The sequence below is a fragment of the Trichomycterus rosablanca genome, chromosome 15 (genome assembly GCF_030014385.1).
Source record: "Trichomycterus rosablanca isolate fTriRos1 chromosome 15, fTriRos1.hap1, whole genome shotgun sequence".
In the NCBI taxonomy this organism is placed as follows: Eukaryota; Metazoa; Chordata; class Actinopteri; order Siluriformes; family Trichomycteridae; genus Trichomycterus; species Trichomycterus rosablanca.
In genome coordinates, this window is record NC_086002.1 from 10280906 (window position 1) to 10402801 (window position 121896).

Sequence of the window (121896 nt, forward strand, 5' to 3'; positions counted from 1 at the left end):
GGAGCACACACAGGATGACGTAAAATGCTGCCTATGTAGACAGCACACTAGCTTTTCGAACACACCCAATGTGTATCCTAAAAAACGACCACTTCCATCAAGATATATACACCGATCAGCCATAACATTAAAACCACCTTCTTGTTTCTACACTCACAGTCCACTTCATCAGCTCCACTTACCATATAGAAGCACTTTGTAGTTCTACAATTACTGACTGTAGTCCATATGTTTCTCTGCATGCTTTGTTAGCCCCCTTTCATGCTGGACCACTACAGAGCAGGTATTATTTGGGTGTTGGATCATTCCGAACAGTGCAGTGACACTGACATGGTGGTGGTGTGTTAGTGTGTGTTCTACTGGTATAAGTGGATAAGACACCACAATGCTGATGGAGTTTTTAAACACCTCACTGTCACTGCTGGACTGAGAATAGTCCACCAACCAAAAACATCCAGCCAACAGCGCCCCATGGGCAGCGTCCTGTGACCACTGATGAAGGTCTGAAAGGTGACCAACTCAAACAGCAGCAATAGATGAGCGATCGTCTCTGACTTTACATCTACAAGGTGGACAAACTAGGTAGGAGTGTCTAATAGAGTGGACAGTGAGTGACTGGGTCTGATCCACTCATGCCAGCACAACACACACTAACACACCACCACCTTGTTATTGTCACTGCAGTGCCATGCATTGAAGAACAGCATGAAAGGGGGACTACAGATGGACTACAGTCAGTAATTGTAGAACTACAATGTGCTTCTATATGGTAAGTGGAGCTGATAAAATGGAAAGTGAGTGCAGAAAAGAGGAGGTGGTTTTAATGTTATGGCTGATCAGTGTATGTATGTCATATTGATTAATTAATAAAAGAACATGTGGACACAGAAATGACAGACTGTTTTGTTGTGTGGGTTCTTTCCGGTATGTTATGTATTAAAAACAGCCTAATGTGCGCATTAGAGTGATTCCACTTCCCTGTGCCAGTAATTTTCCATACATTTGGCACATCAGCCACCACTCATATCAGCCCACATCGCTGCCGCAATTAGCTTTCTCTACTTCTTTCTCTTCATCACGCTCTCTCCATTCTCCCATCGCCCTCTTTCCAATGGTGCTATAATTTTAGATAGTCAGCCTGACTCCCACACTAGTGTTGAAGTGGAGGTTGCAAACCCCTGAGAGGCTGTGATCGCTGCTGTTTTGTGTTTGTGTTTGTGTCGTATTTCATGAGGATATCAAGTGCAGCTTCTGAGGACACTCTAAAGAGAAGAGGAACAGCCGGGAGGGACCGCTGTCTCTACTTTCACAGAACAAGCCAGGAGATCAAAGAGAGAGAGAAATATGTTGAGAGAGCGATGGAGTCAAAAATGAAAGAGAGAGCGAGTGTGTCCCTTTTTTGAAAGCCTTTGATCTTTCATTCCTCTGACCTCTAAATGAACCAGAGCTGTACCCATACTCAGACTCTGCCAGCCTGGTGCCCTGATTCTGATTAATAAACAACTTTATTTAAAACCTGTAATAAAGTTATACAAACACAGTTTCTGAAAACATTCAACAGTGCTTCCTGGCCTTGAATAAGATTTCCTTGATAATTTTTTTCCCTGCCATTTTCCTCCCAATCTAGTCGTATCCAATGACCCGATTGCATTACTCTTTCTCTCTACTGACGCTGATCTCCACTCCTGATTGAGAAGAGCCGAGACTGACACATGCCCCCTCCGACACGTGTGCAGTACCCGACTGCATCTTTTCACCTGCACGAGGTGAGTTCATATGCGGACCAGCTTTGTGTACAAAGAGCCACATCCTGATCAACACATTATTCCTCGACTCCGTGCAGGTGCCATCAATCAGCCAGCAGAGGTCGTAATTGCATCAGTTATGAGGTCCCAATCCGGCTTCCCACCCTGTATGAACAACAAGCCAGTCGTTGTTTATGTAGCCACCCAGCCCAGCTAGATGGCAGAGCTGAGTTGCGTGTTTTACCGCTGCACCACCTAAGCGGCTAGATTCCCTGAATGTTTTGCAAAATATTATGTAGATGGCTTAAATTTTTTGCAGTTTAAGCAAGATTTATTTTAACTGATTGACAATTCTTGTACATACATTAAAAAGTGTAAATTTAAATGTTCAAAAACCTTTTCACTTCTACTTTGCCCCCTGTCCAAACTTTTTAAGTATGTTGGTGGCCTCAAATTCAAAATCTGTTCATATTTACAAAATTCAGTCGTTAGCTAAGTTGTTTTTTTGTACTTTGTCGTTTCTTTGTTCTTTGAATCTTTGATGTTTCATTAAAAGTTCAACAGAATTAACAAATCAGATTCCTGTTTTTTGTCCCAACTTTTTGGGAAATGAGGTTTGCACCTTTATAACACACACTGAAGACAACTCAAACCTGTGTTTAGATGCATTTGCTCTAAACACTTAAATCGCACTTTTTGTAGATGATTTTTTTTATCTGTTGAATATTTTTATGAAAGATTTAAAAATGACATAAGTTGCACTAAATATAAAATCTAACATCGTTACAACAGATATTTAAAACATTATGACCACCTTCCTAATATTGTGTTGGTCCCCCTTTTGCTGCCAAAACAGCCCTGACCTGTCGAGGCATGGAGTCTGACACCTTTCCATCAGAACCAGCATTAACTTCTTCAGCAATTTGAGCTACAGTAACTCGTCTGATGGATCGGACCACACGGGCCAGCCTTCGCTCAGCACATGCATCAAAGAGCCTTGGCTGCCCATGACCCTGTCACTGGTTTACCCCTGTTCCTTTGTTGGACCACTTTTGATAGATACTGACCACTGCAGACCGGGAACACACCACAAGAGCTGCAGTTTTGGAGATGCTCTGACCCAGTCGTCTAGCCATCACAATTTGGTCCTTGTCAAAGTCACTCAAATCCTCACGCTTGCCCATTTTTCCTGCTTCTAACACATCAACTTTGAGGATAAAATGTTCTCTTGCTGCCTAATATATCCCAACCACTAACAGGTGCCGTGATGAAGAGATAATCAGTGTTATTCACTTCACCTGTCAGTGGCCATAATGTTATGCCTGGTTGGTGTATTTTATATATCATAGACAAACATATAGATTCTGTAGGATACTATTGTATAATATTGTATTGGATTGTATTTTAATAAATACAACTGATATTTTACTATAAAATACTATTGTAACTTATACCTCTTTGGTACAAACAAACAAAAAAGTACTATAAAGTTCCCCTTAACAAAGTGCATACAGTAGCTTTATATAGATAGACTTGTTAATGTATTTCTTCACATGTAACTTAATCAGTGTACAAACATGCTGACATAGTAAATGTAAAACAAAACAGAATACTGCTGATTTTTGGTGCCTATTTGCTATAGCAGTTGATTTCAGATTCTGGGACCGGACCTGTCCACCCCGAATATAAACAAAGGCACAGAGCTTGGGGGTTCTTGGTCATAGAAACTTGTGGTGATCAGGGATGTTGGGTTGCTGTCGTTCTGCCTCTCTTGTCCGATGATGATGACGGTGGGGAGGTGGGCGCTGATGTCCTGCGAAAGCCTTCATGACCTTGTTACCTGCTCGCTCTCCCTTTAAGTTATGCTGTAATAGTAGTAGCAAAGCTACTCTCTGTAAAACTGATATTTTACTTAATTGACATTTTACATTTTTATACATTTTCTGTTGTTTTACCCTGAGGTGGTTCTGAGGGAAACCTGTTTACCCACCCAAGGTTAAGGAATGAAGTCGAGACTGCCGTGCCAACAATGCTGCTCCTGCCAGATGTGACGGACACCTGGCGTGTCAAAAACTCACTACAGACTTTATCACAGACTGGACTGAATAATAACTACAATTATTTTTGCTAGTTATAACATTTAGTTCATTTTAATTTTGTGTATGATTTATATAAATCCTATTTATTCAAATTATTCTCCAGGCCATGCACCCAAGATGGATGGGTACCTGCTGAGTCTGGTTCCTCTCAAGGTTTCTTACTGTAATTTTAAGGGAGTTTTTCCTTGCCACTGTCGCCCTCGGCTTGCTCAACAGGGGTTTTTTGTTTTTGTATCTGTTGTATCTGGATTCTGTAAAGTTGCTTTGAGACAATGTCTATTGTAAAAAGCGCTATATAAATAAACTTGACTTGAGATCAATTTACAAAATATGATTTTCCACAAATTAAACTTACTTGATACACAACCCATTTTGTGAAACTTAATTCAATGTATTTAGTTATCCAACACGCATATAGAATATTTTAAATGAGTAACTGCCACCTTCATTTCTTAAATACCCCGTTTACTAAAGTTAATTGGTAAGCCAAAGTAGCTAATTAAACACAGCCATACACACACATATGCTGACTGACTTTCACCTAAGGGCAATTCAGAGCCGCAATCTGATCTAAATCTAATTGAATCTGAATTTTGGAAAGTGTGGGGGAAATTAGATTAATGAGATAAAGCCCATATGGACATTAGGAGAACATGCAAACCTCTTTATAGACTGTGCCTGGAGACAAAGCTCAAACTTGGGTCCTGAGTTCCCGGTGTTTATGTTGCTGTGTAGCACCTATGCTTAAGTAATTTGCCAAGCCAGGTTAATATTTTATGAGTTTTTGAGAAACATTGTCAAGCAGTTGGTCACATCCACTTTCTGGCTTTAGCTTCTTTCTGCTGCCTCTGAAACTAGTATAAATTATGTCTTCAATAATTCTTAAGCATTTCTGTTTGCTGACCAGAGGATATGCACCAGGCAGAGGTTTATATTGTACCAGCGTGTGTAAATTAAGCAAGGTATGCATTGTTTATTTGCATGCATATTTTTAGATCTTTGGCTAAATAGGTCAGGTCAATAAGCACACATGTATGCTGAAAATGAGGGTTTTTCTAAAGTTTTTTCAAGCGACCCACATTTTGTCGATGATTTTATGCAACTCAGGCAACACAAGCATTGCATCTTGCTCTTTCTGTACAATCTGTTCCCACTGTGGTTTACAAGATGTAACATAAAGCCTCCACAAGGGGGCATTTGCGTACATTTATTTAATAATTATTATTATTCTCGGCGACCCACCTAAGGGTTGGTAGGAGTGGATCAGACACAGCAGTACTGCTGGAGTTTTTAAATACCATGTCCACTCACTGTCCACTCCTATAATGTCTAAACACTCCTACCTAGTTGGTCCACTTGTATATGTAAAGTCAGGGAGGATCGCTCATCTATTGCTGCTGTTTGAGTTGGTCATCTTCTAGACCTTCATCAGTGGTCACAGGACGCTGCCCATGGGGCGCTGTTGGCTGGATAGTTTTGGTTGGTGGACTATTTTCAGTCCAGCAGTGACAGTGAGTTTAAAACTCCATCAGCATTGCTGTGTCTTATCCACTCATACCAGCACAACACACACTAACACACCACCACCATGTCAGTGTCACTGCAGTGCTGAGAATGACCCACCACCCAAATAATACCTACTCTGTGGTGGTCCAATGGGGGTCCTGACCATTGAAAATCAGGGTGAAAGCAGGCTAAAAAAGCATGCAAAGAAACAGATGGACTATAGTCAGTAACTGTAGAACTACAAAGTGCTTCTATATTTCTATATGGTAAGTGGAGCTAATAAAATGGACAGTGTGTAGAAACAAGGAGGTGGATTTAATGTTATGGTTGATCAGTGTAAAATAAGGTGTTGAATTTTAAAACCAGTATTTAAATTGTAAAAATGCAGGGTTTTTTTTTTTTGCAAGCAGTAGAATGTGTCTTGCACCATCACAAAACTTGTGCCATGTGAAAAACACAATCTCATCTAAAACTTTCTTTGATGCTTGAAGGTAAAAGATGTTACAGAAAAACAAGCCAAAAAAGTTTGAATATGGACAAAAACCTGCCAGTTTCACACAATCACAGAACTTTTTTCCTTTAAAAAAAAACGTATCACTCCAGAGTCTTTCACATTTTTTCTTTTCTCATTTTTCCCTTCCCTGTGGGTATTCCATCAAATATTGATGTCCTCTAGTTGTTCCAGGAGTATCATTTTAACTTTAACAAGCTTTGAAGCCTAGGAGTTTGACACCATCGAATGTGTAAAACTAAAATAAAAAGCATCAACTTGTCTCCTGCAGCATACAACAGCCTTCACAGGGTGAGTAAAATTGTACCCGGAAGACAAATCAATGAAGACACTAAAAACACACGTCACATATAATAATTGGTTAGGACTCACTTTGGAATTCAGTTTCTCAGATGTTTAAAGCTTTTTTGACATTTGTTTGTACTGCAACCATACAGTTTCACTATTATTGTGAAATAATAGATACAGTCTCCGCTCTAATTCATCCCAAAAGGTGTTCTATCAGGTTGAGGTCAGGACTCGGGTTAGGGTTAGGAAATTTCATGACTGGACTTGTTGCACAGGTAGCATCCCATCACGGTACCATGCTGGAATTCACTGAGCTCCTGAGAGCGACCCATTGTTTCACAAATGTTTGTAGTAGCAGTCTGCATGCCTAGGTGCTTGGTTTTATACACCTGTGGCCATGGAAGTGATCGGAACACCTGAATTTAATGATTTGGATGGGTGAGTGAATACTTTCAGCAAGATAGATAGATAGATAGATAGATAGATAGATAGATAGATAGATAGATAGATAGATAGATAGATAGATAGATAGACAGACAGACAGACAGACAGACAGACAGACAGACAGACAGACAGACAGACAGACAGACAGATAGATACTTCATTAATCCAATAGGGAAAGTCAGTTATTACAGCAGCTCCAGATACATTAAAGCAAAAAGTATTAAAGTACAAAATTATTAAAGTACAAAAGTATTAAGTACAGGAGTATTCAAGTACAAAGTATTAAAGTGCACAAGTAATGTTGTTCAACACTATGTAGTTAAATAAATAGAATAAAAAATTTAGTATGTAATATAAAAAACTTTAAAAAGTGTCATTGCTATAAATATTATCAGATTAGATACAATAGGTGATATACTAAACTGTTGTAAAGTGTTCTCTGTAGTAAACATTAGCAGATGTATAATGTAGGCTCCATAAACAGAGTGCTAGATCATGCTCCATGGGTCTATCCTGATAGTAGCTCAGTGTCCGATGATGTCCTGAACCAGTGAAGTGTTATACAGTGTGATCGCTGTTGGTACAATAATGTTAAATGATTAATTACAATGTAACTACTATGTTATTAATATGAAATTTGAAAATGTAATGTGCAATCCCAAAAAGCAGTCCATCAAATTGCATAATATGTTATTAGCAGCAATATTCATTTATTTATTTATTCACTAATTGTCTGTTGTACCACTGCTTTATCCTGTTCAAGGTCATGGTGGGTCCAATTCACTGGGCAAAGGGTAGAAATTCCCCTGACGGATTGCCAGTCCATCACAGGTCAACAGCAATATTATTAAAATGCAATTGAATGTTGTAAAAGTTAAATAGTACTGGCAACATTTTCACAAGAGGCTTCACTTTGTGGGGTATAGACACAAGCTAAAACCAGTGGCACCTACCAAACCAGGTTTTAATCACTTCTCTCACTATATTCAGAAATAGTAAGTATATGCATATACATGGTAAAATTTGTGTGGATTCTGACTGATGTTTTATACAAACAAGATGCTCAGAAAGCTGAAACATGGTAGTTAGAAATAATCTGAGCCAAATGTATACACATGCGTGGGCATTAACATCCTTACTATAACAACCAGATGTGCAAGACCACTGCCAATTAATATAAATGTAAAAGATTAATAATAATAATCAACAGGATGGGTTTAAATGCATATTATTATTATTACTACTACTATCATTACATAAAGGCAAAAACAAATAAAGTATCCTTTTTTATTTAATGTGTGTGTGTGTTAAATTGTTAAATAATACAATTTAAACATTATATAAAAAGTATAAAGTACTGCCGCTCAGGTGGCACAGTGGAAAAAACACAAGATTGGCCTGTTGTTCAGATAGGGGTGGGATTAAGCCGGATGGGGACTCGTGCGATTACGACCTCTGCTAGCTGGTTGGTGGCGCCTGCATAGAGATGGGAAAGGAGTGCGGTAGAGGGTGTGGCTCTCCGTACACAGCGCTGTACTGCACTGCACTCGTCAAGTGTAGGTGATAAGATGTTAGATTGCTGTGCACGTGTCGGAGGGGGCATGGAGCAGCCTCGTCCTCCCCAATCAGGAGCAGGGACCAGCATTAGTGAGAGGATGATTGACGGGCAGAAATTGGATGCGCTAAAGTGGGAGAAAAAGGGGGGGGGGGGGGGGGGGAGTATAAAGTATTATAAGTAAGGCTCTACTAAATTCACAAGAAAATGTGCTTCATTACAGGATCTTGGACATTTTGACTAACTGCTTGCTAACTGAATTGCCGTAGGATCGCTAGGACCACTTCATAGTGCAAATTAACCAGTGAATGAGGTGAATCGCAACACACAACACTTAAATTTTGAATTTCACAGCAACTTGTATATTACATGGCAAACGGTTCATTTTATTGTGAATTAGGTATGGCCTTACTTATGCATGCAGTCCAAGTGGGTTCAGGTTTATTAAATAGGCTGATAAACGTATTTCCGACAGCTTTGGAATAGATCACAGCCTCTTCATTACTTAGCCTCTCATTCACAACCCCTTCAGTACCACTCTGTATGAAATGTGGGGTGTCTTGGAATGTCAGGTACATGTTGTTTAATCATTTTATTTACATGGCCTAAATTTGATTATTCTTTTCTAACTGAGGTTTATACAGGGGTTATGAATTAAATTTTGAAAGTGATAAGATTTGCTACACAGCAGCACAGCAGCACAGCAGGTAATATTGGTGCTCAGAAGTCCTAGGGATTGCATGCTATCAACATGTCTGTATGAGTGTCACTGGGTATGACAGCTGTTCTAATGTTTAAATGAGTAAATATGCAGGGCTTTGCAATGAACAGCCAACCATCAAACAGAAAGGCAAAAGGTCTAGGTAGCATTTTAAATATAATGCTGGTTACAGTAACATTAATCCAATAAAACTAGCAATTGTACTGCACGTCTGGTAGTACAGAACCAACTTACTCTCTACATGTTAGGGTGCCCACGACGACTAGTGATACTACCACCAGGTCACAGCGTCGCAGGCGTTACAGATCACCCAAGAGCTCAGCCTTAAATACTAGGCCAGCTCATTAGGTGCGAACGCACGGCACCTGTGATCGCCCTATATAAGGGGGCGTCACCAGGTTGCCGGCGTCGCACCTTTTTTCCTCTGTTGTTTGGTAACGGCTGCGCCTATCGCATCTTGTGCTGCACTTAGCCAGCATTTTTCTTTTCTTAGGGCTTAGACGGTACCTCCAGGCGCTGTACAGCGGTTGGAGGCGTAAGGTCGGAAGGCCGAGGTATATAGGGTTAGTATTTTGCTTAGATACGGTGCGATTACGTGCAGTCACCGCGCTGCTATTTATTTGTAGCGTTTGCCAGTTTGCGTAATGCTGAACAGTTAGCATAGTGGCTAAGCTAGCCCTGCTACCTTCAGCGCATGCGCGAGTTGCTGTTCGGCGAAGCGGATCCGCTATGTCAGCCTGGCTGAGTGGGTAAAAGTTACGGCTTGTTTCTCCTACTCACCCCGGATTCGAATCCGCGCTTTCGCCGTCACTCCCGTAATCCTTTCTTATTATACCGGTTACTTCCCAGCGGCTCAGTACGTTCCGCTGGTGACCGTACCGGTGAGTTCTCGTCCCGCCCACTTGGTAGGACTTCCCTTTAACGAGCTCGACTAAGTTCGAGATCTCGCTGTCATCCGCTCTTCCTTAGGAGCGGATCCTCAGCTCTTACTAGCGCTATCAAATAGCGCTGCGAGCTGCGCGAACGCCCTGCGTCTGTGGGACCCGGGTTCGCGCCTCGCTATCTTTGTTTTTTTTGTTAACGTGAATTTTTTCCCTTTCAGTTGCCCGCGGCGCCAGTGGCTCACTCGGCACTTCGCCTGAGTTGTCTTTTGTTTCTTTTTGCTTTATTTTGTGCTTATTTATTAAAAATAATAAAAATCTATTATTTGAACTCTGCATCTTTGGGTCCTGCATCATTCATTATAACAGAAAGGTGCGACCTACAATGGACCCAGCAGAGAGCTCCCACATGACTGACGTCTTGCGTCACCAGGGGGTGGCTTTGGGCAGGCACGAGCTGGCGCTCAATGAGCTCGCTCAGCGAGTGACAGAAATTGCCCAGCTGCTGCCCACACTGGGCGCCAGTCCTGATCGCCACACCCCAGCCCCCCCCTCTCATCCTGCCACTACCACCGGGGTGGAGACCCCCATTCCACCCCCCGAACGTTTTTCGGGGGAGGCCAAAAGGTGTAGGGGGTTTCTCCTCCAGTGCTCCCTCACCTTTGAGCTGCAACCCTCCCGCTTCCCCTCAGAGCGCTCAAGGGTCGCTTACATCATTTCCCTCTTAAGCGGCAAAGCTCTGGAATGGGCTACGGCCCTCTGGGAGCAGGAGGCCCCCGAGTGTGCCTCAGAGTCAGCCTTTAAGGAGGCCCTGAAGGACACATTCTTCCACCCAGTGGGTGGTAGGGAGGCCGGTCCACGCTTGCTTGAGCTATCTCAAGGAGGGCGTTCGGTCGCAGAGTATGTGATCGAGTTCCGCACTCTTGCGGCTGAGTGCGGCTGGGATGAGGGGGCGCTGCACGCCATTTTCCACCACGGGCTGGGGGAAAAGATTAAAGACGAGTTGGCCACTCGTGAGCTCCCCACCACACTCAAGGCCTTTTACACCTTGGCCACCGACATCGACACCAGACTCCGACAGCGGGCCCGGGAACGGGGGTCCCATCCATTCGGCGCTCGGCTTCCGAGCACACCCCGTCCGGTGTTTCGCGATCCTGATCCTGAGCCCATGCAACTAGGTTTAGCCCGTGGGTCCACCTCACCATCCTCCAACCCCTCCTCCAGAGGCCGAGCTCGGTTAAACGAGTAGGCCACCCTCGAGGCGGGGAGTCGAGGGTGGGCCGAACTACCATCCCTGAGCACGGGCTGTTCCTGGAAGCAGGGTTGCTCTGGGGCTCGGGTACGACGGACCTTCGGGTCTGCGTCGATTCGGGTGCGGTGGAGAGCTTTATTGATCACTGCCTGGTACACAGGTTGGGGATTGCGCTCCAACCGCTTCGGGTGCCCATAGTAGTCCATGCTGTGGACGACCGAGCGGTAGCCGGGAGTCCCATAACCCACCAGACGCGTCCTCTCATGATGCGTCTGGGGAACCACGAGGAGCGGATCACCTTTTTGGTTACCCAAGTCCCCCAGCTCCAAGTGGTTTTGGGTCACTCTTGGCTTAGGAAGCACAACCCTCAAATTGATTGGATATCTGGGTCAATCTTTGCCTGGGGAACTAGGTGCCAGGACGCATGCTTGCTGCCAGCGAGCATGTCGTCGGCATCGCCGTCGCCTGAGGCGACGGTCCCTGATCTGGCCCAGGTACCGCCTGTGTACCATGACCTACATGAGGTCTTTAGCAAGTCCCGGGCGCGGGACTTGCCCCCCCACAGGCCCTTCGATTGTGCCATCAATATGCTACCTGGCACTACTCCTCCTAGGGGGCGGCTTTTTTCCCTGTCGGCTCCCGAAAGGCGAGCCATGTAGGAGTATGTCAGGGAGGCACTCGATCAGGGGTTCATACGTCCGTCGTCCTCCCCAGCTGGGGCAGGCTTCTTCTTCGTCGGGAAGAAGGACGGATCGTTGCGCCCCTGCATCGATTATCGGGGTCTGAACGCCATCACGATCAAGGATCGGTACCCGCTGCCGCTGATGGCCATGGCTTTCGAAGCCCTTCAGCGAGCTACGATTTTTACTAAACTCGATTTGCGCAGCGCGTATAACCTGATCCGGATCAGGCGGGGGGACGAATGGAAGACCGCGTTCATTACGCCCACAGGACACTACGAATACCGGGTGATGCCTTTTGGGTTAATGAATGCCCCCGCGGTCTTCCAACGCTTTTTCAATGAGGCTTTGCGGGAGGCCCTTGACAGATACGTCTATGTATACTTAGACGATATCTTAATCTTTAGCCGGTCCATTGAGGAACACGTCAGGCACGTTCGCCGGATTCTCCAGCTTCTGCTCGAGCATCGCTTGTTCGTTAAGCTGGAGAAGTCCGTGTTTCATGCCCCATCTATTGCGTTTTTGGGGTTTATCATTTCCCAAGGTGCCATACGTATGGATCCGGCTAAAGTGAAATCTGTGGAGGACTGGCCAACTCCTAGTTCCGTACGCCAAGTGCAAAGATTTTTAGGCTTTGCAAACTTTTTTAGGCGGTTCATTCGGAACTTTAGCACGGTCGCCGCTCCTTTGACGGCCCTAACAGGCAAAGGACCGTTTAAATGGTCGATGCAGGCTCAGCAAGCCTTTAATAGGCTTAAAACTCTCCTAACCACTGCTCCAGTTTTGCAGTTGCCCGACCCAGAGGAACCCTTCATTGTAGAAGTGGATGCCTCTGATGTCGGAGTTGGGGCAGCGTTGTCCCAGAGAGTGGGCCCCGAAAAGAAGCTCCACCCATGCGCTTTCTTTTCGCATCGTCTCACTCCTGCCGAGCGTAACTACCCGGTAGGAGATAAGGAGCTTTTGGCCATCAAGCTAGCGCTTGATGAGTGGCAACATTGGCTCGAGGGGGCGAAGCATCCCTTCCTGATCTGGACAGACCACAAAAATTTGTCGTTTATCCAGCAGGCTAAGAGGATGAATTCTCGGCAGGCGCGATGGTCTTTGTTTTTTAGTCGCTTCCACTTCACCCTGTCTTATAGACCAGGGTCTAAGAACGGCAAGCCTGATGCGTTATCCAGGCAGTGGGAGTCGACCGGACCAAAGACCGAGCCTGAGCCGATTATTCCCCCAAGCCAGATAGCGGCCCCAATCACTTGGGGTATTTCCAAAGTGATCAGGGACGCCCAAGCCGTGGAACCCGACCCCGGTGGAGGTCCACCTGACCGGCTGTTTGTACCGACTCCAGTCCGACGTCAGGTGTTGGAATGGGTCCACGCGTCCCCGTTTGCGGCTTACCCAGGAGTTTCGAAAACCCTGGAATTACTGCGCCGAAGGTTTTGGTGGCCGGGGATGGAGAATCAGGTCAAGGACTTTGTCCGAGCCTGTGCTGTCTGTGCTACAAACAAGAGCACTAGAGAGCGTCCTAGGGGACTTCTCCATCCATTACCAGTACCGTCAAGACCGTGGTCCCATCTGGCACTGGATTTCGTCACGGGCTTGCCCAAATCCAGGGGATTCACGGTGGTACTGGTGATTGTAGACCGGTTCACTAAATCTTGCCTGTTCGTTCCACTGCCTAAGCTACCGTCTGCCATGGAGACCGCCCAGGCTATACTGCAACATGTGGTGAGAGCACATGGGGTCCCATCCGATATTGTATCGGATCGGGGCCCGCAGTTTATCAGTCAGACCTGGCGGTCTTTTTGCCAACTTCTAGGGGCAACGGCAAGCTTATCCTCGGGGTATCACCCCGAGTCCAACGGGCAGTCGGAGCGCGTCATCCAAGATCTGGGCAAGATGCTTCGGTGCCTCACTGCAGGTAATCCAGCCACTTGGGCGGATAAACTGTTGTGGGCTGAATTTGCCCACAATACCCTGCACCACGCCGCACTCGGAATGTCACCGTTTGAGGCACAGTTTGGCTACCCCCCTTCGCTGTTCCCTGATCAGGAACATGAAGTGGCGGTTCCCACTGTGCAGCACCACATCCGCCGCTGCCGTGCCACTTGGCGAAGAGCAAGGCAGGCCCTTCTAGCCTCTCAACGCTCCATGAAGCGTACTGCTGATCGCAAGCGGCAGCCAGCTCTCACATTCAGGCCGGGTCAACGAGTTCTCCTGTCGACGAGGGACCTCCCCGTCAAAGGTGCCCCTCACAAGCTGGCACCCAGGTACATTGGCCCGTTCAAGGTAGTCAAGCGGATAAATCCGGTGACATACAGGTTGGAGTTGCCCCCCAGGATGCGGGCACACCCAACCTTTCACGTCTCCCAGCTTCGCCCATTTGCGTGCGAGGGGGCTAGAACTTCCCCCCAACCTCCCGCCCCTCGTATCATCCAGGGTGCCCCTGCATTCACGGTCCGCCGCCTCCTGGATAGCAGGAAGGTGCAGGGTAGCACCCAATACCTGGTGGACTGGGAAGGTTACGGCCCCGAGGAGCGTTCATGGGTACCGGCTCGCCAGATCCTGGACCCTGAACTGATCCGTGAGTTCAGGAGGAACCGAACCGCGGGTCTTGGGACTTCGGGAGCTGTCCCTAGAAGGGGGGGTACTGTTAGGGTGCCCGCGACGACTAGTGATACTACCACCAGGTCACAGCGTCGCAGGCGTTACAGATCACCCAAGAGCTCAGCCTTAAATACTAGGCCAGCTCATTAGGTGCGAACGCACGGCACCTGTGATCGCCCTATATAAGGGGGCGTCACCAGGTTGCCGGCGTCGCACCTTTTTTCCTCTGTTGTTTGGTAACGGCTGCGCCTATCGCATCTTGTGCTGCACTTAGCCAGCATTTTTCTTTTCTTAGGGCTTAGACGGTACCTCCAGGCGCTGTACAGCGGTTGGAGGCTTAAGGTCGGAAGGCCGAGGTATATAGGGTTAGTATTTTGCTTAGATACGGTGCGATTACGTGCATTCACCGCGCTGCTATTTATTTGTAGCGTTTGCCAGTTTGCGTAATGCTGAACAGTTAGCATAGTGGCTAAGCTAGCCCTGCTACCTTCAGCGCATGCGCGAGTTGCTGTTCGGCGAAGCGGATCCGCTATGTCAGCCTGGCTGAGTGGGTAAAAGTTACGGCTTGTTTCTCCTACTCACCCCGGGTTCGAATCCGCGCTTTCGCCGTCACTCCCGTAATCCTTTCTTATTATACCGGTTACTTCCCAGCGGCTCAGTACGTTCCGCTGGTGACCGTACCGGTGAGTTCTCGTCCCGCCCACTTGGTAGGACTTCCCTTTAACGAGCTCGACTAAGTTCGAGATCTCGCTGTCATCCGCTCTTCCTTAGGAGCGGATCCCCAGCTCTTACTAGCGCTACCAAATAGCGCTGCGAGCTGCGCGAACGCCCTGCGTCTGTGGGACCCGGGTTCGCGCCTCGCTATCTTTGTTTTTTTTGTTAACGTGAATTTTTTCCCTTTCAGTTGCCCGCGGCGCCAGTGGCTCACTCGGCACTTCGCCTGAGTTGTCTTTTGTTTCTTTTTGCTTTATTTTGTGCTTATTTATTAAAAATAATAAAAATCTATTATTTGAACTCTGCATCTTTGGGTCCTGCATCATTCATTATAACACTACATTTATATAAATAATTTGTCTGTGTGCACTTCCAACACTAATATAGCTAATATAGCAACACTAATTTAGCAAGAGAAAAGCATGTTGATAAGATAAGATAATCCTTTATTAGTTCCACAATGGGGAAATTCACATCGTTAAACAAGAAATGGTAACACATTGGGAGAGTAGGAGATTAAAAAACCAGCAACCACATTGTGCTCCCTAAGGAGCACACTATGGTAACACGAAAAAAAGCTCCTTACAGCACACAAGCACATGTAAACATAAGAACATAACATAGTCACACAACGAGCCATGGGTTAGGGATGTGGGGATAGGAAAAGTAACCAACTACGACAAGCAGCCCCAGCGATTCGCAGCCAGTATGCCGGCACGCACTGCAGACCCGTCCTGCCGTATTGGTGGGATTAAGCTAAGAGAGTGGAGACGTTGGGTTGGGGTTCGGGAAAAGTTCTGTCAATCCTCCATTGCTGCAGCAAGAAAAGTCTGTACAAAGTTCGCGATAACATGGCTGTCTTACTGCCCAGAATGAAAAACAGTCAGTGAAGGGGGGTAGGTACGTCGCAGCAGGTCCTCTGGAGGAATTTACTTATCAGCGAGGCCGTTGCTGATAACAGGGGAGCCAAGAGCAGAAATGACTGTTGTTTTGTCTGAGCACTAATAAAAATTTAACACAAACTCTCAGAATGAATGCGTCTCTGGTTCATCTCATTTCGCAAAACCGTTAGTTTCTCCAAGATTGAATCCATATTGCGACTAATATTCACAGTCTGAGTTCCAACGGCTCTGCCCACCATCTCAATCAAATTGGGCAGTTTCTGGGGACCTTTGACAACTGACCCAACTCTTTTAATTTCCCGATACAGCAGGGCAAAGCCTAATCCAATCAGCAAAAACCCCACAATCAAAATTCCGAATAGGTAAACATCCTCTACGTCCTCCAACGAAAGAGGTGCCAGGCACACGACCCTCCACTTCCCCCACGAGTCCATCGCGTATCCTGCCATCTGCGTTCCGTCGGGGCATGTGGGTTCCCCCGAACCCGAACTTCTCAATGAGAAGATGGTGTCAATAGCATTCAGAGACCATTTAACCAATTCCATAATTTGTTCTTTAAGGAGCTGTGCTAAGAAAAACTCTGTAGAGTAGAGTAGACGAGACAATACAATACAGGAGAAGCCAAGCAGGGAAGATAGGGGAGGAGGAGGGAAAAGTGCGTCCGTCTTCCACGAGAAGTAAAATGCACCTTAATATAAACCCATGAATTAAATAAGTAATGTGTATTGGTTGTATTAGCACTGGCTAAACATTAGCAATTAGCAAATAACAGTTAGCACTGGCTAAAATAACCAGCCTTAAAACTGACTACTGACTGATTATGCATGTCATGCTGACCTTAATACAGACACCAGGTGTAACACTGCACCTGAGATATTAAACCATGAACCCAAGTGCAGGAGATCCTGTGGCTTAAAAGCTAGTCAAACAATGCAACTTGATCACCCTGAAAGTCAGAAATAAAAACGGTCAGACTTAAGATTTGAGAGGGCTTGGGTGCAGCTTTGTCAGCTACTCAATCCACCAGTGAGTTTCAACAAAATGATCACTGGAAGAACAAGGCAGAGGAAGTACCACCATAATTCAAGATGCTATCATGTCGCTTATGGGCGAACAGAAGGGTGCCTGTGGCAGCTGCAAAACCAGAATGGTGTTATCATTTACTGACCAGAAAATAAAGTAAACAGGGCATTTGTTACCCTCATTACTTTCCATAAACAATAATACTAATACATTTTGATTTATTTTCTTCTGTTGGTAATAAGTGCCTGGTACAGACAGTTCCTATATGATTTAAAAAATGTTTTGAATTTTCAACCTTAAAACCTTGTAAAGAAAACTGGACACTACAACAAACCAATCAATAATAAATCGGCACATAAATAGAAATGCACACAAGTACTGTCAGCTCCTGCATTATTAGAACTGGTGGTAAGGCCAATGGAAAAACTCTGTGGTTAATTAGATCACACACTAAAAATACCATACTATATAAAGCTAGTTATTACATTTAGATGCATTTTAAGACAAGAAAAGTTTTTAAATATATATTTGAAACAACATTTGTCACTATATTGGCACCCCTAGAAATGATTTTTACATTTGAATTCTTAGCAGATTGCTTGAACCTTTAACTTTAAATTGTATTTAATTATTTATTTATTAGGATTAACACATCATGTTTTACTCTTTGGTTACAATTATGACAGGGCAGGTAGTTACTGGTTACACAAGATTCATCAGTTCAAGTTTTTAATGTCAATCTCAATTAAATGTATCTCCAATTCACCTTGCTTGCATGTCTTTGGACTGTGAGAGGAAACCGGAGCTCCTGGAGAAAACCCACGCAGACACAGGTCGAACATGCAAACTCCACACAAAAAGAAGCTAGCCCGCTTCACTTGGGAATAAAAACCAGGACCTTTTTGCACCTTGAGCTACCCATCGAGCCAACATGGGAAATAAAAGGTCAGGATGTTACAATGCAGTTATCAGGGCTTTTGTTAATACTCTTAGTATTTTCTATAAACAATATTACTAATAAACTGTGAATTTTAAACCTTGGAACCTTGTAAAGAAAACTGGACACTACAACAAACCAATCAATAATAAATCAGCACATAGATAGAAATGCACACTGTCACCATCATTACAACTGGTGGTAAGGCCAATGAAAATCCCTGTGGTTAATTAGATATTATACTAAATAAAGCTAATTATTACATTTAAATGCTTTTACGACAAGGAAAGTGTTTTAATATAATATATTTTAAACAATATGTGTCACTATATTGGCAACCCTAGGAATTATTTAACATTTGAATATTTAGCAGATTTCTTATGGACTCAACAGTGACAGCTTGAACATTTAACCTAACAATTAACAGTCTGCTAAGCGACCACACTGTGTGTTCCTCTCCTGGTGCCCCAGACAGACAGTGGGAGACATTGTTGCAACAGCCATATTATTAGATTCCTTAAGTGCACATATACCTAGTGATTAGATTTTTACCAAAACCAGCTGTGTTATAGCTAATTATTCAGTAAATGTAAACTGTTGCTTTATTTATTTAGCTTAGTACATTGAAAATACTTGGGAAAAATACACCTGTACTCTGTGTTGCCTCTGTGTATAATAAATGATTAAGTGTTGTCAGAACCAAATAAGTTTTGCCTTTCTGGGAGTTTGGTTGTTTGGAGGTGACAGATTGGTACAATGATTGTCCCTGCCATTGTGTAACGCTTAATACTGGCAGCAGAACATTTACATACTGCCAGCGGGCTGACATTAATAATACGGTGATAGTTTGATTTAGCATAGTTAATTGAATTTAGACTCAACCTGATGTAAAATGAATCTAACATTTTTAACTCACAAATGATTCGAGTGTTATTACATTTTGACACCTGGTGAAAGATGGAGAGTTGTATTTAAGACTGAAGCTACACCAGTGGGGATTTTTTTTTCTAGAATTTAATGACAACTTCCTACAGCAGAAAATGACACATGAGACACCATGGCTACCTTAAAATAAAAGGGAAAATGCCTTCCTTATTTATTTATGCTTAGCTACATTGATACATCGATGCTTAGCTACAAAAAAAAAAAAAAAAAGACAGTACACACCCAGGGTACCGAATGTTCGAACTGCTGCCCTCAAGTAGACGGTACAGGCAAATCAAAACAAGGACTAATAGACTAAGAGACAGTTTTTACAACAGGGCCATAGCTCTGTTAAACACAAACATGTGACACAACATGCATCATTCAATGGGTATTGTGCAATTTCACTTATTTCACTTTAAATGGGACATGTGCAACTTCTAATTTAATTTGAATAGGACATGTGCAATAGCTTCGGTTCTGCTTCTGTTTTGTCTAAGTACTGTTTTATATTTGTATATTTATATTTGTATATAGTACTTTTATTGTTTGCTGTTTTTTCTTGCATCGGGGGGGGGGGGGGGGTTGTATTCCAATTTCGTTGTGCAAGTGTACAAGTACAATGTGCAATGACAATAAAGGATTCATATTCGTATTCCCTAGGAAATAACTACCGTTTTTTTTTTTTTTTTTTTTTTTTTTTTATACAGATCACAGATTTGTCATATTTGCTGATTGGAGTAGATGTGGTGAGATAGGTGTGGGCAGAGGGATGGCTATGTCCAATGTTCTGCTTTAGAATTAGATTTAGTTGTTAGGTTGTTTAAATAAGCATTTTAAAGTAATATGCATCTAAAATAGAAAAGAATCATACCCTGATGACATGACAGTATAGATGCTAACAGACACTTAAACAGATGTCATATAGAATAATTTTTTCCGGTCTAGTTTAGAATAAATTTTGGACATTTTAAATACTTATTATTACAAAATCAAATAACAATAATGGGAGGAGTTTGCATGGCTAAGTGGGTAGCACTGTCGCCTCACAGCAAGAAGGTCCTGGGTTTGATCCCCAGGTGGGGCAGTCCAGGTCCTTTCTGTGTGGAGTTTGTATGTTCTCCTGTGTCTGCGTGGGTTTACTCCAGGTTTCTTCCCACAGTCCAAAGACATGCAAGTGAGGTAAATTGGAGATACTAGATTGTCCATGACTGTGTTCGATATAACCATGTGAACTGATGAACCGTTCCGGTCATGAATATAACCAAAGTGTAAAACATGATGTTAAAATCCTAATAAATAAACAAAGCAGGTTGTTCATATAAGCAACATAAAACATGCATCCAAAGTAGAAAAGAATCATCCCCTGATGACATAGCAATATACAGGTAGATGCTAAAAGAAAAATGTCATATAGGATAACAAATTACGGTCTAGTTTAGAATTAATTTTATTATTACAAAATAAAATAACAGTAATGGGAGGAGTTTGCAGTACAACATTTCGCATTTGCAAAAGAACATTCCATTCACACAGTATTCAAACAAGTCAAACAGTCAAACAAGGGCAGTCAAAATAAATTGCAATAAATATTTTAAAACCCATATTATTATTTGTTACCTAGCACAGGTGTATTAAATATTTTTGGCCAAATTACCTGCCCAAGATAGGAGGTCTAGAAATATATAATTGAATCCATCTCTCATCTCCGACCAGGCATAACATTATGACCACTGACAGGTTAAGTGAATAACACTGATTATCTCTTCATCACGGCACCTGTTAGTGGGTGGGATATATTAGGCAGCAAGTGAACATTTTATCCTCAAAGTTGATGTGTTAGAAGCAGAAACAATGGGCAAGCATAAGGATTTGAGCGAGTTTGACAATGGCAGGGACAACTGGGTCAGAGCATCTCCAAAACTGCAGCTCTTGTGGGGTGTTCCCAGTCTGCAGTGGTCAGTATCTAGCAAAAGTGGTCCAAGGAAGGAACAGTGGTAAATTGCAGACAGTGTCATGGGTGGCCAAGGCTCATTGATGCACGTGGGCTGGCCCGTGTGGTCCGATCCAACAGACGAGTTACTGTAGCTCAAACCGCTGAAGAAGTTAATGCTGGTTCTGATAGAAAGGTGTCAGAATACACAGTGTATCACAGTTTGTTGCATATGGGGCTGCAGACCAGTCAGTTAGGAAGGTGTTCATAATGTTATGCTTGATCGGTGTATCTGTATATATTGTTTATAAGAGTAGATACACTACTGATTCTATTAATATTAATGTACCTGATGCACACTTTTTTTGCACACCATATATTGTATATATGCACGCTGTACATTTTCTACACCCTACTGTATCTGTATTAGTTTCTCTTCTTTTGCATAGGGTGGAATTAGTAGGTACATACAGTATCTGCAGGACAGTACTGTGAATTTTAAATAATATAAAGTAAATGATAAAATTATGAATTTGTCTACTTGTGATTTCCACCTTATAACTTGTAACCTTATAACAGGATTTTCTGTACTAGAATAAAAGTACAAAATCTTATTATGAATATTATAATGCATTCAAATGAACTTAAAGGGAAGTATTCATTCTAACAGTGTTTCTTATAGACATGGTGAAAATGACATTTTATAGTAAACATTTCAACCTGTTACAAAATCTAACAAAAATACTGTCTGTTATGATTCCAGGTAAGATTTTATGAGTAGAAGATATTGCTTTGTCACAGTGATGACCATTTTCAATATTTACCAAGATAAAGTACAGATTAACCTGTCTGATAAGGATCGTCGTTGACAGTGATGTTCAGTATACTGACCAAAAAAAACTGACCAGACCAGGAGGATTTCTCATCACAGCACCTCATCTTTCATCTTATGATGTGACTCGGCTCACATGCCAGACGCAACCGTCTATTCTCTTACAGTTGAAATTGACTCACCACATATGTAATAAAGTAGTACAGAATAACATTTCATGTCTGGCAGACCAATCCTTCTCAGACTGAGTGCTAAAATAGATAGCGCAGAAACGTTCACTTTCTTGTTGAAAGTCATTATTAAAAAGTTTTAGTTTTAGTGAGAGTAGGACTGCTTTCTTATCACTTTTTATCAAGATCACTTCTGCAAGAAGAGCAAACAACAGGACTAAACATACCCAATGTATATTGTTTTTTATCATGCAAGAAGTAAGATGTAAGCCACATAGCACCTACTAGTGGTCCTACACTTAAAAAAGCCAAAGGAACAATTAAAAAACTATTTGTTGATATATTTGCTGATATTCTTTATACAAAAGATGTTTCTTGATCTGTTAGCTTAGAGTAAGAAGGGCCCATTATTTTGGCTAATTAAAAAAAAATCTAAAATCTTTTTCTGTCGGCCGCTCAGGTGGTGCAGCGGTAAAAACACATGCTGGAACCAGAGCTGGGATCTCGTAAACATCGTATCAAATCTCAGCTCTGCCTGCCGGCTAGGCTGGGCAGCCACATAAACAAAGTTTGGCCAGTTGTTCAGATATGGGCGGGACTAAGCCGGATGGGGTCTCTATCTCATTAATGGTGCAATTACGACCTCTGCTGGCTGATTGATGGCGCCTGCACAGAGATGAGAAAAGAGTGCTCTCAGGGTGTGTCTCTCCGTACACAGTGCTGAGCTGCACTGCACTCAACAAAGTGTAGGTGATAAGATGCATATGGCATGCTGCCCACGTGTTGGAGGAGGCATAGGTTAGCTTCGTTTTCCTCAATCAGAGCGGGGATTGACATTGGTGGAGAGGAAGCGTGATGCAATCGGGCAATTGGACGCGTTAAAAGGGAGAAAAAGGGGAGGTTTGGCTGATGCTTTTATCCAAAGAGACTTACAGTTATGAAAGGATACAATCCATGACAGGATACAATCCAAGCAACTAAGGGTTAAGCTTATTGTACATAGACCCAAAAATGGCATTTTAACTTTGGCAAGATTAACATTTTAATTCACTGATAAGTTCAGTTTCTTTATCACAGAGCAACCAGCATACTTCATTATAAGATGTTAACCACATTAAAGCAACAACCCAACATGCCGACAGCTTCTCAAAGTCGAGGAGGTGAAAATCGGCTGAGGATGCAGATGTTGTGCTACAGTTTGTGATCCGGTGTGACGTTAGGGAAAATCAGCAGCAGCTGAACTCCCTCTTTGTTGACGTTCTCTGAAGGTGACTTTCAGATAGATAATATCAAACTGGTGCATAAAATAAAAACACTAACAAATATAGAAGAGAAGGAGGGTGGAAAGGTGAGATATAATGAGCGTATCCTTAGACAGTGACGGGTACCTGCTGTGTGCAAATTATGAGAGAGAAAGAGAGAGAGAGCTTGTATGTCAACTTTGTTTGTCTCCACCATGCTTTTCACATCATTATTTCCAAGCTGTCATTCAGGATATGGCTGAAGGGAAGGGAGACTAGGCTATGCCTCAAGGGGATATACCAAGGTAAGTGTCTACGTCTGCCTATGCGTGTGTGATTATATAGCTTCGTAACATCAGAAAGGTCACCCAAGGGTCACCAAAGATCAAAAGGTGAGAGGTACAAGAGTAAGACAAAAAGTTTTCCCTTTTTTGTCCTTCTTATCACATTACTAAGCTTATTTTTCATCCACTGAAGTTCACTCTCGGCAATAACGGCATTAAAAGCAAATTGCATACGTGATTAAATTGGCTGAGAATCCCGGCTTCAGGTGCTTTAATTTGCATATTTTCTAGCACTCTTGTCAACCTGTCAAAAATTCCTTCCCCTCAACATAAATAGCTCCTTGTGTTATGTCAATGATTAGCTAAACTCCAGGAGTTGCCAAAAGTCACAAAACCACAGCCAAGACTCATCTCCAGAAACCTCTTGAATTTCAAATGACAGCAGTAAGGAGGTGATGTACAGTGACAGGAAAAAAATTTAAGCAAATTACACCAAAATCCTACAAACCCAGGGGCACTTCACACAAAATCCAGCATTCATCTACTCTGCACTGGGTAAGAGAAAGGCAAAAGGAGCCATACAACTTCCAATCATAAACCCAACCCATCCACCCCAAAAAGTAAGCACGCCCTATATACCTGTGCTGCAACAGTGCAGATAAATGCCACTGAACAATACTATGCCACTTACACTAGATATTATGTAAACACAAGGACAAATAGTCAGTGATTATGGAGTGATTACTCAATGTTAGTGTCCAAGAACTTCACCATCCAAGCTGGAGCTTTAGGAACAACAAAAGTGGCCGCTCAGGTAGCACAGCGGTAAAGTACGCTAGCTCTGCCTCTCCGACTTGGCTGGGCGGCAGTATGAACAACGATTGACTGTTGTTCAGGGTTAGGGGTAAGAAAGTCGGATCATAGGTCCTCATAACTGATGCGACTGCGGCCCCTACTGGCTGACTGATGGCGCCTGCATAGGGCTGAGGAATAATGCTGATGGGGGTGTGGCCCTCCATACACAGTGCCTGTCAAGTATATGAACTCGACTCGTGCAGGTGAAAAATGCACTATCTGTACTGACTGTGCGTACCGGAGGGGGCGCATGTCAGTTGAGAGGCGTCCTCAGTCAGCGGTGAAGGGTCGAATCAGTATAGAGGACGCAATCAGGGTAATTGGACACCACTAGACTGGGGGATAAAAATTGGGGAAAAAAGAGGGGAAAAAATGGCAAATGATGGTTTTATTGTTAATCTCACACAATTGTGATAGAAAATTATGAGTAAGACACTTCTTATAAAATCATATAAAAGTATTTCACATATTTAAAGTGTAAGATGGTTTTTACATATCCAGTAAGGTTTATAAGAGCACTGCGACCGAGGTCACGAAAGAGAACAGAACATGCAAACATAAACATAACAAGGATGTAAAAACAAAAGATAACTAAGAACGTTATCACATATCAAGACCAGAATTATTTAGAACATAAGAAGATACATCTTGGTGCCATAGCGCCATAGAATCTGCTATTGATCTGCCTGATGATTCTCTTATGTCTGACTCCGAGGAGGAGGGGTTGGCGATGGAGAGGGTGATAGAGGTTTAAAAAGGCCTATAGTTCAATCGTAACTGATGTTAAACAAACAGTAATGCTAAAAACTAACAACAATGCTGCACTGCACTTCTAAACTTCCAGAACTGGTATATAAAAAGACACCACAGGTGCTCCACAAACACCCTATACCAAAACAGTTCACTTGTAAGCAATTATACCCAGAATTCCTGAGACACAGTCTACATTTAGTAGATAGTTCTTAGCTTGTTCTCACTTGTACAACAAAAATGTCAACCTTAAAAATCTGGACTTTAAGAATGACCAAAAACCAGATCTGCCATCAATTAGAAGTTGCTGGTTCAAGGCTGAGAAGCTCTAAAGTTAGCAAATTGGAGAAATACTGTTACATAACTTTTAGATTCATATCTTAGGCACTTTTTAAAAAAAGCTCCAGATCTGAGAGACTCTCTAAGTAGGTCAGAAATGCATTTTGTTCTGATTCCATTAAGTGATTTAAAAACAAGTAGAGCACTTTATTATCTGTTCTGTGCTGAACACACTAGACTGTGTTTTCATACTTAAATATTCTATTGGGAAGGGGCACTTATATAGAGCAGTACAGTAATCCACCCACCTATTTCGAAATATTATCACTAAATATATTTATTATTTTGAGACCATGGAAAGGCACCATACATGTACATTTTCTGCATTTAGCAGACGCTTTTATCCAAAACGACTTTGTTATACTGTGACAGTATATTTTCTAAGCAATTGAGGGTTAAAGGCCTTGCTGAAGGACCCAACAGTGGCAACATGGCAGTGGTGGGGCTTGAACCAGCAACCTTTCAATTACTAGTCCAATACCTTAACCTCTAGGCTTCAACTGCCCAATGTAGTTACAACTTAGTTACTGGCTGCTAAAATTTGGGTCCAGTAATTTAATATCTTCTTTTCCGTGACAAATAAGGTCCATGTCTGGTTGTGTCTTAATTGATGCACATACATGGAATTTGACTTGGTGTGGTGGTGCATGATAGAAAAGATTTTTAAAAACTAGTAATATTGAATGAGTTCACTAAGTCATTAAAAGTTCATCAGATGGCGCCCAGGTGGCGCAGCGGGATATTGCCACCAGTCAGCTGGGCGCCATCTAGCGGGCATAATTGGCAGTGCCTGCAGCAGATACTAAAAGGACACCGTATCTGCAGGGTGGGGGCCTTCATACACTGTGTAAGGACCCTGATTGGCAGAAGAGACGCCTGTGCAGAATGCATGGGCGAGAAGAGGAGGGCTGTGCACGTGTCGGAAGAGGCGTGTACAGTGACGCGCTCTGCAATCTGGCATCTATCAGCAGCGGAAGACAAAATTTGAGTGCACTAAATCGAGAGGAAAATGGGGAGAAAATGCATTAAAAAAAGTTCATAATCAGTAATTAATGAATAAGTATAATTATTAGTAATATTAATAAGTCTATGACTGTTGATCTAAATATTTTATCAATATATATATGATAGACAATACTTACAGATAAAGGTTAAACAATACAGATGACAAAATCCAGCCTTGGTGAACCTCACGAGTCATTAAAGTTCGCTCGAATTTGAAAAAATAAAACGGAAACAAAAATCATTTTACCTATTTTACCATGTAAATATGACTTAAATCAGCCTAGAACTGCACCACAAATACTCACATTGTTTTAGACAGTTTGGAGAACTATGTTCCGGTCAACAGTTTCACAGGCAGCACCAAGATCCAATAAAACTTACACTGATATTTAACAAGAGTCATTATTTAGATTCATTTCATTATGACCTTTATAAAGGCAGCTTCAGCGCTGGTATGTGTAAAGAAATCCGACTGGAATTCTTTACAGCAAGCAGTTAAGTTTAAAACGCTGTTGAGTAGTAAACTGCTTTCTATAGAAAGAACATTACATTTCAGATGAGTCTTTAATTGCTCAGCATACCAGCATTCAAGTGTTTTTTAATAGGGGGTTAACTAGAGTAGTTAAAGGAAATAAAGGAATAAAGGAAAATAGATTTTAGTATGTTACTTATTATTTGCTGAAATTCTGCTGCTATAGAGTTAAAAGGTTTTAACGTGAACTGGGACCAGTCACATTAACGATTTGCATCAATGGCAATTTTTTGTTAAAGTATATACAAAATATCAGTACAAACTGTATAACTGTGAACTTTCAAAGTTCAATTAAAGATGAACAGTGTGGATTCAATACTAAAATTCAACAAATCTTCATTTATAGTAGGATTTTCTGTTCCTGTGGATTTAGGTTAGTTTAATTTTTAAAGCACTTACTTCTTTTTTAATTGTGTGCAAAGTGTGCAAGTTTATATTAACCAGTATTAGAAATTGTATGCTTTATAAATTAAGCTTTTGGGTACCTTTACCTCTTAAGATAATTAATTTTTTAGTAAACTTTCCTTCTAAGGGCTTACTAAGGGCTTTCCTTCATGAGATCAAAAATTTTAGTGCCAAAAAAAAATATTAAAATAATCTACAATAAAAAAAAAAAACTAAAAGTTTTCATCTGGCCATTTGGTGTCAAAAAAAAGTATAATTATCATATTTAGTAACCAATGGCCATTACATTACTAGAAAGTTTAGAGTTTAAGTAAACATTAAGTGTTCATGTTGAAACATTCATTGTCGAATTTACAGTATACAGGGTGTCCCTACAGTCTGGACACAGGAAATATCACTAATTATATGTTTACTAAAATACACACACATACATATTGCATTACAAATCATGGAAAACACATTGAAGATGTTATTGATTAATACTGTAATAAATGTTGTTAAAAAATGTTTTGAAATTTATTAACAATATGCATTTTGTATCCAGACTTTAGGGACACTCTGTATAATTGACAATGTTCACAATGTACTATAAAAAAAGTGTCAACTACAGTAAAAAAAAAATCAGTAATTTAATGGACAGGGTTTTTTTTTCCAATTTTGTTTTTTTTAGTAATTATGTATTGTACTTGTAATTTTATTTTCATACATTTTATGTAACAAAAGCTGCTTGTAAAGTTATCTAAAATTTGTAAAATGACCATTTTATTTTTATTTATTAAAATCAAGTTTGTCCAATAATTGTTTTGTTTAATAAATTATTCTTAAAATTACTTTTGCTCAAATACATGTTTAATTAATTATTTTAAAAACCAACACTGAATTTTAAAATAATTTCAATGTAAACACTAAAAATTAAATTAGAACTGGAAAAGTTTTTTTTTTTATGCATGACACCATATCCTGTTTGTGACAGCTTTGGCCTAAAAAAAGAAAAATGTCACACACCCAAGAGCTTTAACTTAAACTACATAAAAAAAAATAAAAATAAAAATGTACAATACACAAATTTTTTGCTACACATCTATTGGCATACAGTGCATTTAGAATTTACTATTGGATTTGGCAACACTTACTAATCTTATCAACTTTAAAAATACTGGCCAATAATCACTGTGTTAAAACACAAAAAATGATAAGGAGCCTAAGAGGAACCAAACATTGTTGTGTAGTGCCCTTGCAGTCTCTAGAATTTTCTCTGGATGGTTTTATGCTTAATGTGTTCTTACATAATGAATACTGTTTTTTTATTAGTATGGCTGACCTCAAGGCAACTTCATGGATTACAGATTTGCTCCACAATGATGATAAGAAGTTAAAAATAGGAATTTGCAGGCCTCATATATTTATAATCCCGGCTCCAGCACAGTGCAAAGGTGTGTAGTTGTGCAAGTGTATCTATGAGCTCATTTCACCTCTAATGGCATGGAAAATGAAAGTTTCACACCAGAGACAGCACCGACACAGGGCGTCTCATGCCCTTATTTCTTCTCCAGTGTCAATCCATCAGGACTTTTGACAGGCTAGAGACGAGACTTTTCCATGATCATACATCAAACCACCTTCTTTCCCATAATACACTCGTCCATGTCACTGCAACAATGAGCAGCTGATAAAACCTCTGTGTGTGAGGTTTGATACATCATGTAGATATGTTCAGTGGAGGCAAAAACAGCAAAATCTTTTATTAAATGTGAAACCTACAACAGTCCAAATATATCACAGGTTACTACAGTGTAGTGAAAAAGTATTTGCCCCCACTCAGTCTCTTCTATGTTTGCTCATTTATCAGAAAAAAAAAATATATATATATAGTAAGTAACCACAAAACGCAGCTTTTAAATAAAAATAAAAAAGTAGCTGCCCCCCTAAACCTAATAACTGGTTGTAGATTATATACACCAACCAGGCATAACATTATGAGCACTTACATGTGAAGTGAATAACACTGATTATCTCTTTATCACGGCACCTGTTAGTGGGTGGGATATATTAGGCAGCAAGTAAACATTTTATGTTGAAGCAGGAAAAATGGGCAAGCGTAAGGATTTCAGCAAGTTTGACGAGGGCCAAATTGTGATGGCTAGACGACTGGGTCCGAGCATCTCCAAAACTGCAGCTCTTGTGAGTGTTCCTGGTCTGCAGTGGTCAGTATCTATCAAAAGTGGTCCAAGGAAGGAACAGTGGTAAACCGGCGACAGGGTCATGGGCGGCCAAGGCTCATCAATGCATGTGGGGAGCGAAGGCTGGCCCGTGTGGTCCGATCCAACAGACGAGCTACTGTAGCTCAAATTGCTGAAGAAATGCTGGTTCTGATAGGAAGGTGTCAGAATACACAGTGCATCACAGTTTGTTATATATATGCTGCGTTCTCTTCACTGGCTTCCTGTAGCTGCACGCATTCAGTTTAAAACACTGATGCTCGCCTACAAAGCCAAAAAATGGACAAGCCCCAAGCTACCTTCGCGGTCTAATCAAATCCCGCTCTGTACCACGCAACCTCTGAGCCACTAGTCTCGCTCGACTTGAGCCTCCACCCAGGACTAAAGGAAGACAAGCATCAAGGCTCTTCTCTGTTCTAGCACCCAAGTGGTGGAATGAACTTCCTCTGTCTGTCTGAACATCTGAATCTCTCGCTGTCTTTAAAAAACGATTAAAAACCCACCTTTTTACTAAACACTTAAGCTGACTTGTACTTATTAAAAAAAATTTCCATTTCAATAAAAAAAAACAAAAAAACTTTGGTTCTAAAAGGTTTCAGCAGATTTGTGTTCTTCGACTGTTGTTTACTAAAACTTGAGAAATGAAATGTTTACTATGGAAGCACTTCTGTAAGTCGCTCTGGATAAGAGCGTCTGCTAAATGCAGAAAATGTAAATGTTTTTAAAATTCAAGAATGCACGTTCGAACTATGTATTGTGAATTTTTGCATTTCGGTTCCACCTATCCCTGTGCATTACTATACTTACAAGCCAGGTTTGTCATTTCTGTTTATTGTGATTCAAAAATAATAAAGGCTTCAGCTGAACTACAAAATACGTGTTTGTTTGTGGCTGCCTATTTAAGAAAAAGGACCCATTTAAATCTCTCTTTTATGTAGGTAAACACTGAAAACAGACATTCAGAGCCTAATTAACATGCATTGTGACAGGTGAAAGTGGCCAATTTAATCTGACAAACAGAAAGAAAATTAGACACAGTTTCTCAGGCATAACAACCTATTCAGTTCAGTTTTAAGCAGGTGCTTTAAAATGCAGGCTCATTGTAGAGTCAAATTTATGATGTGAGGGCAGGATAAGTGTTAATGAAGGTTGGATTCAGTTGGTAGTTTGGAGTTTCTTTAGCAAGAAAAATGTTTGTTTATTCATTGAGTGTGAATTGAATTCTCTATAGCAATCGCTTCCAAAGGAAAGAGACCCCCTGTGATTTAAATGTTAATTTGTCCTTCCTCGCTTGTAAATTATTCAAGGCTGAATAACACGAGATTTTTAAAAACCTTGTTTTTCTTGTACAAACCCAACTCAAGTTAATCAGGGACATGAAAAGGGTTCTTCAGGTAAAGGGAAATGGTTGTCTTACACACTTTTCTCAAATACAATTATTCGTCACTTAGTACCTCACTGCACCAAGAGCTGCACCTTAAATCACACACTGTCCTACTTCACCAGTACTGTTTATACTATTTCAACATACATGGGGTCTGTCTGAAAGCCTAGTGATCTCTCTAGATAGACAGCATTTAACGTCATCCTATGCTCGCTCCCGAGAAGAAGGCTGTCCAAATTCTTAAACACTGTAAAATGCTGCCTACCGAGGTGCCTTAATTCTAAACCTGTTCTCCTTACCTAATTAGTGAACTACTATGCTTCCATTTGTAACAGATAAAAACCAAAAGGGATATTCTTACCAATTTAAATGCAGGTTTGTTAATTATTATTATTTGATTAACCCAGACTTTAGGAGTAGCAAAAAGACAAAACATATACACAACCGTTAGCCAGCAAACTAATTGTCTATTTTGTCAGCTTCACTTACCATATAGAAGCACTTTGTAGTTCTACAATTTCTGACTGGAGTCCATCTGTTTCTCTGCATGCTTTGTTAGCCTGCTTTCACCCTGTTCTTCAATGGTCAGGACTCTCAACAGGACAACATTATTTGGGTGTTGGATCATTCTCAGCACTGCAGTGACACTGACATGTTGGTGGTGTGTTAGTGTGTGTTGTGCTGGTGGATAAGACACAACAATGCTGATGGAGTTTTAAACATCTTACTGTCCCTGCTGGACTGAGAATAGTCCACCAACCAAAAATATCCAGCCAACAGCATCCCATGGGCAGCGTCCTGTGACCACTGATGAAGGTCTAGAAGATGACCAACTCAAACAGCAGCAATAGATGAGCGATCATCTCTGACTTTACATCCACAAGGTGGACCAACTAGGTAGGAGTGTCTAATAGAGTGGACAGTGAGTGGACACGGTATTTAAAAACTCCAGCAGCGCTGCTGTGATCCACTCATACTATTACAACACACACCAACACACCACCACCATGTCAGTGTCACTGCAGTGCTGAGAATGATCCACCACCTAAATAATACTTGCTCTGTGGGGGTCCTGACCATTGAAGAACAGGGTGAAAGAAACAGATGGACTACAGTCAGTAATTGAAGAACTACAAAGTGCTTCTATATGGTAAGTGGAGCTGATAAAATAGACAGTGAGTGTAGAAACAAGGAGGTGGTTTTAATGTTATGGCTGATCAGTATATATAGCACCTTATACATACACAATAATGGTTTACAATGAACAAGCTTCAGTATTGTAGTCTTTATTCCCATCCTCAAGTCTTACCCTTCACATAAATTTCTCACTTTGTGTTTTTGTTATTTCTTAAAATGGTGAACTGAATCCTGATAAGTCCGCACATGGTTCTTCTGTCCTTGAGGTTGGATTCATACCAGGTGTAAAACAATAGCAAGAGCACAGAGGAGTGGGATTGACATGGATGAATACTGACGGCGCAGGTTTGCCGGGCACCCTCGGAGGCGTGGTGTTGACCATCAATCACTCTTCGCAAACGGCCTGTCGACGGAACGGCGGGAATATCGGAGGAGAAGGTCCATAAGAAAGTGGGACTAAATATAGAGTCAGATGATTGTTAAGCAATTTTTTATGCCAGTTAAATGCGCTTCGACAAGACAGGAGACGGGTTTGTAAGTGCGGGCGTGCGACCTTCCAGGGAATTTTCTACACCATTACTATCCTTCAGCCTTCAGCTCATGGCAGTCACATCGTGTTCCAGCTGGAGTTCATTCATCACCCTTTTCGAACCTCATTTAGGCAAAGGATAGTCTGGCAGCGTACAAGAATTTTGAAGATTAAGGTACTGTAATTAAAAGAGTACATGGGCACACATACTACCCTGATTAAACAAGTCTACACCTTGAACCGGTCAAGCACATGTTTAATGATTATAAATTAACGCTGCAGTAAGTATCCTTTGCTGCTAAAAAAAAATTAAAAAGCATTAAGTCTATATGAAAAAAATTATTTAAAGCAGTAGTTTTAAAAGCATTAAGTCTATATGAAAAAAATTATTTAAAGCAGTAGTTTTATGCTTCTGTGAGTCATAAAAAGCCTAATATAGTTATTCAAAGGCAGTGCTGTCAGGTCAAGATTCCTGCATCACAAAGAAAAAAGGAATTGAAGGCCTTTATTTGTCATCTATACATATTCTCATGTACAGTGCAATGAAATTCTTTACAGTATTCTTCTTAACAGTTCCAAAGGGCTGTTATAAAGTCTAAATGTTCATTAGTTAAACCTATTTTTTCCCTAAGAAATCATGTAAATAGAATTTTTTTTTATTTTTTTTTATTTATACAAGAAAATTTTAAGTAACATCAAAATATGCCACATTTAAAACTGGCCTGACTCAGTTAAAAACTGTTTTACAGCAGGTTCCTGTTCTGCAGCACACAAAACACAAAGAAAAACACAGAAACAAACTAACACCAAAACATACAAAATGACAAAGCATAACATGAAATACAGTACAAACTCACAAACAGATGGGGAATCTTACAAACTTAGAATCAATGATTACAAATATAACTTTCCATAAGGTGTTGTTTATATCCTTGTTTAAACTGTACACTAGATGTACTCATTCTTATATTATATGGAATCTCATTCCAGACTTAGGTGTATGTATAAAGGAAAGATCTGTAACCATAATTATTTTTATAAGCTGGAACGGGGATAAGTACATTTGAGACCGACCTAGTGATATGTTCTTGCCTATGATTAGACCTTGGAAATAAATCAATCAATGATGAAGAAGAATTGGTATGTTGAATCTGAAAATAAAGTCTCATCGCATGAGTGTTTACATAATTCTAAAAAGTCAATGCTTTCGTATGTGTAAGAGCAGCACAGTGATGAGTCCAAAAGGGCAGATTAGTATGAATTTTATAAGCTCTATTATAGAGTTTAACAATTGGTTCAATCATTTCCTTAGTAGTAAGGGACCAAACAGGTAAACAGTACGAAATCGTTGAAAGAATCATTGCATGTAAATATATATAAGAAACATTATGTCTGTGCCAGACCTCCCAAACCACCCCCTTACCTAACCTCTCTAATGTCTTAAATGGTCTTCTTTGTTTTAAACACAAGTATATTTTCCCTTAAATCTTGAATTATAGAATAGACATTCCTGTAATAAACAATAATAAACAACAATACACAGTAGTACTGTACTGTACATAAAAACACACACATCATTTCAGTACAGTACGTGTGCTGTACCATACACCATAATAAATTTCCTTCTTTTTATATAAAATGTATCTACCAGAAACAACAATAACTCTCATATTTCTCTATTATTTCCCTCTTTATTTCAATAGTGTTGTATTTTGTAGGTGTAATTGCATGAAAGAAACTACTTTACTGAGCCGAATTCCTTCTTCTCTCTCACTCACTGCCCCCCCCCCTGTCTACTGTATTTGCATATCCCTGTTTATTTGAAAGCTGTTTTAACAGAAGCCAAAATACTACAACACTTTTTCTTGACTAACATACTACCTATTTTAACTAGAATGTAGACTGTAAGTCTTCGTACCCAATCATCCTCTAATCCTTTAATATTTGATTTGCTCAGTGTGTAACGATGACTCACTTGGGTTTTGAATGCCAATGCAGGTTTATCAGAACACACAGCCAACAATTCAGAATCTCAGTCCGAATAAGTGTGGTCAGTAAATCAGGCAAAGGTCGGTCAATCTGCGATTCTGATGGACAAGTCTGACAAGAATAGTCAAGGGTACAAGGCTGGAGTCAAAATCATGGATAATCAATATATACAAATGCTCAGTACAGTCTGGTTTGAATCTGATACCTCTTACTGGTTTGTAGAGACAAACAGGCTTAAGTGTACACAGAGAACAAGAAACAAGGGCAACACATGAGTGCCATCACGGAGAACTGAAAACTTGTGTACAAACCAAAACGGGTGGAAAATATATATATTTTTTTTTTTCCCAGGGCTGAGACCAGTGTGAGGTATTAACAGTGTTCTAGAGCTTTGAAAGTATTTGATAAAAAGATTAGCCATAACCCAGTTTTAACCTACAATTTGTATTCCTGGTCATATATTTAATAGCAGAAAAATGTAGTTATCATATGGCTAACTGCTTAACAGTAAAAACGCAGTCTTAAAAGTACGTAATAAACTAGTTGTCATATTTATAGCTAGTCAATGTGTCACTCATGGGCAGACAGGTGACAACCGAGTTGTAATAAGTTTGACCCATGAACACTAGTCAGAATCATTAATTTAAGATCAGAGTTCAGTTTTACTTTTTAGTCATGTACAGTATCCCTGTTTGCACACACAGCCACTAAGAGCACTTCTTAAAAGGAGTAAGCTCTGAATTTAGCAGAGGGTATCAATCCATCAAAGGGGCAAAACACACACATTCAAGCCTGGTGCACATGAAATTACATCATGACATCAGTCACTTTTACTAGTCACTGTGGGATTACAGGAGAGTGCACAGTGTCTGATCAGTTTACAATGAGGGTTCCAACACTACATAAAATCAGTCACCCACAAAGAGCATCTATTCATAAATCCAGGCTGTTTTTATTTTTAATTGGAACTCTAAATGTAACAGAAACAGAAAGCATCATTGCAAATAAAAACAGAGCAGTGGGCTGGGGAGAAGCAGCTATAAAGACTAGCTGTGATTATACAGTCTACAAAATAGGTAAAAAAAAAAAAAACCTAAAGGTTTAAGGACTGCTCAAATAATGCATGCAGTACTTCAATATTTCCAAGCAATATTTGGAAGGACAATCCAAAACTTGTTGTTTCAGACTGCACACAGAGCAGTAGGGAGACGCTGCTTCAGTCAGAAATCTGTAGAGCTGTGTCTCAAACCACATTTTTTAACAATGCAGCATGCTTAGAAAAACAAGTAGTGTGGTATTTAAGACACACTGCCCTCTTTAGCACCTTGTGCAGTCTGACATTCCGTGTTTAGAGAAACAACTAATGCTAAACCAAAAAAATTATCCACTCTAATAAATTGAGTTCTGTTTTCTTAATCTATTGCTGGATTTGAAACTAATTGTCAGGAAGCACACACAACATAACTGATTACTGATCATTTTAATCGGTAAGTGATCGTTAACTGGAAGAAATTGCCTTGCCAAGCATTGCACACCACATGGCAAGTCTAATCATTGATCACTAATCAGTGAAACTCAGACTACGCAGCGGTAAAACACACTACCACACCAGAGCTGACATGTTGAACCCGTGAGTTCAAATCTCGGCTCTGCTACCAGCAGGCTGGGCGCCTAGACAAACAATGATTGGCTCATTTGTAGGGAGGGTGCTGGAGAGGATTCCCCATAACTATGCATTTATGACCTCTGCTGGCTGATTGATGCCGCCTGCATCAGAGACAGGGGATAGACACATCTGTCAGAAGTGGAGGTCAGCAGCAGTAGAGAGGAATTGGACGTGACTATATTGGGAGGAAAAATAGCCAGTCTATTTTCTGCATGTTTTGGAGGTTGGAGAAAATCAGATTACCCAATCGTCAATCCAATAGGCTTTATCATTTAAATTTCGTTCACATTTTCAGCATATTAAGCTATTTGTTTCTTTATTCATTTCATGTTCATGCCCATGTTGTGTAATATTGATAGTTCATGCCAATTTGCATGGCAAATATTGCATAATTTCTCTAATGGAAAATATTGGAACAAATTGAAGGTCGTAGGCATGTATTAACATGCATTCATGACACACCAACACAGAAGGTCATTTATTAGTTTATTTTTTTGCCTGCTGGTAAGGGCACTTTGCGTGTGCCCTTACCAGCCTTGTGTGGGGCTCCCAAGTGGCACAGCGGGATATTCCGCTAGCACAACAGTGCTCGAATTCTGAACTCTCCGAGGTTGAATCTCAGCTCTGCTACAGACTGGCTGGACGTCCCCTAGACAAAATTGGCCATTAGTCTGCTGTGTGGGGGAAAAAAAACAGACAAAAAAGAGGGTGGGGTCCATGATGCGGTGTAAGGGCCCTGGTTAGGAGCTGTAGGTGCCTGTACAGAAGAGGAGGAATGTGGAGATCAACATGTGACTCTCCATGCGTGAGACTGACCAAAGTGTGGGCAAATAAGAAGGGGTCGGTGGACTGCACATGCATCAGAGGGAGTGTGTGTCAGGCAAATATGATCAGGGTCTCCAGCACTGCTATGCTAAAACTGGGAGAAAAAGGGAGAAGATTCATTAATAAAGAAGCAAAAAATAGAGAAAGCCATCTGCGAACTGTGAAGCTCCAGCCTATCCAACTAGCACATCTGAGATTGCATATCAGACTTAAGAATAGAAAAAACGGCATGAGTGAAATACTTTTGTCAACTGCCAACTGCTTGTTTTCCATCTCTTGCTCCTCATACACACTCCTTGTTTACTTGACTTTCTCTCCAAGATCACGTCAAATAGAATTTCATTCAAAGCCGCTGTTTCTAATCTAACCTGACATACCACATGCAAATCAGCTTAACATGAAATCACCCAACAAACCTGCTTATACAACCCCCCCCTTCCCCAACCCCCCAACCCACACCACAATAAACACAGCACTTCAGAACCGGTGTGGAAGAAACCACCTCAATCACTTATATCTCCATGTGACCAGCATTCATAACCTCCCCAAAACACCCACACATGAGCAAAATAAAAATGCTCTGAGGTCTGGGTCATTTTAGCAGTGGGGATCTTTCAGAACCGGCGCTGCAATTAAGACACATCTCTGTTCACACCAACTGACGGGGGCAAACAAAATTTAGGCCTTAGTCCTTTTTTAAATGTCAGATCCACTTATTATTTTTGGCTCTTATGCCAATCCAAATGGCAAATGGTTGTTTTATATATTTTTGTTTGTACTTCTAGCTTTAGCTGTGGCTAAAAAGATAAGCTACACAAATACCACAAGGGTTCTTCAAAAAGTTTCCACAGTTTTTTAACTCTATTACCTTGAAACTCAACGTCAATTGGTTCTGGAAGTGGTGTTGAGTTTAAAAGGCGTTGAGTTTCAAGGTATTTTTTCCCATAAGGATGTATGGGAAACCTGGTAATGTGTTCCATGGTCCCCTGGACTTGCATATACTTTAGGCTAATGTAAAATAATGGAGTTGTTTTTGACACTTATGCACTGAAAACAACACAAACACTGAAATAAAAAGCTGATTCTTACAATTTCTCAGAACCCAGCGCAGAACACAAGTTTAAAAGTCAAACAGTGAGGAAAATCCAGCTAAACACAGATACAGTGTATCACAAAAGTGAGTACACCCCTCACATTTCTGCAAATATTTCATTAAATCTTTTTATGGGACAACACTATAGACATGAAACTTGGATATAACTTAGAGTAGTCAGTGTACAACTTATATAGCAGTGTAGATTTACTGTCTTCTGAAAATAACTCAACACACAGCCATTAATGTCTAAATAGCTGGCAACATAAGTGAGTACACCCCACAGTGAACATGTCCAAATTGTGCCCAAATGTGTCGTTGTCCCTCCCTGGTGTCATGTGTCAAGGTCCCAGGTGTAAATGGGGAGCAGGGCTGTTAAATTTGGTGTTTTGGGTACAATTCTCTCATACTGGCCACTGGATATTCAACATGGCACCTCATGGCATAGAACTCTCTGAGGATGTGAGAAATAGAATTGTTGCTCTCCACAAAGATGGCCTGGGCTATAAGAAGATTGCTAACACCCTGAAACTGAGCTACAGCACGGTGGCCAAGGTCATACAGCGGTTTTCCAGGACAGGTTCCACTCGGAACAGGCTTCGCCAGGGTCGACCAAAGAAGTTGAGTCCACGTGTTCGGCGTCATATCCAGAGGTTGGCTTTAAAAAATAGACACATGAGTGCTGCCAGCATTGCTGCAGAGGTTGAAGACGTGGGAGGTCAGCCTGTCAGTGCTCAGACCATACACCGCACACTGCATCAACTCGGTCTGAATGGTCGTCATCCCAGAAGGAAGCTGACGCACAAGAAAGCCAGCAAACAGTTTGCTGAAGACAAGCAGTCCAAGAACATGGATTACTGGAATGCCCTGTGGTCTGACGAGACCAAGATAAACTTGTTTGGCTCAGATGGTGTCCAGCATGTGTGGCGGCGCCCTGGTGAGAAGTACCAAGACAACTGTATCTTGCCTACAGTCAAGCATGGTGGTGGTAGCATCATGGTCTTGGGCTGCATGAGTGTTGCTGGCACTGGGGAGCTGCGGTTCATTGAGGGAAACATGAATTCCAACATGTACTGTGACATTCTGAAACAGAGCATGATCCCCTCCCTTCGAAAACTGGGCCTCATGGCAGTTTTCCAACAGGATAACGACCCAAAACACAACCTCCAAGATGACAACTGCCTTGCTGAGGAAGCTGAAGGTAAAGGTGATGGACTAAACCCAATTGAGCACCTGTGGCGCATCCTCAAGTGGAAGGTGGAGGAGTTCAAGGTGTCTAACATCCACCAGCTCCGTGATGCCATCATGGAGGAGTGGAAGAGGATTCCAGTAGCAACCTGTGCAGCTCTGGTGAATTCCATGCCCAGGAGGGTTAAGGCAGTGCTGGATAATAATGGTGGTCACACAAAATATTGACACTTTGGGCACAATTTGGACATGTTCACTGTGGGGTGTACTCACTTATGTTGCCAGCCATTTAGACATTAATGGCTGTGTGTTGAGTTATTTTCAGAAGACAGTAAATCTAAACTGCTATACAAGTTGTACACTGACTACTCTAAGTTATATCCAAGTTTCATGTCTATAGTGTTGTCCCATGAAAAGATATATTGAAATATTTGCAGAAATGTGAGGGGTGTACTCACTTTTGTGATACACTGTACATGTGGAGCTTTCAGAGTGAATCTAACAGTTATTCTACACAAATGCAGATTCGTCTCATATGCACACTTTGATGATGTCTGAATGCACCGCTCAAGCTGAGCGCAGAACAAAGCAACTGTTCATTGTTAATTTGAAATTAAATAAATAAATTAAAAAAACTGAACATGTTGAGTTTAAGGGTACACATTTCTTGACAGAGGGCATCGAGTTTCAAAGATTTTGAGTTTAGGGGACATTGAGTTACAAGGTATCACTTTTCTACACAGTCACCTTCCTAATGCCATCAGCAAATATGCTTGCGTTTGAGTGAGTAGCCACTGATGCACCACTGCTTTCACATCATCACATGAAAATCATCTTCCCCTTAAAGCTTCTTTGAGCGGTCCAAAAAGGTGGAAATCAGATGGCACTAAATCCAGACTGTAAGCTCTCTCTCAGTCTCTCGGACATTACCAATTACTACTCCTCCCGCCCTCACCGTTGCTAACAAAAATATATATATAATTGTTACACGTAACTAATGTTAACATTTACGTCCCCATCTCTGGTTTTGACCTGTGCCTCGTTATTCCTAATTAGTGTTTGCAAATATTTTTATACTAAGCTTTGTTTGCCTTTTTAGTAGCGTTACCATAAGATTTAACCATCAAAGATCTCCTTTGTTCCAGCTCATCACAGCATCTTATGACAATCTAATACTAATTACTTAATTTTTTTCAGACCAGACATCATTAAACACTCATAACGAGTTTACAGAGACCCAAAAATAACTCACTGGATAAAGATAAAATCCCTTATAAATACACAGGGTCAATGTCTACCAATATTATTGTTGCATCTTTTTTATTAAGCTTTTTTTCAATTCAAAACTAGTATTAGCATCATGTTTATTTATTAGCCTTAGCTTTTAGTAGATTAGATGATTAGAGGAGGTGCTTATTCACTTGGCAACTCGTGCGTTTGATATTCTGACCAGGGTGAAAATATAAAATGATCCAAGAGTAGTCAAGGTAAGCAAGCAAACAGCATAACCAAACCTGAGCGCTTCTCACCCTCAGACGTTATGAAGTCAAAACGTTTCACTTTGTTCTGTGGTAAAACTTTTCAAAGGGTTTCACGCTGGCAGCTATAGACTCATGACTCATCTAAATGTTGTACTATTTATTTCTCAGACAGTAGAACTCGCAGTCTAAGGCTCAGCGGCGCTCTGTGAGAATTAGCCAAGCCGTCAGGCAAAGTACAGACTGCCATTTCCCTCAGTGGTGGTCTGCTGCTAATCATTTGTGCTACCAGATCACTAGTGCAGTTCGGAGTTTATTGGGATTATTTATACCCATAAGCTTGCTTTGGCGTAGCTGATGACTTGCTGTTGTATGATAACGTATTGCCAATATTAGCTAATTAAGTCAACACAAATCACCTCAGAGGAGGCTAATGAGGCTAAGCTGTGCTGGGTGTAAAAAGGGATTACGCTGGTTTTACAGCCACGCAGTTTTATATTGCAGACATGACTGTTTCCAAAATGCAACAGAATACACATGGCCTTAAATACAATACGTATGTGGTTTTTAAACATCTAATTTCAAAGATACAGGAGCTATTATAAATTATTATGAAACAGCCACCAGATCAGAGTGGGGTCAGGTTCTGATGGTGTAGGATAAGGCCTGACTTACAGTCTGAATTCCACATTTTTTTCCATTAGAAAAACACTAAATAAATATAAATACATATAAATACGCAGCATATGAATAGTTTTTATATATATATACTGGATATATTGTACCGTCAGCCACTGGGGGGCCGGAACGGGCTTTACCCAGAAAGCCTTGCGGCCGTGATATCCAGACTTACTGTGGCCGTGTAGCCCAGTGTTGGGGATGGGTTGGCTACGGTAAGGGCTGGATAGGCAGCTCTATGTTTGTCTGTCTGTTGTGTGAATGTTCATGTGTATGAATGTGTTGTCTAAAATAACCATCTGGCGGCCCCGACGCCCCTTCCTCCATACATGCTGGCGCTACAATATATATATATATATATATATATATATATATAACTATTAAAACCACCTCCTTGTTTCTACACTCAGTGTCCATGTTATCAGCTCCACTTACCATATAGAAGCACTTTGTAATTCTACAAATACTGACTGTAGTCCATCTGTTTCTCTACATACTTTTTTAACCTGCTTCCACCCTGTTCTTCAAGGGTCAGGACCCCCACAGAGCAGGTATTATTTAGGTGGTGGATCATTCTCAGCACTGCAGTGACAATGACATGGTGGTGGTGTGTTAGTGTGTTTTGTGCTGGTATGAGTGGATCAGACACAGCACCACTGCTGGAGTTGTTAAATACCGTGTCCACTCACTGTCCACTCTATTAGACACTCCTACCTGGTTGGTCCACCTTGTAGACGTAAAGTCAGAGACGATCGCTCATCTATTGCTGCTGTTTGAGTCGGTCATCTTCTAGACCTTCATCAGTAGTCACAGGACGCTGCCCACAGGGCGCTGTTGGCTGGATATTTTTGGTTGGTGGACTATTCTCAGTCCAGCAGTGACAGTGAGGTGTTTAAAAACTCCAGCAACGCTGCTGTGTCTGATCCACTCATACCAGCACAACACACACTAACACACCACCACCATGTTAGTGTCACTGCAGTGCTCAGAATGATCCACCACCTAAATAATACCTACTCCGTGGTGGTCCTGGGACAGTCCTGACCATTGAAAAACAGCATGAAAGAGGGCTAATAAAGCATGCAGAGACACAGATGGACTACAGTCAGTAATTGTAGAACTACAAAGTGCTTCTATATGGTAAGTGGAGCTGATAAAATGGACAATGTGTGTAGAAACAAGGATGTGGTTTTGATGTTATGGCTGATCGGTGTATAAATATCATATTATATGTATATATGTATGCACATCTTTCCAGGATGTCCTCTCAGATCTACCATGGCCCTAATTTATCTAGATCATGTCGTGTTAATTATTAAATGATACTAGAAATCAGCCTTGTATAAACCAGACGTGATGCACTTATCTCTAGAAGGTCATTTATTGCATTTATTTTACCATCAGTGGAAGAAAGAGAGCACTGAGAATTAAACCAAATATACTCATTCATGCACTATTGCTCTGATTAATTGAAGAATCTAATGCTTGGCCATGATTACGCTGTCCTCCCATGATTAATAGGATACGTTTAAATACCTGAAGCCTATCGAATTAAATTCAGAGCATGTTTACGTAATTAAATGTGAACTTTACCGAGCTACGGTCATCTAACCCATTGACTCTAACATAATGGCCCTGGCAATTAAAAATGTGCCTTATGAGTTGTAAACGGGGGAGGAAAAATAATTTTAAAAAAGGAGAGAGAGAAAGAGAACACACACACAGTTCCGTAGTCTATTATTTTTAATATCAGGGTGGTAAGTTAGGTAAAATGGTTGTGCGCTTTATGTTTTATCATAATTAATGGCCTGCATACAGCTCAAGGTATTAAAAGTACCCCTTTATACACTGATTAACTTTAGTCCTATAAAAAAATCTAGTCATCTATAAATCCCCTATTGGGAATAGCCAAAACAGGTCCAGAGTTGTGGTGGATTTGATTTAATAGGCGAAAGGCAGGAAATTCCCCTAGTATCTCCAATTAACCTGATTGCATGTCTTTGGACTGCGGAAGGAAACCGGAGCGCCTGGAGAAAACCCACAGACACAGGGAGGACATGCAAAAACCCAACATAGAAAGGACTCAGGCTGCTCTACCAGGAAATAGAACCCAGGACCTTCTTGATGTTAGACAACAGTGCTATACATCTAATGCCGGCCCCTGCTCCTATTGAGGAGAATAAAGCTAACCCACACCCCCCCCTCCGACATGTGGGAAGCAGCCGTATGCATTTCATCACCTACACCAGACGAGATCAGCTGCGGACCAGCTATGTGTACGGAGAGACACACCCTGATCAATGCACTCCTTCCCCTCCCTTGTGCAGGCGCCATCAAGCAGCCAGCAGAGGTCGGTCATGAGAGAGTCCCTATCCGGCTCAATACCCCACCCCTATTTGAACAACAGGCAAATCATTGTCCATGTGGCCTGCCAGCCCAGAGGAGGCAGAGCTGAGACTCGATACGATGTATTCAAGATCCCAGCACTGGTGTGCTAGCGTGCGTTTTTACCGCTGAGCCACCTGAGCGGCCCCTTCCATTTTTTTTTTTATTAGTTTTTACTTTTCCAGAATCTAACAGAAGTGAGCCTGCACATGGTTGTCTTAGGTTTGTGTGCACCCGTTTAGCCATACAAAGCATACATTAGTCAGGTCATTGATGTTCAGAAACCAAGGTTAGGAGTCTGGATGTGATTTAGGCTGCTTTACTGGTCCTTTAGTTAATCCAAATGCAACCATTTGAGCGTCTGAATGTTTAGAACACACAGCACACTGCTGAAGTCATTTGCTGTCGTACCCTGTGGCTAGCTGGAAGGATATCTGGGATTGTACTGTCTGGAGGCTCTGTACTTTCATTTCAGCTGTAGTCGTTCTGCTGAAGCCCATGCTAATTCTGTCTCTGATTATGTAAAGCAGGCCTATATTTTCCCCTTTGAAGTGGTTGGAAAGCACAGCACTAAACACGTCAGGGACATTTTATCCTCTTAAAAAAAGTGAGAGATGAGCTAGGGTTCACGAAGGGGTCAACAAAATGGCTCCCAAAAAGTGGAGTGATACCCATGAATGTTGATTTGATGTCATCTGAAAATGGCTTTGTTTTTGTTTTATAAGGCTATGATGGCTTCCAATAAAAAGACCAGTCGTCTGCCTGCCTCTTCAGATATGAATGGAAGGAAGCCCAATAATAAATGGTGACTAGAGGGATTACCATATCTGTGAAAGCATAGCCATTGCTGCCATTGTTTTGAATGGACATGGATATTTTGGACAGGGGACATTTTGGAAGATTGCAAGGGCATAATCATAAAACTAACTGAAGTATGGAAGCCCTTTTATATTGGAGGAATTCTTACTTTATTTCTCTCATATCACCCATGACCATTCAATCCTCTCCTATTGACATTTATGGTGACATTAACACCAGATGCTCAGAAGAACAAATGCGCTGTCCACATAATTAGCGTCATAAGCTAGAAACTTAATGTCAGTAATTAATAGACTGGATGTACATGGACAGCGGTGTCTCATTATATCCATTTTCCATTATGTACCAGCCGATCCTTGTACAACAGGTTAAATAATGCTACAAAGACATGTCATTTACATAATGTTTTTGTTGTTGTTGTAAATGGGAACACTGGGAACACTGTCCACAATTTAGAAGCATTTATTTCAACAAGCTTAAATACTGCTAAGCAAGTAAGAAAGCCCAAGCTCCAAAATCAGCAGCTTAAGGTTTTATCGATCATTAGGGAAAAAAGTAGGATGAAGGGAATTTTATTCTTCACCAGCCTCTATGCCCAGAGTAATGTAAGGCTCGCTTGACTGTGGACAGTGTGCCTATGTTTGTTTGCGTCTATGTATGGCGGACCTGTTTTTGGACACAGTTCAGGTTTTCTTTCCAGATTTCCACTTACTTTTACTAGATGTAGTCAAACTAGCTCTAGTCCATCATAACCACTAACAAGGTACTTGGAGGGCTTATTACTAATTTAACCACATTTTAGAATTATCTACATTACCAAATTAATAATCCAAGTTTACATACCTTGGCTTAACAGTGACAAATGATCTCTCAATGAACCCCGAACTCAGCAGGCGGATTGGCCGAGCCTCATCAACATTTGCCAGGCTCTCGAAGCGTGTGTGGAATAACAACAGGTTGACTATTCAAACCAAGATGGCTGTCTACAGAGCATGTGTCCTCAGCACCCTCCTGTATGGTAGTGAGGCATGGACTCTATACTCAGGGCAAGAAAAGCCTTTCACATGCGACACCTGAAGCAGATCCTTGGAGTGAGATGGTGGGATCGAATCCCAAATACAGATATCCTCCGACACGCTGCCACATCCACCATCTACACCCTTATGCGTCAACGCCGTCTTCGATGGCTAGGACATGTTCGTAGGATGCAGGATGGCAGGATCCCCAAGGACCTGGCAAGAGAACACTAGGTCGCCCCAACTTCATTTTAAAGATGCTTGCAAACAAGATATGAAGGCCCTAGACATGGACATCAACAGTTGGGAAGAACTTGCCCTGGATCGCTCTTGTTGAAGGCGTGAGCTAAACCATAAACTAAAAAGTGATGAAGAGAAGCTCCAGCTGATGGCAGAAGAGAAAAGGGAGAAAGGGTCAAGGGAGAAAAACAGTCAATACATGTCTGTAGCTACGTTCTTCAGGTGCAATTGCTGTGGCAAGGACTGCCACTCCTGCATAGGCCACACCAGGAGATGTCTAAGTCCAAACTACACCAAGACATTACATAATTCTCAGTGCACAGAACCATAGTCAGTTGTGACTGACGGTTGCCAATATGTATGTATATTTGTGTAAACTTAAATTTAAAAGGTTTCCTTTTTTACCTTCTTTGGACAAAGTATATCAATATCAAAAAGTATATACCAATCATACAGGCACAAAAAATAGCATAAGCAGAAATCTCTAAATAAACAACACTGCCATGTGCCCCACAAGTGTATGTAAACTTTTGACATCAACCATAAGCAAGATATGTAAAGATATGTGAGCTAAAATGATGTGATAACTACAAACCCTATTTCATAATCTTTGTCAATATTTATTTACAACCCCAAATCAGAAAAAAGTTGTGACAGTATGGAAAATGAAATTAATAAAAAAAAAGTTTCTTACATTTACTTTGACTGAACCTAAGATATATATATTTTTGTCTGGTCAACTTCATTTCATTTATAAATAAACATCCATTCCTGCATTTCAGGCAACACATTCCAAAAAAAGTTGGGACAGTAAAGCATTTACCACTTTGTAATGTTGCCTTTCCTTTTCATCACACTTAAGACGTTTTGGCACCAATGAGACTGGAGGTTTATTAATAAATGAAATGAAGTTGAGCAGACAAAACTTAAATTTTCCATGCTGTCCCAACTTCCCAACTGGAATGGAGGTTTATTAATAAATGAAATGAAGTTGAGCAGACAAAACTTACATTTTCCATGCTGTCCCAACTTCCCAACTGGAATGGAGGTTTATTAATAAATGAAATGAAGTTGAGCAGACAAAACTTACATTTTCCATGCTGTCCCAACTTCCCAACTGGAATGGAGGTTTATTAATAAATGAAATGAAGTTGAGCAGACAAAACTTACATTTTCCATGCTGTCCCAACTTTTTCTGATTTCGGGTTGTATGTCTTGTGTATATTTATTGCCTATTTGTAATTTAGTTATTGTCAATTTTACAGAGTCATTAATGGGGTTAGGTATTAGAGTTTGGTAATAAAGCCTTGCTTAGAGTTTAAATAAATCCCACAGATAGTGTATGAGGTTGGGGTCTGGACCCCAGTAAATCTTTTTTCGCCAAACCATTTATTATGAACTTTCAGGCTTTAACGCTGTAAATGGTCACCACCAAACTGTTGCCCCTTGGCTTAAAACACTAACCTTTCTACAACATGTTTACTCTTTACTGCAAACAAGGTGCTCAAGCCAAACTAATAAACCAGCTCCCGACCATTATCCCCCTCCACCAGACTTCACACCATGGAAGCATGTAGCATTTGTTCTGAATCCTCCAAAGTATGATTTGTCCATCACCCTGTTAAGACATTACTGTTTTTCATTACTAGAGAAAATGAGTTTCTACTGCTCCAGAGACCAGTACCTCTCCTGTTCCCAGACATTTTTACATAAAAACTCTTGTGCTTCCAACTTTGTGGAACAATTTAAGGAAGGTCCATCTCTTGTTCCAGCATGACTGTACTTCTGTCTATGAAGATGAATTCCATTGGCCTTTACAGAGCCCTGATCTCAACCTTTTTAGCACCAATTGGAATTCTCAATGTGACCTAGTCTTTCTGGTGTAACATCAGTGCCTGATCTTACCACTGCTTTTCTTTTTAACTGTATGGGCTTAGGCTAAAATCTTATGGAATGCCATCTCAGAAAAAAGTGGACACTGCTATAGGAGAAGAGGGAGCAATTCTTTATTTATTCTATAGGTTTAGACTGAGACCATATGCTTTTGGTGAAATTTCAACAAACTTTTGACTATAAAGTGAAGGTTTATTCATTCATTGACTTCAAAACAGGGTAATACTGGTTGATCCACAACTCTGAACAAGAAACGAGTCCATCACAACCCCTCACACACTTTGTTCCAAACATCGCCGGCTTCTTAATTTCAACTGAATTGTGAAAATCCTGAACACATTTCAAAAAATAAACCCTAAATTTCATATTGGATCTTCCTTGAAGGACATTTGTGTCACTATTATGGCGTGTTCATGCAGGCATTTCATAAATGGGCAAATCTGTGAATCTGCAAGTCAGACACTGTGCCATTCATGAATTATAGATTTGCTATTTCTCTTTGGACCGCGGTATAAGTAGTTTCTGTTGCCTGGGGAGGTTTAGAATGAATATTGCCTCAGATACAAACAGAAGCACATGCAAAGACTTTGCTGTTATGCTTCATAGGGAAAAAAAAAGATGGAAAACAGGGAGCGGGTCTTGCCTGGTTATAGCAGCAAACCTGTAGCAATTCAGTTTGAGAGAGAAGAGACCCAATTTGCACTGGCACTTTATGAAACCCGAGTACAAGCAGCAAAAACAAATCCCAAGGGGTCAATGGTCTGGAAATACAAGACGGTCAGGGTCTCAATGGACAGTAGAACGTTTGCTCTTTTTCACCGGTTAATAAATGTTAGCATGTGTATTACACAGCTCCAGGGTTGAAGTCACATGGGTTTGATTGCCATTTTCAGTTTGAGTGTTTTGGCATGTTGACCTTGTTTTGAAAAACGTCAGTGGACCGAACAGAGCCTGGACCTTCACCCTACTAAACACCTGTGAAATTGTATCAAATATTGAATGTAAACCAGGTGTCTGACAAAAACTCTTCACTCAAATTTTACTTTTCATTCTGAGATCAGTGTGGAATTTCAGCTTTTCTCCAACTTTTAAAAACATGCAGGTACTTGGATTGGCTAATTCAAATTTTAACAGGTACTATATATACTGTACATACACTGATCAGCCATAACATTAAAACCACCTCCTTGCTTCAACACTCACTGTCCATTTTATCAGCTCCACTTACCATAAAGCAGCACTTTGTAGTTCTACAATTACTGACTGTAGTCCATCTGTTTCTCTACATGCTTTTTCTAGCCTGCTTTCACCCTGTTCATCAATGGTCAGGACCCCCACAGGACCACCACAGAACAGGTATTATTTAGGCGGTGGATCATTCTCAGCACTGCAGCGACGTTGACATGGTGGTGTTGTGTTAGTGTGTGTTGTTTAAATGCCATGTCCACTCACTGTCCACTCTATTAGACACTCCTATGTGTAGAAAGAAGAAAGTGGTTTTAATGTTATGGATGATCAATGCAATAATTTATGCCAACCCTAACTAAAAGTGAAGTTTGGAAGACATTAATCAGACCACAATAACAACTTGACTACAACTTAATTAAATTATGAAATTAATTTCTTTGTATTTGGTACTACTGAAAAGCAAGTGAGCATATTTGTGGAATTGTACAGGTATTTCTTAGTACAAAAGGTCAGGTGGTCATTTTATGGTTTCCAATACACTGTAAGCCTTTTAATTTAATCAAACATTTTTAGTACAACATACATAAATTATTTAAGTTTTTTTGCTCTACTATAAAATGCAGAGTACATTGTACTAATTTGAGTACACATTTAAATGTGCTAAAAGATTTAAGTTTACTAAACAAAAAAAAATACTTTTCTATCAGATTAACTTAAAAAAGTGAAGTTAAGGTAATAAAACAGAAAAACGCCCCCATTTACATGTAAGTCCGCCTTTTTTCAGCTTGCTGTTGGTGAATCAGGCAAAAATGATATTCTTGTGCCATTTGTTTTAACTTTTGAAACCTGTTGTTGCAAATTACTTTTTACTTTTCATTGAAGGCTTTTTGCAAAAGTAAACTTGTCTTCCTGAAATGTCTTTTGTGAAGTGGAACCTTTGTTAAACTAAATGGACAAACATTTTCTTCCTCATTATGCTATTTTTGAGTAGCATGTACACCAGTCAGATGGGGCTTTTTCATCTTCCGTCTAATTTTGGTAAGTGTTGTACTTTAATTAACAATTTTGTTTAAAATAAATGATCTTAATGTTGACACAATAAATAATCAAACAGCGCTGCTTTATTTGCCGTATTTAGGCTACATGCTAGCATGTTAGCATGCTAGCCTTCATACGAAGCAAAGAGTGTGCTGGCCTGCTTTATTTTAAGCCTTAAATTAATGCTATTAATGTTGTTTTAATAGTTTTAATACTTCTGTTTCTTGTTTCTTTTTGTTGTTTTACAGGTTCATGGTTACTGTGAGGAGCTGTTTGTGTTTCATCAGAACTTTATATACAGTTTGTACAGTTTTAAAGATGTTTTCTTGACATGTTGTATTTTAAGTAAATACTTCTGAAGTGAAATAAAGAAAAATAATTTTATAAATGTGTCTGTTTCTCTATAAACATTTGTAATTCATATTTAAAATGTAATTAACATGAAAACTAAGAAGAAATCAATAGTTTTTTCCATTGAGCTCAAGATATTAAGTAGAATTATTGGGAAAAGCAGTTGGTATAACAAAAAAAAGAAAGTTTAATCAACTTGCCTTTTAGGTGTAATACCTTAATGTTTTAAGTTATGCTAACTCAAGTTTTCATTATACATTGCTTAACTTTTTTAAGGCAACCGGTTTCCTCAAATTTTTTAAGTAGATTGAACTTATCCGGGCTTACAGTGTACAGCACATGCAAAACTGACTCTAATCTGTTCTTCCAAAGCTTAAGGAAATACATTTGGAGCTATAGTTAACCTCTTATCACAAAACATTACAAATTTTGGCCTTCACTGTATACATTATAATCAAAACAGTACAATATAAAATAGAAAAACACTGGCAGGCATGTATTGGCCAGTTTTAGATCGATTCCTCTTATCAAGTGCCAGAAAAAATCTGTTTTGAATGTAAAAATGTAAAACTGTTTGTCTGGAACATCCAGGAGAAGTTAATCATTTAAATATTTACCCAGTAGATACTTGTAAATAGGGAAGCTTAAAATAGTACTAATAATAAGCCAACTTGCATGAATATGCACACAGGAAATCATTATATAAATGTTAAATCTTAGCAAGCTCAGACTTACAAATTAAACTTGAGTTTAATACAGGATCGCTACTGGTAATGCGTTTTGATCAGAGTAATAGGTAGGAGAAATATAATGAGCCATTTCATTTCCCTCATGTTTTAATTCTATGGAATAAATGTTTCACTGATGTGCAAGATTGCTTACATTCCTGACCATACTTTGTGAACTACACTACATAATCAAAAATATGTAGACAAAACCTCTAGCTAGTGGATCAGCCACATCTGTTGTTGATAGTTTAATGCATTAGATCAGTGGTCCCCAACCACCGGGCCGCACAAAAAGAATAAATAATTAGAAATCGCTATGAGCAATTGAATTTTCAATACTCTTGGGGTGTTTCTATAAGAACTATAGTTTCATTCTATAGCTATTCTATTTTAAATCATCCCGCCCCCGCCGGCCCGTGAAATGATATCTCCACGGTCCGTGGTGCAAAAACGTTGGGAAGCGCTGCATTAGATTGTTTGGGTTGAGCAACTCCGTTGAAGTAAATCCTAGTTATAAACTCTATGGCCAAAGTTTGTTGACACGCCTTCTAATGATTCAGTTCAAATGTTTTAGCCACACCTACTCCTAACAGGTATATTTAACAGGTTCATAAGTGTATTATTATAATGCTGTTTTAACTGAATAGGCAAAATATCACTTAAATCATTCCCCCAGTCATGAGAGTTATGAGTTTTTAATTTTGTAACAACAGATTCGGAAAGTTTGATCACAACAATGTCAACTTGCACTTAAAAAAAATGTGGTGAAAGACATTAGCACACCACAACTCGTCAGTTCTAATCTTAGCTCTGCTACCGGCAGGCTGGGCGCTAACACGAATAATGATTGGCTTGTTTGTAGGAAGAATGCTTACGACCTCTGCTGGCTGATTGATGACACTTGCATCAGAGGCGAGGGATAATGGAGATCAGTGCCCGATTCTCCATATGCAAGACTGAGCCCCATATCAACTCGCCTCGTGCAGGTGAAAAGAAGTGTCAGAGGGGGTGTGTTAGTCACGGCTCTCCTCATTCAAGGGTGGAGGTCAGCATCAGTTGTACTGGGCTGCTCAATGTCCTGCCCTCAACCATATCAGACACCCTTAGGATAAACTAGAAAGCTGTTAAGCCAGACCTCACTGCCTAACACTAGTGTCCAGATTTGGATAATAATGCTCAATGGATTCAAATCCATGCAGACCTGATTCAAAATCTGTTGGAAAGCCAACCTAAGAGTGGAGGCTGTTGTAGCAGCAAGAGTCATAGCCATATTGATCATAAGTGATTTTAACTCAGTACTTTGTTACATCAGACCCTCATACTTCCAAAAATGTTTTGCTGAGAACTTACAGTGTGGGATGTTCAAATGACCTTACATTAACTAACTGATTGCAACAGACATCACCATAATTTCTGGTCTCTGAAGAAAATAGCAGACTTTAATTTATGAGTACTTCAATTAGACTGCCCACACATCTCATTTTAAAGCATCACAATGAGTGGTAATGCTTTGAAGCATGATACAAACTCATGATAAAAAATATTCCACATCAATATCCACCTGAACAACACATCGAGTGCAACACAAGCAAGCAAACAAGCTATGGCCTTGTGGGCATAAATCCTCAGAAACCTGCACAGTCACGAAACCAGCAGTGTTCATAAACAAACAAAAGACCATTTACATTGTTTAAAGAGTGTTTAAAGATGTGCACAGGAGCTGTGGCAGAGCGGACAATGTAAACACCAGGAGCCTGGAGGCAGAGAAGAGTCAGAACAGATTAAATGGTAATTCAATCGGCAGTGAGTCATCTGTAAGAGGCAGAAATGTAAGGATCAGCTAGGCATCTATGGAAGGGCAGGTTAATGCGATGCTCGTGTCAACATCTTAATGTTAGACAGACAGAAGTGCAAGAAAGCAGTAAGTTATTTGTTAGATGTCCACTATCTAACAATGTTTTAAGTGTGCCAGGAGCAGTGCTGGTTGTAGAGTCTAACAAGACCTGCAATACCGCTCCTTCACACATTTGGGGTGAAGCAGCCCGTCGCTGAAGGAGCTACCCAGTGCTGCCAGAGTCTCATGCATGGGGTGGAAGTCATTCTCCAGCATGGATGCCAGCTTGGCTAACATCCTCCTGTCTCCCACCACCTGCACTGGGTCTAAGGGGCTTCCCAGGACAGAGCCGGCCCTCTTAATGAGTTTGTCTAGTCTCTTCCTGTCTGCTGTAGAGATGCTGCTGCCCCAGCATACCACTCCATAAAAGATGGCTGATGCCAAAGAAAGTCCTCAGGAGTGCCTTCCGCACTCCAAATGACCTCAGTCTCCTTAGTAGATAAAGTCTGCTTTGACCTTTTTTGTAGAGTGCAATAGTGTTAGCTGACCAGTCCAGTTTGTTGTTTAGGTGAACACCCAGGTACTTATAAGAGTCCACCCTCTCAATGTCCATTCCCTGGATGTTCACTGATGGCAGGGGATGTCTGCACCTGCGGAAATCCACCACCAGTTCTTTGGTCTTCCCTGCATTTATCTGGAAGTGGTTCCGCAGACACCAGTCCACAAAGTCCTTTATCAGTTCTCTGTACTCGCTGTCCTCGTCATTAGTTATGAGTCCGAAGATCGCCGAGTCATCAGAGAACTTCTGGAGGTGGCAGTTCAGTGAGCTGTACATGAAGTCAGCCATGTACAGGGTAAAGAGAAACGGTGCCAAGACCTCTCAAGGTAGCAGACTTCCAAAGCTACAATACATCGCTTTACATTAACCAGTACACAATCTGTACCTCATACAGAGAGTCATGCCCTATGTGTTTCTCAGCTACATGATATGGTCACTTGACCAGACCGCAAGAGTTCTTTTTGTAGGGACAACAAAGAGAAACACTGTCTGACCTTTCCTACCTCAGACGTGGCTGATTGTGTCCGTTGAACACAAAGTCAGGCCAGTAACACAGCTGACTCAAAAAACTCAAAAGCTTGAACTTTTAAAGGTGGTGGGCTAATGTACAGTGGTAACCTGAAACTCAATGCCAATTGGTTCTGGGAGTGGCGCAGAGTTCAAAAGGCATCGAGTTTCAAGGTATTTTTTCCCATTAAGAAGTACAGGTATGTGAAACCTGTTAATGTGTTTCGTGGTCCCGTGGAACTGCATATATTTTAGGTTAATGTAAAATAATGGGATTGTTGTTGTGTTGTGTGATTGCTCCTGCCAGTAGATGTCAGTGTGTATCAGGCAGATGGAACGGTATGTAAGAGAGTAGAATGAAGTCGGCTGAGTAAAGTAAACTAACGTTCAGAATACTGCTGAGTTATTTCTTTATTTCATACATATACTACTACAAAATACAACATATTGGCGACGAGGATGGCTTTACTCGGACTTCCACCGCCACCTGCATTTCTGGAATGCCCAGGTGAGCCTGCAATGGCGTTCAATTTCTGGATTCGTATGTTCGATAACATTCTGGCTAACTGCCCAGACGACGTTCCGGATAAGAGAAAATGAGCTCTGCTGATCCACTGCTTAGGCACTGAAGGTCAACGTATATTCTACACTTTGGAAGTGGAGAGTGATACTTACGAGGCTGCTTTAAATGCACTGAAGGCGTTTTTTGTGCCAAAAATTAACGTGGTTGCTGAACGTAATAAATTCCGCCAACGTGCTCAGAGGTTTGGTGAGTCGGTTGTACATTTTGCGGCTGCACTACGTGGTCTTCTTGTGAACTGTGAATTTGGTGCACTGGCTGATGACATGATTCAGGATCAGATTGTAGAGAAAACATGCAACCCTCGCATTCGTGAGCATTTGCTCCTGGAAACTGATCTTACTTTGCAAAAGACAATTACTATTGCTGAACAAATTGAGTCTGCAGTCACTGAAGCTAAAGCAATGACGTGCACTACTGATATTGCGGTCAAGGCTGTAAATGTCCATGCTCATGGTCCTGCCAAGCCCCGTAGATATCATCAAACTAATGCTACAAATAAGCAATATACACCTGCTGGTTCTCATCAAACCGCACGGGGTAAGACATGTTACCGTTGTGGTTCAACCTCGCACATAGCAAACTACACGAAATGCCCCGCAAAACAAGCTAAATGTAAAAAGTGCGCAAAACTTGGTCATTTTGCAAGGGTTTGTCGAGGGTCAGTGAATGCATGTAATGTACAAGAGGTGACCGTACCTGACCTTACTGTCCTGAGTATCACAGCTCCTATTACAGAATAACAAGGAAAGCCTCTCACCTGTAATGTTACTCTGTGTGCTGATCGTGGACAGTCAATTAAAATAGACTTGCTTGTGGATACCGGTTCTGCTGTTTCAATTCTTCCAGAGCACATTTACCATCAATACTTTTCTTTTCTGCCTCTTACTGCACCCAAAGTTTGTCTGATGACATACATGAAGAAACAGATTCCTGTCCTGGGATGCATCACCCTTAATGTGTCGTGTCATGCTTGCTGTACACAGTTGGACTTCTACATCGTACAGCAGGGTACTCCAATTCTTGGTATGGATCTTTTCACCGCTTTGCAACTTGAAATACAGAATGGATGTGTTAAGACTTCTACCACTGCATGTCCTGTTTGTTTGTTTGGTTTAAGGGTAGGAGCTGTTGCGATAGGTACGGTTCCTTTAGTTTAACTGGTAGCCTTTTATTTTTTAGATACCTTTTATTGTAAAAATTCAGCCCAGTGGCCATGTAAGTCAGAAGGGGTTAAATTGGGGGGTTGCTGACAGCTATCCTTATCTCCTGGAATCTAGAAACACCTAACCTATAGTTAAAAGTTAATGTGAAAGCATTAAGATGCTTTCAAGGGGGGCTGTTAGGATTTTCGGAACATAAAAACGTACATTTAATATGGGAAGTGTTCCGGCATTCACCCACGTGCTCCCTTTGTTCAAAATGGCGCCGGCCATGCTCCCTTCCTGACTCCTACCGAGGAGGGGGGAGGCGGAGCCCTGGGTTTTTTAGCACATTTCATTGGCTCCAACAGCAGCGGCGGAGGAGGAGCCTAGACTAGTTTAAAAGAACGGCGCGCTCAGACGCTCTCTTTCTTGGCTGTTGTTTTTCTAGATTGCAGGAGAAAAGAGCGCCGATCGGCTTAGCTCTGACATATATTCACAGATCATTTTTTACACTTAATAAAGTGTTTTGAAGAGTACTTTCTGGATTCTCTGACTGCTTCTTCAGGGCCTCTCGACCAAAAGATTCGTCCTAACAGTATTTAAAGGTAAAAGTTTAAAAATAAATACTGTAGTGTGTTTTGTGGGTTTTTCTTGATAAAATAAAACTTGTTTCAGCAAAATTTGATAAATATTTTAAAAGCTATTGAAGTTTTAAAAAAGCTAAATACTTGCAATGCTATTGAGGTTTTGGCTATGCTGTATTTCAATGGTATTAATGCTGTGGATAAAATCAGTTTTTTATTAGGTATTAAAAAGTAAAAGTTTAAAAATAAAAAATGTAGTGTGTAATGTGGGATTTTGTTGATACCTCTTCCCCTCAGCCATTCAACTCTCACTCTGTAAAACGTATTAAAAATCTCTGGATTCATCGCAGGTGGAAGCGGTGGCATTATTAAAACACAGTGGGCTGGAGAAAATGTCAGTTACTATTCTTCCTAAAGCCAGGGTGAGGTTTGTTTTTTTTCACCAGAAGCAAACCTGGTGAGTTTTCCACATTCTCTTTCTCACAAAAACACACCTTCGGCTCACAGCACCCTACTGAGGGACAGCGTTTCATTTCTTACCCAAGAAAACTGCTCAGTGATTCAAAAGGGCAAAAGCTTACAGTAAAATGGTAAGAATCCCTGCAACAACTAAAACCTTTACATTTGTTCTTTCTCTCTCTCACACCATACACACACACACACTCCCACATGCAACAGAAGGCAAGTCCTTTGCATTTCCAATTGTCCTTATATGGACAAAAGTATTGGGACACCCATTCTTATTACTGAATTCATGTGTAATGAATCAATGTTATTTATTTATTTATTTATTACTAATTTATTTATTAGGGCGGCACGGTGGCTAAGTGGGTAGCACTGTCGCCTCACAGCAAGAAGGTCGATCCCCAGGTGGGGCGGTCCGGGTCCTTTCTGTGCAGAGTTTGCATGTTCTCCCCGTGTCTGCGTGGGTTTCCTTCGGGTGCTCCGGTTTTCTCCCACAGTCCAAAAACATGCAGCCAAGCCCGGATAAATGGGGAGGGTTGTGTCAGGAAGGGCATCCGGCGTAAAAGCTGTGCCAAATCAATGATGCGGATCAAGATCCGCCGGCGACCCCTAACAGGAGCAGCCGAGGAAATACATTACTAATTTATTTATTAGGATTTTAAAGTCATATTTTACACCTTGGTTACATTCATGACAAAAAAGGTAGTTACTCATTACACAAAATTTATCAGTTCAAGTTTAATGTCAAACACAGTCATGGACAATTTTGTATCTCCAATTCACCTCACTTGCATGTCTTTGGACTGTGGGAGGAAACCGGAGCTCCCGTAGGAAACCCACACAGACACAAAGAGAACACGCACTCCACACAGAAAGGACCCGTATCGCCCCACCTGTCAATAGAACTAAGACCTTCCTGCTGTGAGGTGACAATGCTACCCACTGAGATACTGTGCCGCCCAATCAATGTTAACATGGAAATCATATGCTTCCAACTTTGCAGCAACAGTTTAGGGAAGGCTGTTTCCTGCTCCAGCATGAAGGAAGCTCTATTAAGACATAAAGCTCGATCACAGAGCTATGACCTCAGTTTCACTAAACAGCTTTGGAATAAACTGGAACATCAATTAAGGCTTTCTTGACCAACATCAGTACCCAGCCATACAAATGCTCTTTTGACTTAATAGGCACAAAATCCTATAGACATACTTCAAAGTCTTAAGAGAAGCCTTCTTAGAAGCTGAAAAGTAGCACTTCAGTTCGTGTTCAGGTGCTTCCTGTTTGCTTCAATTATCCCTGAGATTTGTCACCTGTTGCCATTTGAATTGATTGGACATGGTTTGGAAAGTGAGCACAAGTCAGGTTTGAAATTCTCACAGTCCGTGTTGCATGGACCAATCTGTCCAAAAGATGTCAAGAAGATGTCTCCTTCTGTTTCTAATCTGTATTTAACTTTTTGCATTTGGTCATTAGTAATACATTAAATCATATATCATTTTATACATAAAATCAATCAAATCCAATCTGAAAGTATTATTATTATTTCTCTACTGTGATACCAGTTATGCTGTTCTGTTTTGTATTATTTAAACCCTGTGTATATATTCATATCACCATGTAAATACTCTATATTTCCTATAATTCTAGCTTATTTTGTGTTGCACCTAGTCATATATTTTTATCTTATTTTTATTTTATTATTGCTGCTGGTCTCACTGAGAGCTATCAAAGTTTTGTTGTATAACTACAATGACAGTAAAGTCTATCTTATTGTTTTAATTTTCATGGCTCTTTCAATGACACATACAGGTCCTTCTCAAAAAATTAGCATATTGTGATAAAGTTCATTATTTTCCATAATGTAATGATAAAAATTAAACTTTCATATATTTTAGATTCATTGCACACCAACTGAAATATTTCAGGTCTTTTATTGTTTTAATACTGATGATTTTGGCATACAGCTCATGAAAACCCAAAATTCCTATCTCAAAAAATTAGCATATCATGAAAAGGTTCTCTAAACGAGCTATTAACCTAATCATCTGAATCAACGAATTAACTCTAAACACCTGCAAAAGATTCCTGAGGCTTTTAAAAACTCCCAGCCTGGTTCATTACTCAAAACTGCAATCATGGGTAAGACTGCCGACCTGACTGCTGTCCAGAAGGCCATCATTGACACCCTCAAGCAAGAGGGTAAGACACAGAAAGAAATTTCTAAACGAATAGGCTGTTCCCAGAGTGCTGTATCAAGGCACCTCAGTGGGAAGTCTGTGGGAAGGAAAAAGTGTGGCAGAAAACGCTGCACGACGAGAAGAGGTGACCGGACCCTGAGGAAGATTGTGGAGAAGGGCCGATTCCAGACCTTGGGGGACCTGCGGAAGCAGTGGACTGAGTCTGGAGTAGAAACATCCAGAGCCACCGTGCACAGGCGTGTGCAGGAAATGGGCTACAGGTGCCGCATTCCCCAGGTCAAGCCACTTTTGAACCAGAAACAGCAGCACTGGACTGTTGCTCAGTGGTCCAAAGTACTGTTTTCGGATGAAAGCAAATTTTGCATGTCATTCGGAAATCAAGGTGCCAGAGTCTGGAGGAAGACTGGGGAGAAGGAAATGCCAAAATGCCTGAAGTCCAGTGTCAAGTACCCACAGTCAGTGATGGTCTGGGGTGCCATGTCAGCTGCTGGTGTTGGTCCACTGTGTTTTATCAAGGGCAGGGTCAATGCAGCTAGCTATCAGGAGATTTTGGAGCACTTCATGCTTCCATCTGCTGAAAAGCTTTATGGAGATGAAGATTTCATTTTTCAGCACGACCTGGCACCTGCTCACAGTGCCAAAACCACTGGTGAATGGTTTACTGACCATGGTATTACTGTGCTCAATTGGCCTGCCAACTCTCCTGACCTGAACCCCATAGAGAATCTGTGGGATATTGTGAAGAGAAAGTTGAGAGACACAAGACCCAACACTCTGGATGAGCTTAAGGCCGCTATCGAAGCATCCTGGGCCTCCATAACACCTCAGCAGTGCCACAGGCTGATTGCCTCCATGCCACGCCGCATTGAAGCAGTCATTTCTGCAAAAGGATTCCCGACCAAGTATTGAGTGCATAACTGAACATAATTATTTGAAGGTTGACTTTTTTTGTATTAAAAACACTTTTCTTTTATTGGTCGGATGAAATATGCTAATTTTTTGAGATAGGAATTTTGGGTTTTCATGAGCTGTATGCCAAAATCATCAGTATTAAAACAATAAAAGACCTGAAATATTTCAGTTGGTGTGCAATGAATCTAAAATATATGAAAGTTTAATTTTTATCATTACATTATGGAAAATAATGAACTTTATCACAATATGCTAATTTTTTGAGAAGGACCTGTATATTACTACCACTTTTCATGTTGCTTCATTCCAGTTCCTGTCCACATAAATCGCCAATTTATAGCCCTGAATGTGTGACGACTGTTGTTTTTTTTTGGAACACCAACTACATTTTGTCAGGCTTCAAGTCAGTCACTTATATCCAGTTCTACCAACTTGATTGCTAACATTTACATTTTAGGCATTTAGCAGATGCTTTTATCCAAAGCAACTTACAGTACTGTGGGGCGGCACGGTGGCTAAGTGGCTAGCACTGTCGCCTCACAGCAAGAAGGTCCTGGGTTCGATCCCCAAGTGGGGCGGTCTGGGTCCTTTCTGTGTGGAGTTTGCATGTTCTCCCCGTGTCTGCGTGGGTTTACTACGGGAGCTCCGGTTTCCTCCCACAGTCCAAAAACATGCAAGTGAGGTAAATTGGAGACACTAAATTGTCCATGACTGTGTTCGATATAACCTTGTGAACTGATGAACCTTGTGTGAAGATAAACTACCGTTTCCTGTCATGAATGTAACCAAAAGTGTATAACATGACGTTAAAATCCTAATAAACAAACAAACAGTACTGTGACAGTATATTGTCCCAACAGTGGTAACCTGGTAGTGGTGGGGCTTGAACCAGCGACCTTTCCATTACTGTGTCCTGTTTTTTCCAGTTTTTCTATCCTTTGTTAAATTTGACTGAATTAATCACTCAACCAATTAAAATGTCATTGAATGTTGTGTGTTGTGTGTGGTCTACAGATCATAAACACATTTTGCTCTGTCTCTTTTAGGATATCATATAAAAACTCTAATTAAAATTAATTCCAAGTAATTTGGAAGTAGTTAAAAAAAGGCTTCTTTTTAGAGGGTGGGAGGTTGAGCAAACATTGTCGTTGCAATTGCACATATTGACCAAATGAGGTCTCTAAAACACAGACCATTTCAAATAACTAGCACCAGTAGATGGAGCTTTTTGTCTTAAGAACCCAGTTTGAGTATTAAATAAAAAGCACATTTTAAAGAAAACATGTAGGCAATTTGTGTGTGAATTTAAGGTATTTAAAAGGATAAAACCACTTGTATTGTAAAACTTCACCCCTTAATGTTCATGAAAACTGAAAACGGCTAAAGCCATAACCTACAATACATTTTTACATTTACAGCATGCAGCAGACGCCTTTGTCCAAAGCGACTTACATTACAGGTACAGCATACAGGCTGAGCAACTGAGGGTTAAGGGCCTTGCTCAAGGGCCCAACAACAGCAATCTGGCAGTGGTGGGGCTTGAACAAGCAACCCTCTGATGACTAGCCCAGTACCTTAACCACTAGGCTACAGTTTGCCCACAAGTATTATTAATATCATCTATTAAGCAATAAATAAAGGGGTTGTATCAAACAGTTTAAATAAATCAGAACAAGTCTGTTTCCAAGTTAGGGACATCGTAATTCATATTAATACATTTAGCAGTTCAGTTCTGTGCTATCCCCATTATACCTTGGTTAAAGCATTTGCACTTCGGTTCTTTCATTATTAAAGGGCTTCACCTTGCAATTCAAGAGCAAGGCATGACCCGCCCCGTAATGTTAAATATTACTGTTAATGTTAAATATACTACATTAGTAGCCTGGTGGTAGTAAGGTAATGTACTGGTTCTTTGCTGCATTAACATGCCATGATTAAGGGAGTGATGATTCCACTTTCTGTCAGAAAATTATTGAGTAGAATGTATGATCACTTGTCTGTTAGACAGCAGCAAGACAATAATTCAAAATGCTCAGACACAAGTGGCTAAGAGAACTGAAGAGAGGAGAATTGAGCTTTGGAGTGGCCTGAGATCATTTATTGTCTGTCTTGAACCCAATAGAGATGCTGTGGCAGGACATAAAACCAGCGGTTTATGGCTGAAATGCTGTAGGTTATCTAATTTAATACAGTTTGACAAAGAAGACTGTTTATCTACACTGTGGTGGAAAACAGATAATCAATAATATATGCAATTAAAAAGGAAATTAAAAGGGGGTAATTTATTTCTTTTTTCACACCAGTGTAATAACAAAAGAATGTATGTCTCTTTTCTCCAGCTTTAAATTACCCACTGTTCAAAATGTTGTGACACAAGGCCTTTATAAATCCTCCTGTGTTGCTGGTTATGAAAGCCCTAAGCTGTATAGCATATATTCACACCTTAATATTACACAGTGTGATTATTGTTAATCAACATCAATCAACTGTAAATGTGAAAATTATAACCACCTCAGCTTTATAACCACCTCAGCTGTAGAACCTGATGGAAGTGTGTCTGAGCACACTATGTAAGTAAACTTATTCAACCTGTAAGGGAAGTGCCTGTCAATGCCTGAGTGATACGATCATATTATATTTGGTGAAAAAAAGTGAGTTGGTTCATCAGTTCACAAGATTATATCGAACGCAGTCGTGGACAATTTAGTGTCTCCAATTCACCTCACTTGCATGTCTTTGGACTGTGGGAGGAAACCAGAGCACCCGGAAGAAACCCACGCAGACACGGGGAGAATATGCAAACTCCACACAGAAAGGACCCGGACCGCCCCACCTCGGGATCAAACCCAGGACCTTTTTGCTGTGAGGCGACATTGCTACCCACTTAGCCACCGTGCCACCCCTTATTTAGGGATAGAAAATTCTAGAACCTGTAAAAAAGTTTCTTTGGAGCCAGCATGTTATATTTGAAAAATAAAAACAAATAACTAAAAACCACAAGAACAGTGTATGTAAGCACATCTAGCACACTTTGCACTGGATGGATAGGATGCATGTGAGCAGGGCAGTTACATTATATATTACAGTGAAAAGAAAGGCCTGTGGGTATGGATGGATAGTTGTGGGTCCTGTGAGCATCAATATTCAGTACTTTCTAAAAAAGCTTAGGAAGTCTCAAAATTCTCAGCAACCCTTATAGGAGTCTGGAGAACTGCTCTGCTCGGGACAGGAAAGCTCTCCAGTGTATGATCGAAACTGCACAGTCCATTTCAGGAGCAGCCTTCCTCTCACTACAAGACATTTACCACAACAGGTTCATCAGAAGGGCACTCAACAACATCAAGAACAGTACACATCCTCAACAGAGCCTCTTCACACTTCTACCTTCCGGGAGACGCTATAGGAGCGAAGAGTCCAGGACAACAAGACTGACGAACAGTTTCTACGCACAGGCCGTCAGGCTTCCAAAAATCATCATGCTTTGGCAACACTGTAACTATGGTCATGCTAATAAAACTCATTACATTTAATATCAAACACTGCCCTTTCCCAATCACTCCAACTGTTTAAACTCTGGCCATCACACACACACATACATTATTTGCATATTAAACATTATTATTTTTCTTTTTATTTATGCATTTTCTCCCTTTTTCTCCCAATTTAGTGTAGCCAAGTACTCTTCCGCTACTGGGGATCCCAGTTGCATTCGAGGCTCATCGACTACTGCACAGGTGCCTCAGTCTGCCCTCAGTCTGCTAACCAGAGTCCTTGCACAGCATTTGAAGACCCCACCCACTTAGTCCGGTCTTTTCGCACACAGCAGACTCGATGGCCAATTATGTCTGCTGCAGGCACTGCCAATTATGCCTGCTAGATAGCGCACAGCTGACCGGTAGCAGAGCTGAGATTCAAACCGGGGCACATGGGTGCTCAAAGCCCACTAAACTCCTCAATAGCAGCAGTCTTCATCGATATACACGTTACCCGCATTACCATGGCACTAACACACCCGCATACCATGACAAACTGGCCACATCCCTAAACGTAACTTCTAAAATGAATGTTTATTATAGCACAAGTAGGTTTGTTTGATTTTCAAATGAATGCACATATCAAAATCTTCCAGAAAGCCTTTCCAAAAGAAATTGGAACTCCAACAAGCTCCACATATTTTAGGTCATACAGTGTAATAATAGCTTTTTCCTGTGGTATAGGAATATGATAAAATAAGCCGTCAGCATAAACAGAATCAATCATTAATATAATGACTTGAGAATTGAACCGTTCAAGCTATTCTTCTCAGTGTGCAAACATACATTGGTCCCCAGGTTCTTCCTTCCTCTGGGATCACCAAATGACCCACCGGAGGTTGGAGGTGGGCAAAAACGAAACGACTGGAAATAGCACCGATAAGCTCTTCCTTCAGATCCAAAAGCTCCACATCAGGGCAGGAAGCAAGAACCGCCTCCACAACTGACTGGTTCTCAGCACGGGAGAAGGTGCAAGTGGAGTAAACCACGATTCCCCCGGGACGCACGGCTCCCAACGCCGAACTGAAAGACAAACACATGCCCACAAAAATCAACTAAAAGAAGTATGGTGAAAGTCTGATATTAGCTCACTTTTTAAAGGCTAACAAGAATAAACACATACAATTTTAGATTTTATTACTAGACATTAACAGACATATTGTACATTTAGAGCAGCAGGAGGGGACAAACTTGCTACTGAACACCTTCAAAGTTTTGTTCTAATACACCAAGTCTGAAGAGCTAATTGGCAATTGTAGTGTTATGAATGTGACATTTAAACTCATGTGGACTTGCAAAGTTCTTCCTGGTCTGCACACATTTAGCATCAATAAGACAGTTTGGATAAGTAGTCATATAACCTTTCATGGAAGACGCAGATATTCACAATTAAGATTTTTATTTACATTCAAGATACTGTACCCTACAGTCACTGTGAAAGTGAATTAAAGCTAGCTTTCTTAGTCAAATCAGCCATAACATTAAAACCACCTCCTTGTTTCTACACTCACTGTTTATTTTATCAGCTCCACTTACCATATAGAAGCACTTTCTAGTTCTACAATTACTGACTGTAGTCCATCTGTTTCTCTGCATGCTTTGTTAGCCCCCTTTCATGCTGTTCTTCAATGGTCAGGACTCTCCCAGGACCACCACAGAGTAGGTATTATTCGGGTGGTGGATCATTCTCAGCACTGCAGTGACACTGACATGGTGGTGGTGTGTTAGTGTGTGTTGTGCTGGTATGAGTGGATCAGATACATCAGCGCTGATGGAGTTTTTAAACAACTCACTGTCACTGCTGGACTGAGAATAGTCCACCAACCAAAAATATCCAGCCAACAGCACCCCATAGGCAACGTCCTGTGACCACTGATGAAGGTCTAGAAGATGACCAACTCAAACAGCAGCAATAGATGAGCGATCGTCTCTGACTTTACATCTACAAGGTGGACCAACTAGGTAGGAGTGTCTAATAGAGTGGACAGTGAGTGGACACGGTATTTAAAAACTCCAGCAGTGCTGCTGTGTCTGATCCACTCATACCAGCACAACACACACTAACACACCACCATTATGTCAGTGTCACTGCAGTGCTGAGAATGATCCACCACATAAATAATACCTGCTCTGTGGTGGTCCTGTGGGGGTCCTGACCATTGAGGAACAGGGTGAAAACAGGTAAAAAAAAATTGTAAACGAACAGATGGACTACAGTCAGTAATTGTAGACCTACAAAGTGCTTCTATATGGGAAGTGGAGCTGATAAAATAGACAGTGAGTGTAGAAACAAGGAGGTGGTTTTAATGTTATGGCTGATCAGCAATAAAAAATTATCAAACCACCTGCTTTACTTGAATAAAGCTGTATGAACTTTTTGAAATTCTATTTTCAACTGTGGCACAGCGGTAAAACACGCTAGCACACCAGAGCTGGGATTTCAAATACATCATATCGAATCTCAGCTCTGCCATCCAGCTGAGTTGGGTGCCTACATGAAAAACGATTAGCTGTAGGGTTCCTTATAACTGGTGCAATTACCACCTCTGCTGAATGATTGATGGCACCAGCGCAGAGTTGAGGAATAATGCTGATCAGGGTGTGGCTCTCCGTACACAAAGCTGATCCACATATGAACTCGCATCATGCAGGTGAAAAGATGCAGTCGGTACTGCACACGTGTCGGAGGGGGCGTGTGTCAGTTGCGAAGCTCCTCAGTCAGCAGTGGAGGGTTGTATCGATAGAGGTGAAGCGTAACGCAATCAGGGTAATTGGATACGACTAAATTAGGGGAGAAAATTGGGGGGAAAATTGGAGAAAAAAATTTTATTTTCACATTTTCCCCTTTTACTATCTAGTCAAGTCCAGTTGCCCCATTTGTAAATTCTTCCAGACTATCACGTGCCCCCTCGGACACACCGGTGCCAACAACTTCTTTATACCTATCAGACATGAGGTCTCACAGAGAGCAGTATCAAGTATTGAGAGTCACGTACTACTTATCCATGAATCGACCAGGTGACTCAATGGAACCCATTTAACCACCTACCCCTCTCAGACACAGCCAATCGTGTCTGCATGTGCACCCAGTCGGTCAATAAAACAGCTGAGATTTGAAATCAAGAGCTGGAGATATCAGTGTTAGTTATCTATCGAATTAGAGTGCAAGTACATTTTGAACCTTACTTGAGTAGTTCCCCAGGGGTCATTACTAGAACCACTGCTGTTCTGTTGTACACTCTGCAGTTAAATTATATAGCTACTTACTCTAAGTAGATGGATATAATGTATTTATATAATGTCTATAAAGTTATTACACTTTGATGCATGGCCTCCTAGTTTCTTGTTAGCAGTCATGACTGATTTTAGCTGCCAATTGTGCCCACTAGATGGCACCCAGCCAAACAGTAGCAGAGCTGAGTTTCGACCGGGGTGTTCAGAATCTCAGCGCTGGTTTACATAAAATTAAATGCACACGTCAACATTTTTCAAAAAGCCTTTCTAGAAATTCCTTATAAATGATTTACAGTTCATTCACAGAGGGGTATAAAAAAAAAAGAATCAAACCACCTATAACACTGTTATTATGTGCCCCTCTGACACACAAAAGTGCCAACAGCTCCTTTTTACCCATCAGAGATGGGTCTCACAGAGAGCAGTCACTCACTACTTCTCCGTGAATCGACCATTCAACCATCCACGCCCTCAGACACAGCCAATCGTGTCTGCATTCTACATATGCGCCCAGTCAGTCAATATAACAGCTGAGATTTGAAGTCAAGAGTGTATCAGTGTGTTTCAGTGTTATCTATCAAATTAGAGTGCAAGTACATTTTGAACCTTACTTGAGTAGTTCCCCAGGGGTCATTACTAGGTCCACTGCTGTTCTGTTGTACACTCTGCAGTTAAATTATATAGCTACTTACTCTAAGTAGATGGATATAATGTATTTATATAATGTCTATAATGTTATTAGACTTTGATGCATGGCCTCCTAGTTTCTTGTTAGCAGTCATGACTGACTTTAGCTGCCAATTGTGCCCACTAGATGGCACCCAGCCAACCAGTAGCAGAACTGAATCATGACATGCACCCTATGAGACACTCACAAAACTTTTAGTTTAAGCTTTTGATTATGGTAGACTGCTGAACATCTTTATAGTTCAGCCATAATTATGCAGCTTTAAATACCAAGTCAATCCTTGCCCTCTGTGTCTCCCCAGCCAATATCTGTACTTTTTTGCATTAACAACTTCACTTTCCCCACTATTTTGGCAGTTAGATATGAATTTTACTCTAAATAGAAGCTGGCCGTGTGGTGTGCATTAAACACTAATAAAATGACAATCCCAAGCAAGTAAACTTCATAGCGTATACTGCAGAATAAGCATAAAGGTTATTAAATGTCTAGTCTAGTCATACCCAAGATGCTTACCAGAGCAGCTCCTTTTGCAAGGAGGGTAGCATAGCTCGCTCTCCTAGCCGCAGCTTTCCCTGCTGAGCTTCGGCTGTAAACAGCCAACTGCGGTCATTGGAGCATGGGGCGTCAACCAGCACCTGGCGCCAGATACACGAACACACAAACGTGTGAATATTAGCAAGCAGATAGCAGTAAGAGGAGAAATATTCCGTGCACCTGATTCGGAAGATGTGAACAGTATCAGGAGGCAGCATGGCGTGAAGGGAAAAGGTCGATGTTAAAGCCCTGAAGGAAATCCATACAAAATACAACACATGCTCACAGAAGCTAAAAAAACTAAACGACTCAATAAAAAAAGAAAAAAACTAAAACAAATAAGAAGCCCTGAAACAGATGGCGGACACACTCGAGTTACAACAAAGTTTGGTAATTGGAAAAGAAAGGTAGAGGACTAGTTGGTAAAAATGTGTCAAAAATATAATCCTATCTTTTAATTAAGACTATCTATCTATTTATTTACATTTTTAGCATTTAGCAGTTATTTTTATCCAAAGTTACAGACTTACAGTACAGTATATTGTTTAAGCAATTGAAAATTAAGGGCCTTGCTTAAGGGCCCAACAATGGCAACCTGGCAGTGGTGGGGTGTGAACCAGCAACCTTTTGATTACTAGTCCAGTACCTTAACCACTAGTCTACAACTGCCATATCTATCTATCTATCTATCTATCTATCTATCTATCTATCTATCTATCTATCTATCTATCTATCCATACTATACAATACTATATACACTGATCAGCCATAACATTATGACCACCTTCTTGTTTCTACACTCTGTTCAATTTATCAGCTCCACTTACCATATAGAAGCACTTTGTAGTTCTACAATTACTGACTGTAGTCCATCTATTTTTGTACATACATTTTAGCCTGCTTTCACCCTGTTCTTCAATGGTCAGGATCCCCACAGGACCACCACAGAGCAGGTATTATTTGGGTGGTGGATCATTCTCAGCACTGCAGTGACAATGACATGGTGGTGGTGTGTTAGTGTGTGTTGTGCTGGTATGAGTGGATCAGACACAGCAGGGCTGATGGAGTTTTTAAATACCATGTCCACTCACTGTCCACTTGGCTGGTGGACTATTCTCAGTCCAGCAGTGACAGTGAGGTGTTTAAAAACTCCATCAGCACTGCTGTGTCTTATCCACTCATACCAGCACAACAAACACTAACACACCACCACCATGTCAGTGTCACTGCAGTGCTGAGAATGATCCACCACCCAAATAATACCTGCTCTGTCGTGGTCCTGTGGGGGTCCTGACCATTGAAGAACAGCATGAAAAAGGGCTAACAAAGCATGCAGAGAAACAGATGGACTACAGACAGTAATTGTAGAACTACAAAGTGCTTCTATATGGTAAATGGAGCTGATAAAATGGTCAGGGAGTGTAGAAACAAGGAGGTGGTTTTAATGTTATAAAGGTATTGCTCTTCAAACATGCCATTTGAAAAGACTGGCACTTCAACCTGCATGGCAATGCTTCCATCCAGTGGAAAAACACACACATGACAGAGTAAGAGCACTGGGTTTTCTGGCAGTCAAACTGACTTGACAGAAAGGCTTTCAATGCCACGGACAGAGTAAAAGAAACCGATCTGTTCAATCCATCACAATGCCATCTTTTGTGTAGAGGAACGTATGAATGCCTGTATGCTTTCTGTCTCTGTTAGCTCACAGTTTGGCTGAATTAGCTGAATCCACTAGTCTGGATGGGTGTCTACATACTTTTGACCATACAGTGTATAAAAGTGTATTTTGTCTACCCATCCACCTCTTCTTTTTATGTTCCTGACAGGCCCAATTATTTTCTTGCCAACCGCTTCATTCTTGACACCAATGAAAACCACTAAAGAAGAAGGCTTAGTCAGCGGCCTGTCTGAAGCCTCTACGCAGGGTAAGATTGGCGTGTTTGTTTCTAAATGCTGGCTGGGGATGTCCTGAGTGTCTCTGTGGATAGAAAAGTTGCATTTGTGGAACTTTCACTAGTGCCAGCTGTGCTAGGGTTAGGTACATTTGGAAATGTTTGATAGATTTAAAAAAAACATAATTAATTTTAGCATAGATGGAGCAGATGATCAACAAGATATGATTAGGTAGAGACACAGCTTCTTCTCTTTGCAAAGTGGGTGTGGTCAGGTGAAGATTGGAAGTGTGGGTATTGTGCATGCACCAAAGGAATTGCAATTGGCAATTAAAAAATTAGTAAAATGACCAAAAAGAGGCCGCTGGGGTGGTTCAGTGGTCTAATATGCAAGCCCACCAGTTTGAGTTTGAGCTCTCTAGTTTGAGTATCAGCTGTGCTATCAACCAGGCCAGGCATCTACCCGGCACAATTGACGATGCCTGAAGGAGGGAGGTTGGGTTCTTCATTACCACTGCAAATCAACCCCTTTAGGCTGGTAAAAGTCCCGTCACAGATAATGGATGGCTTGCACAGGGCATAGTGTGACTTACAAAGATGTACACAGTACGTCTCTCTGGGAGAGTCCTTAGTGCTTAGTGGTTAAGGTACTGGACTAGTAATCAAAAGGACTCTGGTTCAAGCCCCACCACTGCCAGGTTGCCACTGTTGGGCCCTTGAGCAAGGACCTTAACCCTCAATTGCTTAGACACTATACTGTCACAGTATTGTAAGTGGCTTTGGATAAAAGCGGCTGCTAAATGCTGAAAATGTAAATGTGGGATTTACATTACGTGCTAGCCTACAGTCATGGCGGCGAGTGGTGTAAGCAGCAGAAGAGTGGCAATTGGGAGCTGGAAATGACTAGATTGGGAAAAACCATGTGTTATTTAAAGACATTGCAAAATAATACCAACCAATAAATCATTGCACTGTAGCTTCTGATCAGAGTCTTTCTGGACATTGTTTTATTAACTTACAGAAGTAAGAAAGCATTTTAAAAGCCAGGAAGCTGTTTTTGGTTCCAATCTCTGATCCACCTAAGATTTGCTTTTAGTGAACCTGGTTGCTGACCACACCATGTGAGAAAAAGATCTGCTTCTGAGTCTGAACTAGGAATGTAACGATGCACCACAAGACAGTTAAAAATCGGTGCACATGTGCCACGATTCGAATCGGTTATTATTTAAAGATGAATTTACTTTAAACAGCAGATAGTTCTGGCACTATTTACCTCGTCTGGTTGACGGCACTTCACAAAGTTGCCAGGTAGAGGATTTATTTATGTGAGGATACTTTCTTTATTTGTATTATTCATTTATTTATATAATGTTAGATTTGTTTTAAAATTTCATTTCAGTTTTTTTACACAATAAGCATTATTTGGCATAGTTTGTACATACCTCAGAAATAAAAGGGCATTCATTATTTAGATAAATAAAAAATAAGCACAAATACAGTATTTTATTTTATTAAAGAGAAATAATACAAGGAAACTTTGTCATAATTTGTCTTTAATTTCATTTTGTTTAAAAAATATCTGGAAAAAATCGTATCGTGAACCCAGTATCGTGAATCGTATCGCATCGTGGGTAGAATGTATCATTACATCCCTAGTCTGAACATCAAATAATGTCATTTGTCATAGAAGACACACTGCTTTGGTTAATAACCAAAAGAAAGTGTATACTACCTTGTCGTACATCCCTGGCTTACTGCTGCAGACGTCTCTGCCATCCACGTTGGTCACAGTGATCATATCTCTGAGCGGAGGAGGGACATAAGACTCCAGAGTCTTTATTAACCACTGACACCTGCTTGTATCCAATTCGTTACAGTGCAGCAGCCCTGAAATTAAACACAAACAAAATAGACACTGCAACATGAGCAATGCTACAAAAAAGATTATTCGATTAAAATTGGATCAAAAGATAAGCAAAAAATGATCTCTGGACTAAATAGCCAAACGTATGTGTACACCTAATTGTTGATTGGTGGCCAGCCTATCACAGAACCATGGGCATTATTATGTAGTTGATCCCCTTTGCATCTAAAACAGCTTACACACTACAGGTTAGGTTTTCCCAAATATTATGCATGACTGTATTAATTTGTGAACATTTATTCAAAAGAGCAAGAGCATTGGTGGGGATAGAAACTAATATTAAATGAGCAGGCCATCTGACTAAAGGTAATTGGAGTTGAGGTTAGGGTTCCATAAAATACATCATATCACTCATGTTTTTGTGTGTGTACATTTATAAATTGTATATGCATTAAAATGATATTACACCCCCCCCCCCCCCCCCCTTCCTGCACTAAAGGTAAACTGTGTAGCAATAATAATAGTGACATACCGGGATTCGCCGTCTGCAAAACAGCCAGAGCTTTTCCTCCTGGAGCCGAGCAGAGATCCAGCACACTCTCCCCATCCCTTACATCTAGAGCTAGCACGGGCAGCAAAGAGGCAGCATTCAGCAGGTAGTACTGCTTCAGCCAGCCATCGTGATGCCTTTGTGAGCGGAGACGCACTGCGTCATTATGAACAAGACACTGAAGGGAGTGAAGGTTGAGAGAATCTCTTTGGGACAGGAGGTTGTAATAACCAAGCGATTTAAAAACCTCCTGTACACCTGTGAGATTGCTGAAGCGGTTCAGTAAGACGCCGTACTGCCAGCAGTTGGGATTCATCAGGACTTCTCTGAAAAATAAATCACAGTGTAGATAGTCCATGAGTTATGGTTTTGTGAGTACTGGGTAACTTTGAATAAATAAAAGTTGCTAATTTCTCCTTTAAGCTTGAGGACTTTATGTGAAAATAATATATGGCCAAAACTATGTGGACACCCCTTCTAAGTTAAGGTGTTTTAACAAACCCCATGCTAAAAATGAATATATAATCAATAATTTAAAATAAATGATAAGTTTTAAATTTCCTGGCAACAATTGGAGGAAGCGAGGAGGAACTCCAGTGAATAGCATAAAGCCCAAATTAAAAGTGAATCACAGTGTTAATTGTGAGAACTTCTTATAAATGATGATCTGACTAAATGTCTTAGTAAAACTCTAGTGGAGTGTGCCCTAAGTCTTGCGGAAGGCTGTCCTTAAATAGTGAACACTGAAAAGTGTGGAGTTACCTCATCTTAATGTCCATGATTTTGGGAAGCTTGTGGTCGAATGTCCACATATTTCTAGCTATACAATGTATAGTGCAACACTATGACGTTTTATCAAATATTTTCTATATAAATAACATCTGAACTGCTTATCAAAAAATTTAAATAAGACATGTCCTATCCCTATCATTTATTTTCAAAAACTGCTATGGTCAGGGTAGCAGTTGGTCTGATGCATCCCAGAAACACTCAAAGAAAGAAAGAAATACACCCTAGACATGTAGCCAACCCATCACAGAAAACAAATTTGCTACTATACCTGTCATGTTTTATACACTTTGATTACACTGATGACATGACAGGTAACTACTGGTTACACAAGATTCAGTGGTCTTTAATGTCAAACACAGTCCAATTCACCTTAGTTGCATGTCTTTGGACTGTGGGAGGAAACCGGAGCTCCCAAAGGAAACCCACACTTACACGGGGAGAACATGCAAACTCCACACAGAAAGGACTCAGACCGCTTCACCTGGGAATCGAACCCAGAAAACTGCACTACTAGATTTTACTGTTGCAACGTGTTGCTGACTGGCTGTTCTAATATTCACTGGCAACTCCCCTCCCCAAAGTCCACTCACAACTTACACTTTTAACATCCTCTTTAGAATTTAGAAGTGCTGAAGGTACTGTTTGGCAGTGTTTTCCACCCAAATGTTTCATGCACAGTGATGCCACAAATGGTTGGGCGGCACGATGGCTCAGTGGGTAGCACTGTCGCCTCACAGCAAGAAGGTCCCGAGTTAGATCCCCAGGTGGGGCGGTCCGGGTCCTTTCTGTGTGAAGTTTGCATGTTCTCCCCATGGCAGTGTGGGTTTCCTCTGGGGGCTCCGGTTTCCTCCAACAGTCCAAAGACATGCCAGTGAGATGAATTGAAGACACAAAATTGTATGATGAATGTAATTAATTTCACAAATGGTTTGAGAGGGAAATGCACATTTGCACACTGTGTGTGTGTGTGTGTGTGTGTGTGTGTGTGTGTGTGTGTGTGTGTGTGTGTGTGTGTGTGTGTGTGTGTTTGTTTTCTAACCTTGCAGAAGTCCACTGATCTCCCAGCTCTTCACTGTACTGTCGATCAAAATGCTCCAGCACAAACTCACACACTTTCCTCTGAGATCTGCTGTTTTCATCATGTACAGTGGAAGTCTGGAATTCAAATGTTATAAGTAATGTTAAAACTGATCTAGAAACAGTTTAACTTTGTACAGCTTTGTTCGGATAATAATGGGTTAAAACATGTGAAAGTAAAACTAACCTTGCTGTGAAGTTCTCCTGTGTTTGCTCTTCTCTGGCTGAAGAAATGAAACAGCTCAGCTCTTAAACACTGCAGTGAAACTGCAGAAAAGCTGCTTTTCTTCTTCAAAGCTGCTCTGGTCAAACATTTTAATGAAAACATTGAATCAGCATTATTAACCTACAGAGTTAAACCGCAGTGTGAACTGCAGCAGTAAGGCACGGAAGAACACATTTCAAAATACAAGTTCCACTGTTATGTATATATAAGCTCTAAACTGGCATCTTAGTAACTCATGTTTAGCAGATGACAGTTTCTTATATGTAGTAGTAGTGTGCGAGAGGGAGTGTGTTATCGCGAATAACATCACGGTTGTGATTTGGCCGTAGATCATCACAGCCGTGATGTTATTCGCGATAACACACGACCTCGAGTGTTCTATTGCTTTTATACAACAGTTTTTACAAAATAAATAAAGAAAATAAATCAAAGAAGCCCTGAATTTCATATTAAATATGCTTTAATATTGACAATACCTTCCGCCAAAAAGTAGTTCCACAACGAATATAAAGTTTAACACTACAAAGCAGACATCCCAAGTTGCAAAAACTCATTTCAGGGAGGTAAGAACAACAAGAAGAAAAAGGCAAGAACCTCCGAAAGGAAAAAAAAAGAAATAAAAAAGCTCTCACACACACACCAAAGGATATGGGTGATAACAGAACTCTTAGGAGCTGCTAACTGGGCTATTAAGCTACCTGTTCGCGTTACAAACACATTAAAGTTCCCTACATAGTGCACTAGATAGTGAATTAGACAATTGGTTATGTTCCCCACACAGATTGTATATTAGATAACGCATTCATGTTCACTACATAGTGCACTAGACAATATATTAGACAATTGATTTATGTTCCCAACACAGTGCGCTAGATTGTATATCAGATAACGGATTTAAAACGCGATCGGGAATAAAGTGTGTGTCGCCTGCGTGCGCGTTTGTGTGCATGAAGCTTGTCGTTACTGGCAACGCGTCAGCGGAATAATACAGTTGTGGTGTGAAAAGGCCGTGCTGTTATCACGAATATCAGCACAGTTAGAACGCTTCTCAACCAATCAGATTGTAAGGTCGGAACTAACTGTTGTATAACAAAGCAATAAGCCACGAGAGGCCGTGCATTACTGTGATTTTAGCACGGGGGATGACGTTTTTGGCACGACGCGAAGCGGAGTGCCTAAAACTTCGTTCCCCGTGCTAAAATCATAACAGTAACGCACGGTCTCGAGTGGCTTATTGCTTTTATAAAACGGCGGTAAACATAAAATACAATAAATACAACAATATTTAATTCATAAAGGTAGTTCCTTAAAAGTGTTGCTAGGCAACATGAAGGCGAAAATAACATTAACTTTCTCTATTCAGTGGCGTATTAATATGGAATGATGTGAGGTGGTCCTATGTGTGCGTTTATCGGGGATTTTACAACGGCTTCGAACGCAGCTCAGCCAATCAGATTTTAGGACCGGAACTATCCGTTTTATAATGCAAATTTTGGTACTGATAAGATACCAAGTAAATACAGGGCGAGTATCGCCGGTACCAATACCGATACTTTTTACTTATAAAAGCAGTTTGTTTACTTTCATGTAGGGGAGAGCAGTGTGTCATAATTTATGAGTAGGGCATTTATTACTATAATGAACTAAGTCTGAGGTTTTTGTTCAGAACCAATTATAAAGGGTGTCCCAAAATTCACGCAAGAAGTAATTTTGATAAAGACCACAGGTTTTTAATTGAAAATTTTACATTTTTAATTGATTCATAAAGTATACAGTATAGGGTTATGTATGGAATAGCATATCGGGTAAATGGCCTCCACGGCTTTGCTGGCACATACGCACTCTTTTGTTGAAATTTACATTTACATTTACATATTCAGCATTTAGCAGACGCCTTTATCCAAAGCGACTTACATTACAGTTACAGTATACAGTCTAAGCAATTGAGGGTTAAGGGCCTTGCTCAAGGGCCCAACAGCAGCAACCTGGCAGTAGTGGGGCTTGAACCAGCAACCCTCTGATCACTGGTCCAGTACCTTAACCACTAGGCTACAGCTGGCCCATGAAATTTTCCATGACTGTTTTGCATAAATGTGGCTGAATTTCGTTGATACAGCGCTCAATTTCCTCCTTCAAGGCGTGGGTGGTCGTGGGCTTGATGGCATAAACCTTAGACTTCAAAAAACCCCAAAGAAAAAAGTCCAACGGCGTTAAATCGCATGATCTTTACCGCACAAATGGCGCCAAATTCAAATCTTGCGTGAATTTTGGGACACCCTATATAATAACAAAACATAATTGATCTCTTTCATTACACCTTTCTGAAATTATCACCAAACACTCCTCTCTCTCAGCCTCTATTCTCTCTCTCTCTCTCTCTCTGCTACATGTGTTCGGTCTCTCGGTGCCCTTATGCTGCCTTCAAGTCGTGTCGGAAATATCGTATTTACGAGATGAGGGCACATGAACGGCAACTCAATGTTGTATTTACTAGTGGGAAACTCTGATTTTTCGATGAACCCAGAGTTTCCGATGTGGGGGCTTGTCATTAACAAAACGTCATGGCGACTGCCGGTATGGATGCTGCCCCTACAGTAAACAGTAAAAGTTTTGAGCTTATTAGCGATAGTTTTGCATGTTAAATGTAAAGTTCAAGCTTGTATACATTTTGTATACACCGTGCACTTGTTCTGATGAAGAATAGCAATAGTCCATTTTTACCCGACCAAAAACCACTTGAACGCACATCATGTCGTAATTACGACCTCCGAACTCGTAGTCACGTGACGGTACCACAACAAAACACAGTAGATCAGGAGCAGTGAGGTGAGCATGTAAGATGTGAGAGGAGCGTCTGTACAAACATGGTTTCTACTTTCTGATAAAACGTGCTGAATGTAGCGGAGAAAAAGTAAAACTGAAGTATTGATACTATCGATACTTGGATTGATCCGCCCATCACTAGTAATAAAGTTAGAACAGCCATGTGAATGTGTCAATACCTAGCCTAACCAACTAGTTCACAGCTGAGATACTGACTAAAACTATAACTCATACATCATAACTATTATTATGAAAGATATACAATAAAGACTTGTGCACCGTGTGCAGTACACTAACTATATGAAATACATCACAGCTGTGAGATAATTTCCAAGGTAAACAACACGGTACTTGTTAGCTTAGTGTTAGCTGCTAAGCTAATTTTAGTGTTTTGTGTTTCTATAAGCACTCTGTATGTATAACTCTATCATATTAATATTGTAATACATACATTTTTGTATTTTTGTTTCTCACAACGTTACCATCATGGCATAATTTCCCTCAGGATAACTGGTAGTTGTGTTTGCTGTGTGAATAAATATGTTTATTTTTAATAGTGACCGAATACATGTGTTCTTGTTAATTTAAAATAAAACAATAGATCCTATTTATTATATCTGTTTACATTTATAAGCACAAAGTCAAAAGAAAACAGCACTTATTCATCAAAACAAACGCGGAATGAAAGCCACACTGTGCATGCTCAGAATGAGAGCCTCACTACGCATGCTCCGATTCACGAAACTGATCTACGTATTAGGGTCGTTTCGTGAATTTGCGTAAAGTGCGCAAAGTACGTAAGTGTGCGTTTGTACTTCACCTATGTATAATTTACACTATAATTTCAATAAAATTGCCCCTATTTCTGTATGTGCAAAGAAAAGTATTCAAAAACTTAGAATCTTCTGTCAGAAATAAAAGTAGAAAGAAAGAATTTGAAATAGATCCAAGAGAAAGTTTCAACAGGGAGATTGATATAATGCTTCTGCTACCTTTAAGTGGCATCAAGAACACAAAACAAAACTGGACTAACATTAAATATGGTTTTAAATGTAGAATTATTTGTTTTTCTGATGATAATTAGGCCTACGTTTTATAATACACAAAAGCCTTTAAGTACACAAATGAACCATCGTCTGGACTAAAGAACAATTGTTTTTAAGTGTGTGCAAATCAGGACAGTAATCAAGTACAGTTAAAATTTCAAATATATGTTCTTTATTTGTACTTGTAAATAAACTCATACAAAAACTAAGTACTCTGTGCAAAATAAGCAGCATCAACAATACAAACATTTACTGCTACAAGAGCAACATGGTCGCTGCAACAGAAATTTGCCCAAATGTCCCAGCTAACAATTTTTGGTTCCCAGAACGTTCCGAGAACGTTAGTTTTTGGTTCCCAGAACGTTCTGGGAATGGATCATTTTGGTTGCCCTTTGGTTCCCCAGGAAAGTTTTCTTTACGGAAATAGAACGTTCCCGTTTGGTTGTGCATTATAGTTGTGGGAACGTTCCCCTAACGTTCCCGTAACCTTAAAATTATTGAAACCTTAAGGGAACCTTGTACTAACCTTTAAATTATTGAAACCTTAAGGGAACCTTGTACTAACCTTTAAATTATTGAAAACTTTAGACAACCTTGCAATAACACTCCGGTAACACCGGCAGCCCGTGTCGGCTCTGACTCTTTTTGAATGACTGCCCAGAATCGGGCCAAATACACTGGCCCAAATCCGGATGCCAGATCTCCGCCGACTCTCCCATAACTGGGCCGGAATAGCCCCCAAAACACTGCGATACTATTTATTTACCGTTTTCTTCTCCTTTCACATCCTCATAGATAAAATAGTAGATTTATACTACAGATTAACTACAGATTGTGCAGCAGAAAGTATTTTATTAAGATAATTGCAGCAAGTAGTGTAATAATAATCATCAGAATATTATAAATAAGACCAATTACAAAAGCAAACCAAAATGACAGCTATATAAATACTATATGTAGAAAATAACATATTGCACACACACACACACACACACACATACAGTATATATATATATATATATACAGGTCCTTCTCAAAAAATTAGCATATTGTGATAAAGTTCATTATTTTCCATAATGTAATGATAAAAATTAAACTTTCATATATTTTAGATTCATTGCACACCAACTGAAATATTTCAGGTCTTTTATTGTTTTAATACTGATGATTTTGGCATACAGCTCATGAAAACCCAAAATTCCTATCTAAAAAAATTAGCATATTTCATCCGACCAATAAAAGAAAAGTGTTTTTAATACAAAAAAAGTCAACCTTCAAATAATTATGTTCAGTTATGCACTCAATACTTGGTCGGGAATCCTTTTGCAGAAATGACTGCTTCAATGCGGCGTGGCATGGAGGCAATCAGCCTGTGGCACTGCTGAGGTGTTATGGAGGCCCAGGATGCTTCGATAGCGGCCTTAAGCTCATCCAGAGTGTTGGGTCTTGTGTCTCTCAACTTTCTCTTCACAATATCCCACAGATTCTCTATGGGGTTCAGGTCAGGAGAGTTGGCAGGCCAATTGAGCACAGTAATACCATGGTCAGTAAACCATTCACCAGTGGTTTTGGCACTGTGAGCAGGTGCCAGGTCGTGCTGAAAAATGAAATCTTCATCTCCATAAAGCTTTTCAGCAGATGGAAGCATGAAGTGCTCCAAAATCTCCTGATAGCTAGCTGCATTGACCCTGCCCTTGATAAAACACAGTGGACCAACACCAGCAGCTGACATGGCACCCCAGACCATCACTGACTGTGGGTACTTGACACTGGACTTCAGGCATTTTGGCATTTCCTTCTCCCCAGTCTTCCTCCAGACTCTGGCACCTTGATTTCCGAAAACAGTACTTTGGACCACTGAGCAACAGTCCAGTGCTGCTTCTCTGTAGCCCAGGTCAGGCGCTTCTGCCGCTGTTTCTGGTTCAAAAGTGGCTTGACCTGGGGAATGCGGCACCTGTAGCCCATTTCCTGCACACGCCTGTGCACGGTGGCTCTGGATGTTTCTACTCCAGACTCAGTCCACTGCTTCCGCAGGTCCCCCAAGGTCTGGAATCGGCCCTTCTCCACAATCTTCCTCAGGGTCCGGTCACCTCTTCTCGTTGTGCAGCGTTTTCTGCCACACTTTTTCCTTCCCACAGACTTCCCACTGAGGTGCCTTGATACAGCACTCTGGGAACAGCCTATTCGTTCAGAAATTTCTTTCTGTGTCTTACCCTCTTGCTTGAGGGTGTCAATGATGGCCTTCTGGACAGCAGTCAGGTCGGCAGTCTTACCCATGATTGCAGTTTTGAGTAATGAACCAGGCTGGGAGTTTTTAAAAGCCTCAGGAATCTTTTGCAGGTGTTTAGAGTTAATTCGTTGATTCAGATGATTAGGTTAATAGCTCGTTTAGAGAACCTTTTCATGATATGCTAATTTTTTGAGATAGGAATTTTGGGTTTTCATGAGCTGTATGCCAAAATCATCAGTATTAAAACAATAAAAGACCTGAAATATTTCAGTTGGTGTGCAATGAATCTAAAATATATGAAAGTTTAATTTTTATCATTACACTATGGAAAATAATGAACTTTATCACAATATGCTAATTTTTTGAGAAGGACCTGTATATATACAGTATATATATATAAACAATATAAAGAAGTACTGTTTGTTTGTTCGTTTATCAGGATTTTAACCTCATAACACAAGATTCATCAGTTCACAAGGTTAAATCGAACACAGTCATGAACAAGTTAGTGTCTCCAATTCACCTCACTTGCATATCTTTGGACTGTGGGAGGAAACCGGAGCACCCAGATGAAACCTACGCGGACATGGGGAGAACATGCAAACAACACAGAAAGGAACCCAGAACCTTCTTGCTGGATCTTGTGACCTTGGCTGATGATCTACACCGGCTGTTTGATGCTGCAGAGTAGTGTTCATAGTTTTTACTCATGTATGAGAGGTGAATAAGCAAATGTGGCTCAGTGATGGTAGTGGACACTTGAATATCTACAAAAAATACAAGGGACAACCTTTGGGTTATAAAATTATATACGATCAGCCATAACATTAAAACCACCTCCTTGTATGAATACTCTTGTTCTATCAGCTCCACTAACCATATAGTTTACTAACCATTTACTGACTTTCCCTATGGGATTAATAAAGTTATCTATCTATAGGTGCACTTTGTAGCTCTACAGTTCCACTGTCGCTTTTTATGCTTATCTATGCTGAAAACACATTGAGCCGTGTCAATTCGAAATGTAAAAAATCTATTAATCACCACATAGATACGTTAAAAGCGCTTCATTAAACTTCCCTGACGCATTGTGCAATGTCAGTTTTAACAAAGTATTATGAATGTAGAAAATCAATTAAACACCACATACATGAGTTTAAAGCGTTTCTTTAAACTTTTCTGTAAATCTTTCCTGTTAATGTTATCCACAGTATTCAATGAACTTTATTATATTCGATGATTTAGCAGCTGTTGTCTAATGCTAGAAACTGTTAGCCTTTTAGCTAACGTTACCTGAAGTGTTTCAGTTCAGACCAGACCAGTTAACCTAAAACTCACTAGATAACATTACCTAACAGTTTCCATTTCCAAATTACTCTCTATCTTAATCCATAACTCATTAATAGACTTTCTGCTTACATTTTACTAAGTAAAAAGTTGTTAAGATTAAACGTTTATTTACCTCACACGAACGAACGATTCCTCATTTTCAACGGCTCGCGTCGCACTGTTGCCATGGTGACGCTGTTCAACATGGGCCAGATGATTGTGCTAGCTGGGTTAACTTAGAAACCTTCCGGGAACGTTACTGGAACAATACTTTATACACATAAGAAATAAAACCTTATACAAGCTTTAACTAATGTTCTCTGTTAGTTCTCATAAAACCATGAGAGAACGTTAGGTTTCATAGTTTTATAGTTGGTACTTGTAAGTAAAGGTTGATCTACATGGACCGTCTCAAGCAAAAGGCTGTTTTTTTTTTTGTTCCTACTAAAAAACTTTAAAGATCGTAAGAAAACCTTCCGGGAACGTTACTGGAACGTTACTTTAAACACATAAGAAAGAAAACCTTAAGGCAACTTTTAGATAACGTTCTCTGTTAGTTTTCATAAAACCATGAGAGAACGTTAGGTTTCATAGTTCCCGGAACGTTCCGGGAACAGCGCTGATTTTTTAACGAAAATAGAACGTTACCATAACGTTATGGGATGGTTCCCTAAAAATAACCATAGGGGAACCAAAATCTAACGTTACGGGAACGTTCTGTGTTAGCTGGGGTATCGTTTTCAGAATGTTTTGTGGTGTTTCTGCGCCATCATGTGGATCTTTGCTGAGGTAACTTGTCCAGCTTGTAACTTGTCTCTCTAGGAGAGATTTACTATATAAAGAAAAGTAAATAAACGTTAAACAATGTGGCTGCACCGCTACAGCGTCTGTACAGGAGCTCAAATACTAAAGAAAATACAATTGAACACGTTTCCATGTTGTGTTTTGAGCACTGATGAATAACGAGTGTTTTATGAGAGGAAAAATCAGCACAAGAACCCGGGTGGTTTTATACGAGCTGAACGTGTTTTTACTTCTTAAATATGATGTATAAATCACACACTGAACACAATATGGCTGTTTTCTTCTTTTAATAGGAACAGTTGAGAGTGCAGTGTTAAAATACTCCTACATGAATAATAAACATGAGCATTTATTATCGACCGAAGTTCCACTTTTTCTGGCTTTTTGTAAAATACACAAAATTATTAAATAACTTAAATTCATTTTCAGTTAGAGGTTTTTCATACAACCATATACAATAATATAATAACAAAACTACATTTTCGCTGCACCTCTGTGGCTTACAAAAATAAAGTAAACAAAAGTATTACTGTAGAACAAATGTTTTAAACTTTAAATGATTTTTTATTTCATTTTTTCATTTTTATCATTTACTGCCGTAAAATATCCCCAGTCACGTGATGGTACCACAACAAAACACAGTAGATCAGGAGCAGTGAGGTGAGCATGTAAGATGTGAGAGGAGCGTCTGTACAAACATGGTTTCTATTGTCTGATCAAACGGGAGAAACGTGCTGAATGTAGCGGAGAAAAAGTGAAACTGAAGTATTGATACTATCGATACTTGGATCGATCCGCACATTCCTAGTAATAAGGTTAGAACAGCCGTGTGAATGTGTCAATACCTAGCCTAGCCAACTAGTTCACAGCTGAGATACTGACTAAAACTATAACTCATACATCATAACTATTATTATGAAAGATACACAATAAAGACTTGTTCACTGTGTACACTAACTATATGAAATATATTACAGCTGTGAGGTAATATCCAAGGTAAACAACACAGGTACTTGTTAGCTTAGTCGCTAGTGTTAGCTGCTAAGCTAATTGCAGTGGTTTCTGTTTCTATAAGCACTCTGTATGTATAAATCCATTATATTATTATTGTAATACATACATTTTTGTAAGCAGCTGCTCCCAGTAGGGTTGTAAATAAATTCAGTTGTTTAAAGCTTGTTTCTGGTGCTTTACTCTCTCGCAACGTTCATGGCATATTACCAACAAGCGTCTAACTCATACCATGTAGTTGTGTTTGCTGGGTGAATAAATTTGTAAATGTTTAATAATGACGGAATATATGTGTCCTTGTTCATTTTAAATAATAATATATGCTGTTCTGTTTACATTTTTAAGCACAGTCAAAAGAAAAGAGCTCTCATTCACCAAAACACAAACGCGAACAAGAGCCTCACCGCATGCGCAGATTCATTTGCGTAGGGTGCGCAAAGTGCGTAAGGCGCGTACGTACTTCACGTACGTATAGTTTAATAATAATAATAATAATACATTTTATTTATATAGCGCTTTTCAAGATACTCAAAGACGCTTTACATAAGACAAATAATCAAAACAAATACGTACATACACCATACAAATCATAGTTCAAAATAGTACATCAACATCAAGAATAATTAAGATAAAAACAAAGAGAGCAGCATAAGACAGTTCATGAAAAATTAGCTAAATTATGAGAGAGAACAACAAATATAGAACAATTTCTTAAAATTAGACAGAAACAGGACAGATTCACATGCAATCAGGAAACTGAAAACTTTACAAGTTTTAGGATCTAGGACTTCACATTTCTGTCGTGATCTAAGTATAAAAACTATTAAAAAGAATAGCAAAAATAAAAGCATTTATTTCGTGTTGTTACAAGTTAAATGCCATTTTGAATAGATGAGTTTTGAGAAGTGACTTGAATTTGGACAGGTCAGGACAATCTCGTAGGTGTTTGGGGAGAGCATTCCATAAAGATGGAGCAGCTATGGAAAAGGCCCTGTCACCCCAGGTCCGGTGCTTGGTCCTAGAGGGTATGGACAGTAGGTTAGCCTCAGAAGAGCGAAGGCTACGGGAGGGAATGTGATGATGGAGCAGGTCGGTGAGGTAGGATGGGGCCTGATTATGGAGAGCTTTGTGAGTGAATAGAAGAATTTTGAATTGAATGCGTTGAGCAACGGGAAGCCAATTAAGTTTTTGGAGAACAGGTGTAATATGATCACGGGAGCGAGTATGAGTAAGGAGGCGAGCAGCTGAATTCTGGATATACTGAAGTTTTTTTAGGATTTTGTTAGATGTACCATAAAGGATGCTATTGCAATAATCAATTCTGGATGTAATAAAAGCATGAATCAAGATTTCGGCGGCAGAAAAGGAGAGTGATGGACGTAGACGTGCTATGTTTTTTAGATGAAAGAAAGCAGTTTTGGTGATGTGATTTACATGGCGGTGAAAAGAGAGGTTGCTATCAAAAATTACACCAAGATTTCGGATGTTAGAAGACTGAGACAAAGTGTCATTATCAATGGTTATTTGAAAATTTTTTGTGGTTTTTGCCAGGGTTGTAGGACCTACGATGATCATATCAGATTTTTCACAGTTTAATTTGAGGAAATTAGCTTTCATCCACAATTTCATTTCAGTGATGCAATTTGTCAGAGTGGAGTGAAGTTCAGTATTAATGGATTTGGAGGAGATGTAAAGCTGAATATCATCAGCATAGCAGTGGAAATGTAAACCATGCCGACGTATGATGTCACCAAGGGGGAGCATATAAAGAATAAACAAAAGGGGACCTAACACTGAGCCTTGGGGAACGCCTTGGGACAGTGGAGCAATGGCAGAACTACAATTGTTGATATTAACAAACTGTTGTCTGTTTACGAGATATGACCTTAACCACAAAAGGGCAGTACCAGTGATGTTGACAGAGGATTCAAGGCGGGACAGAAGAATGGAGTGATTAATGGTGTCAAAAGCTGCAGTAAGATCAAGGAGGACGAGAATATTAATTTGTCCAGAGTCTGAGGAAAGAAGAAGGTCATTTGTGACTTTGAGGAGGGCTGACTCAGTGCTGTGCTGGGGGCAGAAACCAGACTGAAATTATTCAAATAGATTATTGGAATTTAGGTGATCTTTGAGCTGTGAGGCAACAACACGTTCCAGTATTTTCGACAGAAATGGAAGATTGGAAATGGGCCGAAAGTTACTCATAATGTTAGAGTCAAGTCCAGGTTTTTTAAGTATGGGAGTAACAGCAGCCAATTTGAGTGATTGAGGGACTGAGCCAGAACTAAGAGAGGAATTGATTATCTCTGTGATAAGTGATGAGATAACTGGAAAACAACCCTTAACAAGTTTTGATGGAGCAGGATCCAAAACACAAGTGGAGCTTCGCATCCCTGTTAAGATCTCAGATAGGTCCAAATGAGACACAGGTGAGAACTGAGACAGAGGCTGGGTAATAAATTGAGGTGAGATAGGCGGAGAAACAGAGATGACAGGGGAAACTGTCAGAAAATTGTGGATATTCTCAACTTTTGAAAAACTTTTGAAAAAATGAGAGGTAAGAGTTACACTTGTCAACTGTAAAGGAATTGGTAGTATTGTCAACTGGTTTGAGAAGTTTATTTATTGTGGAAAAGAGAGTCTTAGGATTTGTTGATCCAGCATGTATGAGTTCGGAATAGTAAGTGGATCGGGCTGCCGTAAGAGCGTCTTTGTAATGTTGAAGATAATCAGAATAAATCTGATAATGTACTGTTAGACCGGTTTTCTTATAAAGTCTTTCAAGCTGGCGTTTACGGGATTTCATTTGGTGAAGCTCAATTGTGTACCATGGTGCAGAATGACTAAATGAAACAAATTTGGTTCTCAAAGGAGCCAGCTCATCAAGACATGAGGCGAGTATGTCATTATAGTAATCGACAAGGTCAGATGAATTACTAGACATTACAGGACAGACAGACATCTTTTTAACAAGAGAATCTGAGAAAGCAGAGGGAGAGATATATTGAAGATTCCTGAAGGATATTTTACGTTTAGCTCTAGTGATGGGCCTAGTGACCTCAATGTCCATGATGATTGTCAAATGATCAGAGACAGTAAGGTCATGGCTGGACGGCTGATGAACTAGGACACCAGTAGAGCAGACAAGGTCAAGAGTATGACCTTTTTTATGAGTTGGAAAATTTATATGTTGTGTGAAATTAAAACACTGTAACAATTCCAAAAATTCCCTGGCAAATTTACAGTTGTTGTCATCAATATGGATGTTAAAATCACCCATAAGCAGTACAGAGGATGAAAGGGCACTAAGCTGGGTTAAAAAATCTGAAAAATCAGAGAGAAAGGAAGCGTTTGGCTTTGGCGGACGATAAACTACAGCAGTGACCAGAGGAGTAGGCCCTGACAACTTGAAAGCCAGGTGTTCAAAAGAAAGAGCAGCAGGAAAAGACAAAGTGGTTATTTTAATATCATCCCTATAGACTGCAGCAACACCACCACCTCGCCCTTCCATACGAGGTTCATCAATATACGAGTATCCCATTGGCGTGGTCTGATTTAACGTAAAATAATCCAAGGGTTTATGCCAAGTTTCAGTGAGACAGAAAAAGTCTAGTTCACTGTCAGATATAAATTCACTAAGTACAGTACTTTTTGTGTTGAGTGAACGAACATTAAGCAATGCCATTTTCAAGTAATATTGTTGTGTAGTTGGCTGTGAGGAACGAGGAAGAGAACGGAGATTTGCAAAGTCCACTCCGCGTTTCCCATCCCACTCCGTGGACAGCGTTGTCATGGAGACTACACCGCTACTGGTGTGCAAGGCAGCAGCGCTCTGATGACGTGTTTGCGGAGCGACAGTGCGCACGGCTGACCAGAAGGATGGAATAGCGTTACCGTTTCGAAAATAAACAAGCTTTCTCCGGGAGCCCCTGTGAATATAACGAGGCCGGCGAAAGAGTCCAAGCTGTTTGATGACTGAAATACACGATGGAGTAGTGCAGTTGTTGAACTTCCTCAGCTGGTCAACGGAATAGTTCAACATCGTGCCGATCCCAGGAAAACTCATCCACCGTTCACCACCGGCCGCAGACGCGATGTACAGTAGAAAGAACAAAAAGTATCAAAAATAAATAAATAAATAAATAAAAGTATCAAAAGTAACACACTATTACTAGTTTACACTATTATTTTCATAAATTGCCCCTATTTCTGTATGCAAAGCAAAGTACTCAAAAACTTACAATCTGCCAATGCCTACCAATGTACTGATGTCTGTTAGGATTTTAACAACATAAGTGGAAGTGGACTTGCATAACAGGCAGCAGCACCACCCATGATTAATGTTACAACCCTTAAATATAAGTGGCCAGTCAAATTGGAACTTATTAAAAATTAAACTGCACACCCCTTACAATACATCCTCAGACCCTACTTTGAGAACCACGGCTCTAATGAACAAAATTATAATAATAGTTAAACAATTTAATTGTACTAATCTAATTTCTAGGAATTGTTATCCAAGTATTTTTTTATGACTCCTACTTAAATACTGCTTGTATGGAAGCACTGTTACATCTTTCACCCTCAGGTTTATCAACATTTTGTGTACAGATACTAACATATGCTATATGTTTAGATTTTCTGTACAGATACTAACATATGCTATATGTTTACATTCTTATAAATGAAGTATAGTTTTAGGGAAGTTCTTTTCACTTTCCTATTTCAGCATAACTGTTTTCCCTGTATGCAGACTGAGATCAGTGCTCTCATCAGTTGTTGATATAACAGGTAGATCTGGTCCATTACAATGTTCAAAAGCAATTACATAAGGCAATTGTTTACACTACCCATCTCTAGAGACTAGACCAGACAGACATGCACAACAGACATGTGCTTGTGTAATGTGTTTTAATTTGTTGAACTATGTAACAAATTAATTACTGCATGTGTGCAAGAGTAAAACCATGTGACATTAAATGTGGAGAACTTAAGGCAAAAAATACATGGTTAAAAAATTCAACATAAAAAAGCAATAACTGGCAAATTAAACACTGGTAAGCTTATAAAAATATTTCGCGTGATGCCGTACAACCCCAAGCAGGACCAGAATATGTCTAAACATCCTATTTTGTCTTATTATTTTCACAATAACTGAATAATTGCATTCATGGTGCAAAATGTACAGCACATTGGTACATGCCCTTCAGTTCGATTATTGTACACAATCTCTATTCTCAAACTGCTGTGCTGAATAAATGTATTTGACCCAGCTCTGTATATTGCACTCTTAGATAAATACAACACAAATAACAGATCTAGTAAGGCAAACGTGCAAAATAAGTTATTTTGCTCATTTAAAAGACACAATCCTCCGTTAATGGTAACAATTCGTTATTCATGATAGTTGGTTGTACATTTTAATGCATGCAAATGTTTAGTAATTCAGGGCTTTAGAGTACGTCATACAAACATAGTGTCTATGTGAACTGTCAGACTGTAGTTTAGAATATTATGGTTTGCATTTGTGTGAAAATATATTTTAAAATTCATTATAATACCTTCAGGGGGTAAAAAAGGAACAATGAGCCTTTTATACAAAGACAAATACACTGCTACAAACTGTACAGCATTTAGCGTAATAAAAAGACATTATAAAGATTTTGAAAAATAGAAAAGATGTTACAGATTTTTAAAAACAGATCTTTTATATAATTATACATTTAATAGATGTTTCAAGTCCGATCAAGTCACCGTTTCCATGTGTTTTCCCATTGGGAAAAAAAATCACTGGGGATAAAAGATTCGTGCAAATCACCGGCCAGGATTGAGTTTCAGGTGAGACGTTAAAGACGTACCCAACTACAGTACACAACATTTCTGAATTTAATCCGATTGCTGGCTTTTAAAATGAAGTACTCACTTAAAACATCTTTAGTAAAAAATAAAGTAGTCCTGATTTCTCACAGCTCATGAAATTCCATCTGGATGTTTAATATATACATAAAAAATTCACAGTTGCAGATTTGTGCACCTTTACACCTAAACCATTAGAAGAAATGAACAAACTGAGATAATAATGCTTCCTCTGCTGGTGGCTAAATGAGCCGTATACACTTTGTATACAATGCAGGTCCATTTCTCAGAATTAGTTCAAAGATGACGCCATCCCAACATGTCCCATCTCCAAGAAATGGGTCCAGAACATGGTCTCTGTAGGTCATCCCTCATTGGCTGGTTAATAAATACATGATCCGTCCATGTAAGCTGACAGAGTACCGGGTACATGGGTTCCTCTCTCAGTGCATGCATGGTGTGTGTTGCACTGTCACACAGCCCGGGCTTGGAGATAAAAGAAAACACAAAGACTGTGATTGTTGGAAGGAAAGTAGAGCAGGGGTTAGGAAATGACATCATGGGTTTCACCATTGGGCCTCTGTCTAATTGCTACAGGTGGAAGGGGCTTGCCATAGAAATCTGCCAGTAAAAGAGAATGATGGAAAAAACAGGTTAGCAAGATCCACTTTATTGTAATAAGACAAATTAAATCAGCGATGTTTCTTCTGTGCTGATTTATTGTTAAACACAGTCGAACTTGTATTGTGCAAAAAATAAGGCACCCCTGCGTAAATCCATGTTTTGTTGATTTTCAGAGTAGAATAAAGTAACACCAAGTAACTATTTCCTTGTTACATTTGACATTTCCCCCCACATTTACTATATGATATTACTTTATTGTTTAAATATGTAATTACTGCAAATAGAACTGATGCAATAAATTGTCAGAAAAATGCCAAAATAAGATCAGCCATAACATTAAAACCACCTTCTTGTTTCTACACTCACTGTCCATTTTATCAGCTCCACTTACCATAAAGAAGCACTTTGTAGTTCTACAATTACTGACTTTCATGCTGTTTTTTAATGGTCAGGACTCTCCCAGTACCACTACAGAGTAGGTAGTGGTGGATCATTTTCAGCACTGCATTGACACTGACATGGTGGTGGTGTGTTAGTGTGTGTTGTGCTGGTATAAGTGGATAAGAGACAGCAGCGCTGATGGAGTTTTTAAACACCTCACTGTCACTGCTGGACTGAGAATAGTCCACCAACCAAAAATATCCAGCCAACAGTGCCCCGTGGGCAGCATCCTATGACCGCTGATGAAGGTCTAGAAGATGACCAACTCAAACAGCAGCAATAGATGAGCGATTGTCTCTGACTTTACATCTACAAGGTGGACCAACTAGGTAGGAGTGTCTAATAAAGTGGACAGTGAGTGGACACGGTATTTAAAAACTGCAGCACTGCTGTGTATGATCCACTCATACCAGCACAACACACACTAACACACCACCACCATGTCAGTGTCACTGCAGTGCTGAGAGTGATCCACCACCTAAATAATACCTACTCTGTGGTGGTCCTGACCATTAAAGAACAGGGTGAACGCAGGCTAAAAAAGTATGTAGAGAAACAGATGGACTACAGTCAGTAATTGTAGAACTACAAAGTGCTCCTTTATGGTAAGTGGAGCTGATAAAATGGACAGTGAGTGTAGAAACAAGGCTGATCAGTGTATATTAGATTATATATTACACTCACATCATTTAAATAATTTCACATCGTTGAAACAAAGTGAAATACATTTTATTTTGGAATTTCTTTCTGCCTTTTTTCAATTATTTTGCCTTGTCCCAACATTTTTGAGATTGTTAAAGGCAAGCAAATAAAATTTGTCAAATTTTTGGTCAGATTTTACTTTATTCAGTTAAATCAAGGTTTGACAGAAGGAACAAATCACAGATTCTTGATAAGTTTCCAGGAATGGAGTTAGTACATTATATAAAATACTTTGGCACCACACACCACTAAAGTAAGAAAAAAGTACAAGACTTTAAAATGGTTTGACTGGTACAAGCTGTTGGAAGGATGGGTGTATCATGCACGTTCAAAGCAAGGTGACATACAGTGACGTATTAGGCTGTAAAAGAAGCAACAGCATACAAATACAGTGAGAATAATTATGACTGTTAGTAATGAGGACAAAAAGATCTGGTTAGAACACAAAAACGAGTTGGTAGCTCATGCGAACACATGCTGGAAACAGGCACTGAAAATAAGAGTTACCAGAAAGTCTTTTATCTCCAAGAAGTTCAAGCTTGGGGAGTCTAGAGACTTTGGGAGTAGCCCATCCAACTACAAACAAAGTTAAAATGACAAGTCTGTTAAACCTATCTTTAAAGAGGTGGATATTTATCAAATAAAATGGTCACACAGTCAAATTCCAAAGGTCAAATTCAGCTGTATTTAAAACTAGCATGTGGGCGCTCCTAACATTTAAGTTTTCATGAAGTCAGTGGCATTGTCATACAGAAATAAACTATACTTGTTCTAACTAGATGATTGGACATCTGAAAAGTAAAAAACAATAAACTGTAAAGCATCACATTTTTCTTACCCTTAAAGCAATGATATTACAATGGCAGCGATTTTACGACCGCTTTATGCTGGTCAGTGTTTCTCAGGTATTACTGGACACAAGGCTTAAGCAAACCTCAGAAAGGATGCCAATTGATTGCGGTGCCTGGCCTGCCCCCTTCTTCCCAGACATAGCCAATCATGTCTGTCTGCAGACGCCCATTCGGCTGCAAGCACCGCTGGGGATTCGGACCATGAATAGTGGAGTAGCACAATTTATCACTGTGCCACCCAAACACCACTGCTCAGGTTTTACTTCCTAATATCTAGTAATATGGTATTGTAATGCATGGAATGTGTGTAACTACCTGGTGCGGGAGGTGGAGTGGGGGTCTTGGCTGAATCATCTGTTATGAGTGGGTCGACTCTGTTTTTCCGCTTCAGCCGTATTTTCTTTACTTTCTTTTTGGTCTGCTCTCCTAGACCTGAGAACGATAAAAAAACAAAACAAACAAACACATTTACCCAGACAGCCTCAAGTTCATCATTGTGCTTATATGACCAAAAGAATGTGGACACAAATGATACACTTGTATGTATACACAGTGGCACAAAGACATGGTTCGACTGACCTCAGGACTATTAAACACTTGGTATAAATTCAAATGTCAATTGCAAGCCAGGCTTTCTTATACAACATCGGTGCTTTACCACAAATGGTGTTCTGACTGAATGAGCACAAGTTTCCACAGTAACACACTGAATTCTTGAGAAAGTCTTCTAATAAAAGTGGTTAAGTAATTGAATGAATGATTTAGGATTAAAGACCCTTTTGATAGATGATTTTTTCGAAAGCAATTTGTTTAGGAGCGTTTCTGATTGAGCATAAAGACACTTTGTTCCTGCCACCCTCCCATTACTGGCATCCCCATCCACATGTCATACACTAAATCATTTTTTTTAACGTCATGTTTTACACACGTTGGTTACATTCATGACAAAACAGGTAGTTACTCATTACACAAGATTCATCAGTATAAGTCTTTAATGTCAAACAGTCATGGAACCTAGCACATCCACCAATGGTCGCATAGACAAACATTCTAGTCTGTGTTTTGACACCCGCCTCCACAGAATTGTTTGGGAGTTTTCCAAATTTAGTTACCCAAGTCGTGTTTTTAGCTGCTTTAGACATCGACATCTTGGACATTTTGACTAACCGATTGCTAACTGAATTGCAGTAGGATTGCTAGGACCTCCTCTTAGTGTGAATTAACCAGTAAACGTGAGGCACTTGAATGCTACACGAATGAAAAATGGTAAATTGCTAAACACAAACCTTAAATTTTGAATTTCACAGCAAATTGCATATTACATGGGAAACGGCTCATTTCAGAACACGTGGCGCGATTTTCATGCCCGTGAATTAGGTAGGGCCTTAATCATAGGATCATTTATTTAATTTAAAAAATGATGCCTAAACATTTAAACTTTTATTAACTTAAGTTAATTAATAAACATTAAAGTCTCACAGGGTTACGTTGTAACTCACGAATAGGGTCTCACATGGTTCAGTTGTAACGCACAATCATTTGATGAAGAGAGAATAATGAATGAAAACAGACCTGATTCTGTGCTTTCCGGTGTCTGTCTTTCACTCTCTTGATCCTCTTGCTCTTCCTCTTCCTCATCCTCCTGTTTGCTGTTCTGCTCCAAAGCACTGTCCTGTTGGTTCTCATCTCTCTGCTTTTTCTTTTCCATTTCAATTTTTAATTTGTCCTCATTCTGAAATACAAACCAGAACAAAACTAAGCCCAATCAAACACACAAAGTCGAACATTTTAGTGAGACGGTTAAGAATACAGTGCGGTACTTACCTCTTTAACTACATTGTTTATTGGCTGGAATGGATTGGGCATGTCGGTATCCTCTGACTCCTCCTGCTTTACTTGTCTTCCTTCTCGCTCCGCCTCTTCACGCTCTTGTCTGTCCCTGTTAAAAAAAAAAAAAAACTTCTTTGTGAGAGAAGGCTAATCGTTTAGGCCACCACTACCAAGACCAAGTCCAAGGCAAGAGTAGAAAAAGAATACAGAGAGTATTGTCATCCCGATGTCACCGGCAGATGTCACTAGGCAGCATAGGGATATTATTAAATTAGGTGCAAGAACAGTTTTCACATGTGTAAATGTTATTTCAAGTCAGTATTTGATCAGGGTCACATGGAGATAGTGATGGCATTACAGATAAGGCTACGATCACATGGTTGATCGTAGTAGTGATAACCTGGTATGTTTAAGGGTGGAGTTTATTTTTTCCCCTTGTCACACTTGTCTGAAAACACACATTAAAAAGCATTTAAAAAAATAACAACACTACTAATGGCTGTGTTCTAATTTTCTTGATTTATTTATTAGGATTTTAACATCATGTTTTACACACTTTGGTTACATTCATGACAGGACAGGTAATTTCTGGTTACACAAGATTCATCAGTTCAAGTCTAATGTTAAACACAATCATGGACGATTTTGTATCTCCAATTATCTCACTTGCATGTCTTTGTGCTGTGGAAGAATCCCACGTAGACACAGGGAGAACATGCAAACTCCACACAGAAAGGACCTGGACCACTCCACCTGGAAATGGAACCCAGGATGTTCTTGCTGTGAGGCGACGGTGCTACCCACTGTTCTAATTTGTCTTGCATTTAGTATAGTATTGAGGGGGCTTGAGTCGCGCATTGGTATAGCATGCCAGCCCACTACCATTAATATAGAGGGATCTATTAATGGCCTGTTGGCTGTTTGCACTAACATGGCTAATGTCTGGGGTAGGTGGTGTAGGCAAATGTGACGAGTCTGGTTTTTGGACCAGATCCACTGGTGATCCCTAAATCTGTGAGCAGCCATAAAAAAAACCTAAGATTTAGTATAGCTTGATGTGCATTTGGACATAGCCACATATGCTTAAACACTCACAGCTTTCTAGTATAATGCATACAAAAAATACAGTCTCAAGTTGATGTTGTGGAAGAAAATAGCTTTTGATAGATTTCTTCATAGAATAAAATGATTGGCTGATGCATGATTTTTTTGGATGAACTGCAATAGGGCAATTGGCAATGATTAGACTAGGGAGGGTTATGGGAGGAGGAGGTTTAGGACAGGGCAAGATGGAGATAAATGATCCACTGTGGTGAACCCTAACAGTAAGTTATGCTAACAGCTTTGCTAAGACATCTTGTGTCTGTCCCATCCTGTTATAACGGCTGCCAAAAATAACTGACTTTTTCATCAGTGAGTTTATAGTAAACAGGTTTTCTTAGTACAATAGGTCAATATTTGGAAATTACTGATAAATTAAAAATAAAATCTTGCTGACCTTTCCTCTCGGATCTTCTTCACCCTCTCGGCTCTCTCCGTTTTATCCTGTTCCTCCTGCAGCTTCTGCTCAGCCGTGTCCCTCTGTACTCGCTCCGTGATCGCTTCATAGTCCTTGGCGATGTTGTTGAGAAGCCAATTAAGGCCGTTCTTGATTGACTTGTCGAGCTTCTTACCATAACCCAGTACTGCAGAGCATGGCTCCTGTCAAGACAAATAACATTTAAAAAAGTTGCACCTTTTTGTAATAAAAAAGCAGAATTTACCTATCTAAAGTTCTTTTTTTTTTCTTTTTTCTTTTTTTATTACTTTACCTGGTGACCACTTTTTAAATGTCTTGTTTTATATGAATTGTGAATAAAATCAGTTTCTTAGTGTGATTGTTAAACCAACAGAACTTAACACCTTGTTTAGGCCACTACGCCTTTAAGAACCCAGTCCCCTAGCAATCACAGTTCCTTAGGCATGCCCATTTCCCTGCTTCTAACATCAACTTCAAGAAGTGACTGTCCACCTGTAATATTCTGGTTGCACAAACAGCACGGCTCTTTTACACCAGAACATACACAAACTGTATTAATTTGCTGATATGTTGCCAAGTAACACCAAGCTTTATGCACACAAACTGGTTAAGGCAGGCAAGAGAATTGTTACCGTTGCTTAGCAACAAGTCATTGTTGTGGAACTACTTTTTGGCTGAGGGTATTATCAGTTTAAAGCATATTCAGTATAAAATGTAGGGCTTCTTTCATTTATTTTGTAAATGTAAATGTAAATGATAAAAAGTGGTTAAGGTACTGGACTAGTAATCAGAAGGTTGACGGTTTAAACCCCACCACCACCAAGCTCTCAAATGCTAAAATTGTATTTAGTCATAATTGTAAGTCGCTGTAGATAAAAGCGTCTGCTAAATGCAGCAAATGTAAATATGATGTTACATACTGTCTGACAAGATTCAACCCAACCCCCCCATCCCCGAAGCATTAGGGCACGGGTAATGACTTCAACAAGTAAACACTTCTTTATTACAGGAGCTACTTTTTTTATATTAAAAAAAACATTAAGTAACTCACAATCTGACACAGACACTTGTTCTCGTTGACAAGCTTTTCCAATGACAGGCTCTCAATTATGTCAGCTTCAGCCAGTGCCCCATCCTGGTCCTGCTTATTTGCCAACCTAAGAAAAGAAGGAAGGGTAAGTGACAGTGCTAAGTGTAAGATGTCACAAACACATGGTACAAAACCTACACTCCAGAGTGACAGGACATTAAGTGGGTAAATATTTGGGCTATTTAAAAGGTTATTATTTACTGGTGGGAATGGGATGAACTGCATCAACTGGAATTACACAATGTAGCATTGTTATTTATATTATTATTATCATTAAAATATTACCATTGTGTTCAGTAGGAGTTTTAATACCAACATATTGACATACTTTTTAATCAAAAGCATTAATCAAACAATAACTTCTTGGTCGGGTTATCAGTGAACTGGTTAAACAACCCTAGTACTTCACACTACACCTAATGGAAGGAAACATAAATACAGTAATAGAATTTAATCTAATTGGACAATTAAAAGCTCGAGGTTGCTTTCTAAAAAATAAGATAAAGGCAACAGTAAGACCTAGCCCACGATTTTTCCAACTTCTATTCAAGCAACCCACATTTGGTCCATGATTTTTACCATGACCCAGGCAACACAAAAATGCATCAAAACAAAAGACAAAATGAAATGTGCCTAATTAATTTAAAAAAATCAGTGGCAATCTGGTTCCACTGTGGTTTACAAAATGTAACGTAAAGCCTCCACAAGGGGGCGTTCGTGTACAAATTAATTTCGTGTTTGTTCCTGTTAAAACTTGTTGATTTAATTATTATAATTTTTCTCTGCAACCCATTTTTTGGGCTCGCGACCTGACCTGACCTAGCCGATCGCCTGACTTTATTCCCCATTTAAATTTGAGGGTTTCAAAATTGTCTATCAGAGGGAACTTGTAGACTAGAAGAAGTAAACATCGCTGAACTCGAGTGCAGCTCTACACACAGGGTGTGTTCAAAAACCTAGGGAGCTGCCTTGCTGTCTTACTGTCTACATAGGCAGCTGCCTAAGTAGAGAGGATTCTAATAAGTCATCTACTTACAAGTCAGGTTATTCGAATGCACTACTTAGACAGTGATAACATCAGGTTTCGCTTACAAAGCTAACACCGTTAACATCGTGGCACAACACGCTAGCACGTCAAATAACATCTCCCTCTGTGTACCGAAAACAGTTAAACTGTCCTTGACAAGCCCAAACTCGCAAATAAATACAGCTGTACACGTTTATACAAATAAAAAAAATCGATGATAATTTTTTTACATTTGAAAATAAGTCGGTTCTTTGATAGTGAGCATATTAAGGCATCTAGAATTTCGAACAGCCTCCTTCTCGGGAGCGCGCATAGGATGACGTAAAATGCTGCCTATGTAGAAAGCTCACTAGATTTTCGAACACACCCACAGCGTCTAGGCAAGCATCTTAATAGGTCGTGTGTCACTCACACTAGCACTGGCTTGCCGGCAATACGAGGGTGCCGCAGCACTTCTGCCATGGTGTCTCTGGTCTCCTGGATCCTCTGCACATCGCTCGAGTCGACCACGAACACCACACCATACGCCTCGGAGTAGTAGTTCTTCCAGATGCCACGGATTCTCTTTCCACCACCAAGGTCAAAGATTGTTACCTCAAACTTGCCTTGCTTCAGGTCCACCTTTGAGAAGCCCACTGTGGGAGCCACGTCGAGTGGGCTTTCTGTGAGAAAAATGTACACGAATTAGAATGGCAATGATGATACAGCAATCTGCGTCAACAGTTTTTAGAATCTAACTGAATCATTCTGCCAAGATAAAGTACAACAGGTGTAGTTAACAAAAACGATAACTTTTTATTTATGATGTATATATATATTTTTAATTATTTAAGGATGAGCCCCTTGGTGGCGAAGCAATAAATTCCACTAACTCACTACTAGCCCATTACTTGCATTGGATTGTGTGTTAAGGTCAGCACTGTCAGATACAGCATTAATCCCAGAACATAAACAAATCTTCTGGAGATTAACCGTGTCCTCACCTCCCTGAATGCCCCGGACTGTTGCAGTTTTCCCAGCATTGTCCAGTCCCACCATCACCAATGTCACCTTCCTGTAACAACAATCAAACAAACACTTCATAAAATAAGTGCTCCAGAGAATTGCAACCTTGCTGAACTCCCAAAACAGAGCAAGAGGAAGTTAATGCCATAATATCATTAGTATCATAATATTACAGTGAGGTACATAAACCAGACTGACTGACTGGTCTTTGTTTAAAAGTCATGAGTACACAGAGAGCAATCAAGACACAAGTCAAATAGTCATGCAGTGTGCATTGCCCCCAGTCACCACCTTCAAGCCCAGTACACCTAACCACCAAAGAAAGCACACAAGATATATTACATTAGAAGAAATCAATAACAGGTGGCGCAGTGATAAAAACACACGCTGCAACCGGAGCTGGATCTCGAGTACATCGTATCGAATCCAGCTCTGCCTTACCGACCGAGGCTGAGCGGCTATATGAACAACGATTGGCCTGTTGTTCAGATGGGTGGGACTAAGGTCGGAAGTGGGTCTCTCTGTCAGAATGGTGCGGTTACGACCTCTGCTGGCTGATTAGAGGTGCCTACACGGAGATGCGGAAGGAGTGCTCCTAGGGTGTGTCTCTCTGCATGCTCTCTGACGCTAGGTGGCGCCACACGTCAATGTGTGGGTTGCAAGATGCATACGGCTTGCTGCTCATGTGTCGTAGGGGATGTGGGTTAGCTTCGATCTCCTCGGTCAGGGCAGGGATCGGCAGAGGCAGAGAGGATGCGTGATGCAAATTGGGCAATTGGATGCACTAAAAGGGGGAGAGAAAGGGGAGAAAATGCATTAAAAAAAAGAAATCAATAACTTTAAGTGTAAGAAGTGGATTACAACTACTTTATCCTGGTAGGGGTCACAGCATGTCCGGCTTGACCGGGGAACACAGGGCACCAATCAATCACAGGACTTTGGTTATCCCATCCTTAAACACAGCCAACACTTCTGTATAGATGCCTCACACAGCTGAGATTTAAACCTGGATCTCAGAAGTGGTGGGCTAGCATTATAAATGGAAGATTGGGATGATGCATGTTATATTTTATCATTATATGCCAATCTTGTTGTTGACCCATGACTCATGACCACTGTAATAGCACTGTGTCACTGTGTGTACAACACAGTGATATGAATATTGCACTATGCTTAATAGAAATTCTCCTGACCATGGGACTGACTGACAGATTACCACTCTCACACTTTACTATTTGCACTTGTATAGTACTTGGTGCAACTAGGCAACAACACAGCAATTATTAACTCCCAACAGCTTAAAACAAGTACAGCTTTTTAAACAACAAATCATACATCACATGGTATAATTTTGTTTTAGAGTCTAGTTCCCATTTCAACCCATTACCTCAACTTTCTAAGCTACACCAAACACACTTGACCAGCATGCAAATACTTAACTGCGGCACTTGCGCCACAAGGACATCAAGCGCCCTATCCAAGTGACTGTCCTTTGCAGCAAAGAGGTCTTCATTGATTGTCAGAGAAATGCCAGATGTTAGCAAGCTGTCCCTCCAGTCCTGCAAATTGTCCTTTCTGCACTCATGTGCGATCCAAAACAAACACACTGTGCTGTTCCTTTGTCTTGACACTAGTCAGCCCCAGGATTAGCAGGGGATTTCACTTTAGCCCTTGAGGGATCAGTGCTGAAGGACAAATATCCCATCATACATAAGCAGCCAGCTTTGCATGCAAGGACAGAGCCTAATGACGTACTCTGGTTATTAATGTGATAAACGTTTACTCAAGGCTTCATATTTTAATTGAACTAAAGGTGGCTCAGTTTACTTAGGGTCTTTTTTTAAATTTTTTCACCCCCACTGTTATAGTGATATTTTAATTTATCAACCGCTTTATCACGGGTGGGTTCGAGACCCACAGCTCCACCAGAAGGCAAAGTATTTTTGCTTATGAGAAATGAGAGAAACGAGATTTAACACATAATGCTATTAATCGTCTTCGCTGCTTGGAATCACAGGGGTCTTCAAATTTTTATCCAGCCGCCCATCATCCACCAAAATGTCCAATCAAACCCCTTCATGCAAAGTAATATTTAACTCAACCAAACACAGTCCTGACTGCAGCTGACAGCTGGTCCACAAGTGCTCATTTCCTTTATCCACTTGGACAAGCTTCAGTTCCATCTCCTGCCTTCAAGTAGCAAATGGAACAGTAAGGCATATAATATGGTATCCAACAGAATATGACCAAAATGATGTAAAAGCAAACATCGCATCAATAAGTGCTTCATAAATGTCTCATATTTAAAGCATCTGAGGGTATACAGAGCTGTTAGCCACGTTGACACTTTCTCTCCAGTGGATCTCGAAACAAGACGATAAATTTGCTTTCATTCAGCAAAAAGAGCAATTAGTGAAATTGAGCGCTGGTGTTTTGCAATAGGGACTGCATTGAGTCTCCATTTCAAAAGCCGGGCTACACAGTGCAAGGATTTTGCTTGTGTTTGCTCTTTTTTTTATTTGGAGTAGTGGTTGGATTTACAAGCACCTGTTCAATATGGCCTTATTTTGGCATACTTTACAGCAATTTGAGGAATCCAAGAAAACCCACATGGGCACAGGGAGAACATGAAAAAAATCTGCAATGAGAGTGCCAGAGATAAGGATCAACCATAACATTAAAACCAACCCCTTGTTTCTACACTCGCTGTCCATTTTATCAGCTCCACTTACCATATAGAAGCACTGTGTAGTTCTACAATTACTGACTGTAGTCCATCTGTTTCTCTGCATGCTTTGTTAGCCCCCTTTCATGCTGTTCGTCAATGGTCAGGACTCTCCCAGGACCACTACAGAGCAGGTATTATTAGGTGGTGGGTCACTCTCAGCACTGCAGTGACACTGACATGGTGGTGGTGTGTTAGTGTGTGTTGTGCTGGTATGAGTGGATCAGACACAGCAGCGCTGCTGAAGTTTTTAAATACCGTGTCCACTCACTGTCCACTCTATTACACACTCCTACCTAGTTGGTCCACCTTGTAGATGTAAAGTCAGAGACGATCCCTCATCTATTGCTGCTGTTTGAGTTGGTCATCTTCTAGACCTTCATCAGTGGTCACAGGACGTTGCCTACGGGGCACTGTTGGCTGGATATTTTTGGTTGGTGGACTATTCTCAGTCCAGCAGTGACAGTGAGGTGTTTAAAAACTCCATCAGCATTGCTGTGTCTGATCCACTCATACCAGCACAACACACACTAACACACCACCACCATGTCAGTGTCAATGCAGTGCTGAGAATGATCCACCACCCAAATAATACCTGCTCTGTAGTGGTCCTGGGAGAGTCCTGACCATTGACGAACAGCATGAAAGGGGGCTAACAAAGTATGTAGAGAAACAGATGGACTACAGTCAGTAATTGTAGAACTACAAAGTGCTTCTATATGGTAAGTGGAGCTGATAAAATGGCCAGTGAGTGTAGAAACAAGGAGGTGGTTTTAATGTTATGGTGGATCGGTGTATGTTGTTGTGCAGCACCCAGTCTGCCAGACGCACCCCCCACAATATCAACCCAAAGGAAAACAATGCTTTCAAATAGGTTTGCAACAACTAATCGGCAATTTCAATAAAATTCAGTACTAAAATAGTAGTAAAATGGTGTACTCATATTCTGATTTTGGTATCATATTAAAAATAAATAATACAATTGTTAAATCCCTATTTTATTTATTTATTAGGATTTTAATGTCAAGTTTTACACACTTTAGTTACATTCATGACAGGACAGGTAATTGCTGGTTAATTACACAAGACTCATTAGTTCAAGTCTTTAATGTCATGGACAATTTTGTATCTCTAATTCACCTCACTTGCATGTCTTTGGACTGTAGGAGGAAACCGGAGCTCCTGGAGGAAACCCACGCAGACATGGGGAGAACATGCAAACTCCACACAGAAAGGACCCTGACAACTCCACCTGGGAATCGAACCCAGGACCTTCTTGCTGTGAGACAACCCCTGTGCTTGCGTCGCTGCCTGTAAACTTCAGATCATGACACCGGATTGACAAAACTCTTGTGAAAAGCCTTTGGAGAGGTGTGGAGGCTGTCATAGAAACTTTAAATGAACACATATTGTTTAGGAATACAACATCCAACAAGCATAAGGTCATGGGTTGACAACCTTCTGGTCTTACAGGTTAGATGGTAGGTTATAGTACTGAAATGACTTTGAAAGACACACAGTCTCACCTTGCGGGCTCACGCCATCGTTTCAGCCAGCTGCAGCAGTTCGCCATCAGACTGAACATGACAGTCTAAACCCACGGACTTGAAACTTCACCTCATGCAGCAGATTCGCTGGTTTAAACTGAGCAGAAATGAATCTACTGAAGTCACATTTACCTACACGTAGAACCGAACTTCAGCTATAGGGATTAACCTGCTGGTTAATCATCAATGCCATTTTATGTACCTATGCCAGGCTACAGCTACCAGTTAAAAGTGCAGGAATACACACTTCACATTGTGGATCACATCGTGTGCAGTGTTAAGGGTACATATTTAAAAATAAGGCAACATTTTAGAAATTAAACTGTTGATTTATGGTAAATTTATGATTTGCTGGTGTTTACTTTTAAATAGTACTTTTAGATTTAATATTAATGTGACTTTAGTATTAGATATTTGATTTTCTTTTTATTAGTTGTTTTTGTTTATTTTAGTTAGTTCATTTTTTCTATTAAAGTATATAATAAAATTAATGTTATATTATCTGCATTTAAAAGTCAGATTTCTATTAGCGTCTGAGTCAGTATTTTTACTACTTGTTTAGTTTTGAGTCATTTCATTAAAGTGTAGTATAATTTTTTGTTCTATTTACAAAACTGGATTTCAGTCCATTTATTACTGGTAGTTTTTGGAGAGCTATTTCTAGTTTCAAGTTGTAATTTAGCTTGGGTTTTTAATGTAGGTAGAAGTAAGATTTTCAAATAATTTAACTGTAATTTTCTAGTTTTTGTTTTAGTTGCAGTTTAAATAATAACTTTAATCTCAGATACATTAGTGTGTATGTATTTCACTCAGATTACTTTGTTTGCATTTAAAGAAATATATTTCTGTAGTTTAAATTATACCTATAATTTTAGAACTACAATTTTAATTTTTTTCTCTGTAATTTCACTGTAATTTTAGCAACTTTAAATACTGGCATTAATATCAATTTTAGTTCATTTGTTATGATTTTTTAGTACAGTGAGAAATTATATGTAGTGATTGGAAATATACATTTTATTTAAGAAAACATAATATACTAAATGTTTAGCAATTAGCAAGAAATAATGTTTATAAATTATTCGTTTTTAGTAACTATTAGTTGTTTTTTTAGTTAAGAAAAATCATTAGTATTATTTCTTTTAAATTGCTATTTTCGAAGCTTATTATTACTATTTTTTCACTACTTTCAGTAACTTTAAGTACAAACTTTATTATTAATTTTTTGTTTAGTGTAACAGAATAATAAACTGTATTTTGGTGGTTTAGTTTTAAGTTTAGATTTAGTTTATTGTACCAACCCTGTTAAAACTGAACTAGTCGCCACAGTGAGTTATGAAGCTATTGCTGATTTTCATGTACTTTTAAAATTAGTGTAGCTCAGCCAGCTAAATAAATATAAATAACTTTATGAGTTTAATTATGGAAAGCTAAATTACAAAACATATTTGTTATAAACTCTGAGAATAACTGCAAACCGAGTTCAGCTACAACAGTCACTAATCTAGGTGGCTAACCAGTTAGCTAGCTAATCCGTTAGCGAAGTTGTCCACATTTGCAGCATAAAGAGCTGAGTGTTTAGTAAAGGAAACATAACCGTAATATCGGGAGCAGGATAAATCCAGTATAAAGTCCTATAGAGAGAGATGAACTTTACTAACTCCGGTTAGCGGTTGGTACATACAGCAGGATGCTCTCGCCCTCTATCCGCTTTGTTTATGCTGCTGGCTGCTATGGCTGCGGCAGTGATTGCGTCAGGTCTACATCACAGCCCGGTCCTATACTACCCTACTAGATAGTATGCCTGAACAGTTAGTCAGCTAACGGTGTGGCATAGATTAAGCATACTGTGAAGTACGCTAGTATGCGATTCAGGATGCGGTCAAACTATGCAACAGCGCCTCTACAGAATGGAATGTAAGGTAGCAGGTTGGAGCTGAGCGAGTCCAGTTACCTCTACATTCTGGACAGGGTCACCGTGGGTCCTGTGCCACTCTGAAACACTGAGAGCAGGACACTAGTCCATAGGAAAGCAGCATACACCCACACACTCACTCTTACACCTAGGGGCAATTTTATGAGCTGTTTTTGAAAGGAAGGACACCAGAATATCTGGTGAAAATCTACATAGTAAGGGGGGGTAGGGCCGTGGGGGGCATACCACAACTCTCACAGTCAGTTAACAAAGGCAGGGATTGAACCCAGGCTCTCAGGACCTGTGTTGCTGGGCAGCACCCACAATACCAGCTGCCACACTACCACTGTGCACCAATATTGAGGCAGGGATTGAACCCATGGTTTAAGGACTTGTGTTATTGGGAAGCACCCACACTAACAGCTGCCACACTACCACCGTGCACCGAGATTCCGAGGCGCAGATTGAACCCAGGTTTTCAAAACCCATGTTTCTGGGCAGCACCCACACTAACAGCTGCCACACTGTGCACCGAGATTGAGGCAGGGATTGAACCCAGGGATGGTATATCCAATTTGTGCAGAATGTTTAGGGTGCATTTGCATTACAGTTCAGTGCAACTTCTTTTGGATCAAGCTGCTCTTAATTTAATGTCTGACTTCTGTAAACAGTGCAGAAAAGTCTGAATAAGTCAGGTGTGAATAAAACAGTGTCAAAGATCTGGCAACCTTATTTTGTCATTGATTGGTCAATCTACTGTTTAAATAAAATGTTTCCTTATCATATATTTAATCAATCTAAAAAAGAAATAGCTGTCAATTCTGCAAATTAAATAAAAACGAGAGTTAAGAGGTGTAGGGAGCAGAACATACAGGCAGTTTAATACTGTGCATGATTAAAGCTGCAGTCTGAAGGTTAGTGAGTGAACCGTTAACAAACCGTTAACTCAGCATGAAATGTTTTCATTTATATGCATCAGGCTGCAGTCTGTGTGTAGCCTGATACAGCCAGCTTCATACAAAATTTAGGGGAGTTCTTCTTTGCCACGGTCACCCTCGGCTTGCTCAACAGGGGTTTATCGATGTTCTAAAAACAGACACAGGGGGAATATGCTAAACTTCTCGAACCCAGGACCTTCTTGCTGTAAGGTGACACAGGGCAATAAGTAATCAGCAAAAAAGAAAAAAAAGAAAAAAAAAAATCACTGCCAGTCTGAATGAAGGGTAAGACTGGAACTCCCCTTTTACATAAAAGAACACAAGCATTCTTCTTCATTTTTATATACATATTTTATTACTGTAGGTCAGAAAACTCTTGATATATAAACCCACAGACCCATCCCATCATATACCATTCAAACTTTTAAACATTTACATAAAATACAAAAGAGAATAAGAATAAATTAAGTAAATCACTGCTCCCATACGGAACAGCTCAGACGTGCCTCCTCGGAGACAAATCTCTTACTTTGTCATTTCAATTTACTCTACAAATGTATATACAATCTTTTGAGGAAAAATGACTCTCAGACTATTTTTTTTAACAGTAGAGCTAGACCGATTCCCAAATTTCAGCTCTCGTTCGTTATACGAATCCATAATACGTAATGTGGCAGCTTAAACACTTAAATTAATGTAAAATCATACCAAATCTGAGTATGTGTAGTATGTGGAATCCAATATTACCAGTACAGGTAATAAAATATTAATAAAACATAAACTACTTATTTAAGATTATCCAAATGTGCATAAAATAAGGTGGATTTCAAAGAGTGCAATTACATAATTACTTTGCATCTGCTTCTTTAAAGTCTGTTTGATTAAAAACACTGAGGCAGCATTCTCATGAACATGGCTCATGGCTCCATCTTCCATTAAAAAAGTCAAATAAAGGCAGGGACATGAGCAATTCCTTGAACAGTTCGCGTCTCCCGAGCTGTCAATTTATTACCTAGGTACTAACGGCAAATGTTCTGCAGTGATGTCAGCGTCGTTCAACAGCAGTGTTGAAGTTTGTATCATCAAATGAGTTCAAATCACTAATATTCTTTATACAAGTCCAAAGTCTCCAAGCTTGGCTATAAAACTAAGCAACAGTAACACAAGTCAACTGCTTGCACCATTTTCATTCCCAAGTTCCTTTAGTCTTCGGAACATCTGGCAGCTTTCAGCCAATTGCGTCTTTAGAAGGAATCTAGAACACAAAAGCAAAAAGAAAGCTAAGCATGGAGCACAACACACAAAGGTTGTTATAGACGCAGAGTGACTTCAAAAAGAATCACAAATAAATGAGAACTTTGTAAATAAAGATAAAAATGTAAAATTTATTTGTGCAAAAATATACACTGATCAGCCATAGCATTAAAACCACCTCCTTGTTTCTACACTCACTGTCCATTTTATCAGCTCCACTTACCATATAGAAGCACTTTGTAGTTCTACAATTACTGACTGTAGTCTATCTATTTCTCTACATACTTTTTTTAGCCTGCTTTTACCCAGTTCTTCAATGGTCAGGAGCCCCACAGGACCACCACAGAGCAGGTATCATTTAGGTGGTGGATCATTCTCAGCACTGCAGTGACACTGACATGGTGGTGGTGTGTTAGTGTGTGTTGTGCTGGTATGAGTGGATCAGACACAGCAGCACTGCTGGAGTTTTTAAATACCGTGTCCACTTACTGTCCACTCCATTAGACACTCCTACCTAGTCTGTCCACCTTGTAGATGTAAAGTCAGAGACGAAACACTCATCTATTGCTACTGTTTGAGTTGGTCACCTTCCAGACCTTCATCAGTGGTCACAAGACGCTGCCCACGGGGCGCTGTTAACTAGATTTTTTTGGTTGGTGGACTATTCTCAGTCCAGGAGAATACCAGCACAACACACACTAACACACCACCACTATGTCAGTGTCACTGCAGTGCTGAGAATGATCCACCACCCAAATAATACCTACTCTGTAGTGGTCCTGGGCCACTGAAGTCCTGACCATTGAAGAACAGCATGAAAGGGGGCTAACAAAGCATGCAGAGAAATAGATGGACTACAGTCAGTAATTGTAGAACTACTACAATACAATAAATTTAATTTTTAAATTTAGATACAGTGTTCAAATAAAGTTCCACTTTTTAAGGCGGTCTTGATTTCTTTAATATACAGTAGGTACAGTAGTCTGGTTGACTTATGTTAAACATACACTGATTAGGCATAACATTATGACCACCTCCTTGTTTCTACACTCACTTTCCCTTTTTTTTTTTAGCTCCACTTACCATACAGAAGCACTTTGTAGTTCTACAATTACTGACTGTAGTCCATGTGTTTCTCTACATACTTTTTTTAGCCTGCTTTCACCCCGTTCTTCAATGGTCAGGACCATCACAGAGTAGGTATTATTTGGGTGGTGTTATGGCTGATCGGTGTATATCTTTACACACCCATGTACCCTAAAGTAATGTAACATGATTGGCTTGTCTCCACATTACTCATAGACACACTTACTTTCATCGTCTGAATCGAAGCCGAAGAGGGAGGTGCATTTACTTCTGTGCTGCTGCAGCTCAACCTCGCTATCGAAGGCCGCGGAGCATCGGGAGCAGCGATGTTTCTTGGAGGGGCTACTACTGCTCGTCTCTGAGCCCTTGGGGCTCACCTGAGGCCCTTTCCAGCGTTTGGGCATCGTGAGGTACAGTTCATCCAGGTAGGCGGAAGGGGGAGGTCGACTGAAAGGCTTGACAGCTACTAGCGGGGTCTTTGTGTCCTCTTTTACGGGAGTAGGTTGGGCAGTACTGGACATTTCTTGTTCGTGGTTACTGTGGCCGTTGACAAGTTTGGGGTTTGTGGAAGGATTTTCCTCCTCTAGCTTAGAAGGAGTCGTGCTGTTTCGTCGTTCCGTACCATCGACTGATTGTATTTGTTGATCGACTGATGTGTCCTTCTCCCATGAGGCATTTTCCCAAGCCATTTTGTAATGGTTCTTCTCGTGATCGTACAAGAGCTTGAGACAATCGAATTGCACCGTGCATTTTGGAAAAGAACAGACTGCTTTCAGGGGGCAGTGGTCACTCTGCATGTGTTCGGAGAGCTCCGGTCGGGTTTTAAACCTCAGCTTGCAGTCTACATCGTAGCACGGGTGCCTGAGGTGACCCCGATGCCTGACAACGTGATCGCAGAAGTGCCGAGGGGTACAGATCCTTTGGGTGCAAAACGCACACTTTTTCTGAGAGAGGTGGTAAAGGAACTCGAGAGCTTTCATGTCACCTGGGTGGTTGCTGAGAACATGAGCGTGGATGGGATTCAGCCTTGCTTGGAACGTGCACATTTCTATAGGGCATTTGATTACACTATGAATTCTACTTGATTTACTCGGTACTGGATCTGAGATTTCATTAAAGTCTCTTGTTAAACTGTCCTGTTTTATTGCGTTTCTTGTGTCAGTTTCCTGTTCTGATGGGTTTTGATTAGCCCCACGTCCTTCGCTGGGTACAGCCAATACTTTCCTCTTTTTACCTGCTTTAACGTCCTGTTTTTGCTCAGACGATTTGCGCTTATTCTCCTTTGGTTTTGCATCAGATTTGTAGCAATTCGAATTTTGTTCTTCAACACTATTGCTGCCTTCTTTGTCCTGTTTGGTCTCATTATGATCATCTTTAATTTTCTCAGCCTTTTGTTTTGTCGGCTCAGCATGCACCGGCTGCGCAGTTTTATCAGCTGCATGACTCGCGTCTTTATTTTTTATCTTTCGCTTCTTCCTAATGACTCCATTCTTCCTGTGAACAGAAGCGTCCTTGGGTGCCGATCGATTTCCATCCGCTTTTGTTGATCCAGACTTTGCTTTTCTGGCCAGCCTCATCCTGAGCATCTTTTGTTTCGATTCAGACTTCTTTACTAAACCTCTGGTGAAGTACGTTCTCTTCTTCTCGAGGCTGCTGCTCTCCTCGACACGTCTCTCGTCAGCCCTGCAACCTTTCTTCGGCTCTTGAGGCAATGGCGATTTTCTAACGGCTTGGTCCTCCTTGTGTGTCAATGATTTTTCATCTGAATTAAATCTTTTGTCTGAATCTTGCTGAGTCGTTATGCTGGCTTTGCTTTTGAGTTGTATCCTCATCAGCAGCTTCGACTTGATCTGTGCAAATCCGGGCTTTGGTTTCTTTTGCATCAGCGCAGGAACGGTTTGATCAGGCTTCTCAGTGGGTGCAATTACGTCTTCAGGCTTCTTTGCCTCAAGAGGAACATCAGCGTTTTTTAGATCCTTGACATGCTTCTTAAAATGACACAAGGCGCCACTGGAATTAGTAAAATTTGGACAAAACATGCACATCTTTTCAGTGCGGTAGTGCCACAAAGCATGATTTAGGATTTCAGAGTTCCTACATTCTTCATTGCAAAGTTTGCAGCGGTGCACAAGTTCTTTCTGTACAGGAGCTGGACCGTTGTTCATGGAAGGTCTGTCCGGAGGTGATTTGTGCTCAATTGTCCGGTCAGCCACATCTTGAGACTGTTTTGGTTTTACCTCCTTAACAGACTTAACAGCGGGAATATTTGTAGAAATCTTTCTAAGTGGGATTTCATCGCTCTCGGTCACTTTCTTAAGGATTGGAATAGTGTTTGCTGTTTTTTCTTGTGCAGTTTTAGGTGTAGTTTTGGTTGTTGTTTGGAGTACGTTTCCAGAGGTAGAATTCATGTCAGACCCACTTTTATTTGGAGAAATGTGATCAGTACGTTTGTCACATGCATTTACGAGGGGGTTTGAAATCCTCTCCTGAACATTTTTAGCTGTATGCGTACTGTCAGACTGACCCGTCGATTTATCTGTGCAAGAATCAGTGCTTTTTACAGTATTGTCTACTTTATCTGCGACTACAGCTTGCTCAGAAGTTGAAATGGATGATAATTTTGGATCAGGATGCCTTTTTAATACAGACTGGCCAGAGATCTCCTGTGGTATAGCACCAGTCATTGAGGATGCTTTCGTTTTTGCAGAATAAACCTTTAAAGGTTCGCTAGATTTCTTTACAAGCATAGGAATTTCCATTGGTATTTCTGGTTCCACTTCTCGTGGTGTTTTAACTACACTGACCGTCGAGGAATTCAGCGACGTTCTTTCATTCACAGGGACTATTGCGTAGGCATGAAATTGTCTAATAACTGAAACATCCAGAGATGGGAACTTCTCCGTGACCTTATCTTTTTCACTGCTGGTCTGTGTAGATTCCTCTAAAAATAACTGAAGTAGAGAATTTGGAGTGACGTTACTTGGCGGCGCTGGATTCTTTTGATCGTCCAGTTTGTCCTCTGTGGAAATATTTTTCGTTGTAGTCTGAAACTGAATATTCGCAGGAATATCCACTTCGTTATCAGGGTAAGAATATTCCAATGTGATTTCAATGATGGGCGTGTCTTCTATAACAGCTTCGACCTTTTGCTTCGGCTTCCTGCCTGGTTTCTTTCCTTCCCTGGGGACATCGGCAACTCCCTGAGCCGCTAACTGCTCCAGGAGCCAGCGAGGTCTCCTGCCTCTGCGCTTGAGAAGAATCTTCTCGGCCTGCCTAGTAAGGAGTCTGTTGTTCATCTGCCCGGCGTGATTCTGTGCCGAATCCGACTGCCGTAAACGCCGAACCTCCTCTGTGATCTGCACTCGTTTTCTCATCCTGGTCTGATATGTATCAGACTGTGAATGGTCTGAAGAAGCTTTGACCCGTTTTGACGTCTCAGACTCCTTTCTGACACCGTTCGCAGGCTTTGCCTCGTCTCTGACGCCAGTCCTATCCGGCTCTGGACGGCACACACAGTTTTTTCGAACACAGTAATTGGACGCCCACTTATCCTCTTTCATAATTTCAAACAGGGCGTCTCTAGCCACCTCATCACTCATGAGCTTTAGACAGTTTGTTTTGATGTGTAGGAGACTCCAAAATTCAGGGTCAAAAAACAGGCCCTTTTTAAGCATCTGAACCACCTCGAAACGTATGTTGTTCCTAACGGGACTGCTGTCAGGGTGGTACTCCAAATCTGGGTGGTTGTAGAGACGGAACACAGTTTTATAGGCCTCAACAGTGCACTCCAAAAAGAACACAAGCAGGGCACAGGCTCTGCAGATCTCAAGATCATTGGGGAATAGGTATGCTATAGATTTGTAAATAAGAGACTTGGTGACTGGGTCATTCTTGAGGTCAGTCTCAAGCGCCCAGGCACAGAGCTCAATGCAAAAAGTGAGTCCCTCTTTTCCCATTTGCTGAAAAAAGAAAAGAATTATTAGCTTAATTTACAATACAAAAGAACATTAAACTGTACATCATAATAATTCATTTATCTATCCTGGTTAGGGCTGCAGAGAAGAAGAAATCAACAATTCACACTCCCTTGAGTAATTTAGAGCAGCCAAATCCACTAACTGCTATTTTATTAGGGAGGCAAGAAATAGTACTCAAAGGTCAACAAGCCAAACTGTTCAAGACCAAATCACAGACTTGTAAGGAACAAACACGACACATCGCACGTATACTTTATAATGTTTACAATAGGGCTGCAACTATCGATTATTTTTGTAATCGAGTATTCTATCGATTATTCCAATGATTAATCGAGTAATCGGATAAGAAATACTTTGCTTTAATAAAGAGCAAAAATAAATACATATAAGATTAAATATGACAATTATCTTAAAACAAACTGTATATTTTTATTACTTGCATACAGGACAGTTTAAAGACAAACCGTTTATATATATATATGTGTGTGTGAGTGTGTTTATATATATATCAATAATACATAAACATTGCCTTTAATTTGTGCAACTTTCAAAACTAAAAGTTTTAGAAGCTTTGTTCCTCTGTTCGCCTCGCTATGTTCTCTCTGTCTCTCCATTCTGCAGTCCGCGCTATCAAATCTCGGCTGCGTTTTAAATCGCTGCTTTCATACTAAACAGTACGCAGACGGAAAGTACCTGGAATAAGTCCTGTTAAGTACTGTTTAAGTGTGAGATTTGGGACGCAGCCCTTGGGCTTTCTCACGTCACCTGCACACAGCGTGAACGCGATGTGAAAGTCCGTGCGGAACACCGTGAGCTGTGTATGGAATAAACGATTCCTCGATGCGAAAATTTTGAATCGATCATTTTTAGTAATCAAATTACTCGAGTTACTCGAGGAATCGTTTCAGCCCTAGTTTACAAAGTACAGACTATTGAAATTTATTTTTAATACCCAGTGGACACACTACACTGCTTTTAGAATCAAAATCCACAAAAAGACACTTAAATAATAAATGTGCAATAAATAAAATATATATTTATAAAAATGCTTATGTGGATACCTATTGTTACATGATGTTGTTACCTTAATACACATATTATTGGCAAACAGTAAAGGCTATAAAAAATGAATATAATATTATTATACTGTATATTTCACTTTCACTCGCATAATGTTACAGTCACTTAATACCACAATACAGGGTATCATGGATGTTTCAAAGATATTTCATACTGTAACACCCCTAGTGCGAATGCAGCTTTATTAGTGTGCCCTCTGCTGTGGATGTGCATGCCTGTTCTTTATTTACATTAACAGCATTTCTCAAACGCTCTCATCCGGAGCAACTTAGCAGTATAGTACTTTTTAAAACATATATATTATACATATACACACCTCTGCCAGGATGGCCTTGATGAATGGAAAGATTGCCTTCACATTGGTGGCTGACATAATAAGATGTTTGCATTCCTCTAGAAAGTCTTTTTTGGAGGACTTCAGTCTGAGGTACACCTTACACCATATGAACACCAAATCCCTAAGAAGAGAAAGCATTAACAGTTTGTGAATAAATAACAGTTTGTGATAAAATAATACAAATAATAACTTTTTGAAAATATATACATCATTTCTCACAATATGTAAATACTGCAAAATTAGTTGGAAAAGAATTGCAAAACAAGGTCTGTAAAACTTATAGAACAAAAATAAGAACTGTAAAGAAGGGCAGTTGTAGCCTAGTGGTTAAGGTACTGAACTAATAATCGAAAGGTCGCTGGTTCAAGGCCCACCACTGCCAGGTTGCCACTGTTGGGCCCTTGAGCAAGCCCCTTAACCCTCAATTGCTTAGACAATATACTGTCACAATACTGTAAGTCTCTTTGGATAAAAGCGTCTGCTAAATGCCGAAAATGTAAACGTAAAGCATAACTGTGATTACAAAACAAAGCTATCATTATAAGTCAAATCCACTGTAAATAACTAATCACCATGGTCTGAAGGTAATAATTTCTAGTAGTTTCATCTGAAGTACATTAAAATATTAAATCCCAGGCGCACAGGTGGCACAGCGGCATATTCCGCTAGCACACCAGTGCCGGGATTCTGAACTTCTTGGTGGGATGTTTGGACTATGTGGGTGGGGTCTTCAAAACGCTGTATAAGGACCCTGATTATATACCCACCTCGACTGCAATCAGGGATCCCCCAGCAGCGAAAGACAAATTGACTACGGTAGATTGGGAGAAAATGCATAAATAAAATGGCTCAAAGAAATAGGGAGTCTTCTGTATGTCTAAGTATTGCTCTTCCAACAGTGCACACTATAGTACGTATACAGGGCAGTGGATGCTCAGTGGTTAAAGTACTGGGCAAGTAATATAAGGTTCAAGCATGACCACCACTCAATTTCGACTTCTGGGCCCCTGAGCAAAGCCTTTAACCCATTCAATCACTAGGATTGCATTCAGTTACAGCTGTGGCTTAAGGCATCTCATAAATGCCATACAGTACAGATAACGACTGGCATTAACAGTAACAGTTTAGTCGATTTTGGTCCATCATTAACCACAATCTGACTTGAGCTCATAGCTGTGAATGTGTGAAAGACTATTCTGAGACTCACCAAATGTGATACATGTCTCCACTTCTCAGATGTTGCAGAAGGAAGCCTCTGCTGAGCTCCAGGAGTAAACTGTCCTTTTCCTCAAGTTCTGCAATGCAGAGGATCTCCACTGCTTCCTTCCCATCAATCTCTGCCATCTTCACAGTAGGATCAAACACACAATTCAGCAGAGAAAAGCAGACCAGAAACAGCTAAATCTTTCGCACAAGCAAGACTTTACTCCATAGTCATTCCAATTACAGTAGATTACAGCGGTACCAGGCAACACTGTTATAAGTCAAGAGAGCCTAAACATCAGCTTACCTCTGTGAACAGGCGATCTTGCTGAGAGGTCTTCCACAGGCAGGCAAGGTAGGCCTGCTTGAAGTAAATGTGGCGACCAGCTGTCGGGTGCTGGCTGCACCTCTGTGAAAGCGCCATTGCCTCATGGGTCCGCTCACAGGCTAGCAGGTATCGCACTCGCAGCTCGAAGAACAAGGGTACCTCAGAGCTCAGATACCTGTCCACTAAAGCAAACATGTGAACAAACAAGTGAACAAACTGTGAACTTGTTAGCAACTGTAATAAATTAAAAACAAAAAATGAATTATTAAAAAAGAAACTTAGTAGTAATCAAATGAGCACTGAATGAGCCTGAAATTGATAGTTACATTGGTGTGTGACAATTAATCCATAATTATCCAATCACAAATATTTACTGATAAGATTACCACAATTAATCGATTGATTTGATAATCCAACATCTTTAAGTATAATCTGTAGTATAATATACTAAATACTACAATCAATATACTATCAGATAGAAGTAATTCACTCCTGAACTATGTTGTTGATTAAACACATGTATTTGTTAGGCAGCATTTACATGATGCACAGCAAAAGCACTTTGCGCTGACTCTGCCATAGTTTCCTATGTATTTATTTAAGTATGTATTTACAGTTAGCCTCTGCACTTACAATTTGATCTCATTAAACTTTGACCCATTTTGCCTCTGACCTTTGATTGTCGTAATCAAAACAAATGGATTCCACTTTAAGTTAAAGCCATGACATTGTGAGGAAAAACAAGACATGGAGATGGTGTTTGCACTGTAGATAGCAATCCTACATTCACTAATCTTGGAATCACCTGCTGTAACTTAGTAGCTCTTAAATAAGACCGTTTGATTAATTAATGCACAGTTTGATTAAACCAAAGTTTTCAGTTAAAAACAAAATGAGTAGCAAATTAAACCCACCTTCATCTTGAGGTTGTTCCAATTCCTTTAGAATTCCCTCCAGAACAGGGCTTGCCCAAGGCCCACCATCTCTGATGATGTGTTTCACCTGCAGCAGATACACATTCTGGTACCTCACTAGACTGGAGTGGCATTCCTATCACAGAAGAGAAAGAGAGAATCTGGTCACAGATGAACACAGGATTTCTTTAAAACGTGGTACAAAAGCTCTAGAAATGTTACAATCATCATAACATGAATCCACTCAACACACACTTTTTGATGGAACATCAAAATCCCGTCCAGGGTGTTACTGTGTGCCTTGCGCCCATTGAAAAGCTGGGATAGGCTCCAGCACGACCCCCACCCCCCGCGACCCTAATTGGATAAGAGGTTAAGAAAGTGAGTGAGTGAGTGAGAGAGATTTAACTAGGGATGCACCGATCCGATATTAAGATCGGATATCGGTCCCGATATTACCAAAATGAGATGGATCGGGTATCGGATAATTAGGCCGATCCATGGGGCCGACACGTTCACTTTAATTCGTTTGCGACGCGTGCTAAGCCCATACAGGACGTGCTGCTGACGTATGGCGTAGAACACAAACAGGAACAACAACATGGAGCGAGCCAAAGAGTCAGCTGCATGGAGGTATTTCACGCTTCCTATGCCAACAAGTTCGATGGCAACATGCAATATCTGCAGAACAAATGTTGCAAGGGGTGGTGGTAGCGCTGCAAAATACAATACAACAAATTTAATTAAGCACCTCCAAAAGTACCATGGTAAAGAGCACGCCGAGTTCCTAACGTTACAGTCGAACAAACAAAAAGAAGCAGGAGACGTGAAAAATTTCCAACCGATAGCGTGAACTACATATATACATATAGCGTTTACACTACATATTTAAAAAATACGATTGATTACTGTTTGTGTAACTACTTCAGTTTCAGCTGATACATTTAATTTATTTTAAGCCTTTTTTATTTTGAATCTGAATGCTGTGCCAAGGTCCTGCACAATTGTTTATTATTTTATTGACAAATAAATAGCAGTTCAGTACATTTATATCTGTGTTAATTATATTTTGTTTTGCAAACTTAGTAATGTTTAAGTCAATCCTGATGCCTTAAGTCTTTCCCACATGATAAAGTATACGGTTTATTATTTCAACAATGGTATCGGATCGGTATCGGGTATCGACCGATATGCAAAGTATATGTATCATATCGGTATCGGAACTGAAAAAGTTGGATCGGTGCAGAGGTAACATAACTTGTTTTTGATAATGAATAGCTGCTGTAAATAATGTGTATAGTATTGAAAAAGAGGCATCCGAGGAGTGCTGATGTACAGTAAAACAGAACTCCTTCACAGGTGTAATAATTAAATACAGTAACAAGGATACCACTTAGACTGCACCACAATGATGAACGCACTTCCAAAAATAACTTTCGATTTAAGGTAAATGGCCATCAGGAGATGAGGAAAGAAAAGGCCTATAAAGTTACTGTCGACCATCCATGGAAAACAGGAACTGATGGAGCAACATACAGTCCTGACTACCCTGACTCATCGGATCATGCATGCCACCAAAGCAGCTGTGAAGAGACTTTTATTCTTCCGGCTGCACGATAAATGGGAACGTAAAAACAAATGTACACGGTGCAAAATAGTCAACCTGTGGTAAGGTGCAGCATTAACCAAACAGAGTAGGAGCAAAGTAATAGCTGCAGGAATGTTTGTGTTGCCTGGCAACAGTCCAGAACTATGTGTTCAAAGAGTAAAAGAAATTATATAAAAAATAAAAAAATAAAAAAAAATAAAAAAAAGAGTGAAAAGGAAAGAAAATCTAATTCCTAATCACAATCAAGAACTTTAACATGCCATACTATGCATACTGCTTATGGAGAGACATTACTATGCTGAATGCAGAGCATGTGAGTATTGCCAGTACACCAAAAATAATCGGATGACATTCTACAAGGTTTTAATTTTGCAAGCTACTGGAGAAAATTATACGATGCCCCTGCATACCAGAACACAATGTTTTTCTTTTTCTAACAAAGGGTAAAAACTCAATCCAATGCTGACCCACACAGCAAATGTTTACCAAAGCTTTACCAATGCTTGCAAGTATGTTTTCAGTTCTAGCAGTATTGTACATCATTTAAACAAATGATGTTGTAAAACTTTCACACTTAAAAAAAAAAAAAAAAAAAAAAAAAAAAAAAAAAAAAAAAAAAAAAAAAAAAAAAAAAAAAGCATAATGTCTCTACTTAGTATAAGTTCCAATAAGTAACAAAAGTTTACAAGATTACAACCAAATTGAAATGAATACCTACTACTACTTCCGACATTACCTCAAAGAAAACATCTTTAAAGGTAAGAGCTGATGAAATTACCTGAAAGGAGTCCAGAATATCCTTTAGAGGGTCCTCAGGAAACTCATCTCTTCCAAAAAATAGCAGCAGCTCAAATATGCTCCTGTAAAATACAAAATCGATTGTCTTTGTTTCTCACAGATTTTAAGTCTTGAAATTAAATTGTAATAACCCTAGAGTGAATTGTAGAAGAATTGATGCAATGACAATTGTGCATTAGTTAATTATCTTTCAATTCCATTTATGCATTTTCTCCTTTTTCTCCAAGTTAGCTGTATCCAATTATTCTGCAGTATTTTTCTCCACTACTCCAAACCCCAACCTGGACCAGGAAGGCCCGGGTATCTAACACACACATTCTCCAATGTGTGTAATAGCCAACCACTTCTTTTCATCTATGAGATGGATTTACACAGTGAGCAGTATCGTGTATGGAGACTCACACACTGCTCCCCATTATTTACCACCTCTGTGCAGGTGCTTTCAACCAGCCAACAGAGTCAGTGATTGCTGCAGAAACAGGCCGAGTCAATCTTGTCTGTGTATAAGCCTACACAGCATAGCTGAGACCTCTTCACTTTTACGGGCTTAAAATTTGTGTGACCCTATTTGAACACCGCTTCTTATGTTTTGCAATTTGTTTCAGTACAGTACTGTAAATAAGTGTAAATTCCACAAATTGTTAGCTTAGTGATTTTCCTAATTTACAAAAGTAAGGAGTTAATGCTGAAGATGATATTTTCATTCCCATTATAAAAGGCATATAAGTCATGCAGAGTGCACTGTACAATGATTGCCATTTACTTCAAATATCTGTAGTATGTACTTTACTTTATACTCACAGTGCAAGACTGCCTAGAGTGTAGCGCACATGCTCACAATCAGACGGGAAGGACGCAGTGCCATGGACAAATGCACACAGAGCGCTCCTCAGGACTTGAAGCTGTGGTAGAGGAACTTGCCATCGTCCTGTGTATTCCTCAACCAGCTACAAGAAAACCAGAAGATGACAGAAGAAGATGACAGAAGAGTTTGAGAGAGCAGAAATAAATAAGCATTAGACCGCTGTGCAGCTGAAGCACCCCAGCTGATGTAACCGAGTTGAGAACTGGTATATTGCTGAATCAATACAGTGTTAGTTTATGTTTTAAAATAATCTGATACATTACAAAGTAGGAAAAACTTTAAGGTACTGGACTAGTAAACAAAAGGTTGCTGGTTCAAACCACACCACCGCCAAGTTATCACTGTTAGCCCCTGAATCCTCAACTGCTTGCATCGTATTCAATCACAATTGATGATTTGGATAAAAAAAACACTGCAAATGTCAAACGTAAACGCCAAATCTAAAGTCAGCGACAGATGCTGACCTTGCCTGTCGGTGGCTACACTGGTGGCAAGTAGCTATAATTAACAATTCCCCAAAATAAAATGGGTCTATTAAATAAAGCAGTATACAATTTCATTATATCAACAGTTTAACTCCTTTTGTGTTCATTATGATCCAGTGATGGTGATCCTCATGCATTCTTTATGTAAGAGCAAACTATTTTTTAGGTGACTGTTGACAGGTACATAAGGATAGATATTATAGTACCCTCATTGCAAAAGGGGACAGAAACGTAAGTATTGGTTTAAATGGAGAGGGGGGAAAATAATACAATAGTCACATGAAGTCCATGTGAAGCGTACATCTAGTACAAACAAAAAAAACAGTACAAACCCAAATTCTTGGTCCCTACAATGTAAAGATTTAGTTGTTCTAAGAGCTCTAAGAGCATTTTTCATTTTGGCATTGTTTGGGTCTACTTGGCTCCTTAGCGGCATATGAAAGGTATTCTAACCAATCAATAATGATTCTATTGTGACGGCTTACTGAATGATTTTAAATGCATAGATATGCTGTCAAATATAACACTGTGGTCCTGACGATTATCAGATCTATTTTTTTTTTTTAGAAATATTTTGAAGGAATGTTGTTGGATCCCTTCAATTCAGTTCCAAAAAACTAGAATATTGTTTCGTTGAGACGCATTAAAGATGCCCCAAGATACACCCCCACAAAAATGCTGGCTTTGAAGTGTCCTAACCTTAATCCTATCAAAAATATATGGGCTGCATTGAAAAGTAAAGACTGTCAGAAATAAATAAAAACATTTGGTTGAACTCTACTTATTCTGTCTAGTAAATTGGTCAGAGATTTAATCAGAGTTGTCTCAGAAGCTAGTTTACGGCTATTAAAAAGCTGCTGACCGAGGTGACAAGGATCATAAAGGCAACCAAATAATCAGCATGTGGTCTGTAAATTCATGACCTGGCATGAATATGATCAAAAGACAACCATAAAATTGTGGAAAAGTTACATTACATTGATAAACGTTTTTGGGCAAAGGATTTTTGCTGTAATCATTCATAAACTAAGAAAACACGACATGTATCTCATGGATGCATGCAAAGTTTTAAGCTGAACTGCAAATGGAAATGGAAACTTTTGGATACTTGTTTTCCTTACTCCTCCTGAGAAGTATACTTGATACAGTGTATAAACTTTCTTGTGGATGTTGAGTTTGTGCTTACTAAGTCAATATAAGTATTATGGCAAATCCATTACAAAAAGATTAAATAACTTACATTTTACATATATTATTTCCAATGATATAGATACAATAATAAAGAACGTTTTCACAGCTAGAACAGTACAGTAATGTTACTTACATGTACTTTACATGGGTTGGGAATAAGCCAATGAGCTAACTAGCCAATGTATAACTAATCTGTTTGTTTTGGAATGTAGCAGCTAGTTAGCTAACTGTTATCTAACTGCTTAGTACAGAGCACAACTTTTTTTTATTATTTGTTTATTTCTTTCTTTTTGTAAACAACACTTGATTGTTTCCTATCCACACAAATGTGCAGAGTTTGCAGGAAACTGGCCAGCAGAATTTTTTCCCTAAAACAGAAGAAAAGAACAGAGACTTACGGTTGGAGATAAACTGTTCATTACGTTTACGTTTCTAACCACATACTTCCATACTAAACAGTATGTAAAACCCAGCTGACGTGTATTGTTGAATGTTACTTATGCATACTATTTAGTACGGAGGTAAGCAAGTATGAAAGTAGCCAAATTTGGACGGGTAGCCCAGCTAACGCTAGCTAGCATTAGCTCCAGTTAGCAAATGCAGTTTTGTTTTTCTCGCCCGACTTTGTTTTCTTACCTCACAGAATTTAACACAATAAAACTTGCTCTGCAGTCCGTGCTCGTCTTCTACACTGGCGTTCAACAAACTCTCCAATTCTTGCTGAAACCTTTCCAACTCCAGTTCACTGTCCTCTTCCGCCATACTGCTTCTCTAACCCAGCGCGTACAACACACAGGGCTACTGTAGCACCATCCCAGTCCAGCAAAATGCGACAATCTGATTGGCTGGTAACCTGTCAATCATCTCAACGGCTTTTTCTATTAGACGGCAACAATGCCAATCTCATTATAGCCACATACAGCCAGCTCTGACCGATACATTGGATTAGTCAGTGGAGCTTTAATTTTAATAAGCTCCACAGTTGTGCACGATAATATTCATTAAACAAATGCATATATTGATATATAAGTACATATCAGAGTATCAGAATATTTTTATTGTCAGTATACCAGGTATAACGAAATTAAGGTGCAATATTCAATAAATACATTTAAAAACAATACATTTAAAAAATTAGAATTTACAAAATACCAAAATTTGCATTCACAAAATATACAGAATTTACAATAACAATAATGACAATAACACAATAAAAATAACACACAAAATAGACTTTCTGTCAGTAACAAGCTGGTGGAAAATTGCACATTACCCTTTGTAAACATTGCCCGAAAATTGCAGT

The 121896-nt window shown here is 40.1% G+C and overlaps 3 protein-coding genes across 7 annotated transcripts; all 3 read right to left on the reverse strand.

The window, feature by feature from the left end:
* Nucleotides 1–62709: 62709 nt before the first annotated feature.
* Nucleotides 62710–83817, reverse strand: nsun3 (NOP2/Sun RNA methyltransferase 3). The gene is made up of 7 exons (XM_063010848.1): nucleotides 83801–83817; nucleotides 74115–74229; nucleotides 73890–74005; nucleotides 72041–72384; nucleotides 71377–71531; nucleotides 67729–67850; nucleotides 62710–64316 (listed from the first exon to the last, which is right to left on the reverse strand). Exons 1-7 carry the CDS (start codon nucleotides 83815–83817, stop codon nucleotides 64049–64051), a joined length of 1137 nt encoding a protein of 378 aa, XP_062866918.1. The 3' UTR covers nucleotides 62710–64048.
* A 4471-nt stretch (nucleotides 83818–88288) lies between these two features.
* arl13b (ADP-ribosylation factor-like 13b) lies at nucleotides 88289–104334 on the reverse strand. Of its 5 annotated transcripts, XM_063010634.1 has the most exons (11): nucleotides 104275–104334; nucleotides 102593–102710; nucleotides 98320–98390; nucleotides 97749–97998; nucleotides 96271–96376; nucleotides 95199–95401; nucleotides 93695–93809; nucleotides 93443–93602; nucleotides 92186–92302; nucleotides 91527–91595; nucleotides 88289–89873 (listed from the first exon to the last, which is right to left on the reverse strand). In XM_063010634.1, the coding sequence occupies exons 2-11, from the start codon at nucleotides 102649–102651 to the stop codon at nucleotides 89797–89799; spliced, it is 1227 nt and encodes a 408-aa protein (XP_062866704.1). In that variant the 5' UTR covers nucleotides 102652–102710; nucleotides 104275–104334; the 3' UTR covers nucleotides 88289–89796. The 5 variants fall into 5 exon arrangements, with proteins under 5 accessions (XP_062866704.1, XP_062866706.1, XP_062866703.1 ...); XM_063010636.1 differs by lacking the exon at nucleotides 104275–104334 and having other exon boundaries at nucleotides 88289–89738; nucleotides 102593–102950; XM_063010633.1 differs by lacking the exon at nucleotides 104275–104334 and having other exon boundaries at nucleotides 102593–102950.
* A 1493-nt stretch (nucleotides 104335–105827) lies between these two features.
* znf654 (zinc finger protein 654) lies at nucleotides 105828–121359 on the reverse strand. Its single transcript, XM_063010849.1, has 9 exons — nucleotides 121230–121359; nucleotides 118854–118999; nucleotides 118033–118114; nucleotides 115646–115781; nucleotides 114711–114913; nucleotides 114408–114544; nucleotides 113180–113321; nucleotides 108033–111765; nucleotides 105828–106721 (listed from the first exon to the last, which is right to left on the reverse strand). The coding sequence occupies exons 1-9, from the start codon at nucleotides 121353–121355 to the stop codon at nucleotides 106711–106713; spliced, it is 4716 nt and encodes a 1571-aa protein (XP_062866919.1). The 5' UTR covers nucleotides 121356–121359; the 3' UTR covers nucleotides 105828–106710.
* Between the last annotated feature and the right edge of the window lie 537 nt (nucleotides 121360–121896).

Excerpts from the sequence above, each read along its gene's own strand:
- nsun3 (XM_063010848.1), bottom strand. Across the intron at positions 71,532-72,040 it reads TTTGCAGACGGCGAATCCCG|GGCTGCTGCACTGTAACGAA; the intron begins GTATGTCACTAT and ends GTTTAATTTCAG. Across the intron at positions 64,317-67,728 it reads TTGCAAAAGGAGCTGCTCTG|TTCGGCGTTGGGAGCCGTGC; the intron begins GTAAGCATCTTG and ends TTTGTCTTTCAG.
- arl13b (XM_063010634.1), bottom strand. The coding sequence starts at position 102,651 with ATGTTCAGTCTGATGGCGAACTGCTGCAGCTGGCTGAAACGATGGCGT. Across the intron at positions 95,402-96,270 it reads ACAAGTGTCTGTGTCAGATT|GAGCCATGCTCTGCAGTACT; the intron begins GTGAGTTACTTA and ends TTGTCTTGACAG. Across the intron at positions 93,603-93,694 it reads TAAACAATGTAGTTAAAGAG|AATGAGGACAAATTAAAAAT; the intron begins GTAAGTACCGCA and ends TTTGTATTTCAG.
- znf654 (XM_063010849.1), bottom strand. The coding sequence starts at position 121,355 with ATGGCGGAAGAGGACAGTGAACTGGAGTTGGAAAGGTTTCAGCAAGAA. Across the intron at positions 114,914-115,645 it reads GGAACAACCTCAAGATGAAG|TGGACAGGTATCTGAGCTCT; the intron begins GTGGGTTTAATT and ends TGTTTGCTTTAG. Across the intron at positions 113,322-114,407 it reads GGAGACATGTATCACATTTG|GGATTTGGTGTTCATATGGT; the intron begins GTGAGTCTCAGA and ends TTCTCTTCTTAG.